At 40.9% G+C, this 108,716-nt stretch overlaps 7 protein-coding genes across 11 annotated transcripts; 2 read left to right on the top strand and 5 right to left on the bottom strand.

Annotated features, from left to right (window-relative positions):
- The first annotated feature begins 1,553 nt into the window (after positions 1-1,553).
- Positions 1,554-6,905, top strand: RPF1 (ribosome production factor 1 homolog). Its single transcript, XM_036387961.1, has 9 exons — positions 1,554-1,730; positions 1,813-1,869; positions 2,908-2,988; positions 3,350-3,445; positions 4,130-4,283; positions 4,819-4,901; positions 5,756-5,937; positions 6,024-6,150; positions 6,513-6,905. The coding sequence occupies exons 1-9, from the start codon at positions 1,575-1,577 to the stop codon at positions 6,552-6,554; spliced, it is 978 nt and encodes a 325-aa protein (XP_036243854.1). The 5' UTR covers positions 1,554-1,574; the 3' UTR covers positions 6,555-6,905.
- Positions 6,906-7,075: 170 nt separating this feature from the next.
- Positions 7,076-11,575, bottom strand: GNG5 (G protein subunit gamma 5). The gene is made up of 3 exons (XM_036387962.2): positions 11,414-11,575; positions 10,168-10,323; positions 7,076-8,091 (listed from the first exon to the last, which is right to left on the bottom strand). The coding sequence occupies exons 1-2, from the start codon at positions 11,492-11,494 to the stop codon at positions 10,198-10,200; spliced, it is 207 nt and encodes a 68-aa protein (XP_036243855.1). The 5' UTR covers positions 11,495-11,575; the 3' UTR covers positions 7,076-8,091; positions 10,168-10,197.
- A 1,607-nt stretch (positions 11,576-13,182) lies between these two features.
- SPATA1 (spermatogenesis associated 1) lies at positions 13,183-26,616 on the top strand. Its single transcript, XM_054515762.1, has 13 exons — positions 13,183-13,224; positions 14,089-14,195; positions 17,161-17,278; positions 19,286-19,339; positions 19,430-19,757; positions 19,870-20,115; positions 20,571-20,697; positions 20,845-20,905; positions 21,499-21,619; positions 22,401-22,526; positions 24,341-24,510; positions 25,542-25,640; positions 26,512-26,616. Exons 1-13 carry the CDS (start codon positions 13,189-13,191, stop codon positions 26,614-26,616), a joined length of 1,698 nt encoding a protein of 565 aa, XP_054371737.1. The 5' UTR covers positions 13,183-13,188.
- A 1,801-nt stretch (positions 26,617-28,417) lies between these two features.
- On the bottom strand, positions 28,418-34,930 carry CTBS (chitobiase). Its single transcript, XM_054515809.1, has 7 exons — positions 34,354-34,930; positions 34,158-34,319; positions 33,000-33,208; positions 32,189-32,360; positions 31,544-31,641; positions 30,713-30,874; positions 28,418-29,741 (listed from the first exon to the last, which is right to left on the bottom strand). The coding sequence occupies exons 1-7, from the start codon at positions 34,928-34,930 to the stop codon at positions 29,556-29,558; spliced, it is 1,566 nt and encodes a 521-aa protein (XP_054371784.1). The 3' UTR covers positions 28,418-29,555.
- A 182-nt stretch (positions 34,931-35,112) lies between these two features.
- Positions 35,113-58,199, bottom strand: LOC118689628 (vitellogenin-2-like). The gene is made up of 36 exons (XM_036388003.2): positions 58,005-58,199; positions 56,991-57,067; positions 56,621-56,641; positions 56,294-56,445; positions 54,281-54,532; positions 53,983-54,144; positions 53,722-53,870; positions 53,149-53,299; positions 52,886-53,043; positions 52,640-52,805; positions 52,026-52,151; positions 50,814-51,032; positions 50,187-50,404; positions 49,973-50,070; positions 49,423-49,547; positions 48,725-48,826; positions 48,010-48,129; positions 47,730-47,919; positions 47,294-47,387; positions 46,279-46,464; positions 45,935-46,073; positions 44,922-45,150; positions 44,663-44,838; positions 44,141-44,455; positions 43,811-43,858; positions 43,564-43,650; positions 42,823-43,035; positions 42,588-42,730; positions 41,109-41,247; positions 40,237-40,372; positions 38,836-39,022; positions 37,467-37,558; positions 36,909-37,006; positions 36,670-36,829; positions 35,434-35,595; positions 35,113-35,309 (listed from the first exon to the last, which is right to left on the bottom strand). The coding sequence occupies exons 1-36, from the start codon at positions 58,103-58,105 to the stop codon at positions 35,194-35,196; spliced, it is 5,307 nt and encodes a 1,768-aa protein (XP_036243896.1). The 5' UTR covers positions 58,106-58,199; the 3' UTR covers positions 35,113-35,193.
- A 2,303-nt stretch (positions 58,200-60,502) lies between these two features.
- LOC118689809 (vitellogenin-2-like) lies at positions 60,503-83,766 on the bottom strand. The gene is made up of 35 exons (XM_054515848.1): positions 83,620-83,766; positions 83,485-83,505; positions 83,228-83,379; positions 81,682-81,933; positions 81,011-81,172; positions 80,772-80,920; positions 80,058-80,208; positions 79,792-79,949; positions 79,538-79,703; positions 78,576-78,701; positions 78,015-78,233; positions 76,881-77,098; positions 76,646-76,743; positions 76,252-76,376; positions 76,042-76,143; positions 75,287-75,406; positions 75,014-75,203; positions 73,221-73,314; positions 72,928-73,113; positions 72,260-72,404; positions 71,919-72,141; positions 71,665-71,840; positions 70,489-71,295; positions 69,969-70,022; positions 69,040-69,126; positions 67,812-68,024; positions 67,580-67,722; positions 67,044-67,182; positions 66,415-66,550; positions 65,774-65,960; positions 65,359-65,447; positions 64,203-64,300; positions 63,292-63,451; positions 61,737-61,898; positions 60,503-60,844 (listed from the first exon to the last, which is right to left on the bottom strand). The coding sequence occupies exons 1-35, from the start codon at positions 83,687-83,689 to the stop codon at positions 60,729-60,731; spliced, it is 5,694 nt and encodes a 1,897-aa protein (XP_054371823.1). The 5' UTR covers positions 83,690-83,766; the 3' UTR covers positions 60,503-60,728.
- Positions 83,767-87,763: 3,997 nt separating this feature from the next.
- On the bottom strand, positions 87,764-108,409 carry SSX2IP (SSX family member 2 interacting protein). Of its 5 annotated transcripts, none has more exons than XM_036388101.2 (14): positions 108,349-108,409; positions 101,370-101,503; positions 100,478-100,641; positions 100,029-100,229; positions 98,299-98,409; positions 96,926-97,061; positions 95,247-95,322; positions 94,998-95,169; positions 94,059-94,209; positions 92,724-92,860; positions 92,142-92,309; positions 89,987-90,095; positions 89,011-89,131; positions 87,764-88,829 (listed from the first exon to the last, which is right to left on the bottom strand). In XM_036388101.2, exons 2-14 carry the CDS (start codon positions 101,410-101,412, stop codon positions 88,679-88,681), a joined length of 1,740 nt encoding a protein of 579 aa, XP_036243994.1. In that variant the 5' UTR covers positions 101,413-101,503; positions 108,349-108,409; the 3' UTR covers positions 87,764-88,678. The 5 variants fall into 5 exon arrangements, with proteins under 5 accessions (XP_036243994.1, XP_036243991.1, XP_036243995.1 ...); XM_036388098.1 differs by lacking the exon at positions 108,349-108,409 and adding an exon at positions 107,956-108,198; XM_036388102.2 differs by lacking the exon at positions 108,349-108,409 and adding an exon at positions 107,684-107,908.
- Between the last annotated feature and the right edge of the window lie 307 nt (positions 108,410-108,716).

The following is a 108,716-nucleotide window of genomic DNA, read 5'->3' as shown; positions in this document are numbered from 1 at the left end:
TCTCTTGACAAAAATGAGAGCGAGGCCAGAAATATATGGGATTGTGCATAATGAGGCCTTTGATCTTTCCTTTCTGTGTTAAGCAGAAGTAATCTCAGTGAAGCAAGTTGAGTTGCAGAACAAAATTTGTTTATAGGACAGAACAAGGCTTAGGACATTCTCTATTATTCTGGTTATTTCTAGGGGTTTTTTTCATTATCTTCCTACGTTTATGTTAACAGATTTCTTTTTCCCTTTACTAGTGAGAGAAAGACATAGTAAAGACAAAATGTACTTGTATATAAAATTAGTAGACATCAAGCTTTGAAAAAATTCTTGGGACAAATGGAACTAAGCAGTCCCATTGAGGCTCAGAATTTTGCAGTCTAAAATTAAAAATGTCTCCAATTTAGAACAGGCCCCCCCCAAATCCCTGAGTACTCAATTTCTATAAACCACTGTGTAGTCTTTGCTGTGCAGAAGTATTTGCACATCTCTAAGCATGAAAATCAGCTCAGGAATAGAAATGACTTTATGTAAATTGAATCTCTAATTTGCTGTAGGAGTTCTTGTTTCATTTTAACATCAAGTTTTTACAGACTTTAATGGAATAAAACTAATTTTGGGAACATTATCATCAAAACGCCTATGGTTCCTAATAAACAGGTGCTCCCCAAAACTTAAGTCACTTTGAGCAAAGGTCTGAAAGTGTGCACATGTACAGGCACTGCTGGGCCATGATGTTACCTGCAGTAACGTAAACCCATCAATGTGTCACGTTTGCTCAGAGCTTCCCACTTTGACAGCTAACTTGGTTTATAAAAAACACTGCAGCAATAACCCCTATGAAATACACTGATTTTATCTCCAGGTTCGCTGTCTGCTGAGCAATGAGCCCTGACATGTCGTGGGTTGAGAGAGGTGACTGTGCTCTGCCCTCAGCCTCGAGTATTGTGTACAGGTTTGGGCACCACGATGTAAGGAAGACACTGAACTATTAGAGAGTGTCCAGAGGAGGGCAACAAAGATGGTGAAGGGCCTCGAGGGGAAGCTGTGAGGAGCAGCTGAGGGCACTGGGTCTGTTCAGCCTGGAGGAGACTGAGGGCAGACCTCACTGCAGTCACAGCTTCCTCGGGAGGGGAAGAGGAGCAGCAGGCACTGATCTCTGCTCAGTGACACTGACAGGACCCGAGGGAACGGCCTGAGCTGAGTCAGGGCAGGTTTAGGTTGGATGTCAGGAGAAGTTTCTCCACCCAGAGAGTGTTTGGGCACTGGAACAGCTCCCCAGGGCAGTGGTGACCACACCAGCCTGAGAGGTCAAGAAGCGTTTGGCACATGGTATGTGCACATGGGGTGACTCCTGCGGTCCCGTGCAGGGCCAAGAGCAGGAATGATGACGCTCCTGGGTCCCCTCCGCCTCGGAACACCCAGCGACGGCGCTCGCGCCATGCCCGCGCTCCGCCCGCCCGCCCTGCCCTGAGCGAACCCGCCCTGAGCCCGCCGCGCGAACCCCGTGCAGCGCATGCGCGGCACCGCCCGGCGGGGCAGAGGCCAAGGGTGAGGGGCCGGCCCCGCCCCGTAGCGGCAGCAGCGCCATGGCGGGTGAGGGCAGCGGGCCCGGGCCGGGGGATGGCGCCGGCCCGCCCGCCCCGGAGCGGGTGCTCTTCCCGCCCACCTTCAGCGTGTCCGAGATCAAGAACAAGCAGCGTCGGCACTTCATGTTCCTTCGCTGGAAGCAGCAGCAGAGGAAGGTGGGGTGGGCTGCTGCCGCGGGGCGGGGGAGGCCCGGGCCTGGCGAGTCTGGCTAACGGAGCGCTGTTCCTCTGCCCGCAGGAGAAGTTGGCCCTCAAGAAGAAGAGGAGGAAGGAGCGAGAGGCTCTCGGAGACAAAGTAAGAGTTCCGGCCGCAGGAGCCAGTGTGGCGGCGAGGCCGCTCCTTCCCCCCCGCTCGCCAGGGTGAGGGTCCTGCAGCTCTGCCCGGAGCTGGGTCTCCTCAGCTTCCTGAGCCAAAGGGTTTCTCCGCAGAATTCAGGGAAGCGGAGCAGTGAATACAGTGAGGGTGATAAAACACTGCAACAGGATGCCCAGAGTGGATGCCTCATCCCTGGAAACGCTCAAGGCCAGGTTGGAGCGGCCCAGAGCAGCCTGGTCTGGTCCAAGATGTCCCTGCTCACTGCACTGGAATAGATGGCCTTTAGAGGTCCCTTCCAGCCAAACCATTCTATGATTGTATGCGCTCTGTGCTCGCTGGCTGTGGTAGCCTTCAGAGACACTGCTGTCTAGCAGAGACATAACATAACACCACTCCTGAATAGCTGTCTCTGATGTGATTCCTGTGGCACTTGTGTTGATATTATTAGGAATTGTACTCCAATTTTAATTTCTGTGTAGATTAAAACAATCAGAGCTATCCAAACCATGCCCAGACCAGTTATCTGCTGGATTCCAAGCCTAACTGTGAGGAAAGGTTTTGCTTCCTTCCTGGACTGATTGAAGATAGATGTGAGTTCCTGTATTACAATAGTCTCACTAGAGTAGTGTAAGTTAACAGGGTAAACATTAAGGGCTATTAGTCGTTAAATTCTAGATATCAAGGTTAAAATGTGTTGCAGTTGAAAGCAGAATCCTTTTCTTCTACAGAAGAAATACAAATGGAAGAAGTTCCCCTGTTTTTTTTGTTTTGTTTTGTTTTGAAAAGTGACGTTGTTCCAGTGCTGCTTCTCTGCATCTGATGCTCTCTGGTGTCCCAATAGCTATGCATATTTTAATTAAAGTTATGTAGCTTCTTTTTTAAAAGCGGCATCAAATAAATAATACTTGCAGTTCTCTATAGAAATACAAACAGTATTGTCATAGTATGAATGTGGTATTTGCAATACATTTAATAATGACATTAATATGTTATGTTAATCAATTTTATGTATTTTAGGCACCTCCAAAACCTGTACCAAAGACTATTGAAAATCAACGAGTGTATGATGAAACCACTGTAGATCCCAATGATGAAGAGGTAACTGCATGTGCTAATAAGTTAACCACTGTTTTTCTGACAAGAGACATAAACTGACTGATGAAACTGAATAATCCCCACTTTCCTGTTAATCTCTTGATTAATTACTTTTTACACATGATGGGTTTACTAAGAGGTGATGTCATTCTTTCACTATCTGTATTTAATAATTGCCATACTGATATTGGTAGTAAAAGCTGCCCGTGTTCATCACACTAGATTCTTAAAAATGTGAAAACCATGTGCCTTCAGGTGATTAATTACAGAATAGATCTTGTGAATTGAAATTTAGATCCCATCGAACAATTGTTCCTCAGGTATTTTGTACATGGTGGATTTAACAAAACTTCTGTTCTTCCAGGTTGCCTTTGATGAAGCAACTGATGAATTTGCACCATACTTTAATAGACAGACTGTTCCCAAAATTCTTATTACAACATCAGACCGACCTCGTGGGGTACGTATGTTTTACTTGGAAACCAAATGGTTATAAGATACCAGGGTTTTCATCCTGTGATTGTTACATTAAAACTGAAGATAATAGCATTCACATGGATTTTTTCTGTCATTTTATTTAGTGCCCAACAATAACCTTGTATGGGTATGTAATCCATTGGTTTCTCCAGCACTGTTTGCTACATAAAAAAAACCCCAAACTTGTGCATGTGTTCTTGTATTGAAATGATCAGCATTGCCTGATTGAAGAGTTTACTGACATTTTCGAAAGCCATAAAAGAAATTGGTTTAAAAATAAGAAAAAATACACCTCAAACAGTTGGTCTGAAAACTCAGACATGAGTTAATGAAGAAGTAGTTATATTGTATTTTGAGATTCTGTGAACTTTTTATAAAGCAGTGTCCTTTATAAATAATGAATGTGGAGAGTATGCTTTTTGCATTTTCCTGCTTTTCTATGATGGAGGAGGAGGAAAAAAGTCCTTAAAAAAATCTCTGGTGTACTGCATTCTTTACTGCAAATTTTTTGCACTAACTGAACGAAGTAATTTAATAGCTTATCTTCAAATCTTTAAAGAGATACTGGAAGTAATATCTGCTCAAGGAGTGTAGTTGGAATGACCAACCTTCTGTTCTCCTAACAGCTGAATCCTGCACCCTGCAATTTAACTCCCCTGTTTTGCAGAGAACAGTGAGATTCTGTGAGCAGCTGGCTACTGTTATACCCAACTCACACGTCTTCTACCGAAGAGGGCTGGCTTTGAAAAGAATCATTCCACAGTGCATTGCAAGGGACTTCACAGATTTAATTGTCATTAATGAAGATCGAAAAATACCAAGTATCCTTTTGTGTATTTATCAGGGAAAGGAAACAATTCTGTCGTGTACATCAGAGATCTACTTTATTCTGTTTTCTTTCTCTTCAGTGCAAATTACAGAGCTAAAAATCACTGTGCCAACTTGAGTGTCTGATGGCTAATGGAACTTGGATTGATTAAAGAAAGTGTTGGCACTTTTTTGTTGTTTGTAATGCATCGTTAAGCAGTTATTATTTCAGTAAATATAACAGTTTGATTAATTAACAAGTTTTTCTGACCAGGACGATCCATCTTTTTTTTTCTGGCTAGATAAAACATGCCAGAAAATTTACGAATTTGTTAAATGAGAAAGCAGTAAAGGAGAACCCTTGTTAGCATGTAATGGACATCCTTCAGAAAGCTACTTAACTAGTTTGGGAATGTATGTTTGAACATACAACAAAACCTTGGGAATAGATTATGGATCTAAACCTCTTAACGTAATACTGCATTTTGCATTGAATATTCCTCTGTAAATTACATGCTTGATTTTACCAGCCTTTAACTTGGTGCACAGATGGTCTTGTTTTAAGTCACCTGCCTGATGGTCCAACTGCTCATTTTAGAATGAGCAGTGTGCGTTTGCGTAAAGAAATAAAGGTGAGACTCAAAAAAATTTGAAAAATGGGTTATCTCTTTGTTAATTATAAATATATCCAGTCTACTTCAACTGTCAAAACTGCATTTTGATATGATTCAGCTTGATCTTGTAAATTTGTTTTTTGGCAAGCTAACAGGAGACTAAGGACTAGTGTATACTACTTCATAAGCAGCATATTTCCATTTTCAAGCTTATTTGCTGTATTTCTTTAACTGCCAAGTATTTTATAATCTGACAGGTATTTTTAAAATCATATCATTAAATAGCAGATGATAACCTACATCAGTAGGAAATACCACATGTCTAGCATAGACACAATAGGGTATATGAAATCAGCAGTGTAAAAGGTTTCATTAGATGTAGTTTGTCTTGAATTAAACCAAGGTCTTCTTGTTCCTATAGCCCTGTCACCTCTTCTTACTATTGCTTACTTAGCCCTAAGTAATTTGCAGTAAAATGGGTTTTCTTCTTTGAAATAAGTAATCTCTACTTAGTTTTTAATAAAGAAGCCCATATACTCTCAGTCCCATATATCCCTAGTTGGTATGGGGGGAATACTTCTATGATAGGTAGAGTGCATTGTCTACTACAACAGGTTCTGCTAAGAGTAAAAAATGGTGCAGGAGAAAATGTAAAATTATTTGTGTTTTTTTCATTGAATTTATATTGTTGAACCAAAGATCCTTATGTTACCAGCCGCTCCTTTACGTGTTTATGAACTTAGATTGTGTTTGAAAGAATGATTAGGGCGTGGTTTTGGCCCTGTCCTTCTATTTCAAACACCTCTTTGGTAATACATTAAAATCCTTTTGCATTCAGTCTGTTCTTTGCATTCTTGTTACTCTGATTTCAGCGGAAAGGGAAGGAGCCCACGGAACACGTCCCTGAAGTGATCCTGAATAATTTCACAACGCGCCTCGGCCATTCCATCGGCCGCATGTTTGCTGCGCTCTTCCCACACGATCCTCAGTTCATTGGAAGACAAGTAGCTACATTTCACAACCAGAGAGACTACATCTTTTTCAGATTCCACAGGTGACATTTTCCACAATACTCATTTACAAGTGAGAGAGAATAATCTTGTAACTTAATTCCTAATTTTAATTCTTTTCTTCCCCAAGATATATCTTCAAGAGTGAAAAGAAAGTGGGAATTCAAGAACTTGGGCCACGTTTTACATTGAAGCTGAGGTCACTTCAAAAAGGAACCTTTGATTCCAAATTTGGAGAGTATGAGTGGATTCATAAGGTATGTCTTAGTAATGATAATAGTTCTGCTTGGGGAGACTAAATCTGACATGAAATGTAACTAAAAATCTTACCCTAGAAAAGTGGTATAAATGCAGTTCTCAGTGTCAAAGTATTTAACTTAACTATTTAGAGGTGTATTTTAAAAGTCATGCAAAGCAGAAACATCCTGCTGTATTTTAAATAAAAAATAAAAATAGCAAGGACAATGAATGTTAATATACCATAACTACTTATTTGCAACTCTACTGTACAATAGCTACATTTCACTGTCTGCCCTGCTATCAAGTGGAGTGGCCATCCTTGTTTGTTTCATCCTGTTGCATGAACTTGCTGGTAAACAACTTTTCTTTTAAATTTCAGCGTCGAGAAATGGACACAAGTAGAAGAAAATTCCATTTGTAAGTGAAATCTGCCAGTTGCTGGTGACCAGGAATACAGCAGCTGCTTTGAACTATGGATGATCTTAGACTACTAATGAATGATAATGATACTGAACATTAAAACTTTCTACAGCAGCAGATCAAGTAGGATGTGCCTCTCTTCCTTTTTGTAGCCGACATGACAAGGACAGCAACTTTTTCCAGTTTAGCAGGAAAAACTATGGCTGTATTTGAGCAACTTGTCATTTAGCCATCACTAAGGATTTGCCAGAAGTGCTGCTGTGCTGTAGAAACAGACTATGCTTCACAACATCAAAGACAGCAAACATGTTGGTTAAAGAAATTTTCAAAATAAAATATTTCTAGTTTTACAGTTCCGTTTTATTTTTTCAGTTAACCCAGACATCTTTAGTTAATCAGGTAAGAGATAAATATATGAAACTTATTTCTAACTTACAGAATGCTGTTCCTGACAGTACGGGTAGAGTTTTTCCAAAAAGGTTCTCCTATCCAGAGAACACAGAGAAGGCAGTATGCAATCCATGAAATCCATGGTATTTTATTTCATTAGCATTTTGCATAAAATAGGCATGTTGCTGAAGTTACAAAAACAATATGCATAACTCCTACAGGCATCTCTTCTGTAAGTATCACATTGACAAGAGGTTTGTATACCCAAAGCAGTTTAAAGGATGGGAAAGAACTTGTAAAACCCCCTTACAGGACATTCATAAAGCTATCATTTAAAAATGCTGCTCAGTGACTATGAGGTCTCTGAGCAGGGTTTTCCCCATTAAAATTTTAAAAATGCTTCTTCAGCCTCACAGCAACACTCAAGTTTGTATTATCTGCACATAAACTACTGTTTTGCCTGAAGTTGGCACATTCACTGGCAGCTAAAAGGTCAAGTTTTGTTTGAGCTACTTTCTTTTCATGTACAGCTGTAAGTGCTTTTTCATATTTACCTAATGAATAAGAAGGCACATAGAGTAAGTTATCTCCTAGGGCAGAATTCCTCATTAAGATTAAGAATAATTTACTCTGTCCTAATGTGATGTCTATGATATGGCCCAGCTGTATAGCTGAATTATAAACAGTCCCAATTTTTTTTCTGTTCTATTTCTGTTATGCTTCTAAGTATGGTACTGCTGGAGCCTCATTGTTCTGAAGGACTGTTAACCCCAGGCAGACTTGCAGCAGCAGAGAATATTTACACTCCTCTCTCTGCTCTCCAGCTGCTACAGAGTGATGCACTGTCTGTGAGGTGCCACCATGCCCAGAAGTTAATCTAATTCTTACAGTAATTTCAAGACCAGACTAAGTCAAGACGCTTTTATTTTTTGCTTGGCGTATAAAACTGATTCCCGTATGAAACAGAAATCCGTAACTAACATACAGTTCATCTGGAGAGGTAGATGGTAAGAAGTTTGACGACAGTAGCACTTTTAGAGTTAGATTTGGCACGTTAAAGCTAAGCTTTTTTACAGACTTCTAACCAGGCCGCTCCTTGAGGCACTGCCCATACACACATCTGCAGGTAGGAAAAGATGCTAAAAGATCTGAAAAACAAAACCAAGATCTAGTTAGAAAGGTATCAGCAAATCAAAGAGTACATATTTCAGATTATGCCATGGACAACTGTTAAGGAAAAAATATCCTCTTTTTCTACAGCTGTTTTAGTAGTTTAAGAAATAAACTTGAAATGAAGTCATGCCCAAAGATACAATAAGATAATCAAAGCTCTTACAAAAGAACTGAAGCTTAGTGTCTACTTGAAACCGAACTGCTAAGTGAAAGAAGGAGCTGTTCCCAGTCACTTTCTGCTCACCAAAACACCAGGTTTCTACTTTGCCTTTGAAAAGCAGGGAATTTGTTGTGTAACTAACAAATTACACTTCCTCCTCAGTGAGGTGGTGCTGACTGTGCAAACACAAACACTACTGGCTCATCAAGAAAACACAAAGAATCACCTCTTTTCAGGAAGTGCCTGCAACAGATACTGCAAAGTGAAGTAATTTCACATAGAGGTAGTGTAACTAAACCAGAAATTAGTTCCATTCCAAAGGCTGTAGCAGAGAAAGAAGATATTAAGCCCTGTGTATGCAGGTGTGGTGTGAGACAGAGGAAACACTGTCTTCCTACATCTACACCCAGGAATCCAGGAATTTCTTAACCTTGGCAAACCTCGGTGGGAAATTGTACATGTCACAGATTACACAAAGCCAAATAAACTGTACTTAAATTTTCAGTCTATAATGCTTACAGATGATCTGATTTCTTCCTTGGATTAATGCTTACAGCTGAAGCTACACTAGTGTAACATCTGTGGGTTTTTTTAAAGTAACAGCAATTGGCAAAAATTCACAACAGAAGTAACTTTAAAAGCTACAAGAACTCTAAAGCACATTTCAGTTATAGTGTTGTAATTCACTGCTCAAAACAATGTGGGATGTAGTTTTGCTGGTTAAATAGTTACAATCAACTTCTATGTTGTTACTATTGTAGCCTTTAAACGTGGTTATTCTGCTAGTACACACATCTGCAACTTTTCTACAGTCTGCTTGTGGGGAGAACAATTTTATCAATCCAATCTGACTGCGGTCACCCTTCTATAAAGCTGCCTAACAGCACAATTTAAATCTAGCAAACTACAGTTCTTTGGATGATAGAAGTCAGCTACACAACCAGAATTTTTCAAGGTTACGACTCACTATGAGATTTGTAAGGATTGTGAACTATGGTTAACTGTGTATCAGGTGCTTTGAAATAACATCTGAGCTCTCATCTCCAACAGATCCACGTCAAGGGGCAACAGGAAAAGAGAACATGGTAAAAGAGAACACGGTAAAATCATCAGGCATTTAATGTGGTCAAAATAACCGAGTTATTGTGACTCTCTGAATTTTGGCAAAATTATTGTGGATCTAAAACTCACCTTTCTAAAGAGGTTAGCCTAAAATCTAGTCACCAAAATGGCAGATGAGTGAGTAGTCTTCCTGGTGATAGCAGTAGTGCTAATGAGCCTATGAAAGCTCTGGAATGAAAATCCAAATGAGTATTCCACTGTTTCTAGTTATTTAAACTGCTACCCCTGTAGTAGCTTACTTGAGTGGCATATGGGCTTTTAAGAGTAAATACTTCTTAAAAAGATCATACTTTTTTCTTTTGGCAGAGAGGGCATCTCCCCCCTCAGTGGTCCATGCTCTTCTTGGGGACCACCACCACTAATCTGTTTTTGGAACTGTTCATTAGAAGTTTAAGAACCAAAGTCTGTTTTATCTGCCACAACTAGGATTCACCACATTAATTTTAAGTGAGAAAAGGGAAATAATACCCTTATAGAGAGGAAGATACAGTACAATTACTGTTGGTCCAAAGAGCAGCTCAGTAGTAGCTGGTCCCACCATTCTGCTACACAAACTGGTGGAAGCTCTGCACCAGCAAAGTGCTGCTCATAATACCAATGGCCAGCACGTGTCCACTACAGAGCTATGACCAGAAAAAGGGAGAAAGGACCAAAAATGGGGATCGAGACTAACACCAGCTGCACAAGTCAGATGTTTCTGAGTGCCTTTCATAGAGCCTGTCTCATTTAAATGACAAAAGAGTTTATGAATTGTAATTCAAGAACTTACCACTGAAAGATACTGAAGTAGTTCACATAATTACAAAAAGGAACAAACTTTCTGGGGTCTGAATGGATTTGTACTTGATGATACTCCCGTCAGTAGGGGATCGTGTTGGGCATTCTGCAGGCAGAATTGCTTCAAGTCAGCTGCAGCTTGAGAAACCTAGTTATAATAAAAGCTGGCATTAGAATTCACTGAATGTGCTTTACCGAGGATGTGGTTTTTATGTTGAAAAGTACATAGAATATTACTAAATTATTCTACAATACAGTTTATGTAGATTTTAGGTAATAATTTCATTGTAGCTTTTTTGTTTCTTAAAGACAAGAAGATGAACAATGTAAGAATGAGAACTGATTTGGAAGTTTTAATTTCCATAGTAAACTTTTAAATATGAAGGGTGACAGATGAGCAAGATCTTGGAGATTACTTTATTAAATATATGAAGATCCTTGTTCTGGCATAAACAATTCAAAAATACTGTCTATGGTTTAACATGTTCTACAACACTGAACTTGCATTTCAGGCTCCCTTGGAAAGCCATCCTTATGATGAGATAATGGGGTTCTGAGCACCCTTATAAGGGGTTTTTGGCATGCTGTGCCTTGCTAAAAACTGATCAGTGAAAAATTCTTTGTCTTGCTTTTCTTTGCCGTAACTCTGAACTCATACAATAAAGCGATCGAAGTTTCAAAAAGTTGCATCTTCCGCTGACACTCGGTATCTGCAGTTTGCCCGGCTTCTCTGCCGTGCCAGGCGCGGTCTCGCCCCGGCGCGGCACAAGTTCAATGCACTCGGTGTGCCTGGCAGCGACATCTCCATCTTGCCGTGCCGGGCCAGCCCAGCCTGTTGTGCGCCCCGCCCGGGCGGGCTCCCCGCAGAGCCCGAGGGAAGGGCGCTCCTCGCTCCGAGGGCACGGACGGGCAGGGCGGGCCGCGTACCTCGCCCCGGGGAGCGCTTCGGCTGGGGAGCGGCCCCGAGGGGCGGCGGGGAGCGAGCGGCCGTGCCCCGGGCAGGGGTGGCGGCGGAGCGGACGCGACTGCGCTGCCGATCCGGGCTCGCCTCGGCCGGGGAACCCCGACGGAGCCCCGGGAGAAGCCCGGTGGCCGCCGTCCAGCCGGGTCCGCGGGGCGGGGCAGGGCAGGTGGGAGCCGGCGGCCCCGGCCCCGGCGCGGCGGGCGGGGCCCCGGGGCGGTGAAATGGCGGCGCGTCCGCGCCGTCCCGTCCCCTCCCGTCGCGGCTCCGCGCTCACCTTCACGCGGGTCACACTGGCCTCCAGGCGCAGCTGCTGCACCACCTTCTTCATGGCCGCCACGTTGGAGGAGCCCGACATGGCGGGGTCGGCGGCGGGCTCGGCTCGGCACTCGCGGCACTCCCAGCTCAACTTTCCGGCGCGGCCACAACTGCCCGGAGCGCGGCGCCTGCGCAGCCGGGGCCGCTCCGTGTGCCGGGACGGGCCCGCCCGCGGGCACGGGAATAACCCCGCCCTCGCACTTTCATCGTGGGGACTGCCAGGGGGAGGCTGCTCTCGCACCGAGGTGGCGAGTCTTGGTGGAAATACCCACTGGGTTCCAGTTTGGGGGTCATTTTGATGTGCAGTGAATGAAGTTCCTTACTTAGTTCGTGCTAGCAGTTTGAGTGTTGACTTTAGCCTGGAGGATCAGTTTTCTACTCCGAGTTCATTGCAGGAAGTGCCCGGGGGCGGCAGTGAAGTGGGGCACGGGGTGACATCAGGTGCAGCGTCTTCCCTGTCGGCGGGAGCAATGGCAGGAGCCCGTGCTGTGCCTGCTGTGGCGTGCAATGACCGGGGCACTGATGGGTGTCACACCTGAGCCATTTGCGGGAGCTTGCAGGTAAAGACACTGCTGCAGGCCCTGCTAGGCAGGTATTTCCCACTGACATGAGGAAATCTTAATTTCACAGCGCCAGAGTGAGACTTGGAAGGTCCGGTCACTGGTGCTCGAGAGGAGGTGAATTAGAAGTAGCTGGGGTAGAGGCAGGAGGAGTGGAGAGATCTCCTGTTGAGAGCAGGAGAACAGCACCTGAGTTCAGCAGGTGAAAATCCAGAGGAGGTTTGTAACCTCAGAGGGGCTGGAAGAGCCTTCAAAGCGAGAACACCAAGGAAACTCCTAACAAAAAGAGGAAGATGGAAACAAGCATTTTAGCAGGGCCTGTTGCAATAGGACCAGGGGAATGAGTTTAAACTAAGAGAGGGTTGATTAGAGATGAAAGGAAGAAGTTTTTTACACTAAAGGTGGTAAAAGCCTGGAAGAGATTAACCAGAGAGGTGGGAGATGCCCCACCCCTGGAAACATTCAAGGTCAGATTGGACTTGGGGGTCTGGACAACCTGGCCAAGTGGGAGGTGTCTCTGCTCACTGCAGGGCTTGGACTAGCTGGCCTTCCAAGGTCCCTTCCAACCCAAACCATTCCCTGATTCTATAACACGTTAGGACAGAACCATGGTTATAGTTTATGGAAATATTTTTCTGACATGGTTGCCCAGCACAGTCACGTTTCCTCAGAACACTGCATTTGGCTGGCACAATGTATTTGCTGCAGTTCACAATAATTATCACTTTATCAGATCCAGGTCCTGCAAGAATCCTGCTTTGTGGGGATTTAGGTCTGTGCCTTTAGGAAAACAGTGGAATTGTATAGAAAGTTGTATACTACCAAAATATTTTCATGAAAGGGGAGAAAATGTTAAGAGGAAATGCTCTAGGGCAGATCTCTTAGAGGCACAGGGCTAGGATTTAGCAATTCCCCCAGTTACTTAGGTGACACTCACTTGTGTAGAAGGTGTGGTTGGTTCTGTTTGCAGTTAGCTGGAAGCTTTCTGCCTCAGCACAGACACAGCTTCCGTTTTCATAAGTGGAATGAAGATCAGTAAATGAAAAAAGGATATTTATGGAGTAACTTCTGTCATAACAGATTATCATGAAACTCATTGTTAAAGAATGCTTTAATCAAAAAGAAAATTAGAAAGCCCACCTGGCATTTGCTGTGGTCACATGGAGGGACCAACATGTCATTGAATCAAATGAGACCTCGAACTTCACAGGTGAGTTTCTACTTCTCCACACAGGTTTTTTAGATTTCACAAACAAAAAATAAGAATACATTAAAATAAGGTTCTAGAGTACCAGAGAGGAAAAATATATGTGCTTTTAAAATAGTATATGTAGAAAGAATTATTTTCTAGTTCATATTAAGTAACTCAACACTTGCAGAAGTATTTAATATAGCTTATTTGCATGGCTTTTAGTTAAAGTGAAGTGTATCACCCTAGTCAATACTATCTGATTTTTACTAGAAATATCAAGAGCTGGAAATTAGCAGTGCAACAACTGCCACAGGTCTGAACACAGCCCAAGTGAACCTTGCTCAGAGCCAGCTTAGTTATTCTTTTTGCAGACATTAGCAGGAATATTTTTGTGTTTCCAAGGTAGCTAATATTATTAAAACCAGAAATATTCTGAATTTTTTTTCTTGATTACACAGTCAAGTTGTGGTGCTATTTGAATCAAGCTTTCAGGGCTTTGCATTTTTTATGAGATGAACAAAGGTAGGGTTTCAGCTGAGGGATTCTTGTAGTCATGACACTCTCCAGAGTATCAACTGCTTTTGGTAAGATCTCTCCATTGCTGTCACAGTGATACACAGCAGTAGCACAGGCTCTCTATTATCTCACTTCCATTGGGGAGCTTGTTCTAATGTGACTTATTTCAGCTGGCACTCAGTCACAAATTGCTCTGCTGTCCTCTCTCAGGATCTAGTCATCACTGTGAGACAGGGCCTCACTCTTCTAGTCCCTGTTCTAATACCAAAGGAACCATTCCTGCTACACAAATTGAAAGTCCACCTAAAAAAACCAAAGTGTATTGGAAGAGGATGATAATACATTTACATCTGTTTTTTTTTCTAGCTGTTGGAACTTCATGTTTTTTATGTCCCAGCAGAAGTGTGGAACTTCAAGCTGAATACAATTCCTGTAGCTCTTACTAGCAAATTTGTCTCAGCTGGATTTATAAGGTGAGTGTGGTTTTAGGTTTCATGTACATGGTAGGTCCTTCACACTGTCCTTCAGTCCAACTTTTAGTCCAGCTGTTGCTCTGGAGAGCACAGTTACATCTGCAGCAGAAACTTGTTGTCTAATGAAATGTCTGGAGTGTAAGTGGTGACCATAACGAGCATTATGTTAATTTGTACTGTGTCAGGCATGGTGTAGACATTGAAAAGCACTTCCAGAGCAGTGCTAGTATTTCTGTAGAAATATTTATATTGTAAAATCATATCTTACATTCTTTCTGTCTCCTTGAGTCTGATTATCAAAAGCTGGAATTCTTTTGGGCAATGGGCCAGCCTCAAGAGAGTGGCTTGATGAAGACAGGGTAGCCTGTCAGTTCCCAGGAGCAGGGCTAGGATGATCTGAGCTCTCAGTCCAGAGAAAGAGCTGAAGCCTTGTTTCTCAAGGGAAAGCCTTACAGCCCATGAACCAGCAGCATTTCCTCTTCTTGAAAGAAGAAAGTGAAAGGCTGTGCACAACATTGTGCACTGTGTGTGCTCTCAGGTAGCTGTTTAAAGGACTTAGTGAAAGAATACCCTGATTCCCAGTCCTAGGCTCAAACCTGGCACAAGGAGCTGTACTTTTCATCTGTCAAAACTTTGAAAGTTTTTTTTTTAGTACATCTAAACCATTTTGCTCACAAAATCTAGCATCTAGTGTGGTGAGAAGTTGTAGAAAGATCAAATAATGTAAAGATGTGTGTTGAAACTGAGCTTTTACATACACCTTGTCTACATCTGTGCAAAACCTGTCAATTCAGCTAAAACTGCAGGGAATAGAGGTTTTAATTAGTTTAAATTGAGTCTTGTATTATCCACTTGAGACAATATACAGTGTAGCTGAAAAGACTGACAGCAATCAGGTAGGAGCATGTAGGGCAGAATGTATTCATTCTCACAGCTGCTTCTGTTGAAAGGCTGCTCAAAACCAGAGAAAATAAGAGCATAAACCCATTTTGTTTGCTGTTCTAGTCTGCAGCAGAGGTGCAGAATACATGTCTGAAGTATAACTTCATTTCATGTCATGGACATCTGCCACTGCCCTATATTTTCTAGTGAAAATTTATTTCACTGAGGCATCAAATTAAATTAGGATCCTCACTGATTTCAGTGGGTTTGTATCTACCTGGATATTGTTGCTTGCTAATGACTCTTAGATAATTGCTAATTAATTCTTCTATGGGTACTATGCAATGCTGCAGTACATTAACATTAACATAACTAGTACCTGGCCAGTGAATCATTGTCTTTAAAGCAAAAAATATTTTTAAAAACTTCTTTTATTATAATCCAGGAGAAGGAATGGCTGGTACTCCTGTGGCTTGGATGCTGTTGGTAGCTCTGTTGTTCAGTCAGCTTGACAATCCCAGTGCTGTCTGAGTCAGCTTCCCAAAGGATTCCTAGGTCAAAGTACAGGCCACTTCCATTAGCTGTGAAATTAGAGGAAAATATTAAGGGTGTAATTTTCTTTGGCCCTGAGTTCTTGTTCCCATGAACTTGATTTCTTAGCCTCTGTGAGCTTTTTTTTCCATTCCTCATTCCTCACCATAGAAGCCAAATTTTACTTTTTCTAGATGAGATGGCTGCAATGAACTCTAGTTTGCATTGCTTTTAAAGGGACACCCTGAAGCAAGTGACTTGTATGTGACTGTTTTCTGCCAGCCAGTGGCAGCAAGTGACAGGCTAATATTATTGCATTTTCCTAGCAGCTACACTGGCAAACAATATTGAGATAAATTTCTGCCCTGTATCTCAGGATCTGGATATCTAGATACTTTCCCCCATTATACATTGTAAATGTGTCCACTCTGCAGACTTTTTATGATCTTGAGGAGGGTCCTCTAAGTCCAGGGTATTTGAAATAATACAATGGCAGTGTTTTTACTACATGCTTGAGCTGTGAACTGAAGGCCTAAAGGGCTGCTTGCAAGTGCAAACAAACCTTGACAGGGTAATGTTGAAGACCTGTTCAAATGGAGGACCTGGCAGGTTCTTGTCTGTACTGTTTGCTGAGAATGGCATGTGCTATCCCCCAAGCTGTGTCTGTGCATTGCTTGAGGAGTGAGAGCTGCCTGGGCCAAAATCATCCTGCCACTTAATCAGAGTGGGTAATTAACAGTCTCAGGCCTGCATTTGTTCCCTGGTTTCTTATATGGCAGCTTAGAACAATTAGAATTGCTTGTGCTGTGCTGCAGTGCTTTGGTATGCCTCTGGCACATTTGGATTTATTGTGCAGAGATGCTTCTTATTCTGTAGTGATTTTTCTACTGAGCTCATTACCTAAATATTTGCATACTTTCAAGTAGTACATTAAATGATGCAATTCATATTTGTGTCAACATTCTCATCCTCAAATCATGGTGGAAATGTTCACAGGGCAGTGTTTGGTTTTTATTTAAAATACATTTACAGGCACACATGCACACACCCAACTGTAAATTTGTGCTGGAAAAGACAAAAGCAAAGAATGTGCCTGCTGCTTAAAGTGGACTGTGCTGAGGGCTCCTCTGGCCCTGGATGCTTGAAGGGAATGTTCAACAGTCCTGGTCCAGCCCCATGAAACTGTGTCACTTATATGGAAGTGCACGACTGTAGCTTCCAGTGGTGTTGTTATTCATCTGCAGATGAGCAACAGCATTCTGAAGAAGTAAATTTCATATTTTGTCTGCTTCCATATTCTCCCTTTGTGTGAGGCTGGAACAATGTGAGTCTTGCTGGTTAATGTTAGGACAGCCCTTTCAGTGCAGTGCTCTGAGTGCCACACCAGACCCTCTGGCCTGTCTGTAACTGACTTCAGTTCTAGGACACAGTTCCCAGTTTGGGTCATTCTGTCTGTGCAAGCCAGCACGTACAGACCTTCATCTTCCCCCTCCTACTAATTAGCCATCATTATTTGATCTTACAGATGTATTAATGAGTGACAACATTCTAGGGTGTCTCCTCACATCACATTAAGAGTGCTGCGGGAGAGGCTTGGAGAGTACCTGGGTGGAGTGACAGTTGCAGATAAATTCAGATTTTTAAAATGCATTGGGAAAAAACTAGCAGTGGTAAGTTAATTTTTTTTTCTCCAGTGCTCTTCTGTTTTATAATGTAAAGCAGAGATTTCATTCCTGCAGATGAGATAATATCACATAAAGTAGAGATAACTTTAGGGGCACTGTTAGCATTTCTTTTAAACATGCTGCAGCCTAAGCTCTTGTCAGAGCATATCTACTTCCCCAAGTGCAAAGGCCAAGCTGGACAGTTGTATTACAAGTACCCTTTAAAGCAACAGGTGTAATTAGTCACCATCCTGTGAAAATATAATGGTTTTGGTAAGTCTGTGCATTAAATATAATAAATCTGTTTGCATTAAAAAAACCCCAAACCCATAAGGCCATTACTACCTGAACAAGTTTGGGAATAATTCAGTTGACAAAGTGCAATGGAAGCTCAGTCAGAGTTCCTCTAATGGCTCCTGCTGTGACCTGCCCAAAAGCATTTAAGATATCATTCTCTGAATGAAAACTTCTCTGGATGTTCCACTGTTTAGTCCAATAATACAGCCTGAGATGTCAGTAATAAAACCCCTACATGTGTGAATCATAACTGTTCCTCCATCAATTCTACATATATATCTTACAAAGTATAGCTAAAGATTAAATAAACTTCAAAGTTAGTCCAAGTGAAAGTTTGTTCATGTAACACACAAAGATGTAAGTCATTTATGTAAATATAGAATACTTTCTCCATGTCTCATTTCACCTCTTTCTCATTAATTTGGAAACTAACTACAAGCAGGAAATTCAGTGCCTAGTTGAATTATCACTAAAATCACTCTCACAGAGACTAGAATAAATACTAAGTGATATGCAAAAACTAGGTGGAAATACATGAAAAGAAACTTAAAAGACTGTGATACAATCTGAATTGGAAAGTATTCATATGTTTTCAGTGAACTGAGGTCTTCTTAGCTGGATGACAATAAGTAAGATGATTCATTTTCATCCTCACATAGTTCAGAGATAAATGGAGAAATTTTCCAGCCTTTATAATGTCAGCAAATGAATAAAATGCTTTATGTTAATAGAGAATTAAAGGTACTGGTAACATACATGAGGATTTATAGAGACAAATGAAAGATACAGTTTTTCTTTGAGGTATTTACTGTTGCTTGATGTTTAACTTTGCTATTATAGCAAAGTGTAAAGCAATAAACCAGCTGCTTTATTTGTTGTTTAGGGTCATGGTAACCTCATTGAATTACATCTCCATGATCAAATATTTGTTGAGTGTTCTCTCCCTTAGTCTTCTGTTTCACAACTCTAACAATGTAAGCAAAACTAAGAGCTGTGCCCTACTTGCAAGCAGGGGTCTCTTGAATGAAAAGATAAGCATAAACTAAAATCATGTTCATTTGCTCTTCCTTTTTTATATATAACCTTTGTGTTTAATTCAATATAATTATTTGAATGTAAGTTCAGATTTCTTTTCCTTACATTGGAGCACATCTTTCAAATATTTATTGACTATTTTAGACTTTGTTTTCAGGACAACTGTTTAAATGTGAAACTGTATGTCACAAAAAGAATATGAAGGAAAATGATAAATACAAGAGGACGTAGGATAATATTTGACTTTTTTCTATATACATTCATATACAATATTTTGCAATACTGTATTAGGGAACTAGAGAAAATTATGCGAGACTCAGCATTTCTGTCCAGATTCAGCTTGAAGCAACTTTTGATAAAGAAAGTTGCAAATTTTCTTTTCCTTGAATCAGGTCCTTTGAACCATAAGAGAAAGTGCAAAGGAAAAAAAACCATTCAGTACTTGCATGCAATCTTGTGGGTCTGATTAAGATTTTGAAAAATAGACAAAGTTTCAGAACTCTGTCAGAAAATACAAATGTACTCTGAGATACTTTTACCCCATAAAGCCACTACAGATTATAGTGATGGTTATAAAAGAATGCAGTATGTAAAAATGACAATAGAATGCATATGTCACATGCAACACTATTGATGAAAAAAGTGCTGTATTTGTTACACTGCCATACTTTATCTTCCAAGGTGAAAGCAAAGCAGGAAACAGAACTGGAACTGAAGTCATTTGCTCCTCCTTATGTAAGTACTGAATGGTTTGTAAGGTACCATTTTCAGAAACTTTACATTGCACATTTCTTTGTGTCTGATGGATATAATCTGCAATTTCAGGCACTTTATCCTGAATTATATTTATTACTGGGAGTGGAATATTTTGAAGATGTTTATCCATTGCTATCATCACCTCAACAAAAACATCACGTTAGTGAAGAAGCTAATAATAGGTTTGGTCATGGATCAAGATTATCCAGGCTTTCCCAACAGAAATCTGAAAAAGGCAAACCATTTTTAGAAAGTATACAAAGCAGGCATCAGGTAGAAAATCTGGAAATACCCAGTCCTGTGGAATGGGGTGAGAAAGAGCCTGTTCCAATTTCACACACAAACAACAAGCAAGACAATAACAACAGGATTCCAGAAAAACAGTTTGAAGAAAAAGGTAAGCTTAACCAGTGTAGTGAAGGAGGGTGGTGAATGAGAAGAAAAATAAATAATATGGTTAACATTTACAGTAAAATAATATCTCTTTCATATTATCAATTATTATGCAGATCAAAGTGGATCTGATGGATCTCTCTTCACACCAAGTCATTCAAATCCTGCAGACCAGGAATCTGGAAAGTGTGACCTGGTATTACACACCTCTGAGCAGAATCATCTCAGCCAAGATCAAGAAGACTGCAATGCTTCTAAGTGGAATGACAAAGCCCAGGGAACTGCTCCAACTCATGTAAACCACAGTGATCAACAAGGCCAGAGTAACCAAAGACCCCAAAATCACATTAAATATCAAAAGGGTACACATGTTTGTTATTGTCTTTTTGCTAAAGCAAAGTAGAGCTAAGTTTTAAGAAATCTGTAATTAAAGTGTAAGTTGGAATAGCACTATGAGAGCAATATTCCATTTTTTAAAAATAATTATATCTTCCAAAGAGATGTGTTTTTACCTTTGAGTCCTTCATTAGCACTGTGTGCTGATATAGAGAAATACTTTACTATAGTTGATACATTTGTCTAATCACCAGAATTAGCCAGATATAAATTCTAATAACAAAAATACCTTTTTTTCTCCCCTTGATTTCTTTCTTCTGTTATTCATGGAGCATTTCCAAATCCTAGAGATAACATCACTTGCTGTGTTGATTCACTGACTTTCCAGTACAGGTTAGAAAGCCCAGTCATTGACAGTCAAAACAGCCTGATTTTTGCAAGTGTAATCTTATGTATTTTTGTCATCCCTATCCTGTCACAGAACTAGCAAACATGGAAAATAATGAGCACCAAAAAGATACCAAATTAAGAAGAGACAGAACACAGGATGCTGAAATTCTTAAAATAAGGAAAGACCAAACTACAGATTATGTCCACAAAAAACAAAGGTTAGCAATAATACATCTCCTAAAATAATGGATAATATTAATTCACTGATACAAACTTACTTTATAGACTTCAAATAAATGAAAGAAAAGGAGGGGGAAAACATTTTGGTCAATGTATTTTCACTTGTTTTTTTGATTTTATCTTAGCTTGCAACAAAACAGAACTAAGAAGACTAGAGTTGGTCTTGGTGAAAAACTGGATAATCAGGTATGTTTTTCAAGGTAACATTCCTAGTAATCTTGAGCAATAAATATAGTCCTCCACCTAGAAACAGTCTAATTTTGTAAAACTGGTGACTCATTATAAATACAAAAGATCTGAGAATAATTGAAAAAAATTTATTCATGCTTTGCTACTTAGCTTAGATTTTTCTAATGAATATCAACTATATTTCTAAACAATTAAAATCTATAATTACAAATTTTAGTTTAGAAATGGGCAGTTTTTGATTTCATAATTAGCAAACCAGGCGGCCATTTTAAGGCCTTAGCTCCTGGTCTTGCAAGGGACTGTCAGTAACTTGGGGGTTATGGGCATGGACAAGAGCCATTAGCAAGAGTCTGTAGTTTTGTCTGTGTGTTCTCTGTGATGGAAGGGTTCAGTGCTCTCATTTTGTTTGCAGAGATCCAGCTGTTTGTAGTTTAGTGGTCATGGGTACTGGTAACAGAATATAAAAAATCCTACTTGCAGAAGTCAAATTCAGCCCTCTCATTCACTCAGGTCACTTTCAGGGCATGTGTCTAATGTAACTATTCAGGATTATGGTTATGTACTTATAGTTGTGTCTTTTGACTCTATAGGCAAATGAAAACAAGCAAAATCATCTTACTTGTCCAAAAGAGTGTATTTCAGCTCCTAGTCCACCTTTTTTGGCATTTACTGTAAATCCTGAATTACAAGTTCCTGCAATTCAGGCAGCAAGTGAGTACATGGTTCCAAGAAATTGTAAGGAAGTGAACTTTTAATCAAGACTGAAGACTCAATGAAGACATAAATACCTGCACTATACATGGGTTAATTCACAGTATTGTTACAAATTTTAATTTGTGAATAGACAATTCCAGGTATTTATGATTGCATGGGCTGTCCTAGAGCTTGGCAGGTTCCCAGGACTAGAAAACCCAACTTGTCAAGTGGATGGAAGGAGAAAAGGAGAGAGATGAGATGAAACACTGCAGGCTCAAGTGAGAGTGTAGCAAAGAAAATCACAAGTGGTGTTGCTAAGGGGGAGGATAGTGAGAACATGAGTGTTAGACCCATTGTTGCAGACTAGTGGAAGTCTGAGATATTGTCCTGCAAGCTGGAGTTTCAGGCAAGATTTCTCTACAGTTTCTATTGCAATGTATTTTAAGAAGGAAATAGTCTTTTGGAGGCTTTTTTGGCTTCACTGGCAAGCATTTGCAATGTATGAATATATTTCTTGATTTAATAGTTTTAGTGATACATTGTCTAAACATATAGAAAGATGTTTGTTTGCATGTGTGTGTGAATGCCTGGATGTATACTGGATTTCCCCCTTTTTCTAAAGTGCCAGCCATTCTGAAAGGTAGATTAAAATGAAATCTGATTAAAATGAAATTGTTTCTACTGCTCTGACAGGGCTTTTGGCATAATTTGTGATGAGTGTATTACAAAAGTCTTGACTGATCCTTTGTACTTATAGTATTCAAATGCTTGCTAAATATAATTGTAATATCTTTAGAAAACAAGATGGCAGAACAATTGCAACAAATGAAGGAAGACAGAAGGCACATGGAAAAAATTAGAGAAGAACTGAGAAAAAAGGCTAAAGGGCTACTGGAACAAAATAAGCTGAGGAGATACCGTGGTACACTTTAAATTTATTCTGGAATTTGGACTGATTGAGAAATTACTCTGAAACCAATTTGAAAATATTTGTCTCCTTGTCAGTGAGCTTAATTATAGAGAGAGCAGTCTGCTAACCAATAGCTCCAAGAAGATTCATTTTGTGTAATAACATGCTACAAAAATTCAAGGTTGCAATGATGTCAATGATGTTCCTTCCACTTTTTTTTTTTTTTTTTTGTGGCATGTCTTATAGAATTAAGGTTGTTCTGGCTTTCCTAAACTATTCAAATTGTGTCTCATGTATGTGCAGTGCTCAGAGAGCTACTGCAGGCTGCTTCTCTCTCAGACCCAGGGCAGCCTGGCATTTCCTAATTCTGCCTTTAGCTTACAAGGTGCTTACAGAGGCTCAGTCCTGTGTTGATAGGGCTTCAGGTCAATTGCAGCATAATAATTTTTGTTCCTCCTGTCCAATGGTATTCAGCTTATGACATGGAAGTTTCAAGCCTGTTGTGACAACCTTGACAAACTTGGTTTTTAACAAGGTCAAATCTCATTGAAATTTCACACAAATTTTCCTAAGAAAATTATTTTCAAGTTCATACTTAAGACTATCTTCCCTAAGTAACATCCCAGTTATACAGAAATGAGATTTAATAATTTTGATGTTTTGAGAGCTTTCTCTTTGTGCTTAAATGTCACTAAGTCATTACTAGTCTCAAATATAACTTGTAGCTTGTTGAAAGGAGAGAAGCCCATTCTTTCAGTTATTCTCTAAGGACACGGCTGCACTGCACCCTGCAGCCTGGGGAATTTGTATTTAAAAACCTCAAACTTGGGTGTGTGAAGCAGTAACTTTGTAGTAGCATGGAGCTGCAATTCAAGCTAGAGATAAGCCCTAAATGGCACCTGCATTGCCTTAAATTATGTTATCCAGTTAGGTAAAATAAAGGTTATTTCACAAGGATTCAAACAGCTTCTGCAGGTTCTGTAAGAAGCATCTGTACCTCTGAATTATTTTTTTTAATCAGACCTGAAGAGTTTTGTAAGTAAGGGCAAGCATGTTTCTTTGTAAGAGCATTTTCTGCAGTAACAGCCATCCAAGTCTGTATTTAATATCCTCCTAAGAGTGCCATGCTGACAGGCACTCTCAGTTACCTGGCACAGAGTCATCCTCCAACAGCTGAGTTCTTTTGGGTGAGTTTCACTTGTCCAGCTCCCATAAACTATGCCTTGAAAGAAGGGATTCATTTAAGACACAGCAGATGTGCAGTGGCCATAAGACTGCCACATAAGGGGCATTTATGTGCCACCTCTTGGTAGCACATTGACAACACAGGAGCAATCTTAGTGAAGTGTTAAGGTTACTAACTGTTTCCCATAATTTGGGATGTCAGATTGAAGCTGTTCAAAATCTCTGGCCATGAAGAGCGTAAATTTTGCCTAAATCTACAATGCTGCATTTTCTGGTACAGTAGAGCTGTGGAATTCAGACTGTGCTGGGGATACCACTCTTCACAGGAGCACCTAGGTGCTGCAGAACAGCCAGGCTGAGTAAACTTTGGGTTTGAACCCTGTGTTTTATCTCAGGGGGCAGATAGACCCTTTAGTGGCAGGTGTTTATGTGAACATTCAGTTGCATTTAGAGTCAATGTAACTTTAGATTACAATGAAGATTTTTTTTCACTACATGTTTATTTTAAAGAAACTTCCTGCCATGTTTCAGTGTGTGCATTGGCCAGGAGAAGCTTGGGAGGTGAGGTGGTCATGACTGTCTTCAGCAGACCTTCTGATAAGGTGAGCAAGACCAAACACTGTTACTGTTCTCCTGTGCAGTGCGTGAGGCATGGAAGAAGAAGTACTTTGAAACCAAGAGAGCTACAGTTTCACTGGAGGACACTTTAAACAAACTGCAACAAGATTTAGAGCTTTACCACCAGAAATTGCTCTTGCAACTGGAAGCCAGAGATAGCCAAAAACGACCAAAGAAAACAGCAACCTCCAAGGTATTTCCTTGTATTATTTATTATCTCTTTTTTCACAGTCTGAGGGTTTTTTGATTAAAATATAAATTAAAGAAACAGATTTATCACCACCCAACGACTTGTAAACTAGCTTTAGCTCAATGATCTGAGGGACAGAGTTCCTTCAGGCCATTTGTCTCAAAAAGACTGCAGAAGTGCTTGAATCTGAGCATTTGTTTCTTTCTGCTTTCTGTTGGTACCTTTTTGTAACAAAATCCCCTTCTGTTCAGTGTAGTTAATGGATTGTTCAGTTCTACTTTGTTTCTATTATCCAAGATTTCATACAAGGAGGCAATGAATGTTTGGAGCACACAAAACATATCTGTAGCTTTTGAAGTGGTTGCACTTCAACTGTTGTGCAACTGTGAGTTTCATAGGAAGTTCAGAGGGAACAAAAGAGAAAATATAAAAGAAAAGGAGGAAACACCCTTTCCAACAGTTGTGTCTGCTAATTTTCTAAATGCATTAATGGAAGCAAGGCTGTTGACAAAACTGAAGCTAGCCTAGGAAAAATAAATGTCCCTTTCTTGCATCTGAAAAGCGTGTGCATGTACAATCTAAGAGTGTATATTATATACAAACATGTATTATTTGAGCTATCTTGAAATATCTACTATTTTAAAATAAAAATATTAATCGGGTTGACATTGCATTACTGGCTATGTTCAGACACATTCTTTTGAGGGGCATATCAGGGGTGGGGTTGTTTTGGTCTCCCTGGCTAGGCACTGAGAGGCCTGACAGGAAGGACAGGCACAGGCACCAACCCTGCAGCAGTTCTTAGCGGGCAGCCCCCGAGAAGGGAGCCAGGCTTTGCAGAGCTGTGAGGCTGAGCAAAGGGCGCTCCCCAGCCCTCGTGAGCGACGTGCAGCCAGGCAGGCTTCAGCCAGCTGGGAAGGCAGGGAAGTTGGAAAGAGGTGGTTTGAGGATTGTTTCTGAGTGGTGAAGGAACACCCAGCGAGGGAACAGATTCACTAATGCTGCACCTTGAGGTTTGTTGTTGTTTCACACAGAATTACACAATCATCCGGATTGCTACGGTGCAGCACGAACTCCACCAACTGAGGAGGAAGCTGGAGGATACAAAAATGAGACTCCTAATAGAAATTAAGGTACTGTGCCTTTTAATTAGAACAGTCAAAATGTGGCAATGTATGGAAAAAAATTAGAACTTCTCAATTATTAGATGATGTAAATATTTGCTAAACAGTTCTTGTTTTATGCTGTTAGTTTTAAGGTGTTAGGTGTTGTGACTTTAGAATTTGAGCTAAATTACTCCAGAACACAGGTTATCAAATTATTTGGAATGTATGGCATCCAAACAACTTAGATACTCAATGTACTATGTAAGCTGAGGTTCACAATCTTATTAATACAATTCTAATTACATTCAAAAGGTAATTGAAGAAATACACCTGGTGTGGTGAGGCACTGAGCAGTAATAAATAGACCATAGCTAAAGGAAAAAAAATGGTATAAAGGAAAAAAAAGTCAAAAAACAACAACAACGACAACAGCAACAACAACAACAACAAAAAGCTGTCTAAGCAGATTGCAGACCTCTTCATCTGCTTTATTCCATATCACTGTTGCCTATGAATCTTCTTGGAAGGAAGAGGTATTATAGGCCTTCACACTGGACAGCTTTCCAGCTCTGAAAGCTTGAAATGGGAGTGTTCTACATCACAGAGATTGCCCATGCTCCTATTTACCAGGTACTCCAGGGTGGTTGTAATTACTATGACTTCATGACTCCTCCATTGTCTATCAAGGAGTGGAAAGAACAATTATTTTTGCAGTTGTTTCAAAAACATCAAGGCAAATTACAGAACAAAGTAGTGCTAGAACACATAAAATTTCAGAGATGAAAGATTCAGCCATCCTGTATAAAATTCAGTCTTAGTTATATAAACCTATATGCATGTCAGCTCCAAAAAAAGCTTCCTTAAATTGCCATTCCTTAAATGATGGGTTCTTTTGCAGATGAGAAAGCAGGCAGCATCTGATTTACAAGCACTGAGAGCAGAACTGACACAGAAGAAGATTCATTCATCTTTAATTCTCCAGTCCAGAAAATCAGGAATTTAAGATGACATGAGTAACATCTGTGAAGTGTACAGAAGCTCTTTAGTGTATGGAAAAGAGAATTTCAGAGCATTTGTTTGTATGTTCTTGAAGTAACTTTGTAAAAAGACACTAACTATATAAATATTGTGGAATTTGTATACTAGGCTACTGAGGTAATGCAGCTCATTTCTTTTTAAATCTCACTTACTGTAAGATCAGTCAGCTACTTAAACATACAGTTCAAGATAGTAAAATGTCTAAAACTAAGCTGTTATTTTTAAAGTGCAAATTAGTTAATTGTTTAACAATTGTGGAACAATCCAGTGTAACATCCCAGTGGTATGCTGATGTTCTTTAATTAACTACATAGCTACTAAGAAATAAACTTAAAATCTGTAGCCTCCTGTCCTTATTTTCAGGCTCACACATTCCATTTTTTAGAAATTATTAAAATATAGTTTCTGTAGAACTACAGCAACAGTAATCCTTTATTTGGCTATTTACTGGAGTTTGTTTTTGTCATTATAAATACGCCTATCTATAAATTAGCAATTTATCATTACTATATTATTATTATGAAGCATAAACAAAATCTCAGATAATCTCACTTTTTTCCATATCTAGCTTGTTTTGCTCCCTCCCTCATTAGGAAAGGCAACAGACATTAAGTATCTTCTGTAGTTTTAAAGCTTGCCTGAAAGCTTTCTCTTGGACCAGCATAATGATGATCCTGGTCCAATTTACACTCTTGCATGTTCTGCCTTTCCTTAATTCCAAGATCATGCATGCCCTGAGATTAACAATTCTCTGAAAGAGGAATCAGAAACCTCTTCATAGGAATTTTTTTCTAGCTCTGCTGTTTTCCTCTTTGCAAACCAGATGTTATTATATTAAGCAGAAGAATAGCATGCTAGGAATTAATCTCAGCTAAAAAGCTATCAAGGCTGTATTTATAACTGGAAGTGAAACACTCATGGGGAATAAGTTATGGGATAAGAAAATTATGCAGCTCTCAAAAGAACTAACTTAGAAATGTCTTGAGTCAAACCACCCATTATCCAATTTATTTTCTTAAAGATAGGACTTAACAAAGATTTTAGTGCTAAAGGATTAAATAAATTATTAAAACTACACCCACTTTTTCTTAGTTCAGGGTTGAAGCTCACATTCTCTATTTCAGAATTGTGTCTTATTTAAGATATGAAAGCAGGCTACTAGATACTGGAAAATCAGAACCTAAATTTAAAGTATAGTATTATCAATCATGATTCTTGACTGCTACAGGAAGGAGAGTTTTATAATTAAGTCAGCTGGCCCTCAGAATTTTGCAGCTCAGATATTCATAGCAGAAGACTCTCAATTCAGCAAATATCCATCTCACAGTATTTAAGCATTTAAAGTTCTGAAGTACAAGTTCTGAAGTGTGTGTATGTGTATACATATATATATATATATTTTTTTTTTTTTAATATATAAAACGTAGGAATTTCTCTTAAGACTTATAGCATGGTGTTCTAGTGAAAAGCCTTCTGATTTGTCAAGGGAATTTTTTAGTTTCTCTAAGAGCAGTAGGCTTCACCTTCTGCTTTCCATCATCTGTAATATCAAGCAGACACTTCAGATGAAGTCTTCCAGTCTTGTCCTCAGTAGCCATAATGGTGATGCTGCCATACTATGGTAATTCTTTAGCAAGCAAGAGAACCCAACCAATCAGACAAAAAAAGCCCAACCCCCAACCAAACCAGACCAAAAATCCCACCAAGCCCACAAATGACTACATCTACCTAATTAAATAATTTTTTAATTAATGGAGTCACTTAAGCAGGGGCCAGTTGCACTTTAATCTGGTTGTGAAACAGTTCTGAGAAGCAGACAAGCAGTGTGGGCTGTGAGCTGTAGAACAAGTAAAGCACAGACAGGGAACATTGTTTACAAGCCTTACCAAGAGCAGCATTTTGTTCAACAAAAAAAATCCTGTAAACACCAGCCAATCTTTACATCACTATGGGTATTTTAAAAAGTTATACAACTTCTGTAGGCAAATGATTTTATGAAAATATGAACTAGAAAGAAAACATAATTTCCTGTTATCTCAGAGGCAACACCCCATAAAAAAAAAACACAAGCAACTGAATAAATTTCAGGGTGTGTGGGAAAATAGAGATACAGTTCATCTTTATTCAGTTTAAATAAGCTTCTGAATTCTAGTTTTCAGGAAGTAGTTTGAAATGGAAGGAAACATCATCCAAGTCCTCTTCATATCCAGCTTCTTCTTCAAGCTAAGGTCAGAGATTTTCAGCTTTTGAAACTGAGGAATTTATATGATACATGAGCACAGTGAAACTGGAGTTTATTGAATATTCCTTTCTAACAACAACTTTGATATAAATCTTAACAGCAACTACTTCATGTTATGTAATTTCTTCAGTCCATAAAAATCTTTTAATCTAGAAGAGTAACCAAGCTGCATATAATCAATAATCTGTCTCTCCAGAATTGTGTTTAATCTGATTCTAGAGTGACTTAGCTAAAATATTGTTTGGGTTGGGAAGTCAGAAGGCTGAGACTGCACCATGTGAGACAGGAATAAGTATTTGCTTCACCTGGCAGCTTTAGCAAAGCATCATTATGAGAGTGCCCCTGTAAATCCATCAATTGGTCTTGTTACCAGATACACACTGGGTGCAAGCATTAACTAACTTACAGTAACTGAAAAGTTAAAAAGATGAACAGTCTTCAAAAAACCTGCTGATGCAAGGATTGTTGTTCCAAAGCAACAATGGAACTTTCTGAAGAATGAAAATACAGCTTTGCATATAAAAATAACAAGATTGATTTGCCTAGTTTTTAAAGTTTTTCTAATCACAATATATTTATATAAAGTCACAATCTGTGATACTGTAAGCCAAAATAAAAAATTACCAATTTTCATAATTCTAAATCAAAGGTTTACACAGTTCTTATGGTGTCAGAGCTTTCCACATTGCTTGAGTTTGTTGTTCTGCTGCAGCTTCCTTGGAATAGTCAAGACTATTTCCATTCCACATGCCAATGCCCCTTAAGCCTCGACTCTTCACATATGCTGCTTTTAGAGAGATGCTGTGAGGGTCATCAAACCATACCTGGTGGAACTGACCAACAGAATCCTAGAAAAACATTTAAATACCAGTGTCAGTGATCATGTTTTCTCTTGAACACAGTTAAAAGTACAACTAAAAACTGAGATAAACAAGCTATGTAGATTTATATAATATTTTCCTGTTTTATCAATACTTTGTCACACAGGACAATTAAAAGTTCTAAGCAAAATATTTGGATATTTTTTTAATTGTAGAATATAAGTTATAAAACAGTGACACAATTTAACTGAATACATTTAGATGAAAAGGCTTATCTAATTTGTATTTTAATATTTTCTTAAATACAGCTAAAATTTCAGATACAGTATCTAAGCTAGCAGGTGAATTTAGTTTGAGATTGTGGGGGTTTTTAAGCAATAAACAGTTTTAGAGGAAGTTATAAAATTTTATCAAGGTTATGCTGCTTTTACCTGGTCATTGCTTACAACCTCTTTTTATCACCAACATGTGAAACAAATAATTTTTTAAAGAAACAAGACAAAATGGACACACTGTGGTGTTCTAGTAAGCATAGTCATTTATGGACTCTTTCACTGTGTCTGTGTAGAAAACAAATGCAGAAGAGAATATGCATGCAAGGCATCAAGCTAGACAAAATTAAGAGCATCTCAGAATCATTTTTAGTTTAAATCATTTATCAATTCATGAAGGTAACTATAACAGTGAAGGATGGAGTAATAGGATGTCTTTGTGCCAAAATGTCCTTTTTGACATGATGCAGTGACTCAAGAGGACTGGAAAGTAATAAAGATCTTTATTACTCCTGTAGTCTTCAGGCACTGCATTCCTCTCTCAGACTAGGAATTCAAGACACAAATTTTCAGCAATCCTTTACTGTACCAAAAAAACCAAACCAAACCAAACCAAACCATAGAAAACATAAAAGGAAGAATCTAACCCAAATAACTTTATAGTCAAAGACCTATGGCTCATGAATGTTTACTCCACACCACAGTGGCTTGGAAAAAGACTCTTACCTTGTACTCATAAAATGGAGCCTTCTGCACTTCATCCCACAGCAGCCCTGAGAGAGAACTGTTCACCTGCTTCATGATGGCTGCGTAGGGCACCTGGCTCCCTGCAGCATCACTGCAAGGAGCCCCACGGAAAGGCACCTTGGGAAGGGAACAAACATGCTCCTGGAAAACAAACAGGGAGCCATGAGCTTCAGGTGAGATACACTGAGCTCCAGAATAGAAGTACAGCCAAGAACAATTCACAAAAGGCATCAGGGCCACAAAAATTCCAAATCTTCAAGCAAATACAGCAGATACTATTTGTAAAGTAAATTAAAACAGCAACATTTTCTTTAATTTGCAGTAATACAGGACTGGATGGATACCCTTCAGCTTAATCAGTTGTCTTATCTTTTCCACCCTTAATTGAACCTTACATTTTCATAAGTACAATATTTGAGACCTCATAAACTGCTATGCTGTAACAGTCGTAGGTTTGCTATGGTTTGTTGCATCTGTCCTTACAGTGCTGTTGAGAAGGCACATACAAGTGTTGCAGGGCCTTTGGACTTCATCTCTTCTCATACAGATAACATTTATAGCTCCTAAGTCAAACACAGTGCTTGGATATCATGGGGTTCAGGCTGCCTAAAGAGCTAAAATGCCTTGTCTAGTAACACACTGCTCATCAGTTAGCCAAGCAAAAGATTCTGGTTTGTGTCCTAGCTTGATGCTCTTACCCATCAGGTCACAGTATTTCCCAATCCAAAAACAAGATTACCAAAACCTAGTTCTATCTTTCCAAAGAAAAAAATTAACAGTTTGATTGCAAACAAATAATCTTGACCTTACCGTGGATAGGTTTTGGCAGACATAGTCATAGCCATACCAGGGGACACCCATCACAAGCTTCTTAGGATCAATGCCCATAGTAATGTACTCTTCATATCCTAGTTTGGAGGGAAACAAAAATTAGCATGCATTATTTACTTCTCCTATACATTTTATTCTTACAACTAATTTGGAGCCAGAGCCACTGCATGATACCCAGAGGCCAAGGTGCAAGCTGTCCCTTGCCTTCACCTGCATTCCAGTGAGTGAGAGGCTTGCTCTACTGAGATCCCAGTAACTGCTCCAGTTTCTCACACTTAAAACCATCTGCCCTGAGCAGAGGTTCACAAAGATGAGAGAAATGTTTCAGTTCTCTGCAATCCCAGGCAGACACCACTGCTCTGGCTGCCATCTGTCATTCCAAAAGCGTTCTTTGCACTCCTGAGGTTACAGGGACCAACACACAAGGCTGAAGGTCTGTCTGCCTGCAGGCTCATAAGGACCAGGGACACTGTGTTCATATCCTGACAGCACACATCTGAGCACACTCAAAGCCTCACTGCAACCAGAACAAAATAAATCTGTCTAAGAAAAAGCCCTCTTTTCTATCTACTCATGTCAGCAAATGACAATCTTCTGACTCCTGGGGAAGTGTTCTGTCCTCACCAACTAAAGTCTGCAGGTAAGGAGCATTGGCTTTTGCAACACAGTCTGTCCAGATCTGGCTCTGTTCATCATATGACATCACAAATAAGAAGTCACAGGCATCTGCAATTCCAGTGTAGTTGTAGCACCTTTTATCTATGCAGGCTGGAGACCAAGCCACATCAAATGTTACCTGAAGGAAAAATGCACAACTTAGTAGCAAGTATGGCACTCAGGTGTCCTTGTTATGTCTTAGGAAAAAAAAAAAAAAAAAAGCTATGACTTTTAAAGACAGTACTTCCCAAATGGTACAGTTTAACACATCTTGATAATAATGAACTATAGAAGAAGCTGCTCATCTGATAAAACAAAGAGAAGATAATAAAGTGAGTACCCCATTAGTGAACACATAGCACCAAAGAAATTAAAATATAATATTATAACCACCAAAAATATGAAGCATGGTGCAAATCTTGAAAACTTTCACGATAGGTTTACCAAAACACTATCAAGCTTTTGCCCCAGAAGGCTGTTTTTGCCCTACTTTCAACAATTCATTAAGGGACACTAAAAACTGCCAGCTCACACATAGCAGTAACACCGTATGTACAAATCTCAGCAAAGCCCATCTCTCATTGAAATTCACACAGGTCAAAAAGAGTGATTCTTACAAGATTATATCACAGCTAACATTCATAATTAAGCATTCACTAGAATATTATATTTAGATCTGCATAAACTTTTTCTTATTCATATGCTAAACAGCACTGCCAAAAGTCCTTACATTTCATAAGGTTAAATTTAATGTTTGTATAAAGTACATTATTATTACCTGTGATCCAGCTATTTCTCTGTGAAAAGCATCTGTAGTTTCTCTAACAAGCTCTGTCAATGCATAATACTCAGGGGAGGTTTCATTAACTTCTTGCTCTATATCTATATTAATTCCATCCATATACTGCTTTTTTGCAAGGTCCACCTGTTGGGATATCCATGCTGCTCTTTTAGCAGGATCAACAATTTCCTGAAGAGGTACATCACCTGGACAAGAGGCCTTCAAGAGTTAACATGCATTTGCACCACAGAAATGGAAGGAAAGATTTGTCTTTAGTTAACCAACACATTTAAACCCAACATAAAAAATGTCCATATCAATACTGGTAAAATACAAAGGAGTTCATTTTTTCCTCAAGCATAATTTTGATAACCACCCCAGAAAAGATTACCAAGATTCTTTGAGAGAGTGGTGTTAAAATTAAGTTCCTTTGGTTTTTCTATAATTTTAATCATCTTACTTCTGCTTACTATTCTTTTAGCCACTGTAAATTACCTTTCTTGAAATCAAAGTACTTTTAGCATTTTATCTGGTCATATTTAGAGGAAAGCTACTTTTGTGTTTAACCTTTGCTGTTATCCACACTGTAGTCCTGGATTCTGCTTTTTCTCAACAGAGCCAAAAGGTATTTACAACATGTAAGCTAATGGACTTTGTCTTTCTAATCAGCATTTGTACCTGCACAGAGTCCCTGAGTATGCATGTTTTAAAACTCAACCACTTCCTAATACAGAGGGATTCATTTAAGTGCAAAATACTAAAAATTACTTAAAATCCCTTTCCTTACTTTGTCTTTTGGGTACTCCACATAAGATCCAGAATACAGACCCAAATAACAGGCTTTTTCTTTCCTCCCTCTTCCCCCATAGCAATGATGTTCCCTGTAAAGAGAACTTTTATTAAGTTGTCACTGGGATGGTTTGGTTACTACTGTGGCACAACCATTATGTGGGTATTGAAACCCACATACTGGTTTCAATACCCTGCATACCAGTATGTGCAAAATGTCAAGGGTTCATTAAAGCCTTATTAATTAATTCTCTTAAAGATTTTAATACCCTGCATACTGAATGCAAAATGTCAAGGTAATATAGCCCTGTGTACCTTATCTTATTCACGTATCATAAACACCCGTGTTTTTCCAGTGTAACCAACCTTTCAGTACTATCCTCGAGCCTTTGGAGTGGGCATAGCACATGAGCTCAGGATCGTACTTCCCGAAAGCTGCCACAGTGGTAATTTTGGACCAGTCGTAGGATTTCCATGCTTCCTTCCCCACATCAAACACGAATACCTGGAAAAGGGGTAAAAAGCACCCTGGTTAGCCCCGAGCGCTTCTCAGCACGAGTACCATTCTCCCGCGGCACATCCCGCACCCGCACATCCCCGCTGGGCAGCGCCTCAGGGATGGCAGCCGGGGGCCGAGTGCGGGGCAGCACCGCCCCAGGCAGTGCCCGTGGACACTGCCCGGCCCGGGGACACTGCCCGTGGACACTGCCCGGCCCGTGGACACTGCCCGGCCCGGGGACAATGCCCGTGGACACTGCCCGGCCCGGGGACACTGCCCGGCCCGGGGACACTGCCCGTGGACACTGCCCGGCCCGTGGACACTGCCCGTGGACACTGCCCGGCCCGGGGACACTGCCCGGCCCGGGGACACTGCACGGCCCGTGGACACTGCCCGGCCCGGGCCGAGCGCAGGGCTCCCGGGTGCCGGGGCGCGGAAGCTGCTGCGAGCGGCGCTGCCGCCGGGCCCGGCCCCGCCTGCGCCGGCAGGGCCCGCCCGGGCCGGGGCCGCGCACCTCGGAGCCGGCGGGGCCCGTGACGGGCTGGCACAGCCGCGGGTCCCGGCAGGGGCAGGCGCCGGCAGGGCCCAGCAGCTGCAGGAGACCGACGGGCAGCAGCCACCCGCCCCACGGCCGCCCCATGGCCGCCGGCGCCGGCCCGGCCGCGCAGCCTCGGCCCCGGGGCGGGCCCGGGCGGAGCCGGGCCCAGCGCGCCGCCTGTGCAGGGACAAATAAGCTCGGCCGGGCGTTCAGAGAGCAGCTGTTTATTAAAAGGTCACCCCGGGGCCGGGTGCCCGGGTTGTTTCCAGGAGATCCCCGGGAGAAGAAGCAGAGCAGAGCGGTCTCCCGGAGGGGACGGGGCTGATCCCCCGGGGCAGCCGGGCTGAGCGGGGCCGGAGCGGGGCTCAGGCCGGGCACGCCTGCTGCTGGCACGAACACGCCGTGTGAGCGGACACCGAGCTCACGACGTCCTCGGATTTCTGGTCCAGCCGAAGCTGCCCGTCCAGGCTGAGAGCGGAATCTAGAGGAGAAAGGAGAGCGGGGCTGGTTTTCCATCGGGGTACTCCTGTGTTAGTGCGGTGCACTTCGTGCTTTCCACAGAACCCCGGTGACACAGCGTGGTGTGCACAGCTCGCCAGACTCACCGGCTGGAACGCAGTGGAAGCCCACGGACACGGAAACAGTCTGGGTTGCTGAGCAGCCTTTCACACAGCGAAGGACTGGCTCCACCGAGAAGCATTTTTCTGCTGCCTTCTCAAATGAAAGTGGCTTCTCACTTTTGACAAGTTTGTGCTGCAGTTTACAAGCTACAAAACATTGAACCCTCTTAAAGCATGCACAGAGTTTAGATAAATAGCTTTCAGTACTTAATTTGTAGAACTGGCAAACACCAAGACCAATGGATGAACAGTGTGACATAGCTAGATGAAGCTAATCGGGTTGAAGTGAATCAATTTTTTGTCAGAGGCTCAGGCTGTGAGAAAATGAGGCACGTGGAGCACAGTTGCAAGGACAGAGATGGGATCTAGGTGGGACACTGATGTCCAAATCCGAAAAGATACACATGAAAACCTCAGTCAGCTGACACTCAACTTTACTTGAACTCAGACAGCACTTCATTTTGGGGCAACAGTGGCTCCTAGGCGTATCCTCTTCTGTACTGTGAGCAGCATCACACCTGCCTTGCCATGGGCAAGTAGCTTAGTCCTTAAGTCTGTGATCCAGCCACCCCGGGGAAGCTTGATCTAAGAAAACATTACAGAAAGGCCAACACATGCCCAGAGGTTTGTGTTCCACACAAAATGTGTAGTGCACCCTAATGTAACCAACACATTCATGTTTTTATGTGGAGCCTGGATGGCAAGAACAACTAGTCATTCCCAGGCTGAAGTTTTCAGTGTGTTAATCTTCAGCCTGAGGAAATTGAAACAAGTTTTTCCCACCTCAAATGCCCACTAGTTTGATAGTAGGGCGGGATATGATTTTTTAAATCTAAACTAAAAGCCTGGAAATAACAGAATGAAAATAAAGAATGAAACTATTAAAGATGACATAAAATTACTTTTGTCAACAGTCAAACTTCCTCCTTTTCATACTAAGTTATCGACTTAGAGAGTTTTAAGTTGAGCACACAAACTCCAGGTAACTACACAGTGCATAAGATGTTGATATAAAAACCCAACAAAACTAGAACTTGCAGTGAACTACCAAACTCAGGAAAAACGGATTTTGTTTTTCTTCTTTTTGTCTGAGGCCCCTAATCACAAAAATAGCAAAAAATGAGATGACTGTGCTACAATTAATATAAACCAACTATTCATGTGATTGATTAGTTAATTAGTTGAAGGCAATTATATTAGTATATCTTGGAATCTTAGTACCTCCAGTACAGGGGTCTTCTGAGATGATCCAAGAGTGACCAAAACTCACAGCATCTTTAGCTAAATATCCACTGGGTGTTTGATATTCTCTTTCTATCTCAGCATCATATTTTCCACAAATACCACATGTTTTTCCAGCCATCCAGAAAGCAACTTGAATCTTTGTGGAAATACAGAAAAGTTGCATGTAAATGCTTTTCTTCTAAAACTAAACCCACTGAAAGTAACTTAAAAATTACCTCAAGTCTCTGCCCATCATAGTATATTTTATCTATGCCATAATCTGGGGCTTTTAGTGTCAGTCCTTTCTTTTCACTGCCGATCAGCATGCTTGCAGCTGCAATAGAAAAGAAAAATGTGATCTTTTCTAAAATGAAGTTACCCTGAACCCTTTGTTAATTTCCTGGGGACATAATGCACACTTTACAGAATCCCAAAAGAGATGGTGGGAAGTAAAAAGACTACTGCTTCCTGCTCTGGGAAAAGCTGAAGCCACTCACAGGGGTGGCTGTGACAGGGACCATCTAAATTCTCATTCTGTGGGTCTCTGGAATCAGCAAAACATCCCCCAGGCCTGCATTTTTGGTCTATGCAAAGATGCACAGGACCAGAATCTCTTTCTTTGCTCATCTTTCTTGCCACCCACAAGAAAAGCTTGCATGGGGGTATGTTAAAATCTCCTAACTCTTTCTCAAATTAGGATGATCTTTATCTTGTGAGGTGTCTGCAGGATCATGCCCTCTCCTTCTTCAAAAGATCAGAAAAGATTAAACAAAATCTAAAGATGAGTCTCTTACCAGTATTAGATGTGTATGGAAGATCTTTTGGGGCTTGGACACCATTAATCTTCAACTGGATGAGTCCATTGGAAACATACATGTCAATCTCACTTTAAATAAAGGAAATTAGTGTAAACAAATGTTTCTTCTCCTTTGCCCTACTCAGCTTATAATTTCCTGTTCTGGCAGAACCATCACTGCAGGGTGCTCATATCATCCTGGCATGAATCACCTTCTACCCTTTAGGGGGAAGGCTGAGGGGGCCCAGGTCAGTGTGCCAGCAGGAGGGCTCCCAGTGCACCTTCCCCTGGCTCTACCCATCCCTGAGTGGCTGCTATGGCCAGGGCTCAGGCAGGGAGACACCAGCTACAGGAGCCTTGCTGCAGAACAACCTAATTGCTATTACCTTCACATAAATGGAAGTTGCTTTACATTTCAAAGGAAGATTGGGTTCCCTAGGGCAGTTCTCTTACAGCCTGAACAGGGTGTGTATTGTAGTATTTTCTTCAGAGCAGTATTTGCTCTAACAGAAGAAATATGAAGCTCAAGCACATCAAAAGCACATCCATACAATTGCATGAAACAATCAGGAATGATTCAGTGTTGAGGAATGTCTTTATCTACAAAAGATACCGTCTATAAAACAGGCATCCTTGTGTTCTTTCACAAAACAGGTGCAGGGAATACTGGATTCCCTCTGTTTCTCTAACACTATGGCACAGTTAGGCACACACTTTTCAGAAATAAATAATTACTTGTAATGAAACCTTACGGATCAAAGTCTATTTATGTTCTTTGAAGAACACTCACTACAATGATTTTAGTATGCATAATCCCATACAATCTAGGGGTGATTGCTCCAGGCTGAAACAAAGTGTATTTTAAATGAATTTCAAATAGATTAGAACATTATGTACCAACTGAGAGATGTCCTAAGAGAGTGCCTCTAATCTGGGATAAGTAATGCCCTTTTTAGCTATGTCCACTTCTCAACAACCCTGCTGTAATGACTGTGGGTTCTAATTTGTTCTAATTATTAGCTTAGTGTAGAAGGCCAGACTAATGATTACAGTAGCTCCTTCTGGATTTATAGTTTATGTGTCTGCCTAATCACTAAGTACTGAAATGAGATGCTTAAGTTCTAACAAATTAATGAAGAATTTGTAGCAGTAAAGTCTTGAGATTACTGTGAACCTAAGATATATTTCAGAAGCACTTTTAAAAGACAAAGTCCCAAATTCCAGTGACACTCCTAGTTATCTTTCCATTGACATCAGTACTTTCTGCCTGAGTCTAATGCTAGTGCCAGTCTGCCCTGCCAATTTGATCTTCATTTATAGCATATTCAGCTTGGCATCTATTTTTTATTAAGTTTTTAATTACTTACTGGCTGGCGATTCTGACATTTACTGCTGTAAGGTCAGCAGACTCTTCAAGTCTTTTCACCATCACCAGGAATTTAAGCTCTGGACTACAGTCCTGCACCAAGACATGGTAGCAATTTACAGGCATTGAATAGTTAAATACAACACCGTTGAAGGTTGTGATCTTATTTTGGAAAGCTGTACAATGACCTGGAAAAAAAAACCAGTAAAAAGTAAGCATTTTATAATTTATATGAGACAGCTATTTTATTCTAGTTTTGTAATTAAAGGAAAAAAAATCTTCTGGTTCTGCATGTTCTGATGTAGAAATGAATTAATTCTGTCAGATGAAATTTTATATTTGTAGTAATTCAAAAGTAAAACTTTGCCAGTCCCCAGGCAGCAGGACAACACCCCTGTGATTCAGGCATTGTGTGAGATGAATTGTGCTCACAGCTGATGCAACTCTCAGTTTGTGGCATTTGGCTTTTCTAACTTTGTTGCAGTCAAAAGAATTTCACAAGGGTTGATAACAATTCACATATCATTCCACTAGGGAAAGTTTACTGAAATGCAGATACATTTATGGAGTCATAACCAGGGTTAGAAATAGAAGTTGGGAAGGAAAAAATATCACCCTAACACTTTTCTCTTTTTCACTGTAATGGCATTTTGTTGGAAATCTACCAGCTCTGATTAGAAATTATTTTGTAACAATTGTATTTAATACAGATTAGTTTTGGTGTTTATCTAAGAACTACCATTGAATCATAGAATGGCTTGGGTTAGAAGGAACCTTAAAGATCATTTAATTCCAATCCCCTTGCTATGGACAAAGACACCTTATAAATATGCATGGATATTATCCCACTGATTCCAAGCAAAATGTGACTCCTTATTGCAGGATTACATAAAGCTTTTAATTTTAAAACTTACCCTAAGTAAGTATAATGTGATTAGCTGTTAATACAGAATTAATAAAACAATAATCCCTTCAAACTCCAAGTGCAGGATTTGAAATTAATGAATACACTTTTGGAGCTGTTTTAGCTTCAACATAACAGTGCTAATCAAGCAGAGCATCCCAAATCAGAGGTCACTTAGATGTTCCTCTCACAAATTTTGTATTGTATTTTCTTCACAAACAATTTTTGCAGTGAAGCTGAAATGGATGCATTTGGGAACGGGTGTATCTGAAAGCATTATTTGGCATGGAACTGAATGTTTAATCTTCCTAGTATGTCTTCATTTCTTTACATCTTTGCAGCCTCACAGATTTTCATAGAGTTGCTTTGTTTCTATCTGACATCCAACTGATGTTTAAGTGAATAGATAAGTAAAAAAAAAATTACATCAGAAGTGTAAATTATGTCTACAAAATTTACAGAGTCAATCAATGGCTGTGCAGATAGTTACTTGCTGACCTTTAAGACTTTCAATGAGTGAAAGTGTTGCTTGGGAAAAGACCTTCCAGCCAGAGGATGGTAATGCAGAGATGGCTGTACCCGGGTGTGAAGGGACTGGCAGGGGCAGACTGATGGCTGTGTCGTAAATTGTGAGCTGAAAATCAGGCAGGAAACAAACATGAATGGGAATGGAAATGCAAAGTACAATATAGAGATAAGGTAGCATTTTCTTCTAATTTTCCAAGAGAACTGTGCTGACTGAAATCTAAATTAGCATCTGGATTTCTGTCACAGTGAAAAAGAAATCAAGTCCTCTGCCTACAGCATGAAATAGTTGTACAGTGTGACACATCTGCAACCTGTGGAACAGCAGTGCTAGAAATGAATTTGGATAGTCACCAGTTTGCAGCTTTTTGGGTAGCTGTATATCACATCTGCTCTCAGGCTGAACAGTTTGCTCACCTGAGATGCATACCCTCTTTCTGCCTATGCATCAGGTGCTGCTGTTTGGCTGTCCCAACAGCCTGGTTTTATTGTCTTCCTGTCCTGAAAACAGGGAAACCTGTCATCTTTCTTAAGATTTTGGGAGGAGTGGGCTTTTTGATAAGTTATTTTTTAACTTGCTGTCAATCATGATGATTATTTTCTAACCTGTTTATTTCATATGCTTGTAAGCCTATGAAATAAGCATAGATGAGAAAGGCAAATACCTTGTAAGATATTTTCATACTAAAACCAACTGTATGAATATAATGTCTTCTGAAGGCAGCTTCTTTAGAGTTTTGATTGTTGTTCTTTTTTTTTTTTTAAATCAGCAGGTTAAAATACCCTTACTCATCCATTTCCTGGGTATTGACTGCTTCAGGATAAAAAATTGTGGAAATTGTTACCTCTGGCAACTTAAAGACAACATCACAGGTTCTTGGGGATGTCAATGCCAAAACCAAGGTTGCCTGGTGAGAGGGACTAAGCTGCTGCCTTTGGGAAAACCCAAGCAAATAGGCAGCTCCTGGAAGAAATGAGTAAAACCTGGGAAAAAAAAAAAAAAGAGGAAGTTATTAAAATGAACTGTCTTTGAAAGAAATTATTATTATTTGTTCACACTAAAATACCTCCATAAAGTAATATGCATATATGTTAGTATCAGGGCATGTTTTGCATCAGGGTTTGGTGATACATGATGTTGTATATTGAAGGAGAGGCAACAAATTTCTTTTTTTATTGGTATAAAAGATCTCAAGAGTCTGGATGGGAGAGTAATATGAGAAGAAAAGTGTGGCAAATTTGTTTTAAACATATTCAGACTTGAAAATAGGCATCAATTACATAAGCCACCAAATACTAATATGTTAAAAATGCTAAATTAGTATTTCACTTTAGTATGTCAGTCATGCAGTGGTAACTTTAGGCAAGGATCCTTTGCCCACTAAGACTGTCAACAATGGAGCTGATGGAGGGATCTCTATGAATGAGTTTCCAAACAAGCTTGGGGCTCAAATAGAGAAATACAGAAAATATTCCTTTATAAAAAGGCATAGGCTCAGAGCAGAAAAAAAAGGTAAGTTCTGTGGCTTTGCTCCAGGATAGTCAATTGGGTGGTTTAATCTCCTCTAATAAGAGCAGATAACAGGTTTGGGTAATTCAATCTAATGTAAAAAGTTATCTTCTTCAGGACACTTTTAATCAAATCACCTGTATGCCTTTAATGTGAAAACTTGTGTTGTAAGTGTATTTAGTTAACTGAGTTGCTGTACATGACTGTATTTTAGTAGCACTATGCCAAAAAAATAGGCTTCAATGTGGATCTATATGTTGTTGCAGGCAAGTGCATGGAGGGATAGAATGAATGAATGCAACAGGTATTTCATTAAAAAGGAGACATGTGAATGGAACCCAGGATGTACAGTTTTCAGTTTTCTTACATTAAATGTCATAAAATATTTGTTATTTAATGTGCACAAGTTTTATGAGAAGTGTTTGTATCACCTGCTTTAGAAGCCAGAAGCAAGTGCCTGCATTAAGAAATTAGGTAAGAGACTGATTTCATCAGAGACCCATGATCAGGCTTCTGCTCTGAGCCTCCATGAATCAGGAACCATGACAAGAGCAATCTCCTAATTCAGGCACTTTAAATTACAAGTCTGCAATAGATTAGGTGAATCCCATCATCCCAAGTGGTTTTCTTGCATACAAAAATGCAGTAATTATGTTTTGAGGGAATGAATACAGAGAAAGCAAACATTTGCAATCTGATTTTATAAAATCCTACTGATTGAAGGGATTTTTTCCAGCTTGGAAATCGCAGAACTGAACCTGCAATTACTTGGAGCACTGACATATATTTTTCAAAGACTAAAGTGAAATCTCACCATCTTGCAGTCGTTCGGATTATTGAAGGCACTTTCAGCCACTCCAGCTTCATCTGCATAGCTGGGTAAGCAGCAAATTGCCCTGTTGCAATCTGAGTAGCAATCTGGTAGTCCTGGCAATTTTTACCCCATTTAAGAGAACCCTAGTAAAGGGAAATAAATAATTTTTTACATAAAACATAGTAAGATCATTATGTTTCATTTATATTTGGGCCGATTGATATTTTCAACTTACTGATACTTTTCGGTAATTTATTACTGAAGCATCAGCACAGAGTTTCCATCTGCTTGGTCCTGTGATGCTTGAACCAAACATCTGTATTCTCCACCTCTTGGGCTGTGTGTCAGTGTACAGGACAAGCTGCAGTCCTGTTGGCTGCTTGTTTCTGTAGATGGCACGAAGAACTGCAGCCAGTATTGGTGGCTTTCTGTCTCCCAGGAATTCAGGCTTTGGTGAGTAGAGAGGAAATAGAGACCAGAGACACAAAGAAGGCATTAGAATTACCATAGTAAAACCACTGGCATGACCAGTGCAAGTAAGACTATGATGGGAATTTTTTTGTAATTTTTTTTTGTAATTTCAGTGCCTAATGAACAAAAGAGTGGCAGAGTCAACTCCTAAACTTTTACAGAAAGATACATAAGGAAAATATCCCTGAAACCAGTTTCTAATCCAGCAGGTCAGCACTTCTAAAGTGTTCTGATTTTTATAGTGAATTATTTAATGAGCAAGACAAATGTCATCATATACGGCAATACATTCCAGTTTCATTGAAAATGTAGCCTGTATTAAATGAATATTAAATTACAGACAGTGATTATCCAATGTGCTCACCTTTATAAAATAAGGAACAGTTCAATTTTTTTCTATATACCTATTATGCTAAATCACTGAATTTTTCCTATCTGTTATAATTATACAAAAACTGGAAATGCAAAGTAAATGTTTGGGTTTCTTGCATATTGAGAGATTCACCTGAGACATGACTCCAGAGAAATCTTCATCACTAGCTGAGGAAGAGGAAGAGCTGATGCTGATGTTTAGGATTTCCCCTCCCGTGTCCTGCAAAAACAAAGAATCACCTTGAAGCAGGTGCCTACCACTGGAAGCTGTTGCAGAATTAGTTTATCATATTTTCACTCCCAGGGAACTAAGATCTAATTGCAGCAAAGACAGCAAGACTAGTTGTACACACTGCTCCCAGTATATGCAGCAAATGTACCTGTTCATCCGCTGGCTTAAACAAAAGCTGGTAAACAGGTGGGTTTGCCTGTGAAAATAGATAGTATGTAAGACCCAAAAGAAAATAAAGAACTAGCTTTTGAAAAATGCATTAAAAATTTCAGTTCTGAGTATGAAAAAAAAAAAAGTGCAAAATTAAATTTTTTAAACATTTTATAGTGAAAAATTCTGAAATGTCAAAATTCTGGTCTGAAATACTTCAGAGAACCAGGGTTCCTCTTTCTTTGGTCCACAGTCTATGAGCTCAATTTTCTGATGTACAAAAGCAGTCACTATAAGAAATATAAAGGGTCCAGACAGAGTGAATTACCTGTTGGTTGGAATATTCCCTGTCCCCACTACAGTGCCTGTCCCCAGAGTGGTCCTCTTGGCTGCTGCTGCTGCTGCATGCTGTGCTGCCAGCAGAGCTCCCACTGCTGCTGCTGCTGCCATGCTCCTTCCCAGACTGCCTTCTTTCATCTTTCCTGTGGTGATCTCCAGGCTCTCTGCCATCAGCAGAGGAAGCAGCAGAAGAGGAGGATGAACTGGAGAGGTGGGGTATTCTGGGCTCTGCCCACAGGCCTGTGTCTTCAGTCTTGTACTCTCGGTTAATCCGTTTTGTGCGGCGCCGTGTCTTATTTGCAGCCTCCAAAAACAGTTGAAAGCATTATGAGTTTATAGCTTGTTCTGTTACGTTTCCCTGGCTCTAAGACAAGATGCTCACCACAAACTTCCAAGGAAATAGAATTCCTCCCAGCCCAGCTCCTTGCTTTCCCATGCCAGTTTTCCACAATGGAAACCCTTGGCTTCATTATAGGAAATATTTCCCTCCCTGATGTTCAAAGCCTCTTACCATGAACACCTCTTCAATGCCTAGAATCTTCTTCAGTTTAGCTTGAATGTCCTCATATGGAGCTGCCTCTCCCTCTTCCTTTGACCCCGAGCTTGATACCCCAATTATTTTTGAAGCTGCTTTGGGTCCTGCTTGAACCTCCAGCTGTATTTTGTCAATGTCAGCATCTGTATGGACTAAAGGCAAAAGCATTCCAGGGTTGTGCTGCTTGAGCATTACCTACAGCGATTGTCAGAAAAACTTGTTATTATGATTTTACCTGGCTTTAAAATTATTTTGGCTTCAAATTCTTCATATAATTCGTGCAGATAGGTATTTCTTAAAGAAGCAGAATTTCGTGATTTAAGGCTGAGACAAGTAGAACATCCCAAACTTTCAAATTTTTTACAGAAACTGCGTGCGTAAAATCTTCTTCCTGCATTGTTGTGATGTGTCCCTTCTGGACCTTGCTGGTATCCTTTGGATATCACATTAGGCATGCTGCTTTGCTGCATTAACAAAATAAGCAGATAAAGTCATTTTCCGTAAAAAAATAAAATTGTCCCAGCTCTTAAAATAATTCCTCCAGTTAATGAAGAGAATGATGACAGTCCTGATTAAAGAAGGAAGCAATGCTTAGAATTAGAGATCCAGGCACTGAAAGCAGTGGGGTTTTCTGCAAAATGCTCTGTGGAAGAGGACATCTCTCCTACCCACCCTTTCTCAGGCAGTGCTTCACAAACACACTTCCTGTGAGAACCTGCAGGGCTCTTTGCAGGGGCAGTCCCTCTGCATCCATTTCAGACTTCTAGCCCTCCTGCTGGAAGCCAGTGCAGCCTTCCCACACCAGCCTCAGAAGCTGAAGAGCACATGACAGAATGTGGTCCTGCAATCCACTCAGGGTTATCTCAGGATTCGGGAAGAAAAATCTATATCCTGCCCAAGAACTGTATTTTTCACATTAGTTGATTCAGGAAAAAAAAAAAAAAGATATATTGTACAAAGTATGTGAATTTCAGACACCTTCCCATGACTGTAAAGAAATAGGAAGACATGCTGTCAAAGCAGCCCTGCCTGCATGCAGTGAAGAAAGTGAGTGGACTGTGAAGGATCATGTCACAAACCCATTGCGTTTTAGGCTTGGTTTGGGAAGTATCAGGCTCCTGTTGAGTTTCACTGTTCCTGTGTTTGTGATCTGGTTGGCCAGCTCCCATGTCAGGGGTGCCCAGCCCTTCTGAGGAGCTCTCTGCTCTCTGCCTTGTCTGCAGGACAGGTGGCAAGAGGTTTCATTACCTTCCAACTACCAGGTTTTGATGATCCTTCTGTTGACTCCTGGTCAGAGATACTTGGTATTTCTCCTTTGGGGAAAATCTGGGATTTCTTTTCAGAATCTACTTCTTCCATGTTCCTTGAAATAGCATACACTTCACTCCTGTGGAGGTGATAAATGGCACACAAATAACGCCTTCTGATTTCATTCTACCCATGTTTCCTGGTGCAAAAAAGACAGTACTAAGCTTTGTGTGACTGCTGAGGTATGGCAGCCCTTAACAAGTAGTTGTATACTTGTGATTCTATAACAAGGAACTCAAAATCAGTAACACAGAACGAGCAAAATGAAAAAAGCTCTTCTGTACCTTGCAGCTGCGAGCTCAACCTCTTGATGGCAGGGAAGGGTTTCAATCTTCAAATTTTTTTCTTTCATATTTATCCTGGCATCAAATTTCATTGTAGTGTTGGCACTGAACTCTGCATGATATTCAAAACCACTCTGAAGGTACTGTGTGTTAATCCCCATCATTGCAATCATATGAAAATATGCTCTGAAAGAGTGGAAATAAAAGCAGGCATAATTATATATTAATATGCAAAAATTTACCTTCGAAATGCAAAAGTACATTTTCATGCTGTTCTTTTTATTATAAGACCCACTACTGATGGATGAAGAGATTTATCACAACAGGATAAGAAAAAAGCTAAGATGCCACTGGAAAACGTGGTTTGTCTGAAAAATAAAGCTAACATGGACCTTCTGACTGCATTGTCACTGGTATTGTCATTATCATTGCTTGAGGACAAGCTAACTCCAGAATCTCATAGCTTCAGATTCTGCCTATTTTTATAATATTATCACGACTATTATTATTAGCATCATTGTTACCATTGTCATTATTAGTACTGTTGCTTTTGCAGATCCAGAAGCATTTCCCTTTGCCCCCTGAAATCCTTCTGGTTTATGCCAGGTGATGATGCCATTCTATGCTGAAATTGTAAATAACTTGATATGTAAGATAATGTATTTTCACATATTAGTACGTTTAGTCACTGAGCAGGTACAAATGTAAGCATTTCTAGCAATGGCAGAACAGTACAGTATCCCGTGGGATACTATGCACATTGCTGGATTTGCAGCGTTGTAAAGCATCAGGGCATTGTGTTACTTTCTCACAACTTTGCTGCTCTAGATTAGCAGATTTGTCCAAAACCTGGGACAAGTAAGATCCTTGTATAGCTACACATAGCTATACATATCTCTGTCAGTTATAACTGACATATATCTGTGTCACCACATATCTATGTCAGATATAACTATAACTAAAAATATAAATATTAATGCTTGTGTGTGTATGTGAATATGTATGTAATATTTACTTTGGCCTGATGTCAGCATGAATATCCGTCTTGGTTTCCCACAACTGTGAGGGTTTAAAATTGTCAGATACTGGTGGTGATACATTTACATCCACTGAAAAAGACAGACAGAAATTATATGAACAGAGAAACAATAAATTCTGGGGATAAAATACTTTCAATAAGCATAGTATTTAAGGTAAGGGCAGTGCTTTTACATTTTGAAATAATTTATGTGTTTTTTTATTTAAAGGTTGCTAATACCAAACCAGAGCTACACAAATATGTCTCAGGTGAAATATCCTAATTACTTCTCAAAAGCTTTGGAGGCAGCTGGTCACTAAGGTTTTGACATTACTGGGGTATTTTTCAAGATTATAGAAGGATTTAGTTTGAGCAGAGGGATTGGACCCACAGTTACGTGGGGAAGCCGCTCATTTTGCCTTCCCAGGCTCACCATCCGCCGCAGCCTGGGCCACCACGGCCCCGCACAGCCCGAGCTCCAGCGGCAGGCCAGCGATGGTGGGGACGATGTGCCGCATCTCACCCACCAGCACTGGCAGGGTCCATTGCCCTGAAATGCCTCTCTGGACCTCCTCCACCACTTTTTTCACCACTGGCTGCCAGTCTGATGATCCAGTTAGACTCTGGAAACAGAGAAATAGGTTAGGTAAGAGGAGACACGGAAGTGAAATAATTCAGAATTGCAGACAAAAAGTCAGCAGCCTTGTCAGTACCATCATCATCTGTTGAATGGCATCTTTGTCAATGTCAACAAAGGCAATCTCTTGACCGAATACTTTGATGTAAGCAGACACCAGGGGGTCTTCAGGTGGCAGTTCTTTCCATCCCAGAAGCTGTGGTGTTTAGGAGAGATGGGGAGAAAGGGAAGAAGCAGAAAATATCACTTAAAGTGGAGCAATGTATTAACAAAGAGTAGATCCCATCTGAAGGATGAGAACTGTGGCTTCTTAGCCAAAAACCCCAATGGACATATTACAGGTCTGAACCAATGTGGCCTTTCTTAATTGCATAGCTGATTTGAGAAAGAGTTTCCCCATGTAAGGATGAGGTAAGTGCAAGGTAATTTCTGCTGCTGTAAGTAGTAGGTGACACCCAAGGAGTCATGAAGGAAAGACCTTATTCAATTATCATTTTAAAAGAGAAGAACAACCACTTAGTGTGTTCTAACATACACTTTAAAACATTTTGGCTCCCAGCAGCAGCCTCATCTTTTGTACTATACAATAAGAGCTAGCACATGTTGAGTGAAAAGGTGGCACCTGTTGAGAGAGTAAGTACAATGTAAGTACAGCTTTCCATGACTGAACGGGATGACGGACTCCTTTCTTCCAGAAACATCAAAGGCATGGCTCAGTGGGTGGGTGATGCAACCCTGGTGCTGTGAGGAGCTGTCTGATGCAGACAGGTCAGAAAGGTGCCCAGACATACCGATTTACCCAGCTCCTTCAGGGTCTTGTACGTGTCATACTCAGAGAAGGGAATGTTCTGCTTCCTTATGAGCTTGGTGAGGCCTTGTGACCGGAAAGCCACCTGTAGGAAAGAGTCAGGCAGCACAGCCCAAGTACAAGAGAGAGCTTGTGCCTGGGACTAACTCACTGAGGCCACATGAAATACTTGTTTCATGAAGCCATTGCATTATAAGGACATGTGTACCTGGTAGATGGCTGCAGGCTATGGCTGCAGATGCTGAGGACATGCTGAGCCAGCCAGCCTTCAATTAGTCAGCAGGGATAATTTTAGGGTAGGGCAGAGCTCAGCCCAGGCTGCAAAGCTTGCTCAAGAGTTGTGTGAATTCCTGCATGCTGTTACATGGAGCTTTGTGCTGCCCTGGCTGTACTGCTGGCTGAAATTTAATTTCCCTGTACTTATGCAAAATACCCTGGATCCCACGTGACTTTAGGTGGGCAGATGGATGTTCTGCTGTGTAAGCTTTCCTCCTCTCCTAGACTTACATGCCTATACTGGATGTGTTCATTGATGAATGTATGTGTCAAGAAGCCCAAATAAAAGAAGTAAAATCATAATCATTATCTAAATTTTCCCTTCCACGTCCGCCCTCACAGCCAGAAATGGAGTTAAACACTACATCACAGTCCAAAAGCTGGCTGCCTTAATGCAATACTTACCTCTATAATATCCATTGCAGTGTTTGCATAATAGCCTCTTACTTTTGTGATTATGTCAGATGGAAACATGGTGCTGGGACTGTTCATTAGATAGACCCTCCAAATGGCACCAGCCTGATACTGGACTGTCACAGGAATAAAAACAGCAGGAATTAGGGTCTCCAAGGTGTCTGGTGCACATAAACCACCTCAGCTTATGTGCTGAGGGGTCAAGATCACAAGGGGTTCTGTCAGGGTTCAGTCCCATAGGTCCTCAATCTTGCAGCCTCAAGAGGAGGACTTTATTCTAGGCCAAAGTCAACACAACCCCAGGGACTGAAGAAGGAGGCCTAGATCCATGTGCAAGCACCACTTTCCCCAGCAGATACCAGAGATTTGGATTTTGAAGAGTCTCAGGAAATTTTGCATGTTAGGAAGTTCTTCTGCTTTTTCTATTTCAAGAGTGCACTAAATTCACAGCTCATTATTGGATTTTGGATGAAAATCACAGAACATAATAGAGGCATTTGGCTACCTAAGCTGAGGAAGTGCACAGGGCAGCCCTACTCACAGGAATAGTCGCTGATCTGAATGACCTTGCTGTAGCGATAGCTCAGCCTGTCAAGTCTGGGGCCCAGGAGTTTAATGGCAATGTTGCAAGCAGCAGATCTGAGTAATAGAATTAAAATCATATGAAGACAGTCGACTGTGACCAAATTCTTAGAAAACTGCACGGAAAAAAAATCTCAGTTTTCTACTAAAAATATACTTCTTCCTCTACTTACAGCTTATGGAGCTGTGGGATCCTGCCTGCTGCCAAAGTCTTCATGTGTGAATATGCAAAACTGGCTACTTGCAGGCTGGGCTCTGTCAGCAGCGAGGTGGCCAGAGCTGTTACTGTTGGAAGAGCAGGCTTGGTTTCGAAGAGAACGACACAAGCCACCATTCGGACGTTGGGAGCAAGCGTGCTGTCCATAAACACCTGGAGGGTGAGCTCCCTTACCTGCAGGAGGGAGAGAGAACCTCTGAGAGGCTCATAACTTCCTGGTGAGCAGTGCTTCCAGAGCAGTGCACATGTGCTCTGCAGTGGATGAAGAACAGAACCCTAAACAAGAGATGTGGCCATGGGAGCTGTCACTGAAAATGAAGATATTGCTGGGTGCACAATGTGAGCAGGGCTGGGAGAAACAGCCATTAGGCTGAGCATTACAGGGACTAAAGCACTCTTTCCCAGGATATCAGCAAGGATGGGATGATGTCAGGAGTTTGCAGCATGGGCAAGAGGAAGACCAGTAACTGAGAAGCCTGTCCAGAGCTGCTAACATTACCTGATGGCTTTGTTATTCCTGAATCACTAAGCAAACCCAATCCATACCCTTTAAGACATTTGTTTAAATAATAATTGCAGTTACTTTTGCAGGGTCTTTTCTTGCCATTTTCCTTAAAGCCAACACAGCATCAACATGAATTCTGTTTGGTAATGAAGCTGCAGCTGCAGAAAACGTTGGCAAAAACTTCAGGATGCGTTTGATACTGGCTGGCTCTCCTGCATTGCCCATGGCTTTCAGGGCCAAGGACATGTCTTTGGCATCACCTTTGCTGGTGGCTTCAGAAGCAAGGTCGTGGAGTGGCTGAAAGGAAGCAGACACTGTTAATCTCACCAGGTAATGATAAATGATCTTGTAGTAGTGCATAAAAATGTGCACTGCCACAGCAAGCAAAACAATTACTGCTGCAAATCCCTGAACTGAGCTCTTCAGACTTTTCTCCCAGGAAATCCCATCAATATCAGGATGCTAAACATGGACCATACAAATAAACTTGGTTTTCTCCTTGCACCGTGTTGTAGTTGATTTTGAATTGAGCCTGAGACTGAGTGTAGGAGACAATCCCAGGTGGATGCCTGCACCAAAGAGTCTGTTGCAAGTCCAAAGGCAGTGCTGAGCTGATGGCAAGCTGATGCTGAGCTGATGGCAAGCTGATGCCACCCCTGCCAAATTGCACTTGCATTTTTCACCTCCTACAATAATTTCAAGTTTACTTGAACAGTTCTGCAGTTCTGAGAAGCGGAATTACCATTCTGGTGGCCTGGCTTTATTTCACTTTATTTTGGAAGATTTAAACACATGTCAAACACAGCAAGGCTTTCTCAGTGCCGTGGTCCTGCTGAGCAAGGAGCTGGGGCTGCACAGGCCAAGAACAATGTCCTGAATTTTTCTGCAATTGTCTAGCAGGGCTTCCTTGGAAGCCCTAACCTATGACATACCTAGGGCTTTGCTTATATTCACACTTTACTGTCTTTTTAAGTAAACTCTACCTCATGTCAAAGTAGAATCATAGAATCATAATTATTTTGCTTTAATCCGAGTTTTGTCAGATCTTAACTCAGTTTCAGGCTGGTTACAGGATCCATTATCCCAATGGGCTTCTAGTATTACATTTGAAATTCTGAACTCTTCCAGCCTGATCTTTCAAAGGCATCAGCTCAGTGTTTCATTCTGTCTTCGCATCGCTGAGTGGGGCATGCAAATAGTGATACCTAATTGCCAGCATTGTGAGAGCTAAATTAAAGGTACTTTTAAAATTTTTTCACCTTTTATGAGTAAGAAATGAGAGTCACATACCTGAAGAAGTTCGCTTGGACACAGTAAAGCGTGAGCACAGTATTTATTCACCATGCTACCATATCCTAGGTAAACAATCATCCTATGCATCAGTACCTTCTGGATTTCGGGGCAGGTCAGAAAACTCTGCAGAAGGGAGAAGTATAATTTTTAACTGTTTCTAGTAATTAGAGCTGTATTTATCAACAAATGCATGTGAGAAACATATAAAATTGATTTGTGCTGTTTCTAAATAATTTCAGAAATTAAATAAAATGCTATACATTCAGCTACAAGAAAATTAAGTAGATTTGCCCCAGTTATGCTGTATGCTCTTTAGATGCTGATTACATATTATTTTCTTGAGTTTGTCTTTTTTCTTTTTAACTTCTGATTTGGCAAAATGAATCAACAGCAGTTTTCTTATAGGTTGTGGGGTTTAATACAAAATATAATTACAAACTTTTGGCAACAAGTGTTTGGGAATATTTTCTGAAATATTTTCCATTTTTGTTAATACATTGCATTTTACAAGTTTAGATGGAAATATGTTGTACCTTTCACTTATAATCCTATGAATTCACCTTTAAAAAGGAGTGAGAGGGAAAACAAAAGGATGAATGATCTGTACTCACTGAGGCAATTTCCAGGGTCTTTTTGTTTGGTGTAACAAAATGGAAGGCGAGAGGGAGAGTCACTGCTGCTTCCCAGATGTTCAGCTTCTTGTCATGGATTGTTTGCTTCAGGAATCTGAACGTGTCAGTAGCTCCAGCAGCACAGATGGCACTCAGGAACCAGGGCCTGCCAGGAAAAGGAGCACTCATCATCCTCACTGCCCAGCGTGCCTCTGGTCAGAATCCCTGGCTGAAGGGCACAGTTACCTGTAAGGGAGTTCATTGACAAACTGCAGCCACAAAGACTCGATTTGATCAAGGGTTGCTACACGAAAAAGCTGGATCATTTGTAAGAACTTGGCTGAAGCTTCTTTGGTGGCTCCTTTCTCGTTATTCTGAACTAATTGCCGCAGCGTCTCTGTTAACTGGGGGAAAAACAGACAGCTGGAAAGATCCACATCTAAAGTAATTATGTGATGACCTGTTAACCTTATAAATAGTGAAAGTGGGTGAAAGTAAGCCTCTAATACCTGTAAATCTGGATTTTTTATCCTTAATAGAGGAATTGGCATCTGGAGCAGCTCTCCTGAGAAATGGTAACGAAGACTCCCCTGTTTTTGCAGCTGAACCGTTGGTTCACTGAGAGGAGGCCTTTTAGTGCCGACCAAGGACAGCTCTTGTCTTCAAGGGAAAGAGGGAAATGCATCAGTAGACAGTAAGCACACGGTGCATGGAGGGCTTGCACAGCATTGGAGCAGACTGAGGGCTACCCAGCAGGACTGCAAAAGGAGGGGCACTTCTCTGTTCATCCATGGCTCAGGATTATCTGGAAAAGCCATATGACTGCAAAAGCCTTCGTGAGAGCTTGCTAAAGTCTCTGAGAGGTTGGACAGATGTTTTGGGTGGCCTAAACAGTAGGGCACAGGTCAGCTGAAACACCCTGGGCAACCTGGGCTGGGCATTCCAGGAGCTGTACGGTGTTTTGGCCCTTGGCAGCCACAGACCAGAGGCTTTTGTTATCTCACAAGTCAACAGTAAACATATAACCAGTTTTAAGCATCTCTTCCTGGCTGCAATAATGCAAGGACATGCCCAGTGCCTACCTTGCCTCCACGACTGCTGCCCCGTTGGGTTCATTGAAAGGAGAGATCTGGTACACCTGGTCCGACATAGCGGACGTCAACGATGCCCCGCTGTCATCATATCTGATCTTGTAGGTGAATGTCACCGTGCCCTTAATGTTTCTGGCCTTCTAGAAGTGCAAAGAGACCACTCAGAAACAAGAACGGGCTGGTCAGCCCAGAGGAGCCAAAGCCCCACGAGCAGCAGTGCAAGCAGGGCAGTGGTGGCTCCTGCCCTCGTACCAGGGCACAGGTGGGGCAGGGCCGCACGTAGGCCATTCCCAGGTTCCTCACTGCTTTGTCCTGGCAGTCTGTCAGGTCCTTGCTTTTGGAAACTGTGGCACGTTTATTCGTGCTGTCGTCCTGGATAACGTATCTGGTTTGACACATGCCTTCAATCCCAGCCTGCAAGTATGGGTTAAACACAGTGAATGCTCACTTGAAACAGCAATAAAAAGGTCAAAGAAAATGGTCTGAGAAATATAACTTACTCTTTAATTTGAAATGAGACAAAAAGCAAAATCAGAATAGAACAACAAACCTCCTGTAGCTCATAGACATTTTGTGTCTTTTTGATGGTTATCTGCAGCATGTTCAGAACCCCTCTCGCTAGGTTAGTGCACAGAACAGGACAGTCCACAGGGGCAAAAATACTCCCAACCCTTCCTTCAGTGTATTCAAACTTAAAGGGCTGGCTGAGACAGGCAGCAATGGTTTCTGAGAGCCTCGAAGACGGAGTGAAGGAGTCAGTGGGCCAGAAGCCATTGTGTTCCTCCAGCTTTGGTGATCGAATCTGTGAGCAAAAATAGGAAAACAATCATACTGTTCACCATCAGATTGAAATAGTGCTAAAATACAGAAACTGGACACTCCTCTTCCATGGCAAGACAAAAGTCACTTGTCTAACATTGCAGGAAACAATTTCCAATTTGAATTCCTGTGCTCAGCCTAGGGAGCATCCTTGAAAGTGCAAACTTCCATGAAGGATTTCTGCCAGAAAAATAAGATTGTGTGAGCAGAATTCAAAAGTTCAGCAAGTCTGATTAAGTTTGTAGGCTGAGTGAAACACCAGCTACCAACAATCAGTACAGGCAGGATACTCACTCCTTTCCCACAGATGACAAGTGAGATCTCCCTTCAGTCTGCAAGGCAGCCAAGCCATTATTGCCCAAGCTGCCTGCCTGAGCACACAGGGACTGTTCTGGCTGCTGCTCCAGGTCCAGCACGTCCCCAAGCACCAAAGGCACGGCACAGCTGATGGGGGAGCAGAGGTGACCGCAGGAGCTCACACCTTTGCAAGTGGCTGACACCCCTGTGAGCTCCTCTGGCTGTAAAGCCTGTGCACAAGTCCTTGACTGCTACCTAGTGGGAAGTGTGTGCCTGCAAGCACAGACCCATCCAGTCCCTCACACACACACACCTCCCACCCTTGTGCATTAAAGTACATGTTCCTGCAGAGGGAAAAGGTGTGGGCTCAGTGCTCTGTTTTATTTTAGGCATTTATAATCGATGCTGCAAGGGTGGCTTGTCTCTTGTCACATTTTCTCAAATTAAATCCTACTCAAGGCTCTTGTCTCAACTCCAGTGAGGTTACACAGAGCCTGCAATTGCAGCCCTGTGTAAAGTTTGACAATAGGTATTCCTTCACACTGTTTCACTAATATATGTGCAGGATTACAGACTGAGAAAACTCCTAGGTGAGTGCTAAGAGCAGCTCCTACAGCTTTTTCTCCATGTGCTGTCTTCTCAGTCCCTAGTCTGTGGCCTTTTGTGCCATGCCAGTATTTTAAACTGTTTGCTTTAGTCCTTCTGATGAATAACAATGCTTCTAGATCTGATATTATGATAAACACAAGCATTACCATTAGAATTCTTCACATTTGAATTAATGCCTATGTGAAGAATATCAAAAGGGGGATAATGGAGACAGTTGGGTCTTTCTCACGTGATATCTGAATTCCAGTGCTGAGCTTTTTTAGGCAATGGACCAGGTTAAAAAACATGGACATTTCATTCTAGAATGCTCGTGTTCATACCCAAGCTTAGTGCTGCCTTAGTAAAATTATGTTAAGGACATTCCTTTAAAGCAGCTGCCAGCCATATTTTGTATGGAGGTGAACCTAAGGTAGCTTTGGTCAGAGGGCTCAGACACTGATGGCAGCTGAGTGGAGCAGCTCCAGCTTCTTCCTGCAGAGGAGCAGGCTGTGAGCAAGCCTGTGGTGCTCTCTGTAGGTCCCTGCCAGTAACCAAAGCATTCTGGATGCAGCTGCAGACCCTTCAGCAGTGCCCCCAGCTCTCCCCACCATAACCTGGTGTGCAGGGTGCAGAGCTCAGTGCCCATGTCCACACCTCTGTCCCTGCTGGGGAATCATCACTGCCTGAGGGAAACTGCTGGGGCTTCGAGGGCCATCTCAGCAGTGGGTAGGGCCCATGGCTTTTGTGAGAGCTCCACATCTTTTTGTCACTTATTCTGCCAGCCTGGAGGTATGAAGGAAGCATCTTTAGCTGCATGACCTCAGTGGGTGGGAGGGCTCCTGTGGCCATGCTGATTTACCTGCAGAAGGTGCTCACTGAGGGACACACGGCTGATCTCCACCTTGCTGGTCAGCCTCAGCCCTGCCGTGGCCAGGCTCCTGTCAGGGAGCCCATGCATAATGATGCTCTCATAGCTGTACAAGTAGGTCTTGCCCATGTGAAAAACAGGCTCTGTTAGGGAAAAAATATAACAGAAACACTTCCATGACTGTTGTGATGTTACTTGAACCAGCCCAGCAAAGAAAGGTGAAGCTGCCACTGCCACAAAACAGGTGCAAGCAGCGAGCAAGGCAAGGCTGTAAGGGAAGGCAGCAAGGGAGCTGCTGCCTGCAGGCGAGCCACTTACCAAGGTCCTGCTTCTGGCCCTCTGTGAGGAAGGAAAGAGAAGTGTTAATGAAAAAAACCATTTCTGTAGATCCTTTAATGTATTATTCATTAAGTCAGCATGCTAATGGTTGGCAAACCACCATTAATGGGGCTCACCCCACACCCCCAGGACACCAAGCCCATGCCAGCCCTGCTCACTAGCTGCTGCTTGCTTGGCTTTTCTCTGCTGCTGAACTTAGCACAGAAATCTAACAGCTTACAGCTGAAGCTACTAAAGGGCTTCAGCAAATGAAGTTGTAAATATCCCTGAAAAGCCCCAAGGAGATGCAATTTGCTCAGGATCACAGTGGCTGTCACAGCTCAGCAGTGATGGTAAAACTTCTACTTACCCACGAGGGCGAGCACCAGGGCCAGGATGAGTCCCTTCATGCTAAAAGTGACTGAAGTACACAGGGGAAACCTGTGGCTTTTATAGAAGAATTATTAACAGGCACAGTGAATTTTGTTGAATTATCAACTTCTTATCAACCACCCAACAAACCCTGTGAGGGAGAGGGGGTTGGGGTCAGGACAATGGATATTTTTGCTGAACCAAAACCATCACAAGTTCTGTTGTTCTCACTTCACCAACTGAATGTCTTGAAAGTAGCTTTAGAAACAACTACCTAAAAGTATTAAAACGTAGTTAAAGCCAAAATTTATTGTTATGCAAGCAAAACTACTAATTATCCTTACTCCCTGAGAGCACCTGGTGCTATTGCAGTCTGTGCTGACTCTGTCTGGGTTGTCCTGACCTGACCATAAGATACACAGCTTATCTAAGTGATAGTGCCCCAGCAGGATTGTGCAAAACCCCGGGCAGCTCTTCTGTGACACCGTGCCCACCCCTGCCCTGCTGTGAGCGGGACAGGCTGTCAGCACAGAGCTGCTCTCTGGGGACAGGGACTTCACCCAGTGACACAAACCTCCTGTCATTGTCACGAGGGCCATGGCTAAATGCTGCTGACGTGCACACTTCCCTCACCCGCCAGCCCCTTCCACTGGTGTGTTTAGCCACAGAGAGGTGTTGGTGGGAGTTGCCTGGCAAGGGGGACAGGGTGAGGCTGACAGGTGTTACAGATCAAACCTCTTGGTTTAACAAAGGTGGACAACGTGCAGGCCACCCCAACTCTTCACATCCCACAACAAGGGAACATCCTCACCCCATGGTGGAGCCCCCTTCTCTCATCAGCACGCATTTTCCCTGTCCCTTTGTAGCCAAACCCACAGATCTCTCCGGCTGCTCTGGGCTCCAGGTTTGGCTTTGTTCCCAAGCCCACCAGTTCCCTGCAGTCAGGTCATGGAGGGCTCCATTAGGAATCAGCACAGGGAGGGCTAAGGCAGCCCAGGGCTGGGGGGCTCACCTTGGCACTGTGTGGCCACTGCTTCCCCACCAACCTTCTCCTCTGTGGCTGGGAACAAAGCTGCTGCTGCCCAGCTCACTGTGGGAAGGGGCTGGATTCATTTTCTCATCCACAGACCAGCGGCTCCTATCCAAGACAGCTTAGTTTTTGTAATGTTCTTTAGCTGATGGGGTTTTATAATTAGCCTTTGGGATATAATTTATAATGTCTGACAAACAGTGGATTTTCTTCCTAGATCAAAGACCGCATCTGTAGGGAAAAAAAAAAAAAAGAAATTTGAAGCATGACAAATCCCTCACCGTGTTTTTACTGACTCTGTATTCAGGTCCTGATTTTTTTAACCCCTTCCCTTGTAAAACTGGCAGCACATGATAGAAAGCCAAGCTATTCACTGGAGAGTTTTGTCACGTCTTTGGAGATTTGGTAAATGTACTTAAAGATTTGAGTATACAGCTACTGGCCACTGGTACTCAAGGCTCAAAAGCTATTATGGCATAGCTATAGCAGCTGCACAGGTTTGGGTTAAAAAAAAAAAAAAATCCTGCAGGCAGCAAGGACTTAATGTTAGTGGCAGTACAAGTAGAAAGCTGCTGTGATGAAATATTAAATGCAACAATGCTTGTATTCTCAAAATTATAACACTATATCACTGAAACATCACACTATAACAGTGACTTCTCAAAATAAAGATCAAACAACATTCCTCAAAATAAGGGTCCTCACTGGCAGCTGTACAGGCTGCACCCAGCTGCAAGGGCAGGGTCTCCTCAAAATCACCAGCACTGCAGAATCTTGTCCCCATCCCACCCCATCCCTCCCTTTGGGCAGCAGATGCTGCATCCCTGGTCATCCCAGCCATGCTGCTGCCACAGGGACATCTGTTCTTCTGCTTCAAGGGTCACCTAAACCTGCTGGCAAGGGCTTTGTCTCTAGTGACTTCTCTATGAAACTGAAACCTCTCCTTTCCTAGGTCACTTCTTCAGTACCTCAAGAACAATTTCAAATCCCAGTCTTTGCCCCCATATTTTAACAGCCATTTTACACTAGTATTACTCAGAAGGATATGACCTGAATTAAAAAGAAGAGAGGAAAAATAAAACCCCAAACTAAGAAAATTGTGAGGGTGACAAACAGTTTGGCTGAGCCCATTTCCCTCGAGCTGTGGCAGGGGAGAGAGGAGCAGAGGCTGCCTGAGTGCTCTCCATGGGCCCTCATGAGATGGACACCTACACCCACCTGGCCTGCAGTCCCACAGAGGCTCTGGCTGCCCTGGGTGATGCCCACCCAGGCTCTCCTGCCAGGGCAGTGCTGCTGGGGTTCAGCACACCTGGATGCTGAGGCTGCTGGAAAACAATTCCCCCAAAACTCCGCTCCAGCCTTGGCACGTTGGGAAGAGCCTCATGGGCTGCCCCAACTGGAGCTGGAAGTTTGTGCCAGCATTGCCCACAGGGGCCACATAAAGCCCTGGATTCTGCTGGATTCAGCCTGAGGTTACCTGAAAAGTCTGTGCTTTCCATCACTGCCCTGTGTGAGTTCCAGGCAAGCAGCAAACCACCAGCTCATGGCTTTACTGCTGCTGCCAGCTCCCCAGCATTCTGCAGTCTAGGTTACCATGGCAGCATCTAAACTGCATAGAATGGTATATTTAGACCTTGCAAACAGATTTCTTTTGGTACTAAGGACTTTACCTTTCTGAACTGTAAAACTGATATCCAAACAAGAAAACTCAGGTATGTGCATCCATTGCAGGTGCAAAAGCTGCTGGGGAGAGCAAAACAACACAATTTTTACAGAATGTTCTCAAGTGTTTTCAAAATCCCATTCACCCAGTGTGCATACTCAGCCTACAAACAGAGCCTTAAGGCAAGCAGAAAACACCCTCCAGGTCTGCTGGAATCCTTTGGGCTGCACTGCTCAGGGCAGATGAGCTCATCCCTGACCATGCCCACACAGACCTGAGGGTGGCTGCAGCCACGACTCTTGCTGGGCACAGAGGTTGGGGCATCTCCCCCAGAGTGCAGAGGTCTGGCTCAGCTTCAGAGCCTTTGGCAGGTGCTGTGCTTAATGATTCTTGGTGTGCCCCACCCTGTCCTGCTCCAAGACACAAATTCACCATAGCTTCTGCATGTGGTGCACCAGAAACTTAACTTGTTCTTGGCTCCCTCAGAGCAGCCTTGCCCAGGGACACGAGATTCAGGTTTATTCCCCGAGCCTGCTGCTCCCTGCAGCAGCCCTGGCCCATCCCAGAGCTCTGGCCAAGCACCACAGCTGCAGAGGGTGCAGCATCACACCGAGGTGATCAGGTCCTGCTGCAGGTGCACAGGATCCCAGCAGCAGGGAAGGAAGCACTGGGGGAACAAGCAGGAGTAGTAGTACCACAGCTACCCAATCCAATTCCCAGTGTGACCCTGAACAGAACCCCAGTGCACAGTACTCAAGAAGTCTTTCCACCTAATGTAAACCTCTTTCCACCACCAGTGAATAAGGAAACCTTCACAATTTTTTCCATGCATGGATTTATTATGAAATCAGATATTTATGGGCAATCATAACAGTTTCTACAATAATAAAGTTTAATACTTTAAATTACTTGGGAAGATTCCCCATACAAGATCCTTAAGTACTTAATTTAGTATCTATTATTCCTTAAGACAAGTTTTTTTACACTACACAATAAAAACATGAAAGTATTTCTGTTTTCTCCTATGCTGCACAGGTACAGCTTCATGTGCAGTTTTCATCCTCACAAGTACATGCTATATGTGCATCAACAGTGTCCTTCATATCCTCTGACTTCTGGTCAAACTTCATCTGCTTGTCTGTCAGGCTGGTGGCTGAATCTGATGGGGAACAAGAAATGAAAATTAAACAGTTTACTTCACAAGTAGTTCTGCAAGCTACAGCATTTACCATGCACTAGTTATTAATTACAGCAGGCTTGGCTGTTCCTCACTGATTTACATATTCATATTTGAATATGAAGTCACAAGTCACACAGAGATGTTCCAGGAAATCCACTTCATTAATAAGTCAATTCTACCTTGAAAGCTACTACTTCCATGAAGAATTTTGTTAATGACACATTTAGGAAAGGGTATTACAATCTTTAAGAAAAAAAACTTGGAAAACAGATACAACTCTATGCTCTGTATAATCTATATCTATTTTATCTAATGTCTTATAATCTACAATACATGTATAGAAAATAAATCCTCCTATATCACTGGACCTGTGTGCACACCTGCCCTTCCAGTACAATCCTGTCCACACCTGCCCTTCTAGTACCTAAATCAGCACAGTGAAATAGGATCACACCCAAAGGCAGTGATATATAAAAAATGCAAGGCAAGGATCCCTGTTTTGGGGTGCTGTGCTTGTTCTTCTATGGCTCAGTCTGCCCAGGCTGCAGTACACAGCTTTTCAGCTCAATCACTGTGCTGTGCTGCTGTCCTGCTTTACTTTGCTAGCCCTAAGCACCACGAAGGAGAATTCAGTTTAGCCTTTAAATCCCAGTACAATGAAAACAATTAAATGTACAATAGAGAACCATCTCCCTCGCTGAAGGAATATTTGCCTAGCAGTGGAACAGGGAAAGGGCTTCAGTCAATAGGGCAGTAAGTCCATGCCTACCGATGGCCATGCTGCATCCGTGTTTTTCAAGTGGAATAACTAAGTGACAATCTATTGCTACTTTTGCTCAGCTCCTCCCCGGTGGGATGCGCGCTGCCTTACCCGCAGGGACGCAGTGGAAGCCCACGGTGACCGGGGCCGTCCTGCTGGGGGAGCAGCCCTTGTTGCAGCGCAGCACGGGCTCCGTGGAGTAGCAGCGGGACTCGACCCCGGCCAGCTGCACCGCCCTCTCCAGCTTCACAAAGGCGTGCCGCAGCTTGCAGGCTGCAACAGGCGGGGGGACAGCTTGGTGACAACGTCATACAGCTCCGACACCCCCCAGAAGGACCCGTCTGCCAACACTGCCCGTCTGCAAACTTCCCTCTGTGAAAACTGTGCTTTGATCACGAATGAAGAAGTTTTACTGGCTGATAAGTCTTTCAAATCAGCTTGTTGGATATGGAGCCCTGGAAAGCTAATTTCAAATGCAACTGGTCTGCTTCTAGATCAGGATATGGAAACATTGTACTTTCTAATAAACATTTTTCAAGGTAAACTGGCTGACTGAATAGCTGTCAAACCACATTTTAAAATGTTGAATGTTCAGCAGTGGGACTAAAGGGGAGACTTCTGACCAAATAAAATTAATCACTAAAGAATTGCATTATTACCAATGTCATCCAGACATAGAACTGGTCTGAGAGAGAGCAACAGTCATTGCTGCCAACAAGTAATATTGATCTCATTTTGGATTCCCAGGACAAGCAGTTACAAGTGAGAAGCTAAACAGACCACAATTTATTCCTAGATATAAATTTTATGTCTTCAAATTCCAGTAGCTTCCACCATATGTTAAATGGAAACAGAATGTGGTCACCACCAGCCACGGGAATATTGTTGTGGATGTGCATGTGGGCTCTATATCCATCTAAAGCAAGTTTGTTGTCCAGAATTTGTGACAAAAACATGGAAGAGTAACAGCTAATGCTGAGTTAGACATGTAGAAGCCATCTCCAGGGACTGAGGATGTCCTTCCCACAGGACAAGTCTCTGCAGATGCAACGTGCCTGCTCTCCTCAAGCACTGTGGTGTGATGCTGCGTCATAACCTCAGCTGAGAGCTGCACACCATGAGATCCTAATCTACTGACAGACTTAAAATGCAGCTTTTTTATTTCAACCATGTAATTAAGTCCCTGGACTGCTCATCTACTTTGTACATACAAAACATGAATGCTTTGTTTGATAGGTTGCACTGGTTCAAAAACCAGGTGGTCAGCCCTGGTAATAACTACTAATCCCCATCAGATTTTTGATGGACTAATTGCTGAAAATTGATGTCCAGAAAATGGGGTTGTGCTTAAATAAAAACATTGTGTGTGAAGCTTATCCTCTTTCTGATCCTCATCTAAAATACTTCAAAACTGAAATAAAGATTTTGATTCATCTTATTTTTTGAACTACAACTAAGTTGTATATTTTGGCTTGTTTAACCTGTGATTTCTTATTTCTTTCTCAACTTGCAAGTAATTTTAAAACTTAACATATAACTTAATAATGAATCTTCTAATATGCTTTTTATTTCCAAAATATATATGGATTTTTAATTTTCTGAACAGATTCCACATTTCCTGAACAGTAGCTGTAATATTATATTAAATTTATTAGAGCTTGCATACCTCCTCTACAAGGCCTTTCTTCCAAAATCCAAGAATGCCCAAAGCTCACTGCATCTTTAGCTATGTATCCGTTGGGCATCCGATATTCCTGTTCACATTCTGCATCGTATTTTCCACACAGTCCACACATTTTCCCTGCCATCCATAAAGCAACTTGGATCTTGAAGGAAAAATAAGCAAGTATTTCAAGTTTAAAAAAAAAAGTAATACCTGTGGAGCACATTTTTGCTATGCAGGTCCCTTCCAGTGTAAGTTAATGCACAAATATTTAAAATCTCTTTGATAAGAATTCAAAAGGGTCTGACAGTCAGATGCCAAACTCCTGTGAGGCTGCAGAATCTATAACTGATACAGTCTTTATAACCTAGTGTGCCAGTCTAGGATGTTAAGTTATTCATGCTCTAGACTATTATTAATACGCTGAAGCTTTTTTCTGGTGGTTGTTTTGATAGTACAAGAGACAGACATGAAACAGTTTACCAACCCCTTACATTCCAGCTTCATGTTAATTTCAGTGCAGACTCTAAACCACTCATTTATCTAACAAGAATGGCTGCATTTTTGCTGTTTTGAAGAACTGTACAGCTGTAAGAACAGTGTCAGGAGCTGAAAACTCATTTTTCTTGCAAAGGCACTGCTGACTCAGCACGTGTACGCTCACAGACCCACTTCCCAACACACATCTGTACTGCAAGAACAGAACACTTTTGTTGATCAAAGATTCTCATTTCTCACACCCAGAAATAAAGAGCAGGACTGTGCAATCCTGTAGCATCATCTTCCCTTGGGGTTTTTTGTGCCCTGCACGCACTTGCCTTTGCCACTGTACACCCTTGCCCTCATACACACAGATTTAAGGGAATTCTATGGAAATTCTCAACACTCAATCTTATGAAGAGGAAGAATGATACCCTGAATGTGTATCCATCAAAGTACAGTTTATCAATGCCATAGGCTGGGGCAAGGAGTACAAGCCCTTGGTTTTCACTATGGATCCACAGAGAAGCACCTAGAAGGAAAACAAACAAACAAAACAAAACCAGACCAAACTTAGCTTCTTTAGGAGAGAAAAAAACATCTTCCAAGCTTCTAAAATGTTATTTTCTTCAAAATTCCTCAATTACCCTATTCAAGAAACACAAATATAGAAGAAAGCAACGTAGAAATGGGCATGTATAGAAAATGAGTGCTTGCAAAAGGATGGAAGAGAATTTTAATGGTCACAGACATTAATTTTTTTTTAGGTTATTAACATAGTCACATTTATGTCTATAAATTATTACTGAGCTGTCTATAGTATCTCTGTAGTTGTGCAGATCAACAAGGGTCTGAGTGCACTGCATTGGAATATGGAAGTATGAGGAACACCATGACTGCCACTGGAGCCATTTCTAGCACAATTATCCCTTCCCAAGTACATAACAAACAGGACAGAGCTCAGCACTGGTACATGCTAACCCAATTTCAGCAAGATTTAGCCCAATTCATATATTGCAGCTCTTCAGTCAGAATACCCACACTGTATATAGCCCCTGACTACACAGCACAGGATAAAACAAGGTCTTCCTTTACTTTTCACAGAAACAAACTATTCCTGAGAAAAGAGAATCAAGCAGACTGTTTCACCAGCTCTCTATACCTATCCCTGGTAGAATGCAAGCCAAATTTATACCTACAAATCAAATCAGGAAAAACATCAATATACAAGTCACGTGTAGTGGATTTTAGAAAAGCTCTACTTTTTTAATCAAGACAAAATTTGATAGCATAGCCAAAACCCTTCTCAAATTTGGAACTACAACAGGACTTGCAATGATGTACAAAAAGGTGGGATCTTCATGCTAATTATGTCTTGCTTATTTAGGCTACTTCAAGATCTTCGCACTCTAATCAATCTTTTTAAGTGTCCCTCTGCAAGTGAGTAAAGTACATATTAAATATTACCTTAAAACCAAAGAAACGTGGATTGAATGCAAACTGATCAAATCTCCTTCACAGATTCCTTCTCTTTCCTCCTTTCTCCCAAAACACATGTGAAAATTGAGCAGCATGTGCTGCATCACTCACCAGCAGATGTCAAGGACACGTTTGCTGGGCTCTCAGCCCCGTCCACCAGCAGCTTCACGCGTCCGTCGGCAGGGCGCATATCGACCTCACTGCAAGGACAAGAGTGCTCACACCCTGCCTGTGCCACCTTCACACACTCATAGTGACAGGGCCAACTTCCTGCTCACTAGATACCACTGCTCAGAGCACAAGCTCATTTCAAATGCTTAAACTACATCAGGAGTACTCTTGTCACCTAAGATGCAGGATAAGAGCACCAGCATCATGTTCAATATGCATGGAAAACAAATAAGGGGAGTGCTGAAGCCCCATGGGCTGCTGGCCATTGCAGGAAAGCTCAGATTGGAGCTCCTTTCATGCTAAATGTGGGCAATGAGGTCCCTCATGCTCCCAGGATCTGGCAGAAGTTACTTACTGATTGCCAAGCTTGATGTTGATTACTTTCAGGCTCACAGCTTCTTCTGCATTCTTCATCATCACCAGGAACTTCAGGTCAGAGCTGCAATCCTGAGCCAAGATGTGGTAGCAGTCTGCTGGCATTGTGTAGTTAAACCGAACTTCATTAAAAGTTGAGACCTTGTTGTAAGAAACTGAGCATTGAGCTGGTTTAAAACAAACAAACAAACAAAAAAAAAAGTGAGTTTTTTGTTTTCCATGAGAGAAAGCCACTAAATTGTGTGGTTTGTTTTTAGTGCCATATTATTTTAGCTTTGTATTTGTTTCATTATGTGACATTTTCATATGGTTCCCAGGGACTTTTGGCTAGTAAGCACCCATACAATCTTAAAAAGGCATATAAAATGTGTTCTTCTATATAACAAAAAAATTGTCAGAAATTTAAAATTTTATCAATTCAAATAATTGGTATCTTGATCCCTGAAATGCTGATGATTTCTGTTCTACATGCACAGTATTTTCTCTCAGTTGAACCATCCTCACATTATTACAGAACATTTCCTAATTAACTCAGATAAACAATGCCAGAAAAATTTACAAGGTGTCCAAATAAATTGTGAGACTGAAGTTGTCATGCTTCTGAACCCAATTAGATCTGACCTTTCAAATTTTCAAGCACTGCAGAAGGGGCTCTAGCAAAGACATTCCAGCTGGGAGGCTGCAGCTCTGACGTTGATGTCCTTGGCCCTGCAGGGAGTGACAGGGGAAGCCTCATGGCTTTTTCATAGAGGGTAATCTGAAAAGGAATTCAAAAGCACATCAAAATGTGTCTGTGCCAGCAAACAGCTAGCACAAAATTTTTTCCTATTTCTTCTACTTTCATTGCAAAGTCTTTATGTGAACATAACTCATCTGACTCATTGTGCATGAGGTTTTTGCTTTTGTTCAGTTTTCTCTCATGGTGTGAGAGAAGTCATTCAGGTATTGTTTGGGAGAGAATGAATTACTCCCTTTCAAAGGTGATGAGGTGAACACTTATGGAGGTACTACAGATGGAAACTCATGTCATCATGAGTACCCACATCTCTCTCCATGAAAAGAATCACTATATAGACATGCCTTTACGAAATATTACAATGATAGAAATATATAAAAGTAATTTTCATCATTTGCACCCAAACTGATGCTAACTTAATTTTTCTTTCTCAGAACTGACCCACTGTAATTAAACAGTCACACTTTTCTACTAGGAGTAAGATAGAAGAGTGATAAAAATATTTCATAATTACATCAGGAAGCTTGATAACAACATCACAAGTCCTTGGAGAAGTTAGAGCCACGATCAGCCTGGCTTGTCGAGAAGGATTCTTGTCTGCTTTTTCAGAGAACCCCAGCATAAATGCAGCCCCAGGGACAAACTTGTAAAACCTTCAAAAGTTCAAATCAGAAAGATTTAGTGAGATGGAGAAAAAAAAGGCTGCACACATCCCAGCTAGATTGTATCACACCAGTGTGTAAGCAGCATAATAGTCTGCAGGATCCCTGGTAATGTCCTCACACCCACTCTCTGCTCTGCTGTTCAAGTGTTCAGTGAAAGGAAGGATCTGTTCCTCAGTTTTCAGCAGTTATGGCAAATATCAAGAGTTACTGTACATTAAAATAAGATGTAATCCCTCTCAGCTTTTATGTCCAAAGGCAGTACTTGCACAGATCAGAGAATAAAGTATCAGCCAGTACTTAAGCCACTAGAACCTTGTGTGCAGATGCTGATTTTTCCCAGTTGACCAGCATTGTTAACAAGTGTCACTGAAGATTCAATTCTCACCATTCTGCTACGGATCTGATACTGGAAGGAACTTTAGGCCACTCCAGTTTCACTTGTACAGCAGGGTGGGCAGCAAACTGCCCAGTTACCAGCTCAGATGAAACCTTGTAGTCCTGGCAATTCCGTCCCCATTTCAGGTAGGCCTGTGATGGAGGGACAATGGTTCATTTTTTAGTGCCTGGAGCATTCCTGTGATGCATACAGAGCTGTACAAACCAGTTTTGAGCCTTACCTTTGCCTTGTGAGCATTGTGGACTGAAGCATCAGCACAGAGCTTCCACTTGCTTGAATCTGTGAGGTTGGACACAAATACCTGCACCCGAGGCTTGATGGAGTCAATATCAGCATATACCACGAGCTGGAGGCCTCCTATCTTCTTATCGTCACGGATGCCATGCAGAAAAACTGCTAACACTGGGGTTTGAACATCTCCCAAAAACTTGGGCTAAGAGGAAGGGGGAGAAGGCATGCAAAACATATAATTATAGATGAGTTACCATGGAACATTTTAGATCTAGATGGATAAATGAAAAAATAACTGAACCACAAATATATACCAGCATATGTATCACACATATATACATGCCTATAAAACCTCATGCATATGTCTTTAATGTGCACGTGCCTCTGCATGCCAGATGGCTTTAGCTGTTTTTATGAGCCAAAATTTGTGCCATTTCCTGAGCTACAGCTGATACCATGGAAATAGTCATATAATTAAAACACAGTAATGACTGTATGATTTGGGCTTCATTGTTAGTATCCAGCCTGTGAATGAATGCAAGTGGTTCAGTTTGAACATCAGTTGTCAGTGGTATGCATCACTCATTCCCACAGCAGAAACATCCCCCACTCATCTCCTCTTGTTTATCTGTCTGGGTCCTGTGCTGGCTTTCTGCTCACACTTGGGCTGTGAGTTCTGTGGAGCAGTCAGGTTTTGTGTTTGCACAGCAACTCAGCACAGAATATAATCCAGGACATATTCTCCAACATCAAGAACCCCTTCCCTTGGAGAACAGCCTTAAGTGCATCATGACCTTCAGTATCTTCACTCCATCATTCTCAAGCCTGCACTCATCTGCTGGTGGTGAGGAGCCCAGGTGCTCCATGCCCCCTCTGGAACATGCCTTCTGCTACCACCAATGTCCTCACATGGCACTGCAGCACCTCAATCTCCCTCCAGGTTGCAGAGGTCACAAAATGAGTCTCTGCAGGCATCTGTTGGGTGGGACTTCCATGAGGGAAGGGTTGTGATGCAAGTTAAGAAGGACCCTCACTGCTGAGGAAAGTGCACGTGGGAGCTATGGTGCCCGTCTTGACTGATAACTGAGACTCAAGAGGTTAGCATTTGTCCCTTCCCATGATTATTGTAGTTATTACTGTATACAATTACTGTCAGTGCACAGCCACTCTGACATTATTCCAAGCTCTCAAAACCCCCTAAAAATGATGCAACTAACCCATGAAGCTCGAGATGTGGCATGACTGGATCTGGCAGAGGAATGTGAGCTGTCAGTTTGGTCTTCTGGGAGTTTTCTTTTTGGGAACTGCAAAAAAAACCCAAAAAAACCCAAAAAAATCAAACCACAACAGGCTTAAGAGGGTAACTTTAAAGCATGCATGAAGAAATTGCATGAGGCAGTCCTGAACAATACTCTCTCTCATGGCACTTGGCTTTGTCCTGCTTGCTATGTAGGATCTAACTCTGAAAAATTTTGTTTCCCCCAACATATTTGACTCTTCACAGTCCATAAGGACCATGAAGAGATGAGAATTCCCTGTATTAAAAAACAATAGACCAAAGCAAGTCAGATTTAATCAGCTTCTCACTTCAATATGAAAGACCAGAAATTCTGCACAGGCCTGATGAGCTGAATGGACCAACTGAATGGAAAGGAGCATCTGAGTGGACACACATTGCTCAAATGTTACTTTTTGAGGAGCACTAGTGCCAAGTACACTGCTCTGGCTGGCTCATGTCCTAGTAAGAATCTGCTCAACCAAAATACTATAAAATAAGGTATCCTCCTACATTTGTCCACATCACTATACTCATGTATGTGCAGTGATTCCAACCCAAGAAACCAGGTGATCAAAGCCAATCAAATGAATCAAGCTTCTGATGGTTGCTTCAAGGTGTGCAGCTCCAGCCTGTTTCAGTGCTTTGGAAGAGGCTTTGTAGCTCCTTTGCACAGCCACAAGTGGCTTCACGTGTGCAGCACAAAAGGGAACACGGCTCTCTGTCTTTACCGATCTCAGAAGAACCACCACAGTTCTAATGTTATCAGTACTGTAATTTTCATCAACAAAGATAACAAGTTGCCATTAAAATATCCATTTGACTCTTGACAGATTCCATACTTCTTTTAGTGAGGAAAGAAAAACTCACCTCTTCTTGTTTGTGTGCTGATTTAAAGCGGTACTGATAAATCTCATGAGCTTCCTTTGAAAATGACAAAAACAAGAAAATTAGAAGTCTCAGAGGAAAAGAAATGCTGCAATTATATGAAAATCTAAGAATTGGAAATTAAATAAGAAATTTAGTGATTATCATTCATACATAGTGCTGTATGCTTAGTCACAAGAACATAATGCAAGATGAAGTCATTTATATAAAGCGTTAATGTTTCTACCGCAAAATTAAGACAGAAATATGCAATGTTTATGGACAGCAAATTGTCAAAAACCCCATTTCCTGACAGGAACAAAATTTTTGATGAACTTGTGAAAACTTTTGAGATTAAGTAGACATATGTGCCAATGATTGCAGGTGTGTTTGTAGAATAAATTTTTCAATTTTGTGTTGCTGAAATCTACTGAGCAGCTCCTAATGTCCTGACTTGTCATGCAAAGCCAGCCGCCATCAGGAGCATGATTAATAGCATCAGTTGATTTACTGACAAAATTACCCATATTTTGGAATATGCACTGCTGCTGCTGCTGCTGCTGCCATCCAGATGTCCTGAATGATGTTCATGGCTGTGGTGGCTCAGTGACTCACTGCTGCTGCTGCTGCCATTCACATGCCTCGAGTGATGCCCATGGCTGTGATGACTTGATGACTTCCTGCTGCTGCTGCTACTACTACTGCTGCTTTTGCTGCTGCTGCTGCTACTACTGCTGCCTCTACTACTGCTGCTGCTGCTGCTCTTGCTACTTCTGTCACTGCTGCTGCTGCTACTGCTCTTGCTGCTACTACTGCTGCTACTGCTCTTGCTACTGCTGCTACTACTGCTGCTCTTGCTGCTCCTGCTACTACTCTTGCTACTTCTGTCACTGCTGCTGCTACTGCTGCTGCTACTGCTGCTGCTACTGCTACTCTTGCTGCTTTTGCCACTGCTGCTACTGCTGCTCTTGCTGCTTTTGCTACTGCTGCTGCTGCTCTTGCCACTGCTGCTCTTGCTGCTTTTGCCACTGCTACTGCTCTTGCTACTTCTCTCACTGCTGCTACTGCTACTCTTGCTGTTACTTCTGCCACTGCTGCTCTTGCTGCTTGCATCTTTGTTTCTTGCTTGCTCTTCTTGATTATTCTCATCTTCATCACCAGCCTCTTTACGACGAGGAGAAACAGCAGATGATGAGGAAGAGGAGACAGCGGAGGAGGCAGAAGATGAGCTGGAGGGTTGTTTTGTGTCAGGGTCTGCCCCAAGCTCTGTAAGCACAGTGTTTTCTTTCTTTGAAGGACGCTTCTTCTGGTGTCGTGTTTTATTTGCAATCTGCAAACACAGTCCAAGAGGTGCAAAAGAGAGAATACATCTGGTCCTGTTTTCACAAAGTAAAACTTCGGTGGGTGTCAGACAAAGCTGGGTTCTCACACCAGCTTTTCAAGGAAAAACCACCTCCCTGCCTCACTCACAGCAGAAGCTGCAGAATTCCCTCAAATCCACTCCATCCAGCTGAAACCCAGGCAAGCTCAGCCCACCTTGCTGGATGCACCCCACAGGAGCAATACCTCAGCCTGGGGCACTGGCACCTTCCAAAACAGCCCCAGCCTTTCTTTGCCATGCCAGCTTCCCACACTGTACTTCTAATTCTTGCCCTTATTTAGGGGAAAATGTTCCCCACTGCCATACTCAGTAACTTGCCTTGAACACATTGTCAATGCCTAGAATCTTCTTCAGTTTAGCTTGAATGTCCCCATACAGAGATGATTCACCCTCTTCCTCCGACTCGGCGTTTACTTCATTAATTATTTTGGAAGCTGCTCTGGATCCTGCCTGAATCTCCAGCTGAATTTTGTCAATATCAGCATCTGTTTCAACTACACACCAATTGCACACGTTAGAGAGTTATACTGCTTCAAATAGCACTGACAAGCCCAAGATGCTCAGTATTTTACCTGGGATCAAGACTATTTTAGCTTCGTGCTCTCCGATGAGTCTGTGCAAATAGGTGTTTTTCAGGAAGCTGGCATCTCGTGACCTTCTGGCAAAGCAGAGCTGACAGCCAAGGTGATGCAGCTTGACACAAACATCTCGTTTATGAGCTTTCCTTCCCATGACGGGGCCAAGATCCTCTTGAGAGCCATAGGCACGTTTCCTTGAGGCGCTGTCAGCTTCCGGCTGCGTTAGAGATGAGGATGTGAGTGCCACTGGGAGTGTGTCACAGGCAAGGGTGAAACTACAGACATCCAGTGCAGAGAGAGTGAATAGTACTGTATAAGCCAAAAAAATAGGTTACCTTTGTGAAATCTTCACTGGAAGCTCTGTCTGATGGTTTGAAAGGTTCTTCCACAATATTTGATGAAGCATCTCCTGGGAGAATTGCAGTTCTCTTTTCAACACCTAGCTCTCCTAAATTTCTTGATACAGCAAAAGCCTTATGTCTGTTGAGATATATGCAAAAACCAGTGAATTATTCCAACCCCTTGTCTTTGGATTAATACATCCTTGTAAGTATCATGTGACAGCACAGAGGTAAGATTTTTGAACACAGAGATTATATATGAATTTAGAAATATAAACATTATTTAAAACAAAAAAAGAGTTCATGACAAATATAATTTTCTTATATTGCAGGAAGTTTTCAAAGTCTGGATAAATTTCAACAGAATTTCCAAAACATCAAAAATATTCCTTCAAGCACATAAATCAAAATCCTTAAAGGACAATAAAAAAAAATTAACACAAAACAATAAACAATTTAATATAAAAATTACACTGATGAATAATTCAGATCTCTTCTGATTTTTAGCTACTGTATTTGTCTTCTTTGTGCTTTATCCCAAAGGTTCTGCTACACACTGAAGAGTCACTCTGCCTCTCTAGAGACCTCTGTGGGAGGTCAGTTAATAGTGAACTTTGTCAGGCTTCAGCAACACAAAATATTCTGAAGTAATGCTACTGTACCTTCCAACCACTAGCTCAGTTTCCTCATGGCATGGATTTGTTTCAATCTTAATATTTTTCAGCTTCATGTCTATCTTGGCATCAAACTTAATTGGCACTCTTGTCAGGACCTTGCCTTGAATTTCCACAGCTTGTTGGAAGTATTCTGTGTTGACACCCATTGTTGCAAATTTCTGTATGTATAAGCTGAAACAGAGTGCAGCAGTCAGGTGTAAGGAAGGTGCTCTTTTCACCCACGTGGTTCTTCCCTTAAAAACCTCCTTGATATGGAAAGCCTCAGAAACCTGCCATACCTGGGGTTTATGTCAGAACGAATCTGCACCGTGGATTCGAGCAACTGTGAAGGTCTAAAATCTCCAGTTAAAGGGGGAGATATCTTTCCATCAACTGCAAATGCAAGAACAACTTGTAAACATTGTAAAAATGAAAGAAAGGAGTCGAACATAACCAGTTTCCAGTAGAAGGTAGTGTTTTTGTTAGTACAGGAAATACGGCTGGAAAACAAGACAGACTTTGGGGTACATGAGACCTTTCATGATTCTGAAGAATACTGAAAATGCAGAGGAAGCTTGTTATGTAGGCAAAGGCTCTGATGCAACATATTGAAAATGGAAATAAAAATATACTAAGGAAATGAAGAGCTGACCCAAATTGAAAATTTGATAATTAGTGTAACATTAAAATTTCAGAAACATGGGGAGTCAGAAGACAGAGCAAATACAGAGAACAAGGCTAAACAACCTCTGATCTCCAATCTTTCCTCACATCAAGTGTGAGCATCTTGTACTGTGGAACCAAAACTGGACATTCTCCTCCAGATACAGCTTCAAATGTGCTAAATAGAGAAGGAAATCGTTGTCACACTGGCTCTGCTCTTGCTTCTCCAGCCCATGACACAGCTGGCCTTTATCACCACATGAGCACACTGCCAGGTTGTACCAGGTTGTCCTGCCCTTCCTGCATAACTGCTCTCTGTCTGGGTGATGCCCAGCTTATACACTTGGGTTACTCCACTCCAGGTGAAGGACTTTGCATTGCCTTGGTCAAATTTCACCCCACTTCTTTCAGGCCATCCTCTCCAGCCTGTTAAGCTGACTGTCAGTGGCAGCCTGACCCCCTCAGAGCAGCAGCTGCTCCCACCAACTCAGTGTTAATATTGACACAGAAATCCTGAGGGTGCCTTCTTTTACCAAGTTTGAATTTTAAAAGAAGACGATTAACAAGTGCCAATGGCAGAGGAAGGTTTCTCGTAACAAGTCACCAATTATATTTTCAGCTGTTGACTACCCTTGGAGACCAGCAGTCCAGACAACCTTCATTCATTTTTCAGCCCATCCATCCAATCCATACCTCCCGAACTTGGCTACAAGGTTGTTATTGAAAAAAATAATAAAAACACACAGAAGACACAGAGAAGGGGCAGATCTGCAAAGAAGTTACTAAAGCAAATTAACAAACCAAAAACCAGCAAAGAGTGGGTATGTGAGAGAGCACAAGCACATGTTCATCACCCTTCATTCCTTACATGGTGTCAGCAGATATTAGAGTCAGTCTTGCCTAATTTAAGTCTGCTGCACAGCTCACAGTGTGATCACTGAATTAACTTTTTGATGAGGATTAGCACTTGCATATTTGTTCTTTTAAAAGAGAGCTCCAGTCGCTTTTCACAAGCCCTCTTCTCTTCCTCCTTCTTAATGCTACTAACAGTGCACTTTTGATTGTTTTCTATTTTCTTCTCTTTTAAAATCAACATTGAATCTTCCTTAGCTTGTGTGTGCACCTCTCAGGAACCACCCCCTTCTACCCATGTCTGCATCAGCTCCCCAGGCAGCTCTTGTGGTTTTTTGGCTTTGAATGTTGTGGCCTCTCTCTCTCTCTCTGATTTCCCAGGTTCTCATCTCACCTCTTCTGTCTTCAATCCATTCAAAGACAATGCACAAACCAGTGCAGCCAGCTTCTCTTCAAACATCTTCACTGCCCCACTCTCCAATCCCAAAACTAGCTCTTTTTCTAACCTCCTGGCTCTCCACTCCTTTCTCCAGCCTCGCCCAGGCCCTGTCCCCCCCATGCCCCGCTCAGAGCTCACCGCTGGCAGCAGCCCTGGCCAGGGCCGTGCTGTAGGAGCTGTACTCCAGGGGCAGCCCGGTGGCGGTGGGGACGATGTAGCGCAGCTCTCCCAGCCACAGCGGCTGCGTCCATTGTGCCGCGGTGCCCGCGCGCAGCTGGGCTGCCACCCTCCTCAGCAGCGTGCTCCTGGCTGCAGGCTCCAGCACTGCCTGCAGGAAAACAGGGAGCCAGCACGTGGGCATGGGGAGCTGGAACGCTGGCCAGCATCGCAAAGAGCAGGGGACCCTGGTACCTTCACCGCCTGCTGTAGCACTTCCTTGTTGATGTTGATGTAGGCCAGCTCTTGGCCAAAGAGTTTAAAGTAGGCTGATATCAAGGGGGTTTCTGTTGGCAGCTCCTTCCATCCCAGCAGCTGGGGAACAGATAAAGAGACAAGCAAAGTTTCTTAATGGAACACTTCATAAATGATAATTCATCCTAAACCACCCATACCTAAACCCATCACTGACCAAGCTGCCCTCTTCCTTTGTAAGATTTCTAATTGTAAATAGCATGATGGCACTAATTCACACTTTCTTCCACCATTGAGAGGCCCACAAAAGTTTGGTATCCCAATACAATAACATTTACACACAGAGTCTGAGCCATTAGTACCACTAAACCCAGTTTGAAAGCCCTGCAAGAAATAATCTTTTCTCTTGAAGACAAAGGCATATTCTTGTAAACTAGGTGAGGTAGATGAAGGGAGGGAGTAGGAATGCTGCCAGGCATGTGACATAGTGTGCTGCAATGCCTGCTACTCCCTTCCCTCCTGTGCTCCTCCTGCAGCCATCTCTGAGGTGGAGAGGAGGCAGAGCCAGAGCAAAAACTGTCAGAAGCTATTGCAGCCATGGCAGATGTCCCCTGCAGTCCCCACTGCACACCTCTCATTCACAGACATACTTGAGCTGACTCCTTTAACCTCCTGACACAAGGCTTAGCTAGAGTGAGAAGCATCACCAATGCCCCTTCACATAACCTACATGTTGTATTACTGAAAATACCTACAGCTTTTCCAATCTCCTTTATCTTTTTGTATGTGGAATATTCAGCAAATGGGATATTTCGTTTCATGATGACATCTGTGAGGCCTTCCACACGGACACCAGCCTACCAAAACAGCACGAGAAGGAGCAGTCTGAAACATGCTTAGAGAGGTAACTTTGTGAGCAGTTTTAATTTTCATTTTATTTATTATTGATTGAGGTATATATTTACCTCCACTAAATCAGCCACCGACCCAGCAGAATATGCCATCAGTTTGGAAATTATTGCTGACGGGAACATCGTTCCTGGGCTGTTCATAATAAGGACATCTCCAGCAGCACCAACTTTATAGTTATCTATGGCAGAAGAAAACAAGATACATCTTTTTTCTAACCATTCTGTTTATCATTCAAGATAATAGTTCTGCAGCTTTTTCCACTGCCAACTTTAAGATATATCATTACATGAACTCTAACTGTTTAGGCAGAAATTATTAAATGGCGAGTCTCACATTTAATTTAATTTCTCACTGAAACAAAGAATGCCATTTTTCTCCAAAGGACTTAATATTTCAGGAATGGATTTCTGAAGTGAAAGTTTCCTGATCACTGAAACATTTACTCACCAAAGTAACCACCAACACGTATGACCTTGCTGTAGCGATAGCTCAGCCTGTCCAATTTGGGGGCCAGCAGCTTAAGGGCAATATTGCAAGCTGAAGATCTAAACAAAATGAGAAAGATAATAGTATCCAGAAACAAGCTGCATCCTGTCAGTAAATAAACTGACCTCAGTTGTCAGCACATGCAGAAGATCATAATTTGCTGAAGAGCACCTGCTTTGTTCTGGTCTCTACTCACATGTTGTACGTGTATGGCAACCTGCTCTTGGACAAAGCCTTCATGTGGGAATACACAAAACTGGCCACTTGCAAATTGCTCTCCTTCATGGCCACGTTGGCAATGGTTGTTATCAAGGGAAGGGCAGGCCTTGTCTCAAAGATAACAGCGCAAGCCATCATCCGCACTTCGGGGGAAAGCGACTCGTCAGCGAGGATCTGGATCAGATATCCCTGCACCTGCACAGACAAAACAGGGTCTGGAATTACCAAAAACTGAAACCATTTTGCAAACTGGGTCCACACCTAACCCACAGAAAATACGGGAGAGGGGATCATTATCTCTGCAGAAAAGTTTCCTGATCTTTTTTACTGCAGGGTTCCACATAACTTTACTAATATAACTGAAGGGGCCATGGTGGAACAGCCCCATGAAACCACTGAAATGGAAATAAGTGTCCATCGATCAAGCCATGACAATGCAAAAGGCATCAGCATTGCTTTGTGTGTTACTGATATTCAAATATCAGTGAACATCTTTGGAAGAAAAAAATGTAGATAATAAGACAGATTCATTGTTTGAAGTAACTCCACTGACTCAGTGAGCATACTTCACTATTTTAGACCAGTTTTAAAAGGATTCAGCAGTTCACCAAAGACAGTCTGAGTGAATGGTTTCTCATATAGGTCCTATACCTAAACCACCTGAACGTTTTCCCTACACTTTCTGTGACAGCAACCTCAGTGTGGGGTCAGTGGTGACTCGCCCAGCCTCAAGGGAAGGGTCTAAAAGAGGCAGAGCAATGCTGACATTTGGCCCAGGAGTTTAAGAGAAAGTGTCTCTCCTCCTTATTACAGAGGCAATTTAAATTATATGTCTGACTTTTTGGTGGCTAAGTGTCCACTACCTATAACTAACACAGGACTTAACTGGTTACAACAGATGATAAAAGCAACACTGCTGGAAGATTCCTACTGACTACTTATCATTACATCTTAGCAGAAAACATCAGCTAAATGTAACTGTGTAGTATTGTTCTTAAAAATAATCTTTTTTTGAAAAAACTGAATCCACACACGATACCATTAAAACCATTACACTTATGGTACATATTCTAATTCACTAAGTTAAGAAAATCTACCAGATCCTACATACTGTTTTGCAGTCCTTCCAAGCAATTTTTCTCAAGGCCATTATGGCATCAATCTGAATGTGGATGGGGATATCAGAAGCACTGGATGAAAAGATGGGGAGGAACTTGAGGATGCGCTTGATGCTGGCTGGTTCTCCCATGTTGCCAATGCACTTCAGAGCCAATTTCATTTTGTCCTCACGGCCCCTGCTGATTGCTTCGTCTGCCAGGTCATGGATGGGCTGCAAACAAAGCACAGCTCAGTCTTCTCACTCTAATCTATAGACTGTCCACAGTGTTCCCCTTACCCACTGAAAAGCCTACCACAATAACTAGCTTTGATAAAAATCACTCAATGGTGGTTTCTCTCAGGATTTTACCCTTGCAATGTGAAAACCGTGTTTTCAATGATGAAGCAAATGATTACATTGACAAAATTATTTGACGCCTTTGTTCTGAAGAAAACCTACAAAATGTGTATTTATATTTCCAGTCACCCTTTTTATACTGGATATTAAAAGAATAAAGCTAATATAATGAACATTACTAAGCCATTAAAAAAAAAAAGCTTGGCAAAAAGCTACCTGGAGAGCTTCTTTAGGACAAGCTGAGGTCTGAGAACAGTATCTATTCACCACAGAACTGTATCCCAAGCTGGCAAGTTGTTGAAGCAAGGGATTTTTCTGGATTCGAGAACTTGTCACTAAGTCCTATGAAAAAGAAAAAAAATTAATTTGTCATTTAATACAGTGCTTCACAAAGCTTTCAGAGCAGGAAAATCATCAGATCTTATTTGAAGGGATCAATTTCAAAATGCTTACTATTCTTATCTAAACAAATTAAAGTAGGTTGTAGACATTATATTTGGAAGCTTTAGTTAGAAGCTTAATTCCCCACTAGTTTATACACATATAAGCTTACATAGATACATTTTGATTTTCATCAACTGAACACTGAAATCATTAAGATTATGGATAAACATCAATGTATAAACGGAACACCTCTAGGAAAATGTGCGACTCAATTATATCTATGATGCATTTTCACATCATTTCTGCTTTTTCTGTTTAAGAATATTGGCTAGAGATGGCAAAAATCCTGCTCAGAATTAGTGATTCATTATCGTGTCAACATATTTGATGTTTGCACTAATACTTTTCCTGCAGCATTTTCCACTTCATGGACTAGTTTGTAATTGAAAGAGCTGCTCAAGTGACATAACACCCTAATCATCGTTTGTTTCAGAAGAGATTAAAGGAACAAAGTTTTGTCTGTAGAGGGCATGCCATGTGATCCCAGAAAACTAAAATGGGAATTATTCCCAGAAGCTCTTATAAGAAAAGGGCTTTACATCAATATAGAGAAATGAAGACATGGAACTATCCTATAATAAATGCTATGCCAAAAAAAAAAAATCACAGGTCAATGTTTCCACAAAATTAGTGTACACAAGAGGAGAATCCAGCCTCTAATGTACTTAATCACAGGTTGCTGATTATCATTCCGTTTATTGTGAGACAGGAAAGATTCACATGGCTTTACTCACTGCTGCTATTGGAACAGTGTGCTCATCAGCTTTTGTGAAATGGAGAGCAAAGGGAACACTCAGAAGAGCCTGAAGGTAGCTGAGGTCATCACTGCGGATTCTGCTCTTAATGAATTTGAGAGATTCTGGGGTGCCCGTCGTAGAGACTGCACTCAGCAGCCATCGCCTGCAAACAGATTTTAAAAATCCTTCATCTTAGCTCCCAGTTGTCACATAACCAGAAGAGTTTCTTACAGGTTGGTACAATGAAATACCTGTAGCGGGGTTTGTCTGAACATTGTCTCCAGATGGATTCAAGGGTGTCAGCGCTTGTCAGCTTGCAGAGCTGGACGAGCTCCAGGAAACGGTATGGGAGATCATCATGGAAATCTTGCTGGTTATTCAGGACTATGTGTTGCAGTGTTTCAATTATCTGTAACAAAACACAAGACAGAGGGCATGCATAATTACAGTCTTTGGAACTTATGATCAGGTTTGGTTTTTTTTTTTTTAATTAGGAAAGAAATTTGGAAAAAAATACCCGTTGCTCGGGGTTTTTGGTCTTGATGAGCTGCACTGACATCTGTGGCAGTACTGCTGGGAACTGGTATCGGAGGCTTCCATAGCTCTGCATGGACATCTCTGGGGAGCTCCCCCATTCACTCTTCACCTCCAGCAAGGTGAGTTGTTGTCTGTCAAGAGACAAGAGTCACAGGAGAAGGGCGTTATCTCTCTTCACCCATGTGCCAATTTTGTTTGTTCAGTGATACTGTGATGGTAACTGTCTAGAAAACTTTTTGCTAATGAATAAACACTTCTATCTAGAACAAAATGGTATTGGAGTTATCTACAATGAAATTGTTTCCGAGGAGAAGCAAAATCACTGTCTGCTGAATGAGAGCTACTGACCTGGTGTAATGAATGATCCTATTTCTACATACACTATCTTCCTCCTGACACTACAAATTAGCTCCTTTTCAGAACAAACAGAACAGTAAACTAGCGTTCTTATGGTACAAGTGAACAAAACAGCTTTTCTCCTTTTCTTCCATGCAATTGTAATGCCAGTTTGACCAGGGTACAAATAGAAAATGGTTTGCTGAACTTTTTGGACTGTGGAAACTCTGGTGTGATTACACATCTCCATTTAACTGCTGTGGAGTTCAATTCTCATTTAACTTCAGTTGGGGGTGAAGGGAACTGATAGAACCTCTAATTATTCTCACTTTGTGAAGCAAGCCCACATCCCACCTACTTTGCTTCCGTGACAGCGACCCCAGTGGGTTCACTGAAGGGTGAGATCTGATACACCTGCTGAGACACAGCCTCTGTGATCAGGGCACCACTGTCTGACTGCTTCAGCTTGTAGGAGAATGCTGCAGTCCCCTTGATGATCCTTTCTTTCTGTAGGGCGACAGGGAGACCCAAAGCGTGAATTAATAGAACACAGTGGCCATGTTTGTAATTAGGAAGATCTTTCCACATCTCACGTACCATCATGTCAACAGGGCAGGGATAGATGTAAGCCATTCCAAGACTCTTCACCACTTTTTCCTGGCAATTATTTTGGTCTACAGTTTTGGTCACAGAGACTCGGCTGTTCTTCTTGTCTTCCTGGATGACATACCTTGTATGGCAAACACCTCCAATCCCAGCCTGGCAGATGAATACAGAAAATGAGACTTCCCAATTATGTCAGGATTTCATTGTGTGAGAAGTTCTACTTAATGAAGATTCTCAGTGAAGCTGTTACTATTACATACAATCATTCCTACTGAACCAAATAATAGGCATGTGAGCTATACTTGGTCAGGGGATAGAACTTAAACTTAAAAAGTAATCAATTAAGATCAACAATTAGCAAATAAAAGTGATCAAATAACTGTATTACGGAAGCCCTATAACAAATAAATTCATGGATAATAATTCTTTTTCTCCAAAGAACTGCATGTTAAGACTTAGACATATGTCTTAGAAAGTATTCAGCCCAGGTAATTTGTTGAACACACATGCACACATTTACTTCTATATGAATGAAAATCACCTTTTTCTTCCTACAAACACACAAAAGTAGATGCAAATAGACAGAAATTCAGAGGAAGACCAGCTAAAGAGAAAAAACACATTCTTTCCCCAAAACAGTTTTAGAATGGAAAGAAACACACCTCTTGCAATTCATACACATTCTGTGACTTCTTAATGGTTATCTGGATCATGTTCAGTATTCCTCTCACTATGTTAATGCAAGTATCAGGGCAGTTTTCTGGGCCATAAATGTTTCCAACCCGTCCACTGCTGTATTCAAACTTGAAGGGCCGGGTAAGGCATGAGGAAACCATCTGGGTGATTTTGGCAGATCGAGTGAATGGGTCCCTGGGCCAGATGCCATTGTATTCCTCGAGTTGTGGGGAGCGGATCTGGGAGGAAATCAAGATACTTAGGTGAATAAAATCCCTTTGGTAATAAATACACAAACACATTGGAAGAAATTAATATAACCACTAGTGAGATACTCTTTTCTTCCAAATGTAGGCTTAGAAAATCATAGAGCAGTTTATTCTTTTGCCTTGTATTTACACTATTGTAAAATCAGTGCACATCCTGCCTGCTCAACAGTACTATTTTATCTTACGGAAGCAGTTAACATATCAAATAAAGTCGACCTTTTTGTCAGCCTTAAAATAATATTCTGCTTTAGATTTAGCATTTAAAAAGGTTATACCATTCTAAATGTAAAAAAAATTTGCAGTTTTAGAATGTTTCATTTTAACTTATTCCTATACAACTTTTTTTGGACTAAACAAATTACTATATTTGCTTCACATTTGTTACTTATTTAAACCAACCAAAATATTTTAACAATGAACAATATATTTATAAACACTGAGATACAATGTCAATAAGAAGCAATTTCAATAACTTTGGCAAAGTTACTGCCAGCTTAGGTGCCTCAGAGCACAGGCTGGTGCACACTATACAAGAATTTCAGGCCAAAGTCCATAGTGTGAAATGCAATCCCTAGCCCCCAGTTTTGAAAGATCTATGGTTCAATACAACTGGAGACAGCTGTCACTGAATTCAGTATTCCAAAAAAACCTCTGATTTGTAACTGAATTAAAGGGGTAAAAGTACATTCCTGAAGCATATTAATGTTGAATTGAGTCAGGTCCTATCACTGCTGAATTCAGCAGAGGCATGATTTCACATGTACAGATCTTTTACTGCATTATTCAAACACTAAACATTACATACTCCTTTTTGATGATTTTCACTTTTTAATCTTATCTTTATCATGAATCACTTTTTATCATTAGCTTTTATCACTTTTTAAGCCTATTTTTATTAGTTGCCTTCATGACAATGATTTTACATACTCAAGTCCTGGCTTCCCACAAGGAGTTCAAAATGCGTGCTAAGACTAGAATTAAATTTTAGAGCAGGTTTAAATGTCTTTAGTTTTCCATTTTCTAGCAAACCCCCAGCAGCTGTATTTACAATAAGTCTTGAGGAACAGCTGCTACAAACAACTTCCACAAGCAGCACAGGTAAGTGACTCATCCCTCTGAAACAGCAGCTTGCATCTCATTCTCTGATACCTACAGTGACAAGCCTCCAGTTGTGTTTCCTGCAGCTTTCCTACACCCCACATCAGCCAGATGCAATTAAAACTGCGATTTTAGCTCACTGTTGCACATTTAGGAGGTGCAGTACCTTGAGGAGGTAGCTGTTCTCTGACAGCCCGCTGATCTCTAGTTTGCAGCTCAGGCGCACACCAGCTTTGGCCAAATTCTTTTCTTGAAGCCCATTCAACACCCAGCCTTCATAACTGTACAAGTAGGTCTTTCTGCTACTGAACACAGGGTCTGGGGGAAATAATAGCCATTTTCACAATACTTCTAAGCATGTTCCAATAAATAGAAATAACAGCAAATTCACTGAAAGCGGGTTATAGAAGGAAATTTACTTACCGATGTCAAACTTCTGACTACCTACAAAAAGAGATGAAAAACCAGGTAAGTAATGCTCAATCTAGATCCAATCACTGCCACTGCACTTAAGGAAAATTTGGAAAAGAAAGGTGAAGAAGGGATGTGTAGCCTTACCTACAAGGGTGAGCACTAGTGCAAGTACGATCCCCCTCATAGTGAAGGTGAATGGGGCTGTGGCAGACATGGTGAGACTTTTATGGAAGGAAGCTCAGGAACACGTGGCTGTATTCTGCTGAATTCTCAAGTTTTTTATCAGTTAATGTAAACACTTCCCTTTTTGCAATCATACTTTCTCTTCAGATGGAATAACAGAAATCAAGTCATACCTTGGCATCTCACAGATTATCTCATAAACCCTTGGCTGAATTGCTTAAAAGTTTCAACTTATCCTAATAAGTTTTTACTAGATCACTTACAATAATTTTACAATAAACACATTACTTAATTTCCTAGGTTGTGTCACAGCTGGTTGCTGATATTTGGTCCTGCCATAGACTAGGTTGATTTTGCCCAGGTTATGCTGACCTGGCACCTGACCCAAACCGTTATCTAATTGATAGCGGCCCAATTAGCAGAGTCAGTATCACACACTGACACTGTTCCTCCCCTTCCCTCACCACTGGCTCCAGCTGCCCCTGCAGCAGACCAGGACAGATATCCCCTTGCTATTATACTCCTATGTGCACCAAAGCCCATTTAACAATCTAATGAAAACCTGTATATATGGCATATATATGTATTTATTCAAATACAGCAGAGGATCAGTGTGTCCTTTCAGCTCTGGTCACAATGACCAGGAATATTTTTTAAATGAACAAAGATTTCATAAGCCATTAGTAAATATTTTATCTTTCAAGGTAAATGACAGCCAAATCTGAACAATTAAAAGCCACAGAGACTCCTCCCAGCAAAGCAGGGGTAATGGGAGTGCAGGTCAGCTAGAATTTTTGCATTTCCTAAGGAGTCAGTCCCAAAATGCAGCTGAATCACCTGAACAGATGCAGGCTTGCAAGCAGCTTCACCATGGATTCACAGTGAAAGCCCAGGCACACATTCACACAGGTGTTCTCTTCTAGAAACCTCAGGAGGAGGCAAGTGGAGATGCACAAAACATGCTTGGCCTGCTTGAGTATGGTGAGGGACTGGGGGACTGACCAGACCCATTCCTCCCACAAGTGACACAGTCTCCCAAAGCCACCTAGGTGGCATCTGGACCAGCAATAAAAATGCACAGGGGCTTCTGAGCTGGAGAATGTTTCTGAAAGAGCAACTTAAAGCCCACAGTTTATTGTGTTGCCTTAAGTCACACAAAAGCCCTGAATCCCATTCAAATTCAACATCTATGACAAACTGGTTAATCAGACACTTTATTTCTACTCCCACAACTCCTATAGTCATATGATTAACCACAGGAGTGTGCTTTGTGGCAAATGCTATTTTAACACCCACAAATGAACATTTATTTTCTATTTCACAGTTTCTACAGCCTTCCATTAGCAAGTGCTGTTCTTGGGTTGCCAGTCCCATAGGCCTTGACTCTTTCAGATTCCATGTGGACTGTAAATCCATCTCAGGCTGTGTGAACTATTTTGGGAACTTCCCAGCTCACTGCAGAAGACATTTGAGGGATGAAGGGTGGACACTTGTAAGAAATGTCTCATTTCTCATGATTATCAATCTATCTATCTATCTGTGTTCAAGGGAACAAGCACGTTTTGTGCCTCAGGGGACAAGCTCTCTAATACAGTTGTAATTAATTTTTTATTAGCAAATATTTATTTAAAACAAACTTACCTGTTATGCATACCAAATAGTTGCACATCTTGTACAACTCAAAATGTGAATAAAGAAACAAACACTGACAAGTGCGAAAACTACAACAAAATATGAAAATTACAACAAAATATAGACCATGGGAGCTTAGGTTTCCATTACTGTGCAGCTTTGTAGGGCATAATGAACATTAGATATCAGATGTATTATCTGAAAGCAATAAATAAATCATTGGATAATCTGAACACTTCTTGTGGGGTCAGCTTTTTGACACAACTATGTCAACATTTCATATCTTCTCATCAACTTCTCTTGCAAATCAGAAAAAAATCTAAAACCAAGATATCTCATAAGGCTTCACAGAGAAAAGCTTAGTGATAACTAAAAATTAAAAAAAAAACCCCAAACCTGCATAATAACTAAGCTAATTCAACATGCACATTATTGCCATTATCCTGCCTATCCTTCCATTTTCCTTTCAAGAATAATGTGATTGTATTGGTATTATCTACATAGATCAGTTACCTTGACCTGGTTGAAACCTACCTGGACACAGAACAAGCCCTAGAAAATATATTAAAATACAGTCTGTTTTTCTTCTGTCCTGCTACAAGTGAAGTACAGCATGCCTGCAGAATCTGGTGGAAGTAGCTCTTCAAAGTAGGAAGAAAACAACAGCTGTTTTGTAGGGAGAAGGTTCTCTTAAGAAAAATTTCCATTTATTAGGTTTTTTTGCAATACAGTCTGTTACAGGAGCTATATATTGTATAGCCCTCAGCCACTGGGGATGAAAGGGAAAAAAATTAACAGCTCCAACATAATCCTGGAAAGTAAGTACTCAGACCTAATCAGACTGATACTTATGGTAAAAGCATGTTCATCACAGACTGAAAAAGCAGCAATGAATATTGCATTTAAAGATTTTTGAGAAACACCGGAGTTTTAAGAGAACCACTCATCTTTTCAATACCATGCACGAGTAGCTAACAATAGCTGTACTGTCATCACTTGCTGAGTGTCTACTTCTTATTCCTTGAGAAGAGCACTCACTGTCTTATCTCAAATGTACACCTATGTGAAGTGATACACCTGTATCACATTCCTGCAGGAAGTCTCCCCTTTGCTCTTCAAGTCTCTGAGTAGGAAAGATCCTGCAGCTGCTTCCAACAGCTCTAAGTACCACAATGTCACCCTCTGCAGAATTCCATTATTAGCGGTAGTTTCAGATTTAAAATCTTCCCAGACACTGTATATTGAGAAATCCAGAAACTCTGGCTATGTTTTACTTCTTCACACATACAGGACCAAATCTGTACTCCAGACTTCCAGATCAAGTCTGAGGCCAGCTCAGGACTCAACTGCATACACCCTTCTAGCACAGTTAGTTCTCCCATGGAGACAGTCACACATATTTCCACTTCTATAAGAATGGCTATATAACTCTAAAGCAAAAAATTAGTACAAAATGCTTATTAATTGCTAATCACTCAGTAGACAGAAACAAGAGTTTAAATAGGTTATTTTGTTCTTCTTGGTATTATTATCCCAAAAGTTACTTTAAAGAAAACCAGGCTGAAGAAGGAAGGCTCAAGTAAAGCAAACACAATTAACAGTCACAGTAGGGCACCCTCGAGCACACAATGGAACAGCAGCAGCCCCTGGTGGCATCTGGATCCTGCCTCAGCCATGGAGATCTGCAGTCACTACTGGCTTGAAAATAATCCTGCTTGCAGAGTTCTGTTCTCCTTAATATATTAAATTTTCACTTTACTTAAGTTTTTTGCAAGTGTTTTTATTCTTCCACAAGTAAAATTCAGGCAAGAGCTGCTCAACAGCTGGGAAATAGGAAACCAAACAGGAACTGTACCCTGCTAAAAAGCAGTGAATGACATGATTCTGAACACCCATTTATTGGGCAAGAACAGGAGAAACAGAAATATGATGCTGTCTTTCCAACTTGACTACCCATGCAGCAGAAAGCCCACCAAGACAATAGTATTGGTATCATCATTATATCCACTTCTGCTCCCTTACAGGTGCTACATGAAAACCACACAAGTATCATGCTCTGCAGTTTACATTGGCTATTACTTCATCTCAAGCTGGAACTCAATGGACTGAATCCACTGCAGCAGAAACTGCAGCTTTTTACTTCAGTCTCTGAGAACTGCAGTTTCTTCTCCTCCCTGTATTATCCTACTGCAATTTTTCCAGAAATCCAGTCACTACACTCCATCCAACTCTGAAGTGAATGGGCAGAGCAGCAATAGCCTTCAGTGAAGGATTCTGAACTAGAGTTAATTTCCCACCTCTGACCCCAAGAAAGGCAGTTTAAACTCAGATATCTTCCAAAAGGTCAAATACACAAGGATCAGAGCTATACAAGTGATCACACATGCACAAAAACCTAACAAGAGAAGATGAATCTGTACTGGGAAAGGAAACTCACACACACTGAGTAAGGTGAAGGAGACCTTGAAACATCTTACCTCTAACTTGGCTATTTTTATTACATTATAAACAAGAGACTTCCCCAAGGCTACACAAAAAATAACATTCTGGAGTCAATTAAAACAAAAAAACCCAAACAAAATACAAAACCAGCACCAGATTTGTATACATTGTATATAGCCCTATAACCATGGTAGCTAAAAAGTTTACTGCACACAGGGTTTTTTAGAATAGAATTACACGTTTATTGTTCACATTTGAAATACTTTGGTTCCTGACTGAACCACTGAAAGTCCTAATGGATCTGTAAACTGAGTATCACTAGAAAACAATTTAAAATGCCATGTAAAATAATGTTTATGTAAGCATGTGTTTCATTTCATGGTTTCTCAGCATAACCACTTGCTCTATTTACAAATATATAAAGATTTGCACTTTAAATCATTGAGATATCAAAGAGGTATTTTCAAATCACACAATAAATATAGAACCTGTTTTGTTAAAAATCTACAGTATACTGTACATTCAAGTCGAGGCAAAAAAGGATTTAATGCCAGTTACACTTGAGACATAAATGAATGTTTCCAATAATTAAACAATTTCTAAAAGTGCTATCTCTGCCTGTGATGAAAGGTAACATTAGGATCCAGTATTTCATTACAGTCAAAGTTTCAGACCATTGCTTTATTCACAGAATTAGAGCTTCTGTTACTAGAAAAATATCAAAGCTTTTATATATTCTTAAATTTTCTTTCAAGAGTTGCAAGAAAGAGGCAAAAAATGATCTAAAAAATAAAAGCCATGTGCACACACATAGAAACACACCACGATTCAGATCACCACATAATCCTCCAGAAGAATGATCAAACTCACAGCATTCTGTTTCATTTAGAATGATAAGTTTATGAACAAGTCTCTAACAAAAATCCCAGCAGGCAACCCTAGAAGCCTAAGGCAGCTGTTCCATGTGCAAGTTTCTACATAGAGTGTCAAGTCCAGAGTCTTCCCATGTCTTTGTGCATTCTTCAGTTTCTTCTTTGTCATCACTTTCCACCCACAGATTTGGCAAGTAATCTGCAGCAGGTTTTTCTGATGCAACACTGGAAGCAGAAAAAGAAGTTACAATGCAAATAAATAATTCTTTGAAAGGAAACAGAATATTGCTTTTATGATATAATGTTTAATATCCTTGGTTATATACCAACCATAAGCTTTAGATTACGCTGTGCTCTCCACGGATTTCAGCACTCTACAAACCATCTACAACATTGTTTCACAAACCTGTTTTGGGTAATGTACTGGGATATCTGGCAAGGCTCTGGTGAAGCAGTAGTACTCAACACAGAGGGAGGTCTTTTTTGCTGAGATGAAGATCTCACCAAACGAAGGTCTGTGTCAGAACCTAATGGAGACACACATCAGTTAAACTGCAGTCCACTGGAAATAAGCAAGTCCTTCAAGGCCTTGTGTTCTCTGCTTTAAAGAAAAAAACAAAAAACCACAAGGACCTTAAAGCAGAGCTATAATAAAACTGTCACTGATATAGACCTGGGATAAAATTTTTTAAGTATTTGTAATGCTATTGAATGAAGTTATGTTAAAATTAGGACTCTAAATTTGAAAATGCAGCATTTGCATATATAGCTACCACTGAAGGTAGTCATATGAAGTCACTCAAGTGTAATTTCTCACTTTCCAATTAATAAAGCTTTTTTATTCCTTAAGTAAAGACCTCTCCAGCATGCACAGACATAACACCAACATGAAACCTGCAAATTTGTCAGAATATAGAAAACAAAACCAAAATGAAGTTAGATGTTTTACTGTTTACATGAAACTAACCATCACTCAAGTCAATGGAAAGACATGGCAAACTTAGCAGGGCCAGATCAATCCCTTCTCACATTTATATTTCAAAGTTTTTATATGAAGTGGAAAACCAGAATTATTATGTGTTCTTCAGTATTTATGAAAGCACCTGAAAGTTATCTGCTGTGCTGTCAGGTATTTGATATTCACCAGATTGTTTCACAAATATAAATTCATTACATAAGTAATTATCAGGAAGGGAGTTACAATTCCTTTTTGAAAAGGAAATTTTGAACCATCAGTTGCCCTGATATGTGGAGGTATACAGATATATGGTAGAATTTTTTTTGAGACCTTTTGGTTTTTTAATTGTTTTGTTCATAGTTGTGACTTCTTGAAAGGAAGAGAAAGAAACTGTGCAAGAACATAATCTGAACCAAATACTTGCTTCTTAAGAAGGCACTTGGAGTTGTTGCATTTTCAGACTTGCAATCAGCAGTCATAGTTAAGAACTGGTGCTTCAGCCATGCTCCTCTATCTTCTTCAAATGCCTTTCTCTAAGAAAAGAAATGACAGTTTACACTTATGACCACAGGAAAAAAACCTAGCCCACGTTAAATTGATGCTATTCTATTTCAGAAAGCCCAAGTTGTAGCCTGTCCATGTCACCAAGGAGAGCCAGCAGCTTAACACAGCAAACACTGTCTGTGAGCAAGCTTTTAGCCCAGTGAGAATTGGCTGAGGAGGCACTTACAGCCAAATCCCACAGTTTGTTCCACAGAGGTCAGAGTAATCCTTTCACTTCACTGCTCTACACTCCAGTGACAGCATCTCCTATGCTCCCCATTCCCCCAGAGCAGCACCACCTCTTGGAGCAGCCCTCATCCAAAGCAGCTACCAGGAATGATTACTTCTTAAACCTTCTAAACACAGAAAAATTACACTGAAAATAGCCCTGATTGCTTCTGTCAAAAACTGGGGCAAGAAAACAAACAGGTTGTTTCCCTTTCCAGCCCTTCTAAGCACAGAAAAAGAAAATAATGCCTAACAGACAACCTCCAAGAGATCCAATAGCTCTGGAATCAAGCAACAAGCTATTTCATCTCCAAAAACCATCAGTGAAACAGGATGCTCCTATTCTGTGTCAGTAGAAAAACAGAGGAAGCTGAACTCCAACGCAAGCTTTCACAAACACCTACAAAGCTCACAGCATTGCTTCTCATTTCATACCTCAGCATTCTGACAAGCTGAAGCATGAGCAGTTATGCTTATGCTGCAATGGAGTCCTAAACATTTCCAGACAAACAATTATTGACTATTATCACTCATTAATTTTAAAACTGAATTCAATGTGCAACATGAAATTAACTCACTCACTAAAATGCAAATAAAAAATTAGTCATAATTTGTATTTGTTACCATGTGAACTACTGCTATCCCAGTAGTTTAAGTAAATTCTAGAGTATTTTATATTCTGGGTCAGACAGGTTGGCCAGTCAGCTCTGTATTCTGTCTCCAACAGTGGCCACAAGAGATGCCATTTATGAGCACGGTCACTTTCTGCAGTGCATTCCCTCACAGGTTCCCATTCCCAAAAGCCATGTGATTATAGATACTAAAAGGCACCCCCTTGTGCCTCATTTTTATTATCTGTGAGTGTGTTGCCCATAAACTCAGGCAAGTGCTTTTTGAACTTGATGGTACACATTGCCTTTACAATCTCCTTCAAAAAAATCCAGAAGTCAACTACCTAACTATAAAAAAGCTACCTTTTTGGGTATGTTTTTGATTTAATTTCAAAATTAAGAGTCCACTCTAGTCCAAGTCTTGAGGGATTTGATAAATCCATAGCTTTATAAATTTTAATCACATCCCCCTCCAACTTTCTGCTCTGCACATCAAAGCAAGCTGTTCTGTAAGCAATAAAGTCCATTTCTCTTTTCCTGTCATATCTGTACCATCCTAGTTCCACAATCACATCATGATGACCTTTCCCTGACAAACTTGTAAGCCCCTTCACATTTTTGACCTAAACTATGGGCTGGACCAAAGGACATGTGCTAGAGCTTATTCACAGACACATCTACCCTGACTGCCAGTATCTGTGCTTACTGGCCAGCTTAACTGCAAAACCAGAACAGATAATGACCCTACTAAGGGAAGCATAGTAATTACTTGGTGTTTTTGCAAAAGTCACTGGTTTTCACCAAATCTTAGAAATCAAGGACGTTTGAGATTCAACACTGAGGCCAAAGTTGACTGAAATTTGCATAGCCCTTACTTTTGTAGGAAACCAAACTTTACAAATATCCAAGGGATTTAGTTAATAAATTTTGGAAGCACTTAAGATATTTCAAAACATGAAACAAAAATGGTTTGGTTCCAGTTGCAGAAACTGTACTTTCCAATATACACAAAAACCTTGGCTTTTTCATTTGCCGAGAGAATGATCTTCCAGAACAACTAAAGATTTGTTTTTTACAGTATGGCAATGATCTTTCTCTATAGACATCAGAAACAGATATTGCTGGATGGCTGCACTTTGTCACATATAGAAGAAAGACTTGTAATTCATCTTCCACAAGAGCTCCCTTTCCCAATACCTCAAGTCCTAATCTAATAGCAGCTTCTGTAAAACTTTTTCGTTCCTTCTCAAAATTCTTTTTTTGCTCTCGAAATAGTCTCCATTCCTCCTGAAGACGCTCTCTTTCTTCCAACAAATAGCAGTCTTGTAGTAACAGAGTGGTGTCATCATCACAGGTAAGCTGTTGCTGCAGATATAAAACAACAAAAGACAAATATTAATTTGGGAGTGACTTAAGAGGTACGGTATTGCCACAGTTTCAGTTTTACCAGAAAAATGGTTCAAGTTTAATATGGAAACAAAGCAGTAGATATCAAGTTGGTGGATAGTGGGGGCAGATTTCAGATAGCAATCAAAATGTCCCTGTTCAGACAGCCTCACCTTTGTTTAGCCTCCAAAATTATTCCTACCAGGAGTAAAAAGTCCTTATATTATTAACCAAGCCACTAGCACAGTTATACTCAGACCACCCACTAAGTTGTTTTATTTTAAAAGCACGATCGAGGAATGGAGAAAGGCTCAGAAGCAAGAACAGTGGAATGTTAAATAAAATAAACTTGGATTCAATTGAGAAAAATAAGAAAAAAATAAAGCCTACTACCTGTAAGAGCTGTTGCTGAGTTCTGATCATTTCTTTACATTGCTGAATCTCTAACTCTAACTTTCCAGTTTCTAGCTCATGGTCTTCTCTTGAAATGACATCTTTTTCATTCAAAGCTCCTGAATGTCCACGTGACACTAAGGGAGAAAAAAAAGCATCTTTAAAGCAAGTTATAAAAACCCCAACACCTCATATCAGAGACAGCTTGGAACAGCAAAAGGTTTTAGACTCTTTGTTTCAGCATGAAAGACAGATACACAGGGTACTCAAAAGCATTTCTATCAGAGACAACAGTTCCAAAATTGGTGCTACAAGAATAATTATGCATCAAATCCAGTTAAAAAAAAAAAAAAAGAAAAAGCAATGAAAACATGGCTGTTTCACATTCCCCAAGGTAAACAACCATCTACACTGCAGTCAGTGTTACACAAAATCCTCACTTGTTTCAGCAGTCATTTAAAAGAAAAACTCAAGACAACTAAAGATTTTTTTTTCACTGACATGCTGTTAGCCCATTCTTCTGAGCCCATTTTTGAAGGGCTTATGTGTTCATAAAAATATGACAGTAACTATATTTATCACAGATATAAAAAGAAAGCCTTTTCCTTCGAGTCCTGTGAAGGAGAAATGGAGCTAACACTGAATGCATGTTTGCATTCCAGTAAGGGAATGAACTACAGAAATGGTTGTATTTTGTACAATTACACACTGGCTTATTTAGCTCGATGCATGCTAAATCATAATGATTGTAATAAGACAAGTTTTGGTCCCCTAAAGCCAGTATTTGAACATTAATAGAATCCTAATGGGCTATACTATGGTCACCCCTATAAACTAAAAAAACCTAGAAGATGACTCCAAACAAAGAGCAAACAATTGTAACATTTTTTTCTGATGCTTACTTTTCAGTTAGTAACACCAAATAAAGTATTACAAGAATTCTTGAAATCCTTTCTAGGGTGTAAACATACTCTCAAAGGCCATCTGCTGTTTTATTTGCAACTGCATGCATGACCTTCTCAATCGTACTCCTGACAGCAAACATCCCTGTGGTAGTAGCTGCATTTACTTGCATGGAAAAATAATACTAGGAAAGAATTTTATATATTTTTAGCTGTCTTAATGCTGTTTAACAGCTGGAAATGAGGAGAGTCCAGCACCATACCATCAGTCGGTTTGTTTTAGAATGCCATGAGAAGTCCCAGAGGATATGGCAAGACTAGGCTCTTTGGAGGAAATTACATATTTTGCATCCAATTATTTCAAAGTGCCACATCTGCATTACTTTTTCTAAAATGTATTTTATATGTACACATAATGCAGTTGAACACCAACCTTGGTTATCCAGCTTTTCAACGTGATTTTTCAACATTCGCCACTGCTTTCTAATGCTATTGGTAAGCTGCTCCCGCACAGTTTCACAAGATAATTCCCACATATTCTCTTTGTTCAATTCTCCAATATCTTCCTCCTGGTCTGACAGCACCTGTAGAAGCAGAAATAAGAAGCTGCAAACCATTTCACCCCTCCAAATAGGTGTATTTGTTTATAAAAATATGTGCATAGATTCAATTTACTGAAGAGAAAGAAAACCCTTACATAAAGATTTTTCCATCCAGGGAATTTTGACTCTCAGGGAGGGAGTTCAGCTCCCTGACAGCATAATGCTCAGGAGGCAAGTGACCAGGCAGATCCCAGAAGCCCACCACAGAGACTGTGGGGTCAGCTAGCAAGGCTCAGTCACTCACACCTTCAACACAGACAGGGTCAGACTGCTGAGTGCTGCTGTCAGACTTAGGCAGCAGCTGCCCCAGTACGGGGGAAGTCATCCAGTCAAGAACAGTTCTCACAATTTATAAAGAAGGTGACAGAGAACCTACATGGCTGTTCTACACAGCCATAGCAGTAAACTCTTCAATAAAAATATCCTGTGTAAAGAAATATTTAAAATCTGGAAACAAACAAACAAAAGCCCCTAGGCATGCAAAATCCAGTATTTTGCATTGCAATATAGAATTACATACCAGTAGCTACTGCATTTACATTCATTCAAAGAAGATTGTCAAGCTTTTAATTTACTTACTGGAAAGAATACACTATGTATTGTCCACAGAGAGCAGAATATTTATATTGGATGAATTTCACACAAAGCACATGATGTGCAATCCATTGCAACTCTCAGAATTAGTTAACTTTCTTTTTAATAACTATCAAATTACTCCAGCACTATACCAAACTACCATGGAGATTAAATTTTAACTGAAGAATACTTACCAGCCCATCTTCAGATCTTTCTTTAGGTTTTTGTTTTTGTGGTGGAAGAAGTGAAATAATATCTTTCTTCATTTGCTGAAGAACTTTCTTTAGCTCACTATTTTCCAGTAAAAGCTGTTTTTGGCGTTGTTCATAATCACTTAACAGAACTTTGTACATTTCTTCCTCGTTTCTGGAAGAAATAATCTTACAGTAACAACATACCAGCCCTCATACATGCTTCAATTAATGTTGTTCTAAGACAACTACCTGGCTTCTGTCTTATCAGTCCTCCATGCACCTCTCTTCCCATCAGCTCTACCAACATAATTTAGAACTTCCATAGCTACAAATGAAAAGGATATTTCAAAGTGTGAAACAATATGCAAATAGATAAAAATTTAGATGACATTTCATTTATATCTAGTTTTTATAAATAGACCATATTACTCAAATATCCCCCTCAAACTTCAGACTCATTAAATCACATGGCCCTGCTTAAAGCAAAAATAACACAGTCAAAGGAAAAAAAGTTAAAGTTTTTGAGTTCTGAAACTCAGAAGGATATATTCTCATCCTGTCCTTTTAATGCATTTATTAATGACACCTTCATCCCTATTTCAATTTTATATCAATGTATCAAGTCTATGCTTATTCTGGCAATAATGCCAGTTTTATCTCCTGTTTAGGGTAAGGAACTTATTGTTCCTTAAGGCGTTCCTCAAAACTTCTGTCCACATTTGAATAAAAACAAAATCAAAAAACCCCAAGCACACCAACAACAAAAATCCAAACCCAATGTAAGACTACAGATTGGTAGTCCAAGCTAGTTAGCTATCAAGCAAACAGTGACTAGTTTTAAACCCCTGCTATTTTTACCTCACTGACACTTGAACTAGTACGAGCCACCAGAAGTCAAGAATGTTTAAGTTTTGCTGACCTCAGGGTGAAGTTTCTAGAGCTTACTGCAATGATAGGTAAAGGATTTTCTGCAGCCAAAATAGGTGATCCTCCCACTGTGTCCTAACCTGGTTTGGCTTAAGCACAAGGACTTACAGAAAACTAAGTAAGCAGAGAACCATCTTGGCAACAACAGGAGGAGTTTTCTTCTGGTTTAGTCAACTCAGTGAGCTCACTAAAACATGCACTACAGCTGGCAAACAGCTGAGTTTGGGGGCAGCAGGTGGACAAGAGTAGGACTTCCACTGGAGATACATTATAGAAATACTTTAAGGGCAGATATATGAACCAAAAGGTAAATTTTTTTTAATACCTAACAACACATTTTCATGGTTACCCATGTATTTATGGTAAATAGCACTGAGGAATGTCTTGAACACAATTTCTGGGCAGTACAACATACAAGTACTCATTATAAAGGAGATCTGGTTTCTCCTCATTTCACATAGTACAGGATGGTGCATCTGCCCTGTGTTACTTCCTCTCTCATTACTTGTGCTAACCACAAGCAGAGCATCTCCAGAGTAAAATCCCATGCAGTGTGCCTTCCTCATGGCAACTACTTGGAACAATACAGATTTTATGACATTATCCAAAATCTTGTGATAGCAACAGTAGCAAGAAAATGGAGGCGAGATGGCTCTAGCATAGGTATTGATTCCTATGGAATCCTAGGAATAAAGTTTCCTTAGTAACAAAAAAAAAAAAAAAACAAACCAAAACCAAAAACAAAAAAACAACCCCACCTCATTAGGTAAAGATCTGCATTTGGTTTATACTTGGTAAGGAATCTTATGGAACACAATGTAGAAAAGTCTTACCCAGTCAGTTAACATAAAATATTGCATCTTTTCTTTAACATTCTAACATCCAAATAAAATATGCAAGAGGGCCACATTGCCTTTAATGATAAAAATGTTTAAAATTGCCTCTGGTCAACATACAGAATATGCTAATTTTGCTGTGGTAAAATTCAAAGAGCTACTTACCTAACTTTTTGTCCTTTTTATTCATGACTAACTGATGTAAGCGCTCCTTTAATTTGTTATATTCTCTCTCTTTCCTCTTCATATCATGATTGTATTGCGTAGCTCTACTTGAAATTACATTCTGTAACTTCTGAACCTAAAAGCAATGCCACAAAAGGCTGTTTCTTCCACTAAAGTATAAACATCAATTTCTTCAGAAAACCAAAACACGTGAGGCAAAACAAAACTTCTATTAAACTGTTCTTCTGGTAAAAGGAAGTAACAAAAGGAATCAGAAGAGCTCTCCCACCCCATGGATTCTGATCTCAGACTTCTCAGGAGAGGTAGTTTCTTTTCAGCAGAAACCAGTATCATAAACAGCAGATTATAATACTATAATTTCTCAGAAGTACTACTGAATTCATGTTCTGATAAGTCACATAACCTTTAATGCCTTTACTGAACAGAGCAGAGAAAGATACATCTTTACTTTCAGTAATTCATGTTCAGGATCTAGGTTTACTCCAATCCTAAAGCATACTTGTTAGGCTTACACTAAAAAAATAAACCCCTTTTCCTTGGGGCAGCAGGACATTGAAAGACAGACTATTCCATTTGGTCTAAAAGAACATTAAAACACCATAAAGCAAAATTTTGACATGTACTATCAATTCCTAGGGTTGCATTGTTTGGGTTTTTTTAATTTTACGATTTAACCTTACAAACATACAGCACATTCAATATTTTAAGCTGGAACTCCAGGAAGTTCACTATGAACAGTTAGTACTGTTATTCCCAACTGTATGAACACGTTTATGAACACAGAACATTCACAGAAACTTAGAGGAGTCACATTCACGAAAACATAGGAGCCATGTGAAGTACAATGCTAGGGAAGGAGCATAAAGGAAATAAATGCCAAACTAAGAAGTGTCATGGATGTCAAAGTGTTTTCTGATCTTAATTGATTCATGATATTTAAGTTTAATGAGATTATGTTTTTGAGCTGGGTTTCCCCCCACCTCCCTTTTATTGGTCTTTTGCTCCCCTCTATAATAAGAAAACCCCAAAAGCCTCTATAAACAAATGTTCAAGTGACTGAATCTTGTTGCTCCCCCTACTTTTTGATATATCTGAACATTGTAAGCTAGAGCTGTACAGAAAATTCTAGAAAACTGCACATCTGCATTTCTGCATTACTCTCTACTATTGTTGTAACTTGGACCTATCCCTCACAGAACCTATTTATTCCTATGCAACATGCCAGTCAACTTAAGACAACATTTACCAAACAAAAAATCACATTCAAAATGAGCAATTACAAGACTCCGTGCATAAAAAAATATTCTTCAATAGCTACATAATGACTTGTGTTAATGTACAAAACAACTCACTTCATCCTTTTCATTTTTAAGTAACTGGTGCAAATTTCTGTTCTTGCTTTGCAGTTGTCTGTCTCTTTCCTGAAGCCCAACTATTTCCCTTTTAGATAATTCCAACTGTTCCTAGAAAAAGTGTTGATAGTTCAGTATCAATAAGAATTAAAAGCATAAGATTTAAAAAAACCCCAACCAACCAAAACAAACAAGCCATGTTAACCAAACTGCCAAACCACCTCACATGAGATATGGCTTGGTATTTAACAGATATTATCTTTTACAGTTAGGACTTTTTCATTAAGTCAGGATTCTGTAAGCATATCTGTACTGTGAGAGTGAGGTGGATATTAAGCAACCTGTATGAATTTGGAACTACAGTTTTACTGGAGCATTTCTGTTGAATAATTAAGGGTACAATTAACACAGATATACAGACTGTGACCATAACAATGCAAATGGAACATTTCACATATACAGAGAAGGCTAGACAGATGATCTCATTACAACAGACAATGCAAAAGTAGCATTTTTAAAATTTTTGTCCATGAATGAGACTCAGACCTAAAACTGGCAGCTTAAGTGACAAGCCAAATACAAACCTTTCCTTCATATGCATACTGATGTACAGATGTGTAGATATGTTTAAGCAACAAGAACTTCTAAACACATCACAGTGAAATACAGGTAACACAATAGTGGAAGTCAAGAAGATTGCTGTATGGTAGCTGAAAGAATCTACATGAGGAACCTCACAATCTGACAGCCAATTAGATGCCCTGGGATTCATGCAGTACTAAGAAGATTTCCCTCTCTCCCCTTACAGCTATTCATTTAGGGAAAGCAACTGGAGTGTTCTAGGACCTAACACTTTACAGTGTTTGTATAAAAATCAGTGCAGTTACAGATTACTTTTAATCTGTAATCAAAATCATTCTACATGAATGACCAATCTCAGCAAGAGGGCTACTGGGATTTTGAAAATCTACAGCAGTATTTTTCAAGGAGACAGGGCTGACCAGCCCAAGTGAAAAGCAAACCTAAAAAGCACTAGAATCATGCACTGAAATATTTTCTCTTTTTTTATATTTTATTTTCTTGACAGAATTAAGAGAAAGCCAAGTCTTTTCTAATATGACTGCACATACAAGTGCACCCAGGAACTTCCAATATATCAGCTACTCCACAGGGACTGGCCTTGAGCATGTGTTTATCCTGTGATAAAATGAAGCTTAGTAACTTGTGGTTTGACAGCAGTTCTGAGCAATTCTTACAAAGACACTTTGTAGTTGGATGTTTGAGGCATCCAACAACAAAAAAAAACACATGGAAAAAGCTAATGACATGGAAAAAGACTAAAAAACCCCACACTAGAAGAGTTATGTGTGCTTTAACTTGCTACAATTACATTGGGAATTTATCTTTAAGAGCTGGGCATACCCTTTTAAGCAATACTAAGTGATGGGAACTGAAGTGTTTAATGTTTTCACTCTAAGTGTACATTAACACTCCCAATTCAAACAGTCTTCCCACTTCCTTGATTAAGGAGGCTAAAATTCCAAGTAATTAGAAGTTCTCTTGTTAGCTCATTTCATTAACTTTAAGGCATTTTCATTTGGAAAAACAGACCTCCAAAATCCCCAAAATACACATGAAAATACAACTGTAAAACTGTAAATTAGTACTGGGTAGAAAAAAAAAATAAAAGAAGAGCTGCATAATTCTAGTGGAATGATCTTTTTTTCTACCTTTAACTTAGAATAGCAGTTCTGCAAGTGATCCATATCACTTCCCAGTTTCAGATGCTGTACTTCTATTTCTTCCTGAGCTCGGAGGTTCTTGTGCTGCAGTACAAGCAATTCATTCATACAATTGACCATAGACACTAAATCTAATTCTTTTCCTTTGGACTCCGCATAAATAGAGGGAAACCCCATCGTTGTTAATTCCTGGTAAAAGACAAGGTGGGAGGGGGGGGAAATGAGATCAATAACTGGATCAATCTCTCATGATTCTCTAAAAGACAGAAACAGTATTAGGTGAAATCCTGTATGAAGGGGGAAAACGTGACTCTTACTTCCACCAATTTCAGCTCCTGGGCACTGAGGAAGAAGCATTCTTAGTCCAGTCAATCTTTTTTACCACAATTGATTGTGTGCAGGTGACAATCCCCAATAAACAGAAAGATCTGGCTTACCCTATCAATATAGGATATACTCTGTTCAATATTCTCTTCTGTGCAGAAGGCACTGAAAAAGCTGTGCATGCTTTTGGATGAAGGCAGTGACAAGCGTAGCACTTCTGAGCTCATGCTTGTAGGAGATTTCCTTTCTGAGGTATATGGAAATATATTTTTGCTATCTAAAAGTTAAACATCAAGAAGAAACCAGCTATTATTTTAACACATGGCATAAAATCAAACCCTTATGTATTCAAGTTATTACTTACAGAAATTTAGGTTCTAGAACTGAGAATTTGATCTAGAATGACATTAAACAATTCACAAGACACATATAAAACAGAAACTTCCACTGAAGATTTAGACTCAATAACAGCTCAAAGTGGTGTACCTTTCAAATTTTACTCATCCACCAAGAAAAAACTGAGCACACTTCCTTTTTATTGACTTACTACAACACAAGTGCAAGAGATGCACATTCAGTAAAATTCTTACAGAATGTACGGTATTATAATTATTAATTATTGTATGTTGTAATTTACTCTTCCACTAGGCAGAAATAGGCAAGAATAAATATTTACTCCTTTAACAAATTTGTAACCAATTTATGAAGCAAAAGAATATAGAGCAACTAAAGAAATCTTTGAAAACACAAGACACACTGATAGGCATGATTTTAAATAATAAAATGTGACTGCAAGTTCTTAACCTTTCCATGCATGTGCAAGTATAGTATTTTACATTAGCATTTCTGTAAGGACTCAATCCAAGACAAAGCACTGTTTGTATTATTTACCCTGCTGTTTAACTACTCAAATATGTCATGCACAAACTCCAGTCTCTCTCTAGCTGCTATAACATTGCTGGTAAAATCAGCAAATCAACTAAATTCAGAATATTCCCAGTTTACCTGATGACAGCAGCGGCACAGTAACAGTCCTCCAATCTCCCATAGCAACAGAGACAGGCTGGGTACCTGAGCAACTGGTTCAGCAGCAAAGTATTCAGTACAATTGCTGGCAACGTGTGTTACGTAGGCATCTCCTAAAATAGCAAGAGCATTTTAGATTAACAAAAGCAGCTAATACAGCTAGAAGGTTAAAGAAGGCACAGGAGAGTGACTACTGAACTTGAACCACGTGAAATTTTTATACTTCTTTACACTAAATTTGGAACATGGTAAGCACAGCAGATAGTATACTGTAAAAAATGATGCATCTATCTATATTTATCCTTAACTGTCTTGTAAACCATTAACTAAAGCCAAAATGCCACACACACATGAAAATTAAGACTCATAGATACCTAGTTGTTTCTGTTGATGTACATCAGAAAAAAACAGAGCAAGACAAATATTTTTTCCTGCCATATATAACCAGGAAGCAATTTTATTACTGTAAACTTACATGAAGTTTTAACATATGTCTGTCCAAATGGGATTGTTACTTAAAGAGATGTATTACAAAGGCTCCAGAGAGGATATATCAGCAGAGGGCAAAGGAGCTTTTAATAACTATTTAACCATTTAAATTAACTTACACATTTATTAATATTGCCTTTCCCTAGCAAGTTGCTTGCTTCCTTGCAGAAACCCCAAAACTGTTGAAGGAAACAAACAGGAGAAGCCTTACCCTTTTGGCACAGGCTCAGTACAGCACTGTCCCTCTGGAAACCAAAGGGAAGCCACCCACTCAAATGAAAGAACAAACTGATTGTCCCCTCACCCCACCTCCACCACACACTAAGAAGGCACATAATAGCATTAGTTATCTCTCACTGCTGGAAACTTAAATCCAGCTCGGATGCTAAAGATTTGGACAGCACAACCCATCAGCTGTTAGGGGAACAATGATACTTCAGGGAAACAAACTTTCCACCTGACAGAAAAGAAGGCCCCTTTGTTTCCACCAACACTTTGGAACAAAGTCTAAAGTCATTTTAGATGGATTCAGTAGATTTTAGAGCACATGGATGTTCTTCCCTAACCCCTTGCTAATGCTCCAATAAACACACTTTGGCTAAGCAACTTCTAAATTTCTGACACCAAAACTTTGTATTTTTATCACAGTGGAAAAAATATCATTTGGGTGGGGAAAGAAGGGGAAAGACAGGGGGGAGTGTTTTGTTACCCCTAAGGTCTCTTGAGAACACAAAGAGAGTAAAAATACTTATCAAATGACAAAGCACAAAATACAGTGTCCAAAGAAACACCAAGGTTGTAAGAGATCATACTGGTGCACAGTCACAGAATGCTCAGCATTAGAAAAAACCCTCTAAGTAATTATCCAACTAGATGAACATTTTTTCCCCAGGTTCATAAACATACATGGGAAAAAGGTAAACAATTACTCCTCATGTGTTGTAATTTAGTAGCTCCTGAAAACTTTCAGATCAGAAAGTACACACAAGGCAGCAAGAAAACAGTCAAGGTGATGATCTAGTTGTTGTTCTTGTTAAAGAAATGGCTTGTTCTGCTTTCTCTCTACACTTGGTTTATGCATATTTTTCAATTTTTCCCCCACCATAGAAGCCAGATGCTCACAAATTAACTAGACAACAGTGCCTTAAAAACAAAATTCAAAGTCAGTAAGTATTAAGAGAACACACCTCTTACATTCTACTTTATTTCTGCTGGATCCATCAGACAGATAAATGCACAAACATGAGAGAAAAAGGCAGTAAATTAAGGTACAAGTACATTTTCATTACTGACATCACAGCCCTGCAGTCTTACAGCATTTCTCAAAAGATTATTAAGAACCATAAGATACAAATTCCATCAAGGACTGTTGGAAAATCCACAAAAATACTTATCTCCTTTTAGATATGGTGCTACTTCCAAACAAACTGGCTTTTATTCTTTAACAGACTACACCCACACTCCCTGAACACACAGCATTATCAACCCCCAGGTCTCTCTGCACTGACAGTACTATCCTGACACAGCATCTGCCACGCTAAACAATGTCTGACTGGAAGCAGCACTAATCCAGGTGTAGGAATGCAATGATTCTCTAAATTTGCACCCTGTAAGTCACACACACATTCATTCAGAGCAGATGCTCTAGCAAGACTACCCTGTACACAGGGATTTGTTATTGTTAATTCCCTACCAGGTTCAATGACCTGCCCAAAACCCTGTAACCACCCACTGCTTTCTAGAGGCAATTGCCCCAGTTGGGAGTGTCACTTCCTCTCCCAAGCAAGGAATTCCTGGAGGCCAAGACACAGATGGATTGTGCAAGAATGAGCCTCTGGGACCCAACTTCCAAAGTGTGAATACAACAGCAGAGCCATCTCACTGAAAAAAAAAAAAAATCTTGTATCAAACAAAAAGACCCAAAATACACCCCACTAAAATCACAGAAGGTTTGATTGCAGCCAAGAAGTAGTAATCAAACCAAGGCATTTAAGTGCTAGTTGGAACAAGTGAAGTACAAAAACCCCAAGGCACTTTGAAAAAAGGACTGTCATGGTAATAACATACCAGAACTTCTTTGAAAGCCACCTTGGGAATTTTTGGGCAAAAAACCACATAAGTATTTCCAGAAACTTCTAGATAATTCATTAATAAATACATCTTTCTTTTCAAGAACATGACTAAAGTTCAAAATTAGTATATTTCATAAGTTCAAAGAGCTGAAAGAAGCTGTTCATAAAAGTACTGGCTTGTGGTTTGGGGGACAGGAGAGGAACTGACAAATGTGCCAAGATTTAAGACAGAAATCTGATTAATTAAGCCTGAGTTCAGGCAATATAAAAACCTGAAAATCATAAGCAACAAGAAATTAGGAAAATCATAATCATAAGTTAAGAAAACCATAAGCAAAAAGAACTAAAAACTTAAAACAGCACACTTAAAATTTCTAAATATCATGTTTAAACTTGAAAAGGAGCAGTTGGAACTGGGTTTGTAAAACACACTCAAACAACCAGCAGAGAATTGCCACAGTGCTGTGCTGTGATCATATTGCACCATCTGGTCATCCCTAACCCAGACAGGGTGTGACACAAGTGGGAAATGCAGTATCTGCTAACCCAGAAAACTTCTACCCCTGCCAAGGTAGGGAGGATATGGAAAGGCACCACTGGAGAGGTGCAATGCCTCAGAAGAGAGTCAGCATCAACCAGAAATAATCTACCATTCCTTCTCTGTATGTTTCCAATACCACAACTTGTGACACGCATGTGTTTCAACTTGTAAAACTGTGGGGGTACTTAGCATTTATTTGAAGACCAATGTGATTCTTTTCTACCAAAATAATACCCAAAGAGAGCTATGGAGCTGCTTAAAGCTTTTGCACTTGTCTAGTAATCTGCAGATGTCACACAGATGGCTTTTATCTGGATAGAGAGAGAGACACAGAACTCTAGGTAAATTTAGGGTGCACTCTAGACATGACACTGAAGGTTTACAAATACATCCCTGATTATGCCATGGCATATACTTGCTTTAATTCGTGTAATTGCCATAAAAGTCCCTGCATTTCCTCCCTAGAGTTTTGACATTTATTGCCTCTCTACACAATTCCTAATAACAGTTTATCATTAGCACTAATATATGTATTATATCCAGTGAGAATGGTACAGTAAAAAGAATACCTTTCTCTAAAAATCTATTAATTCTAGTGACCTTTATTTAAAAATGGAATTTTAATGATGGCTCTTGAAATTTAATTTGAGCCCAGATTTTTCTTCCCACACTTACAAAATCGTGACAATTTAATCATTAATCTATTAACTTCAAAATGAGGGTGAAGAAATCCCTCAACTTATCCACATTCCATGGAAACTTTAAGTAATATCAGATTTTCAGGTGAATTTCCCAGTACTGTCGAAAGTAGCACAAACAATCAAGTCAAACCACCCAGCCCGTGGGTATGAAGTCTCCATTCACCCTGAATGCATCATACTCAAAAATCCAAGCTACATTTTCCCCTCCATTTTACTTAGAAAAACAAACATGAAAACAAATTAAAATTACCGAGGGTTTTAAGAAAAGAAATATTCAATCTTCTTCATACATATAATGACACAAGAATATACTCTTACATCTGATAAAATTCAGTGTTCAATGACTGATCTGTCATGGATCTTTGCCTCAAACACTCGGGTTACAAGGAATATAATCTGAGGTACTACCTCAAGATCCAACCCTACACTCTACATACAGAGACGACTGAAATTCTGTTACTTCAATCACTGAAAAAATTGAAACACATGGAAACATTTTATCTGGCTCCCAAATTCCTACTCCATTTTGAACTTACACGATGGATTGCACATTAGCATTTTCCTATCACTAAACAATAACTCTATTGTTAATCTTCAAAACTGCATTTCTTCCTTTGCATTCACAACCCATTTACTATATGTAGCCAGAGCAGAACATTCTGTTACCAAATCTCCCTATGTCACCCACAAGAGAACCTCAGAAACCATCTTCTGCATGTCCTCCTCTTCTCCCTGAGGTCAGCTTGAGCCAAACTTTACAGCTGCCTGTCTCTGCAAGCAGACAACTTTTTAAAAGAAAAGCAAACTGCTGTCTTATTACTTCCTAAAGTTGGTGAGATATTTACTGGGGAGAGCCAGAACTAGTATTCCAGATATCAAAAATTAGGAAACTTACTTGTTTTAGCACCATGAAACCTGAAAGCTAAATCAGGCACAGAACGCAAGACGATAACTACATAATTTCTCTAGAGATTACCAGGGAACTCAAGGAATAACTCTCCTGTAAAATCTAGGTTTCTGTTAATCAAAACACATCACAGAAAAGACTTGACAAACAAATGGGACTGGTGAAGTGTCAGCATACCTTCTGTGGAAGGAAGGAACACTAACCAGTCTGCCACAGTGCTCTGGAAGATGGAATCATCCAGCACACCTGGGCAAGACAGCATAATTGGATTTTCAAAAAGCTTTTCACAACGTTCCCTCCAAAAGCTCTTAAATTAAGATGTTAAGGAATTTATTAATGGCCAATTATAAATGGAAAAGGGCAAAGTGTAGGAACAAGTTATAGATGGCTGAGCAAAATGTATGAAAGTGACAAAGAGAAAAATTAGAGTCCCAAAGGGGTCTGTGCAGGCATCTCTCCATAACACACGATATACTCATGTGCTATACAGAGTTATTCACAAAAATAAACACAGGTTGAATGACAAACTGCAGAAGGTTGTCCTCAAACTGACCAAATGGATAATAAAAATCAGCAGCTGAAATTCCTTGTTCATAAACACTAACACAAAGAAAAAGACAACTCTGCCATGCACTTAAACCAACAGGCTCTAGTTTGGCATTATCATGCAGGAAGAGATGCCAGTCCCTGTGATTAGTTTCTGGAAATAACAGCTCCCAGGCAGTTAGCAGAACCCTGGGGCAGAGGACAGAAGAGAGCACCATAATGTCTCCCGATGAATACTAAGCTTCTGCACCTTAAATATCTCACAGAGATACAACCTGCCCTGTAAAAATAGACAGAATATACCTAAATATGGTGCAAGAAAGATCAAACAACGCTTTCGTACAAGAAACTAACAAGCTGTGACTTTTCAATGAGAAAGCAGCTGGAGAAACAGGACCAACATACAGAAAACAAATATTCTTTGCTTCTTTTAACACAGCAGTTATAAAGAACACATTGAAACATTCAGTGCAAAAGCTGGGAAATAAGGGCATTTTATCCACATAAAACACAAACTGTGGACTTGCATCACCATGGGCTGCTGTGAATAGTCAATGCATAAACTGCCTCCAATGTTTTGAAAAGCTACCATCAGCATCTATTACATTTTAAAAGACAGATGCAGCCTTCAACTCCAGACTGCAGCATCTTGGGAGGATACACAGATAAAAGCATTGCTGTACAACCCAACTGTACTTAGCATCTTGTCCTTAGCATCTGCTGCCAGCTTCAGAACCGAGGTATTGAGCCCCATGAGCCTGCTGTTACCCTCTCCTGTGATCTTTCCAGTCTAAATTATAACTGATATTAGTATCACAGCTTTCTCCCCTCAGCCTCCCCCCCCCAAAAAAAAAACCAAACCCTAGAAACAATATCTTCCTCCATAAACGCCTATAATCTGAAATCCCCATTCATTGTATCAAATAATTTCCTCTAGGTCTCCTTTCCAAGTTCACTATTAAAATTTACCTAATACATTCACATTACACTTCCAATACTTCGTATTTTAAGCCATTGCCCTGAAATTCCTATCATACCTTGGCAGCCTATGGAGCTCTGCTTAACTATTTCACTCACCACCGCTAGCAGCAGAGCGTTCTACATAATCTGGGGATGCAGGAACACTACAAACTAGTCCCGCACTACGATTTGATCTTCAAATTTAAAGTAGCTTTGCTGCAAATAAATAAAATTTTAAAAAAAAGCCCAAGTCACTTACGAAACCTGTACTCCTACATCACGTGAGCCGCCGGCTCAGCCCGAGCAGTCACAGATTCCCTGACTCAGTAGAAAGCTTTACGGCTCTCACCTCCGAGCATCTGCCGCTTGTAGCCTCACAGAGACAGCAAACGCTGGGCCTTACAGCGCCGGGGAGCCCCGGCAGCCCCAGCCCCAGCCCCGCCGCGGCTCTCCCGCGTCCCCGGGATCAGCCGGAGCCTGAGAGATCGGAGCACATGTCAGGACCCACAACCCGCCCGGGCCAGCGGCTCCTGCGCCCCCGCACGGGGCCCTGCCCGGTCCGGGGCGAGCCCAGCCCACGGGAGCGCCGCAACCTCCGGGCTCGGTAGCGGAGCCCGGCAGAGCAGCGCCGCTACCTCCGCCCCGGCCGCCTCCCCCGCGCCCCGCCGGCGGCCGCCGTTACCCGCCGCGCCCAACGCCCCGCCCGTGCCGGGGCGGAGGAGCCCGCCCGCGCACCCCCCACCTGCTGCGGCCGCAGGGAGGCGGAGGGAAGCGGCTCCCGAGCGAGCCCCGCGGCCGGCGCGGCCCCGGCCGGGCCCCGCGGGGTTAAACCCGCGCCGCGCCCCGCCCCGCCCCGCCGCCATTGGCCGCGCGGTTGCCGGGAGACCTTCAACGGCACCTGCCGCCCCCCGCGGGCCCAGCGCGGCCCGGCCGCGCCTCCGCCACCTGCTCCGGCCCCGCCCGCAGCCAGGCCCGGCTCCTCGGGCAGCCTAAACCCGGCCCCCTGGAGCCATCGCTCTCTGCCCGTGTCAAAGGCATTCTCTCTCTCTGAAAAGCTCTCTTCAGGAACGGGAAGGCGTGGTGAGGTTTGCCCTGAGCCACCTCCAGGTT

Source organism: Molothrus ater, chromosome 9 (assembly GCF_012460135.2).
Source record: "Molothrus ater isolate BHLD 08-10-18 breed brown headed cowbird chromosome 9, BPBGC_Mater_1.1, whole genome shotgun sequence".
In the NCBI taxonomy this organism is placed as follows: Eukaryota; Metazoa; Chordata; class Aves; order Passeriformes; family Icteridae; genus Molothrus; species Molothrus ater.
Note: the sequence above shows the minus strand (reverse complement) of the source record. Positions and strands in the feature narration are given on the sequence as shown.

What these genes read in the sequence shown, in the direction of transcription:
- RPF1 (XM_036387961.1), top strand. Translation starts at nt 1,575, where the DNA reads ATGGCGGGTGAGGGCAGCGGGCCCGGGCCGGGGGATGGCGCCGGCCCG. An exon ending in TGAAGATCGAAAAATACCAA is followed by an intron (nt 4,284 to 4,818) that starts GTATCCTTTTGT and finishes CTTGGTGCACAG; the next exon opens with ATGGTCTTGTTTTAAGTCAC. An exon ending in AGTATGAGTGGATTCATAAG is followed by an intron (nt 6,151 to 6,512) that starts GTATGTCTTAGT and finishes TTTAAATTTCAG; the next exon opens with CGTCGAGAAATGGACACAAG.
- GNG5 (XM_036387962.2), bottom strand. Translation starts at nt 11,494, where the DNA reads ATGTCGGGCTCCTCCAACGTGGCGGCCATGAAGAAGGTGGTGCAGCAG. An exon ending in CCAGTGTGACCCGCGTGAAG is followed by an intron (nt 10,324 to 11,413) that starts GTGAGCGCGGAG and finishes TATTATAACTAG; the next exon opens with GTTTCTCAAGCTGCAGCTGA.
- SPATA1 (XM_054515762.1), top strand. Translation starts at nt 13,189, where the DNA reads ATGTCATTGAATCAAATGAGACCTCGAACTTCACAG. An exon ending in TCACATTAAATATCAAAAGG is followed by an intron (nt 20,116 to 20,570) that starts GTACACATGTTT and finishes ATCCTGTCACAG; the next exon opens with AACTAGCAAACATGGAAAAT. An exon ending in TCCTGCAATTCAGGCAGCAA is followed by an intron (nt 21,620 to 22,400) that starts GTGAGTACATGG and finishes TAATATCTTTAG; the next exon opens with AAAACAAGATGGCAGAACAA.
- CTBS (XM_054515809.1), bottom strand. Translation starts at nt 34,930, where the DNA reads ATGGGGCGGCCGTGGGGCGGGTGGCTGCTGCCCGTCGGTCTCCTGCAG. An exon ending in GGATGTGCCGCGGGAGAATG is followed by an intron (nt 34,320 to 34,353) that starts GTACTCGTGCTG and finishes GGGGCTAACCAG; the next exon opens with GGTGCTTTTTACCCCTTTTC. An exon ending in CTCCATTTTATGAGTACAAG is followed by an intron (nt 29,742 to 30,712) that starts GTAAGAGTCTTT and finishes ATGTTTTTCTAG; the next exon opens with GATTCTGTTGGTCAGTTCCA.
- LOC118689628 (XM_036388003.2), bottom strand. Translation starts at nt 58,105, where the DNA reads ATGAATCCAGCCCCTTCCCACAGTGAGCTGGGCAGCAGCAGCTTTGTT. An exon ending in CATGCTGACATCAGGCCAAA is followed by an intron (nt 46,465 to 47,293) that starts GTAAATATTACA and finishes CCACTCTTTCAG; the next exon opens with AGCATATTTTCATATGATTG. An exon ending in ACTCATTGAAAGTCTTAAAG is followed by an intron (nt 39,023 to 40,236) that starts GTCAGCAAGTAA and finishes TTTTTTTTCCAG; the next exon opens with GTCATTGTACAGCTTTCCAA.
- LOC118689809 (XM_054515848.1), bottom strand. Translation starts at nt 83,689, where the DNA reads ATGTCTGCCACAGCCCCATTCACCTTCACTATGAGGGGGATCGTACTT. An exon ending in ACTAGTGCTCACCCTTGTAG is followed by an intron (nt 83,506 to 83,619) that starts GTAAGGCTACAC and finishes CTCTTTTTGTAG; the next exon opens with GTAGTCAGAAGTTTGACATC. An exon ending in TGCTACAGCAGGCGGTGAAG is followed by an intron (nt 75,204 to 75,286) that starts GTACCAGGGTCC and finishes GTTTTCCTGCAG; the next exon opens with GCAGTGCTGGAGCCTGCAGC.
- SSX2IP (XM_036388101.2), bottom strand. Translation starts at nt 101,412, where the DNA reads ATGGGAGATTGGAGGACTGTTACTGTGCCGCTGCTGTCATCAG. An exon ending in GTATATCCTATATTGATAGG is followed by an intron (nt 100,230 to 100,477) that starts GTAAGCCAGATC and finishes GTCTTTTACCAG; the next exon opens with GAATTAACAACGATGGGGTT. An exon ending in ACTGCTATTCTAAGTTAAAG is followed by an intron (nt 98,410 to 100,028) that starts GTAGAAAAAAAG and finishes CACTTTTTCTAG; the next exon opens with GAACAGTTGGAATTATCTAA.